Here is a 111,134-nt window from a genome sequence, read left to right as displayed (position 1 = left end):
TAAATCCTTTCAGCAAAAATATGGCAATATCGCGAAATGATCAAGTATGACTCATAGAATGAACCTGCTATCCCCGTTTAAATAAGAACATTTAATTTCAGTAGGCCTTTAATGTTTAAATAAAAAATAAATGTACTACCCCCTTTTCCTGCATGGAGAGGTTATTAGGGGGCCACAAATGTTGCGCTAGCTGTTCAAAGTCGGGACCCGGAGTGGACCACTCATCTGTGCATAGAGATCAGTTGGGGACGTCTCTGCGCTGCTGACTTGTCCATTTAAGACGATCCCCTGCTGGCCCCAGTATGGACTGGACTCTCACTCTATTAACTAGACATCCATTGCACCGGTCACCCGAAGGGAGCGAGGGGTCCCCACATCTGTGGTCCCCGCTATGGTTGCTCATTGTATCCCATTGGGTTGAGTTTTTTCTTGCCCTGATGTTGGATCTGAGCTGAGGATGTCGTTGTGACTTGTGCAGCCCTTTGAGACGCTCGTGATTAAGGGCTATACAAATAAACTTTGATTGATTGACGTCTGAATTTTTTAAAGGACCATACTACTTAACTTTATATCGTAGCCAAACTTTTTCCTAAAGATATTGTCTAAAAGAAAATGTGTATTTTTATCATTTTTGCCCATTTATTGTCTTTTGTTTACTTTTCTAATTAATGCCAAAGTGCAGTGGTTCTTAACCTGGGTTCGATCGAACCCTATAAGGGTGAGTCGGCCTCAGGGGTTCGGCAGATGTCAAGACGCACCAGACTCATCCTGTAAATAAAAACTTCTCCCAATCGGCGTAGTATGGATATGGCAACAGCAGAAGTCACACTGATTTGCAGGTGTGTAATTTGTTGTGGGTTCATGCACTGTTGGTTTAGTTCTTCAAACAAGGTGACTTTCATGCATGGTGCATTTTGTGCACCAGTGAAAAAACATTTTACTTTGTCTCGAATTTGAAAACAAAAAAAGCATTGTATTTTTTAGTAAAGAAGAGTTGAATGCGCATATGAAACTGGTGGGGTTCTGTACCTCCAACAAGGTTAAGAACCACTGCCGAAGCGGCGTTGCAGTTTTGAATTGGCTTCACTCCGGTACAGAGGATATATCACTTTTCTCTCCACTTGAACCTATCAACATTTTTAACCTTTTCATATAAATTACTTCTATTTGCCAAATGTAAACCCTTGTTTATCGCTTTTAATTAGTTTCTGGCCTGGTCGTACTAAATTAATTAATGAATAACTATTTCGAACCTGTTTAAGACTGTCTAGGAGCATTTTTTTAACATTAAGAAAGCATTCTCAACCTGCAGTAACACCCACATAGTCACTTTTACAAGCCACAAACCTCAACAACACTCACCAGGCTGCAATCAGACCTAAGACATGTTACATTAGTAACATTGAAGACCAAAATGGGGCCACGAACAACTTTCTTGTTTAGGGCCGCATAAAGCCTAAGACCGGCCTTGGTGCAACTTGGGTCAGGGCTGTCACCGGACATCACCTGACTTGTGCTCACTCCATCCATCACTTGTATTGATCTGCAGCAGTCATTAGAAAGGAGGACTTCCACACTAACCTGCTTCCTTCTAGATTAAAACACAACACCTCACTGATAACAGACCACTCGCCCCTATTCCACATGTCCACAGCCTTCCACGCCCGTGTAAGAGCAGCACTACGTAAGGCTTAAGAGCACCATTTAGTGGTCACAAGATGAACAGTCGTTCACATCATTTAGAGCCCATCTGCTTATAACAAGACAGGATTTGACGAAAATAATATTTTAAAAAACCCCAAAAAGAACGAGGAAGATCACATGATTAGGAATGCATTTTATTTATTCCACACTTGGAAAAGCATGTCCAAAGGCACTGGAGTGGTTTATGACATAAACCAACATCAAGGTCATGCTGAGGTCAAATAAAAACGTTTAGTTTTCGGTAAAATTGAAAAGAATCACGTTGCCATTTTGACTAAAGTGAGTGTAATGTGAGCGCGGTGGACTCCTCTCTCTGAGGACGCTCGTCGCCAAAAGTGGCGAATCAAAAGGCTTAACCTACAGTATGTGATGTCTAATTGAGTGCTAAGGTGCAGCTGTACAGTTCATCAGCTTGTATCCTCGACAAGATGACAACGTGTACTCAGGGAGGCAAGAGTTAGCAACACACAACGCAGACTCCAAATTTATACCTCATAATGTTAAACCTGAAGAAGCCTTTACCAATAAAATCCGAGTCTCAACATCCATGACAGAGCTGCTGGTTGAACCCCTCAAGCATGCTTGGGTAGACTCAGGTTTGGCTGATTTCTCCATGAGCAAAAAGAGGAATGCACAGAGAAAATAAGCGTGCGATGAAAAGAAAAAACCTGATAAATGGGCAGAGTGTTTTTAACTGGCATGGCAGTGGAAACACTGTGGGTATAAAGCAACAACCCCCTGGTCCATCTGAGATGTTCTCTGCAGGTCAACATGGCTGAGGGAGGCAATTATAAGAGAAAATTGGTTTTACTTGGACAATATGTTGCTCAAATGTCATGTGTCTTCATTTCATAGATGCAAATATTGCATTGATTTGACACTCTGCAGATGTCCTCGGGTCATGTGCATCACTCACCCACATAAGTTAAAATCCATACTGTTTAATAGTGCAACTTTCAAATAAAATTAATAAAAACCTGTGTGCTATTAGAAATACTAGGAAGTAGGCAAAGGTTCATTCAGTCCAGTCTTTCAAACTGTTCCATCCTGACACATTTGATCACAGCAAAAAAGAACAAGAGCACCCCGTGTTTGAGGTTTTGGTTCAAATCTACCAGTTGCAGTTTAGCTGAGGTGTGTTCTGCAAGGCAATCCACCAAATCATTACACTAGTTTGAGGTGAGTAGCATGAGCCCAGTTTCCTGCCTATACTCCTCTCCAGGTGGCACGATGCTACATCATACAGAATAAAATAACATTGTAAATGGAACTTTTAGCGTGAGCTGATTTAACTTTCAAGATAAAAATAGTACAACACTGTGTTATGTAAGGGATATCAACACGACAACTTTTAAAAATGTAAACAGTCTTGTCTTTCCTAGCTCAGAATCATGTGCTCGCAACTCGCTTTCCCTCTCTCTGCATTGATTCCGAGCGACGTCCCAAATGAGCTCAGCCAGATTTTGCACACAGCCATCTTCGCCAAGCTTTTGTCTAAGTCCCTGCATGACAGCAGCCACACGTTCATCACCTGGTGTGAGTGAAGTAAGTCAAGTACGGCGCTCATCTTGGGGACTGGAGGGCGCGCTGCATGTAAGTCGACAGGGCGTCCCAGTTCTTCCACAAGAAGGCCGTGAGGATGAGAAGGAGGAGGGTGGAGAATGAGCGAGAGCGCGTCTTCATAAGAGGGACCACGCAATTGGCCACAGTTGACACAAAAACCAGAAGGACAGCCATAAGGGCCAGCAGCACATTGATTAGTTTTCCCAAGAGCATCCTGGCCGTGGCATTTTCCAGCCCCTCCAACTGGACCACCTGCTGTTGCTGCTGATGGAGCTCCATCTTGGAAATTCTGGTCTGACACACCTCCAAAGCCTCCTGCAAAAGACAATAAGTCCCGAATAAATCACTCACTATAGGTAAAACATGAGCTGTGCATAGAGCCATATGATAAAACTGAAACAATGCTCAGAGATAGAGATGGAAAATTTTGCTTGAGGGGTACTTTGAATTTTAAGCAGCCTTGTGTTACCACAACTCTCAAAAATACACCTATCAGTTTATGGGATGCCTTCATGGACTCAATTAGATGAGGCAGTGATTCTCTAACTGTATAATGTGTACTAGTGGTACTCATGCTCCATCTAGTGGTACACCCAAGTAGTTTATAAGTATGTATTGTATATCAGTGGTTCTCAAATGGGGGTACGCGTACCCCTGGGGGTACTTGTAGGTATGCCAAGGGGTACGTCAGATTTTTTTAAAAAATATTCTAAAAAAAGCAAAAATTCAAAAATCCTTTATAAATATATTTATTGAATAACACTTCAAGAAAATATGAATGTAAGTTCATAAACTGTGAAAAGAAATGCAACAATGCAATATTCAGTGTTGACAGCTAGATTTTTTTGTGGACATGTTCCATAAATATTGATGTTAAAGATTTCTTCTTTTGTGATGAAACGTTTTGAATTAAGTTCATGGATCCAGATGGATCTCTATTACAATCCCCAAAGAGGGCACTTTAAGTTAATGATTACTTCTATGTGTAGAAATCTTTATTTATAATTGAATCACTTGTTTATTTTTCAACAAGTTTTTAGTTATTTTTTTATATTTTTTTCCAAATAGTTCAAGAAAGACCACTACAAATGAGCAATATTTTGCACTGTTATACAATTTAATAAATCAGAAACTGATGACATAGTGCTGTATTTTACTTTTTTATCTCTTTTCTTCAACCAAAAATGCTTTGCTCTGATTAGGGGGTACTTGAATTAAAAAATGTTCACAGGGGGTACATCACTGACAAAAAGGTTGAGAACCACTGCAGTATATGAAGTATCATTGTATGCTAAACATCACAAGCAATGTTTGTGCATTGCGTGTGATGTTACAGTGGCCAAAATTATTAAATATACTAGTTAAATAAAAACTCTGGCTTGTTTTTAATAAATAGTTAGGCCTACTACGCTACTGTTGGCCATTATGGTGGTAGTTGAGAGGCAAGTGTTTTCTCAGGTGGTACTTGGTGAAAAACATTTCAGAACCACTGAGATGAGGAATTCTGAAAAAGCAATAACATCATTCAATTTTAAAATAAATAATATTTTTCATAGGTACAACAAAGAAGAGGAAACATACAATATCTGAAAGAGGCAATGTGTTTATACAAACTACATTTGATGAAATGATGAGTGGGTTTATTATTGCATTTTTATGAAATTAAGTATTATATAAATTATTATACCTAATGATATTTTGTACAAAAAATAATTATTAAACATGTTCTTTCACATTAATTAACTTTAGCACAAAACCTTAAAATTGAATTCAAGTTTGAATAAAAACAGTATAAAAATAATTTTATGCAAATAAAAAAAGACTGAAAATAATTGTAATTGGGGGGGCTCAATATGAAATTTTTGCCAAGGGCCCCAAATCAGCCTGGGGTGGTTAACCCACGTGGACAGCAAAGATCTCTAGCACCCCCTACTGTCATAAAAAGGGAATGCAGCCCAGGTGAAATCGGCTGAGGATGACACCCTGAGAGATATACAAGTCATTTAGAAAGAAAAAAAATTATGCGATTAATAGGTAGGTTCGTAGAATGAGAATATTTTTGGTCTCATCTTCCTGTTTAGAGTGTCAACATGTCTGATGAGATAATAATGGCTTTAACTCACTGACCGGTTTCAACTAGCAGAACTTCTTTTTTTTTTTTCTTTGTTATGAAAAAGGGAGTTTTTTTGGGTTGGTGCACTATTTGTAAGTGTATCTTGTGTTTTTTATGTTGTTTTAATAATAATAAAAAATAAAAAAAATAAAATAAAAAAATAAAAAATTCTTCTGCGGCTCTGTACCAATCGAGCCCGGTGGTTGGGGACCACTGCTCTAGGGTACGCGGGGGGTGATGGAGCCTATCCCAGCTCCACTTGGGCAGAAGGCAGAGTACACCTCATCGCAGGGCAAGCAGACACTCATATTCACACACTAGGGCCAATTTAGTGTTGCCAATCAACCTATCCCCAGGTGCATGTCTTTGGAGGTGGGAGGAAGCCGCAGTACCCAGAGAGAACCCACGCAGTCACAGGGAGAACATGCAAACTCCAGACAGAAAGACCCCAAACCCAGGACCTTCTTATTGTGAGGCACACGCACTAACCCCTGTGACTGTGCTGCAATCCATGAATAAAATATATCAAATTGAATATATGAATGCATAAAATACATAACGTGCTACTTGGACTTTATTGCTACTTACGACAGAAGAGCATTCTCTGTTTATACTTTTTTGCCAGATGAATCACCTGTATGTACAGCTAAAATTAACATTGTTATTGCTACAAATTTCCTGTAAAAAATAAAAACAAGTGTGTTGAGACTTACAAGACTACAGGTATCTAAAAATTATAAATTCAGCTGGAGTTTTGGTGAGCCAATCCAAGCAAAGACTACAGAGCGTCAACCTGACAAGACAAACCTGAATGTCTCGTGCTCTCTCATACGACTGGTAGGCTATTTTCTCCTCCATGCTGGCCAGCTCCTGTTTGAGGTTTAGTATCTCATTCTGATGAAGCTCCGTCAGGTCGTTAAGCTGCTCCTCCAAGCGTTCACACCTATAAACACAGGCACACAAAAACACACGTGTAATGAGCTTAAACAGAGAAGTACAAGGAGAAGCCAGTCGAAAGAGACTGTCACCTGATCCCCTGACTGGACTGGTGGCAAGACTAGGACATGCAAACTCATCTCCTGATCCAGCAGCCAATCCCAGCATCTACACAAAGTGACCACTAATGGGAATCACTCACCTAGAAAATAGCCGCAGGCTGGCAGGAAAGTCCAATAGTAGAATGAAAAACAAAAATAGCATAGAACATAGGATAGTACGGCCATGTGTTTGAGGGGAGTTCATTAAAGAAAGTGCAACATGGGGTAAAGTCTAATAGGCATACAATGATATTTAAAAAATGTAACATGTTACTATGTGGTGACAAACTACTGTATGTTTCTTTTAAAACTGATTTATTTGGGGTTTTGTGACATCATTGGTCAAATGACTAGAGCAGTTCTCCATTTTTATAGGAATATAGGAAAATAAAATTCTGTACTTTAATTAAGTGATATTTTTTTGGTCATACCTCTAGATGGAGCCCGCGCAACACTAATGTTCCACGTACCACAGCTTGAGAATTACTGGACTAGAGGTTTAGCGGGACGTGTAATCATGGTAAGTTTTCAGCAAGGTACAAAGTATGGTACCAATTTTCACCAACCAGTAGACGTTGAGGGGTAGGAAGTGTTACTGCCCGTTGTCACACGTCTAGGCCATAATCAAACACAGTGATGCCATGTTTTGCTAGCAGGAGTGAAGGCTAGCAACAGCGCTAAAGAGAAGTCAGAACTTAAAAAGCCTCTGCCGTTGTTAAAGTTTGATGTTTGGGAACGCTTCACCAAAGAAGCGAATTGCTAGGACCAACGTCATTTTCGGGCTAAATAGAGCACAACTGAATATAAGCTGCACCCAACTACAATTTTTGGTTTACTGTGTGTGTGTGTGTGTATACATATATATATATATATATATATATATATATATATATATATATATATATATATATATATATATATATATATATATATATATATATATATATATATATATATATATATATATATATATATATATATATATATATATATATATACATACATATACATATACATATATAAATATATATATATATGAGGGCTTCACGGTGGCAGAGGGGTAGTCAGGGTTCAATCTCGGGCTCTGGATCTTTCTGTGTGGAGTTTGCATGTCCTCCCCGTGAATGCGTGGGTACTCTGCCTTCCTCCCACTTCCAAAGACATGCACCTAGGGATAGGTTGATTGGCAACACTAAATTGGCCCTAGTGTGTGAATGTGAGTGTGAATGTTGTTTGTCTATCTGTGTTGGCCCTGCGATGAAGTGGCGACTTGTCCAGGGTGTACGCACCTTCCGCCCGATTGTAGCTGAGATAGGCACAAGCGACCCCAAAGGGAATAAGCGGTAGTAAATGGATGGATATATATATATATATATATATATATATATATATATATATATATATATATATATATATATATATATATATATATATATATATATGTAGGTGTGGGGAAAAATCACAAGACTACTTCATCTCTACAGAACTGTTTCATGAGGGGTTCCCTCAATCATCAGGAGATCATCCCTCAATCCTCTCCTGATGATTGAGGGAACCCTTCATGAAACAGTTCTGTAGAGATGAAGTAGTCTTGTGATTTTTCCCACACCTACATATTGCGCTCTACCACGGTATCGAGCACTATTCTCTGGATAATCCAATCAAGACATATATATATATATATATATATATATATATATATATATATATATATATATATATATATCAGTTGTGGTCAACGTTTACATACACTTGTAAAGAACATATTATCATGGCAAATTTTCTTTCATCTGACCACAGAACTTTCCTCCAGAAGGTCTTATCTTTGTCCATGGGATGTCGGATGAAATAAAAATTGAGCTGTTTGGCCACAATACCCAGGAATATGTTTGGAGGAGAAAAGGTGAGAAATTTAATCCCAGGAACACCATCCTTACCGTCAAGCATGGTGGTGGTAGTATTATGCTCTGTGCCTGTTTAGCTGCCAATATAACTGGTGCTTTGCAGAGAGTAAATGGGACAATGAAAAAGGAGGATTTCCTCCAAATTCTTCAGGACTACCTAAAATCATTAGCCCAGAGGTTGGGTCTTAGGCGCAGTTGGCTGTTCCAGCAGGACAAGGACCACAAACACATGTCAAAAGTGGTAAAGAAATGGCCAAATCAGGCTAGAATTAAGGTTTTAGAATGGCCTTCCCAAAGTCCTATCTTAAACGTGTACAATGCTGAAGAAACAAGTCCATATCAGAAAACCAACAAATTTAGCTGAACTGCATCAATTTCGTCAAGAGGAGTAGTTAATGATTAAACTAGAAGCTTGCTGAAACCGCTGAAGTAGGGATTTTATTATGTGTAACTTTACACCCCTAGAAAAGATCGAACATAACATAACATTGCAGTATTTACACACAAAATGTAAGGTAAAGTACTTGAGTACTTGAATTACCATAAAGCATGCTGTATAAATGCCTGTGGATATTATTTTGGTTGCATGGCAGCTGTTGTAACAGAGAGCTTCCATTGTAATTGACAAAAGCTGCAACACTGACTGCAGAAGGCACGTGCACTCACAAGGCACATGTCTATATTTGTGGAGCTTTGCAATGTCTCACTTCCACTATTCGAAATGGGAGAGGGTCCTTATTTTTTTTCCCTCTTATTGGAACATTCTAGAATAATACAGGTTTTTAAGGGCTACAAACACAGCAAAGCATAAAGACAGAGGCTTTGACGAGACGTTAAAATATGCAGACTTGAAAACAAAAGGTGAACTAATCTATAGGAGCTTCTGTCCTTCTCTCTAAAATTGTTTTTGGAGATATTTATTTCAAGTACACAACCATATTTCTACAAACTAGTAACAATCAGCTTTATAAGTAAGTCCAGAGAAGCAGGAAGGAGATGAGATGAGGGTCAAGGTTTTGCTTTTATCTACTTATGCAAACAATGATAAACAAGTTCTACTCAACACATGTGGAATCAGCGTTGCCTGTGATGATAAATCTTTAGATATCTATGATTTATCAGCGAAAGTGTGGCCTATTATCACGCAAAGTTTGGAAGGTGTTGTGTTGCGCTAGTTTGACACACTCATTCTGCCTGAAAGTTCCTTACCTGAAGCGTTCCTCCTGCAGCGCCTGCATCACGACTGTGTAGTCTCCCTGATACTGATTCTTCAAGCAATCCAGGTTCTCCTCGAGGCGTGCCTGGCTGTCCCTTAGGTCCTGCACCTCCTGCAGCAGCATGTCCAGGCTTGAGCTCTGAGCCCTCTCCAGTGTGTTACCCTTAGAGCTGGGGGGCCCTCCAGGGGCCCCTGTAGTACTGTTGGCCCCTGCTGAGCCAGACGTGGCACTAGAGCAGTCATCTTCACTGCCGTACTTTGGACTGGACTGGAAGTGATGGCCGGCACTGCCCAGCGAACGACCACCTACCAACCCTGCCACGCATTCCTCCCCCGAAGGATCGTCCAACGAGTCTTTCAGAGAGGGGATGTTGTCGGCGCTGCCAAACTTGTTTCTAATCAGCGAGGCAATCTCCCGTGGTTTGGAGACAACAGCCCCAGCGGCCGAGTGCGTGGCGTGGGAAAAGCTGGACAACCCCCCCTTGACGCTGTCCACTACACCCTCGCTGAAGCCTGTAACTTTGGCGCCGACGTCCTTCAAGCCTTGTTGCATGTCCCGAAGAACATCCTTGGGTTGTCGTGGGATACCGTTGTGCTCGACTTCCCGCAGCTTACGATGGTAGTGCTCCAGTTTTCTTTGGAGCTGCTGGATGCTCTGTGCAGACTTCTGGTTCTTTTTCTCAAACACCTGAACACCACAAAACAGGTTTTCATCAAGGCAGAAAAATAAAAGTTGATTACTCACTTTAAATATCTATCAACTTATCAATTCATTGACAGACCTTTAAGTATGGGCTTTTCATCTAGCGGCCTGAGGGCCAAATCCGACTAGGAAATGACCCTAGGTTTAGTTCAAAACATTTTTGCAACAAATTCCTAAATTCACTAGAGTGCTCCTGTTGTATAGAGGAACATGAAACACTGTAAACACATTGGCAGTTATTTGCATTTACATTTTTATCTTGCTAGAAAGCACAGAACACTGGGATCCAAACTTGTGATTTCCATAACTGAGGCATTCCTTTAAGTCCTCTACTTTTGGGCAGTCAGTTTTTTTTTTTGTAATGGAATTTATGTAATTAAGGTGTTGCTATAGCTTGTTTACTTCAGATGCAGCCAGTAGTGATTTGTTCAACTTCTTTAATTATACTAGTAGTGCTCATCAAGGTTTCATTTTAGGTCCTCTTTTTTCATCATTTGGGCTAATCAACTGGTGGACTGCGTGTTCAGCTCATATTTTGTTTTGGCAGAAAGGCCTTAAAAATAGCAGAGTGCGCCTGTAATTGGCAAAATAAATAAAACAAACAAAATGTCTTCTGTGAAAGAAGCTGGTTCTCCAGAATATACACAAATTTGAATAATAGTGAAGATAGAAGTCCTGCCCTCCGGCCCCTTAGCTTTCTGCAAATGTGGCCCCCAAAATCATTTGGTTGAATATTCCAGATGTAAGTGAACTAACACACTATGTAACATTGGTAAGTTTAACTTCAATTTAAATGATTTGGACATTATCATACCTGCTTAATGCGTGTGCTCTGCTGTTTGTCCGCATTGTTGGCCAGTTTGAGGTACTCAGCAACATTGTCGTCCCGTGCTGTCTGCTCGATCTTAATTTGTTCTGTCAGCTTGAGGATCTTTTGCTGCAGCTGGGCAATCGCCTGCTTGGTGCGCAGAGGATCCACAATCGCATCCTCAGTCGACGGGTATGAAGTGTCCGCTGTGAGAGGAGTTTGGACCAGCCCGCTAAACTCCAGCCGCTCAGTCTGTGGTGCAAAGACAGGAAATGAGGAGGTTGGTCAAGTGTTAGTGGAGCAAAGGAGAACTTTAAGAAGAATAATAGAAACTATGAGTGGCATAGCGATGTTTTTTGCAGACTAATTGAAAACAGGCATCTTCTGCATTTATGTACTTGTCTGGAAAGCGAAACGTAGAAAAGGTTACTTGGTGTCAGACTGTGAAGGCGTATCATCACGTCATTGAATGTGAAGATGACGATTTAAAAATCACTTACATTTTTACCAGATATCCTTTTCAGGGTCACGGATTGGTGAGCCTATCCCAGCTGACTTAGGAAGAGCGAGGCAGAGTTCACCCTAAACCAGGAGTCTCAAACTCAATTTACCTGGGGGCCATTGGAGGTAATGTCTGGGTGAGGCTTGGACGCTTTAAGTATTTACATGACTAAATTTGTTAACTACTTTTACTAGCAGCTGTAGTGACCTGTGGTCGTCTTTAAGGCATTATAATTGTTAAATTGAATGTAAAAATGTTCGATTTTGACACTGCTAAGGTCACTAGGAAAAACTTTAGCTTGCTTATAAGAAGTTGCTCTTTGTGTTTGTCATGTTGTATTCTTAATGTCTGCACCGTTATTGTAGTTATATCTAGTGGGATTCAAGATTGCGGTAATATATTCAACTATCAACCGCCCAGGGTGTGCAGTCTGAAAGTACAGTACAATAAACTGTGAAGTTAAGTAGAGGTCCTCACAATGTTCCCCGGGCCACCCTGGACCGATCTCATATTGAAAAAAGTCAAATGATATTGTTGATGGCTGTCTAATTTAATACCTGAACTAATGTAAATAAATATTGCATTAATCATGGAAATTACACAGATTAATCACACAATTTATTTTGACCAAGCATGCTCCTTTATCTGAAAGACGACGCAGGGTGTTCAATGATCAGATCATTGCATACGTAAGTGCAAACAGAGATGAGAGCTTTCTGGCAAATTTCACATTAAAATACACTGTGACTGGACTTTAGATACAACTGTTAGCAAGTTTTGAACACATAAATTAAATGCATTCAAGTCAACAATTTAAGGGTGATTTGGTATGACATTCTGACAATAAATTGCATTTGTGTTCAAATACTGGGCTCTTTTGTAAATTAACTTAAATTATGCAAGCAAGATGCTGTGAGCTGGATTGGATCGTATCTGCATGATCAAACACAATCTGTATCAGTTAACAACAGCAGATCTGACTCTCTTGGGCTAACTTACAAAGTCTCTCAAGGGTCAATATTAGGCCCCCTTTTATTTAGCCTCTATATACATGATTTGCCCACTGTATGTCCTGAAGCTGAATGCTTAATGTATACAGACGACGTGGTTTTCTTCCTTCATGGTCACACCAAAGACATTGTTGCTGCTAAACTCACTAAAACAATGTCCTATGTTACATCTTGACTGCAGGAGTGCTGTCTGCAGCTAAACCTTTCTAAAACTGTAAGCATGTATGTAACTAAAACAAAAAAAAGTATCATCTGACTCCGACAGACGTATTAATGGAGAAAGAATACAAATTGTCAGCCAATATAAATATCTTAACTTAATAATAGATCCAGAGATTTTGATTTTATTTTTATTAATAATCCCCATTAGCTGGTTGTCACAACAACTTAGTAGTCTTCCTGGGATCCACAAACCCAATACAATTACAAGTAAAAGCATGTAATTGTAACTACACAATACAGAAAAAAACAAAAGCATCAATAAGAAAACAAGCAAACAATTTACAGTCACAGAATAATAATTACCATATAAATATAACTACACAATACAAAACCAAACAAAATCATTAACAAGCAAACTAATTTAAAGACTCAAATAAAATATTACTTTCCTTTTAAAAACCTGTTTACTTTCAATGCAGGTAGGGATTTGAGGCAGGTTATTCCAGAGCGATACAGATCTATAAATAAAAGATTTCCCCAAAGCATTCTTCCTGGGATGAAGGAGTAAAAAAATGCCCCTCACTAAATATCCTGGTATTATGATTATGTATAGTGCTACTGTGAACTATGTGGACCATGAGAAAAGCAGGAGTTTTACTAATGGTTACTGATTTGAACAATATGAGAGTATTAGCTGACAACCTGTTCTGCACTGTTAGCCAGGAAAGAGAACATTGGTTCTTAGTGAACAACCCAGAACCAGCCTTGCTGCCCTGTTCTTGACAATGTGGAGCTTACTGATCTCAGCACTTGCAGCAGACGCCCAGACTGTAGAACAATAGTCCAGATGACAGAAGACTAAACTCTTAATAATCTGACAAACAAGAGGTGGATCCGCAAAAGCAGCACATTTCCTGGAAATACCAACAGCCCTTCCCAACTGATATGATTTGACCAGGATAGAGTGCAATCCAGCATCACTCCAAGGAGCTTGGCACTTCTGACCTGTTGAAATACCTAGCCTCAGAGCTTTCCTTTAAAAGCCCATATTGGCAAATTGTGTAAAATATCCATCCATCCATCCATTTCTACCGCTTTTTCCCTTTGGGGTCGTGGCAGGCGCTGGTGTCTATCTCAGCTACAATTAGGCGTAAGGCGGGTACACCCTGGACAAGTCGCCACCTCATCGCAGGGGCTTGTGTAAAATAATCAAGTTTAATCTTGCAAATTTGCGTGCAATTGGAAATGAAATGTCAACCGAAGCTGCAAAATCGTATTTGCATTCAATGATTTTCAGCCACTTCAACTATTGCCTTACCAGCTGGTCTCAGGCCGGTCAGAGTTTAATAAAAAAACATTGGAAATCTTGTACAAATAAGCAATTAAGGTTATGGATAAAAAACCTAGGCACTATCATCACTGTGCCATTTAAAAAAAAAAAAGATTTTAAACTGGGACAGTGTTCACACATTTGCAGACTTAAAACTGACCTATAAAGTACTGCATGAATTAGCTCCAGATTTTCTGGCAAAGTTATTCAGACAAAGAAACAGGCAATGTGCTTATCCCACACTTGAAAGCGGTGTACCAATTCTGAATGTGGATTCTGGATTTCACTCAAAAGACCACACTGTTCTTTTTATTTTCCCTTTAGTTTGCAACAGTTTATCCAAAGGAAGAAACAGTTTCTTATTTATTTTTAGTCTTTTTCCAGACTTGCTTAGCTTCTTTACCTTTTTAGCTGTCATTTTTAGGTGAAAAACCTTAAAAAAACAAAACACCACAAGTTAAAATGTTAAGTTAAAGTACCCATGATTGTCACACACACACGAGGTGTGGCGAAATTATTATCTGTATTTGACCCATCACCCTTGATCACCCCGTGGGAGGTGAGGGGAGAAGTGAGCAGCAGTGAGCAGCAGCGGTGGCCGCGCCCGGGAATCATTGTAGTGATTTAACCCCCAATTCCAACCCTTGATGCTGAGTGCCAAGCAAGGAGGTAATGGGTCCCATTTTTATAGTCTTGGGTATGACTTGGCCGGGGTTTGAACTCACGATTAACATGTTGTAAAAAAAAATCGACCAATTATCAATCCCACAATAATTTCCAATTATTAATTAGGCTATTAAACCCTTAACCATTAAACAAGTGCAAGAAAATTGACTTTTATTTCCCTTTAAGTTAAAACAGATTTTATATAAATTGTCTCAATGTAAATGCACCAAGATATATATAAGATACATTCGACCCCGTGCAGCACAGTAGAACAGGGGTTTGTGCATCTGCCTCACAATGCAAAGGTCCTTAGTAGTCCTGGGTTCAATCCCGGGCTCGGGATCTTTCTGTGTGGAGTTTGCATGTCCTCCCCGTGACTGCGTGGGTTCCCTCTGGGTACTTCGACTTCCTCCCGACCCCAAAAAAATGCACCTGGAGATTGGTTGATTGGCAACACTAAATTGGCCCTAGTGTGTGAATGTTGTCCGTCTATCTGTGTCGGCCCTGCGATGAGGTGCCGACTTGTCCAGGGTGTACCAGACTTCCGCCAGAATGCAGCTGAGATAGGCTCTTGCGACCCCAAAAGGGACGAGCGATAGAGAATGGATGGATCGATGGACATTCGACGCCAAAAAACACAATCGATTAATGCAGTAGAAAACCCAATACGCAAATACATAAATACCTCACCAATTAACCACCAATTTCCCCTGTTTAAAATACACATTTAAAACCCCTATCCAGTAAAAAGTTTTTATTAATTTAGCAGTGAAACACTCAATCTTAACCGCTGTCTGCTGATAGAAAAATGCCCCGTTTATCCTATGCCTTTACGAGCAGCCACTGATTCAGCAGAGTTAAATCCAACACTTCCAATTGGGCGACTTCACCCTCCTGATAAAGCAAACTGCTACAACATTTATCAGACCAACCAAAGAATATACATCAACATTTTTTTCTGTTTCTCTGTCTTTCTTTTAAATTGTAAATTTAATGCCTTTTTTTTAATTTTATTTTTTTACATCATGGCCAGGGGAACTACAGATGAAAACTAGCCTTCTGGCTAATTCTGGCTTTTTTCAACCATGTGTAGTGATGTTTTTTATGAAATTGCATTGTCCCCTTTGAAATAAACTAATCTAATTTAATCTAAAAGTAATAGGCTGTGATTAATCATAGAAAATCTCAATTTAAGTGATATTCATCTGATTAAAGGCCTACTGAAACCCACTACTACCGACCACGCAGTCTGATAGTTTATATATCAATGGTGAAATATTAACATTGCAACACATGCCAATACGCCATTTTTAGTTTACTAAATTGCAATTTTAAATTTCCCGGGAGTTTCGTCTTAAAAACGTTGTGTAATGACGACGTGTACGCAAGACGTCACAGGTTTTTAGGAAATATGAGCGCTGCACACACACACAGCTAAAAGTCGTCTGCTTTAACGGCATAATTACACAGTATTTTGGACATCTGTGTCGCTGAATCTTTTGCAATTTGTTCAATTAATATTGGAGAAGTCAAAGTAGAAAGATGGAGTTGGGAAGCTTTAGCCTTTAGCCACACAAACACACGGTGATTTCTTGTTTAAAATTCCTGGAGGTGAAACTTTACTATGGATCAGACCGCGGTCAAGCGAACATGAATCCCGACGGAATGTCAACAAGCAGGTTTCGGTGAGAAAATTATGGCAAAAAGTCGCTTCTTACCGGAGATCAGCTGAGCATAGCTGCAGTCGAATCCCCTGAGACACTGGCGTCAAGACACCCGTGGAGACACACCTCCGACTATCAGGTACTATTAAACTCTCTAAAACACTAGCAACACAATAAAAAGATAAGGGATTTCCCAGAATTATCCTAGTAAATGTGTCTAAAAACATCTGAATCCGTCCCAATGCAATCGCGTCTTTTTTGTGTTTATTTTTCCTAGTCCGTCGCTATCAATATCCTCAAATACGAATCTTTCATCCTCGCTCAAATTAATGGGGAAATTGTCGTTTTCTCGGTCCGAAAAGCACTTTTTGTTGGAGGCTCCCATTAAAATCAATGTGAATATGTGAGGAGCCCCCACACTTGTGACGTCAGCGTCTGCGACTTCCGGTAAAGGCAGGGCTTTTTTGTGAGCACCAAAAGTTGCGAACTTTATCGTGAATGTTCTCTACTAAATCCTTTCAGCCAAAATATGGCAATATTGTGAAATGATCAAGTATGACACATAGAATGGACCTGCTATCCCCGTTTAAATAAGAAAATCTCATTTCAGTAGGCCTTTAACAAACTCCTTTAACAGCACTAATTCATATAATATTTTGTCAAGGGACAATCTGTCAGGTATACATAACATTTAGTGTGGTTTATTCTGATATTTGTGTAAATAGGTGTCTATACTGTGTTTGACTACACAGCCACTGTGGGAGGAAAATGAACCTGACAAAATGGAATGATTCATTTCCTCCATCACCCCAGGGAAGAACACACAGGAAGGATATTGTGCAAAGGCTGCTAAGGTTTAAAAGTTTTATGTTCACACTCATCCAAACGGTTATCAACACAGAATTAGTAACAAATATAACGAATGAGATGACGTCAAGTCTGCCAGACCCTGCACAAGTCGCACAATGTTGACAGGTCGTAGAACGAGGACTAACATTTCAAAGTTAATCTGACCTTTTTTTGATTATGATTCAGTCGTGACGCGTTGCCTAAAATGTGCGCGCGGCGTCGACGCTCACCTTTCCGTTGCCCAAACGGAGGAGCTGCTCCCAGTGCATTTTATCCAACTCGGGGACGCTCTTTGTTTGTTCATGTATATCCTTTTGACGGTGACAAAGAGTCGTCGGTTCCAAGACTCTATACGCGCTGCTGTCAGTTAGTATCAGATGACTGCTCCCTTCGGCTTGTTGTGAAAGTTAAAGCTCACCTGAAACTCAATTGGCCTTAGCGCCAAGTCCCGCCCCTCTTGTCATTCCTGGTCCCGCCCACCCGCTGGAAGATGACATCATCGTATATCCACAACGTGTGCAGCCTCGGCCAAAAGATTTAAACCACACGATACAATTAGAACAACCTTCTAATTGGTATTAGTGCGCCGATTAGGTTGCTCATACAAACACAAACATAGCTAGTAATTAAGAATTGGACTCAAAAATTGGAAATATATATAATGTTGAAGTTTGTATTAAATGCAATGTCCTTGGCAGAATAATACTAATAAATAAGACTATTTATGGTGCCCTTTATATCATGAGACCTCAAAGGTATTCAGGTTACAAAAAGAAAATCTAATTTTGGTAAAAAGTGTCAAGAAACAAGTATGGAAAATAAAAACTTTTTGGTATTTTTTCAAAACAGTTGTCTAAATGACACAAACATAGCAAGTAATTACAGCTTAAGAATTGGACTCAAAAATTAGAAAAATATATTATGTTTAAGTTTTTATTAAATGTAAAAGTAAAGGATATAGTAAAAGCGCTTGGCAAAATAATAATAATAAATACTTTTTACAGTGCCTTTTTATACTTTTTATATACATCAGGACACCTCGAAGGGCTTCAGGTTACAAAAATATATTTTTTTTTGGTAAAAAGGGGCAAGAAACGAGTACGGAAAATTAAAACTTTTTTGTTTTTTGTTTTTAAAACAGGTGCCTAAATGGGGGGACCAAAAGATTTGTCAAAAGGAAAAGTCAGTGGGTTGTGGTGTCCTCAAGGAGCCAGGAAGGGCATTATTGGCACAAAAGTCCCTGCGGTTTCACGTGGTCCTGAGATTGGTTTTGGGTATATGGAAGAGATTGGAGTGGGTGGAACAGAGGGAGCGTGAAGTGTTTTGAGTGTTTATAGAAGTTCTGTGAAGTAAAAGTACTTCAACCAGGGAAATAATCCACAACAATCTATCACCAATGACCACTGGTATTTTCAATAAATGAACAACCCAGTAAAAGAACACAAATATATATGAATAGCGACTAATATTACAATACAGGAGTCTAAATAATCAAAATGCTTCATACTGGAAGGATTGTGAGTCTGGGCGGCTACATCAACTCCTAGCCAGTCAGTGAGTATCATGTGGCAGCCAGTAGAACAACAAAAATACTGGCAGACAAGAAAAACCAGCCTGGCATCTCTTGCACGCATGCTTAGCTTTAGATACCATATAAGGCTATTTGTATGTTTCTGTTTTTTTACAGCTGTAACACAATAGGATGAAAAATTAGAAACACAAAAATTGGTCATATCATTCACAAATCACAAGTTTACTTTTTATATAAATGTTTAGTCACCGTATAGAGACAGCAATTTACACAAAAGAATATGTATAACTGTCATATTGTCCCTTGTCAAAATGTTAAATCATTATTTTAGTATACTAACTTTGATACATAATATTGGCTTTTCTTAATAAGAGATCAGCTGAGGTTGTAGCCAACTTTCACCCTAGGTCAGGTGGGATAGGTTCTCCTATCCAAGACCCTGAAAAAAATGGTAGTGGAAAAATAAAAAAATGAAAGTGATACTTAAATTGTACATCTTTTAATTGTATGATGCGATGATATGCCGTCACAGTCTGACACCACTTAACCTTTTTAACGTCTCACTTTCCAGACAACTACATAAATGCAGAAGAAGCCTGTTTTAAAATTGTCAGCAAAAAATAAAGCCTCATTTGCAAGTCACAAGTTTTTTTTATATATAAATGTCATCTGTAGGACCATACTAATGTTATTATAGTTTGCAGATGACCCTACTGCATTTGTATGCTCACAAAACATAAACAACTTAAACGCATATCAACTGAAACTATGACATATATTAACATGATACACTTTAAGAAACAGTGGGACAAACTGAAAAAAGGAGACACATAATAAGAACCATAGTGTTTACAATATTAATTTAAACATTACACTATGTTTCTGTCATTAATTACCCATCTATTTAGTATTTCATTATTAAAGGCCTACTGAAATGAGATTTTCTTATTTAAACGGGGATAGCATGTCCATTCTATGTGTCATATTTGATCATTTCGCGATATTGCCATATTTTTGCTGAAAGGATTTGGTAGAGAACATCGACGATAAAGTTCGCAACTTTTGGTCGCTAATAAAAAAGTCTTGCCTGTACTGGAAGTAGCAGACGATGTGCACGTGACGTCACCGGTGTGAGGGCTCCTCACATCCTCACATTGTTTATAATGTGAGCCACCAGGAGTAAGAGCAATTCGGGCTGATTTTACCCATTAATTTGAGCGAGGATGAAAGATTTGTGGATTAGGAAAGTTAGAGTGAAGCACAAAAAAAAGAAAAAAAAGAAAAAAAGAAAAGGCGACGGCTCCAGGCGGCGGCAGTGGGAGAGTTTCAGATGTAATTAGACACATTTACTAGGATAATTCTGGAAAATCCCTTATCTGCTTATTGTGTTAATAGTATTTTAGTGATATTATAAAGTCATACCTGAAAATCGGATGGCTGCGGTGAACGCCAGTGTCTCTGAGAGAAGCCGAAGAGCCAAGATCACAGCTGCCTTTTTGAGCTGCGGGATGAGGTTGTGTAATCCACCCAAGTCTCTGGTAAGAGCCGACTTAATATCACAATTTTCCCATCAAAAAAGTTGCTGGTTGACGTAGAGAAACATGTTCGCTTGACCGCTCTGTGTTTAAGCTTCACAACAAACAAAGAAACACCGGCTGTGTTTCGGTGCTAAAGGCAGCTGCAATCCGCCGCTTTCCACCAACAGCATTCTTATTTGACGTCTCCATTATTAATTAAACAAATTGCAAAAGATTCAGCAACACAGATGTCCAAAATACTGTGTAATTGCGCGATGAAAAGAGACGACTTTTAGCCGTAAGTGGTGCTGGGCTAATATGTCCCCTCCAACCAATTACGTCACAAACATGCGCCATCACACGCGTCATCATTCCGCGATGTTTTCAACAGGAAACTCCGCGGGAAATTTAAAATTATGATTTAGTAAACTAAACCGGCCGTTTTGGCATGTGTTGCAATGTTAATATTTCATCATTGATATATAAACTATCAGACTGCGTGGTCGGTAGTAGTGGGTTTCAGTAGGCCTTTAAATAGATGTATTTTATATTATGTATTTTTTGGTTATTTTCCCCCCCAATAACAAAATAATAACATGCCAACCACAGAAAGTGGACAGACGATCAATAATTACTATTAATACTTGAAGAAGGGTTACTATTAAATCATGTTTAATCATTCTGGCATGTTTAATTATGCAAATGAACAGTATGTTGTTTGATAATGTAGCCTAAAATTAAACTATTACTTTACACGTCCTGTGTTATGTACAGTAAACTGATTTACTGTTGAATCATGCGGACAAGCAGCCAAGACGACCAAATGAAACAGAGAGTAAGAATAGTGTGGTGCACTGGTGAAGTGGGGGACTGAGAAGTGACACTTCAGATTTGCACCTGGTCTGTTCTTGGCTAGAAACAAAACAGTATTAATAGCATTGTAACGTAAGCGTGTGGGGGTCAGACCTCGAGCATCCAATTGTACCTTCCAGGGCATTCCAATGCTTTGGCTATCTATAAAATCAAAATGCATGCCCTCTGACCAAAGTTGTACAGTAGATAAAGAGGGCAAAGAACAAGTCAGTTGAACTCTTTGAGCCAGAGAGGAGATAGACGTTTTTCCCGCTGTGATAAGCTAGATCTGACGACATGCTTACACTGGCACCATCAGTGAAGTAATGACATACTTATCTATGGTGTAACAATAAATGGGTATTTCCATGCCCTCTTTCCAGTTCTACGCACATATCATAGTTTTTGTGACAGCACATGTGCACATAGTAAACAAACACCTTTTCACCAACGTACAAGAAAAAAGACAAGTTAAGTCAGCCTTCAAAATCAATCACATTGCCCCAAGCTATTTTAAATGGCAAATTATGCATGTAATCAAAGATGGTGAGTTGAGCAGAGGCAAACAAGTTGGAAGTAGCAAGCACAACATCACTAGAGGCTGAGTGTCTTAATGAGGTTTACGAAGTATGTGTAAGTGCTTGTAATTAGAGGGAGTGGGGCTGAGCACACTTAAATAAGACGTTAAGATTAAGAAAAGAAAGACATCATAGAGACTTTCCCTTGCTCCTTTCATGCATAGTCTCACTCCACCCATGACCTAAACTGGGTCCACCTGCTGCCAGGCCAGGTTGCGCAACAACTTCTGATCCATGTAAAGCTGGTTAAAGCTGTGGGAGGAAAGCTTTGACTTGGTCGCTTTTCAGGCCTTGGCAACCACACCCAAACAAAATATTATAGCTTGGGCGATTCCAGGTTCCATAAGTTAATAGTGAATAATGGATTAGATTTAAATGGCACTTTTCACAGAGAACTGAGAACCGATCATTTCTTCACTCCACATTCACACATGATGGTGGTAAGCTACATTTGTAGACCAAGCTCTGGGGAAGACTGACGGAAGCGTGGTGGCCAATTTGAGCCTAGGGTCTACCACTGGGCGATATGGGAAAAAAAATATTAAATTTTTTTTCCCCCATATCATCCGATCTCAATTAGTATCACTATTTTTCATACTGTTTTTAACCTGCCAGTTCTAAACCATCTGTACGAAAAACCAACCTGCCAGTTTTAAAGCATCTTTACGAAAAACCAAAGGGGTTAGTTTTTATCAACATACTGAGTAAACTACAAAGCATATGAAATTAAATTAAGAAAGAAAAAGCACGGTAACATTATGTACCAATAAATCATAGGCAACCTATAAGCAAGTAAATCAAACAATGTACTGATTGGATCCAGTTTAAGAAACGGTTTGGGTTAGGAAAATGTTTATAAAGTACAAAGAAGAAGAATCCTATTTTGAAACATGTTGAAAATGGGTAAGAGGCCCGGTTCGCTGGCTTTGAGCCGGGCGTGGAATGCAGTGAGCCTAGTGGGCCACTTTTGGTGAGCAGAACTGGCGGTTCATCCCGCAGCGCCATGAACCATGAACTTCCTGATGAAGATAGTGAGGCCAGCATTGGTGATCGCGCTAACAAATAGCTATATCATTAGTACAAAGCATTAGCAATAGCATTAGTAGCACAGTGGTTTTCACACAGCTTTGGACGACAAGTAGTCATATTTGCAGAAGAAACATATCACCAAACGCATAGAAGTTGTTTGGGAACCGTTCGGTTGTGTATTTTGGGGTAAGTTTCGTAGTTTCAGATGGCCGCGTCTTCAAGGAATGAACAGATATGGCTCGAGAAGGTTGCAGGGAAGCCGAATAGAGTGTTGGCTTGATTCTACCCAAGATTCCAGAGACCCATAAATCCTCGGGCCGCTAGATAACTCCAAATTATGGCTGAGATTTATTTTGATGGTCTTACCTGTGCGTTTAGCATCAAGTTTGGCTATTCGGTTCATTTTTATGATTCTGTGTACCTCTGCTTCCTTGTAACCAACACAGACATTTTCGCAATGTTTGATCAGGCTAAAAATATATGCTTACAGCTGATCACCATAATCGAACTGACATTTTTCGTGATCATTGATCACGATCATACAACCCCGCAGCCCTACCACGGCTTGTCCGACAACCACCAAACATGTATTCACATTCATACACCAGCACTGGGAGCATGGTGGTTGAGGTCTTGCCCGAGGACAAAACTGCTGGAAGCTCGAATCGGACAAGGAACGTTCAAGTTGCTGCGCAGCCACTCTACCATCCGAACCACGTCGCCCCATAAGTTAAAATAGTGAATAAAACGTGACTTGACTGGGCTGAACAGCCCTGGTTTCAGCCACATTCAATAATTTCAAATAAAATAAATTCAGAGTCAGGCTCTATCGTCCAAGATCGGTAATGTTTAATCTCACCAATCCTCTGCTTGAATGGACAAAAGTCCCCACGAACACAAATTACTAGCATGTTGTATAAGGATATCAGAAACCGGTGAAAACTGTTTTTGCTTTTAAATGTCCTTTCTCTCTGTGTAACAGCCACATGCCACAATTATTCTCTCCACTTCTATTGTTGCCACATCCTGGAGTTGTATTGCACAGGCAAAGCATTTCACACAAACAAGCATTTGGGCAGCCAGTCTAATATGGTTATGTGTCACACAGAATGGGACACACTCAACAGAAACACCTTGTGCTGTCCTATTACACTAGAACACATGTGTGCGCCCAATTCCATCTCCTTGTTCAATGCAGGTCTTGTAGAAAATAGACAGATAAGATCTTCTTTGGGGGTACGCTATTGTCCATTGCAAAGACAACCTTTTTTGAATGTGTTTGTATCTCCTGTGGAGTTTTTTTGTATGTTTTACTCTTGAGTCAAGATTTGTCATGATCTGTGGTCTGGATTATGTTTTTTATTTTCAATCTGAGACTCCTTCGGTTCCTGTTTTTTGTGCACCCTTGTTTGTTTTGGTTACCATGGTTACTTATTATTTCCACCTGCTTCTAATTAGTGTTCACCCGCTCACCTGCTGACTGAGCACTAATCAGAGGCATTATTTAAACCTGCCTTGCCCTCCAGTGTGTGCTGGAGTATTGTTTCCTGTGGACTGCCTTTTTTAGGGCCGGGAGCTGTTCTAGTGGGGTGACTCAGCTGCACCCAACCAGGCAGCAACCTCCGGCCCGGCCACCACCACCAGTATATATAAAGCAGCCATGTGGTTAGCGTGTCCGCCCTGAGTTTGGTAGCTGCAGGATCAGTGCTTGTGCTGCACAGAGAGATGATGGACGGACAAGAATCCTCTGTGCCAAGTGTGTGTGTCAACATTTTTGATGGTCAGAAATAAAATAAATATTAGACATATTGTCTATTCAGCAATCCCCGTTTTATTTTTTTAATAGCTACTGATGAAAATGTTGGTGTCTGCTGGAATTTTTTTTATGTTGTTTATTCTTTTATTTTAGGAAACATATTACTATAATATACCCCTTACACGTAAAGACATCTTTCATTGTACATTTTCTTGCGTTTGGGTCATTCCAGGCGCACAAATGCGTTGGTGATGCGATCCACAGCCTCACGCACAGAATTAAGTGTCAGTGTGCATGTTTCTGTTGTCTGGATTGTGATTCAGAAAAAAGTGTTACACATTATGGATATGTGCTGCTGGTTCAACACATCGCACACAAGTAGGGCATGATAACATGGACAAGACTTGAGCCTTAATTGAGACCTGCAAAACACTGACTTATTCCCACTTTTGTCCGCATATGTAGATTTATTGCCACTGTGCATAACTGTTTTTAGCGAATACAGGCTGGTAATTAATAAGTAAAGTCCAATATACACAAAGGACTGGACCTTGCTTCAATGGTAGACAATGGAACAGGGCTCAGCAGGAGTCAACCAAAACTAAATGTGGATGCATCCTTCTCCAAAAAGCCATTCTGCCTTTTGCAGAAATATTATTTCAATTCATACTAGTTCTAACTGTATCTACTGTATGACATAATCACTTTCCCTCAGCTAGACAGACATCCCCTCTGAAATGAACTTCACTCTCCTGATTAGTCGACTTTACACATTGACCCCACTGTCAGTGCACATGGTTGTCATATTGAGATCATGGCAGCACTGAGAGGCTAACTTATCTGAGTCAACGAACTGATTTGACTATCGTGATAGCAAATAGAAAATAATATGCAGGTACATATTATAAACACGAAATATGTACCTATAAACTTCCTTTCATATATTATGATGTTTAGTTTTATGGAGTATCAACAGTGAGTGATTAAATACATTACATATTGATGTAATTTACAGTACTGTAAGGTAAGCATTGTCACTTTTGTAATGCTAAAAGTAAATTTAACAAAGCATGGTGGCTTTAATCGTAAACTGTTATTGTCTGCTGCCCCAGTTTCAGATGGAGTTCCCACACAACATGCCAAATCAGGAAATGCTGCAACGGTCACAAAAGAGATATTTATAAAATCCAAATCCGCTTTTTTTCCTTTAAGAGGATCCGAAAAGGAAACAATACACCCTATTCATTAGATATGGCAACTTGCATAACCCCAGTTGATGCTGGATACGGGAGGCATTTAACTACAACCCGCACACATTATTTACCTAACAACATGAAGTTTACATTACATCATGTTTACATTTTTGTACAACATTGTAGAGGTATAGCACAATAAATTTGGGTGGACACTCACGGTGGTTGGAGAAGGAGGTGGAGAGGTGTCAGCAGTTACCAGGCTGAGGATAACCTCCATTGTGGCAAGACACATGTGCACACCTGGGATTGTAATTCTGTTTGGTCAGTTTTTCTTTTAGAGTGTTCTTAATGGGCCGACTACAGTCGGGGTAGGGAAAGATTGCACCTCAGTGTGACCACTCATCACTCACTGCAAAAAAATCCACTTCATAGTCCACTTGATTCCAAGTCCACTGGGCAAAGACTCCTCTTGACTACAAAGCATTGGCGTATGGGTGTTTCAACAGACTGTATATCTAGAAACTGAAGAGAGTACCGATGGCCTCGTCTATAGAGTTGGAAACACTCCACACGTGTCCACGTTATACTCTGCTGTACACTAAACCTACTGCAGTATGGAAGAAACATCTGAACCCTTCAACAAGCACGACTCCCACAGACAGCTTGCATCACTGGCAAAACAAAGAGTAAAAAGGTAAAGGATCCGTCTGCTGCAGTTGTGTGGAGAAGGAGTCTCGATGGTTAACAGCATGAAGTGTCCCAGAGTTGAAAGAAGGAAAAATATTCCAAGTTTTTAGAGTTTTCTGTCATCAGTTCTTCGGAAAGAAGGAGAAGAAGGAACTGGAAGTACGAATGTGAGGGAAGTGCAACAGCACACTTTGGGGAAGAAAAAGATCCCACCGGGAGCTGTCGCTGAGAGGGTGACAGAGTGAGCGATGAAGCATAGAGGGGTTGTGAGAAAGCCTCATGCAACGGGGGGTGGAGGGCTTTTATTCTGTTGGATGTTCCAGTTCAACTCAGCTCTAAAACAGGGGCTTCATTAGGATGGAAGAAAGAATGAAAAAACTTCTGCTACCCTCAGTTTCAATTATCACACAGTTAGATTGTCACACCTCATCAGTTTGCTGAGTGATCTTGCGCTAATCAATTACGACTGAGACCTTTAACCACCACAGCCAACCCCAGGGTTTCTCCTGACCATCCAAATCGCTCAATTATGAAAAGAGCATTTTCATGCACATATATTGTGCAAAAGATGCTGTATAATGAATGTTCGTAAGAGGGATGGGAACTATGCAAATATGAAAAGTAAATGCAGATTACAGGGATTATAGAGTCCCATGACAATTACAAAGGAGGCATTCAAAACATTGTTGATATCATTACACCATCCCAAGAAATATTTTGTTTGATTATTATAAAGTGAAACGCAGTTTGATATCCTTTTTTTCTACTTAACCCAAAAGAGACTATCAAAATCAATATTAACAACTGTTGCATTAAAAATGTGTCTATTTGTATCCTAATACCCATAAGAGAAACCACATGAGGCTTATTGGTCCTAATGCAAAACGTTGGTGATGACGTCACTGGCTATGATGTACAAATGGAGCACAAGAGCTACTAAATGCCTGTTTCAGAGTTAAGAGGGAGGGGGAGAGTAGGGCATGAATACAGGCTTTAATGAGCGAGCAGGAGGAGTAAGGGAAACACAAAAGAGGGACGGAATTAGGGAAAAGGCTGCTTATATAAGAACTAACACAACTTGGGTTGAAGGTACAGCAAGGGTGTGGTGTGTGGAATTGTGTGTGAATGGTAGACCCACAAGAGAACATTTCATTTTTACATTACACATAAAAATGTGATACTGCTAGAATGTATTTCTCTGAATAAATACAGTAAGTTAAGAAAATTGCAAAAACACAGACAATTGCATCAGTACGAGTTTCAACAGTCTGAATTGTATTAGGAAAGGAACATTATTATTTCAGAAAGAGCAGCATTAAAGTGTGAACAGCGCTTTTTGGTGGTGAACTTTGCCTATAATTCACTATCCTTATGAAGGACAAGAACACGTTTTTGTTAATGCATTCTTAATCCTAAATGAACTACGGCTTTCAAGTGATACATTTTCAAATCAGATTATTCACTGTTTTGACTTCATAGGTTATTACTTACTTGCACAAATAAAATACCCCAATATTTGGATAAAAATGCAATTTAGTAGTCATAATGTCATACAAGCACTTTTTTTAAATATTTTACTGAACTGCAAGTAATTAATTTGCTCAAAACTTGGTGACAGTAAGTATAGTAAGAATTAAGTACACATTTTGAAAGTCTCTGCAATTATATAGCTAATTAGATACAGATAGATAATGTAATAATTACCTCCCTGCTTGGCACTCAGCATCAAGGGTTAGAATTGGGGGTTGAATCACCAAAAATTAGTACAATATTGATCATTGGAAAAGTGGGTTTATATGTTTATATCTTTTAATTGTTTAAATAAAATCTATGGTGACTGGCTAGACTGAACTAGACCAGACTATACTAAACTTGCATGGTGCGTGGCTTTTCATTTGCTAAATACTGTGAATGTATCATTAAGTTTACAGCGTCCTTTATCCGATTTTAATGTGTCGAGGATGCATAATTAGTAACATCACTGCCTACTTAAGCGTTCCTGAAACAGACTGGGAGAAGAGGGTTAATAACAAGCTCTATTTTCTCATTGGCACTATGAGCCGCAAATTTTGCTAGTCAAAAGGTGGGCTGCACTTTTTGAATGGAAGTTTGACTATATCAGCAGACACTTTCTGCCTCTCATTGAATTTGTATTGAGTTGGAGCCTGGTACGCCTTTGTACTATAACAAATGCTGCGTATTGAAAAAGTTGATAACAAATGACATCCTTGGTTGGAATGATGAATGATGCCGATTGGCATAAAACCACAACTAAATATAATACTGTACTGTACGTCTACTAACTGCCAGGCCTTACTCATCAATAGGGGAACTCCACAGTGGGCCTGTGACTATCAGGTTTCTTTCTGAGATAAATTCCAAACATTCTTTATCCATCATGGTGCTTCTCCGTAGATGTCTTGGGTGAGTGATGTGCGACCCAGTAGTTCCTGTCGGTCAGTGAATACTCAATCTTTCAGGGTGACTAAGAGGCTTATTTGCATTCGTTACAGCTCATGTGCCCCAATAACATACCCTAAATAGCATTGTGGTTCCACAATGACCAATTCCCAGAATGGGGTATTTTCAGGTCTTGACTGAAAAAAAGAGTGATGCTTTGTGAGAAAGGGAAAATTGTTTATGGCCTCAAGGGTCATTTTATCTTAGAAGCAACACATCAGGGAGGCATAATTGAAAGGTCAAAGAGAAAGGAGTAACCATTAGTAGAAATGCTACAGAATGAAACAAAATGAATCGGAATGAAAATGTTATCCTTATGTAACATTTTGCAGTAAATAAGACAAAAAAAAGGAAAATCCCTAACAATACAAAACGGGTACTGTATTTAAAACTGAGGATAAAAACCACCCCAAGAATTTCTTTGAACAGAAATGATCTAAGCTATGACCCAACTTCCGACATAAATTGCTTTCCACTTTTTTTTTTTTTTTTAAAGAATCATAATTAACATACTTGGTCCTGCGATGAGGTGCCGACTTGACCAGGGTGTACCGCGCCTTCCGCCCGATTGTAGCTGAGATAGGCACCAGCGCCCCCAAAGGGAATAAGTGGTAGAAAATGGATGGATGAATGGATAATTAACATACTTAATTATATACTTTGAATGTACTGTACACTCCAGCTAAGCTCGATGGCAGTGACATATATAAAGGGTTTGTGCCAATGAAACTACACACCAGTGACGTGCTCTCAGGGGAGGCAAGTGAGGCAGTGCCTCACCTGCCACCAGGTGGTTTAACCATGAGTTGTTCCAAAACGAAGTAATAAAATAAATCAAGTTTTAATATTTCTCTTTTGGTTTATGCTTTCTATGTGATTTTGGTGTGGTTTTTGTATATCTTGATAATTTTCATGGTCAAAATCGCGGAAATTCCATGTTTCCTGATCAAAACAATGCAGCAGATGAGAAGTGGGCAGGCAAAAGTACACACAGTGTGTATTGGGCGTACGTGCGAGGGGGCGCATGCTTGGTGCCACGTGGAAAAGGCAGGTCTTGAGGCAGCAAGTACCTCTGCCTCAAGGTAAGGAGCGATATATTGTCAACTTGCAGTTCAATGCCTTAGCAGTACTCTGACTCGCCACACTGGGAGAAGTGGGGGCACTCAAGCTAGCAGACACAGGTCTCTCCAGCAGAAGCCAGCCTTTTTTTAATTTATTTTTTTAATGTTTTACTGTATTTATAATAAATATGGCTTTTTTATTAGAGCAAGCCAGCATTTGTGGGTGTTTTTTGTCAGATGCAAAAATATTGTTTTATTTCTTGGAATGAAATTGAATCAAATTAATGTTTCTGCCATTATGGAGGATTATATACTGTATCCAAGATTAAATACTTCTCTTAACTGGACTTTAAGACAAAATGAATGCGATCATACAAAGTATGTTTTCATGGAGGATAGCTATTGCTGCTTCAGATACAAATACATAAAGGTAATATACACTCACAATAGTTGATTAATTTTGTTAAAAGCAAATGGGACCAAAAAGTATTTAATAACAACTTTGTCAAATAATTTTTGGACGCATTTATCATATCATAATATCATTTTGATAACGTTTTTATGAAAGCGAATAACTCCCTTTTTCCCCCCTGTAACTCTAATGTGCAACCTAAATCAACAATGACTAGACCTGCACACAGGAATTTAAGTTAAAAAAAAAAAGAAGAAAAAAAGTATGTATGCCTCACCTGGTGTTTAGTTCACCGCACGTCACTGCTACACACTAAAAGTCACACTGAATCACACACAGCTCTTTAAAGGCCTACTGAAATTAGATCTTATTCAAACGAGGATGGCAGGTCCATTCTATTGACCATACTTGATCATTTCGCGATATTGCCATATTTTTGCTGAAAGGATTTAGTAGAGAACATCCACGATCAAGTTTGAAACTGGAGAAAAGCCCTGCCTCTACCGGAAGTCGCAGACGATGACGTCACATGTTGAGCGCCCCTCATATATTCACATTGATTTTAATGGGAGCCTCCAACAAAAACAGCTATTCAGACCGAAAAAACAACAATTTCGTGTTTGAGGATATTGATAGCGACAGACTAGAAAAAAAAAAAAAAAACAAGTTAAAAAAAAAAACGTGATTGCAATCCCGTTGCATTGAGACGGATTCATATGTTTTTAGAGACATTTACTATGATAATTCTGAGAAATCCCTTATCTTTCTATTGTGTTGCTAGTGTTTTAGTGAGTTTAACTGTACCTGATAGTCGGAAGTGTACGTCCACGGCCGGGTGTTGAAGCGCAGTGTCTCAGGGAAGTCGACGGCAGCTGTATGGACGGCACAAGCTCAGCTGATAGCCGGTAAGAAGCGACTTTTTAACCACAATTTTCTCACCGAAACCTGCTGGTTGACATGTAGTCGGGATCCATGTCCGCTGTGATCCATACTAAAGTTTCACCTCCGTGAATTTTAAACAAGGAATCACCGTGTGTTTGTGTGGCTAAAGGCTAAAGCATCCCAACTCCGTCTTTCTACTTTGACTTCTCCAATATTAATTGAACAAATTGCAGAAGATTCAGCAACACAGTTCTCCAAAATGCTGTGTAATTATGCCGTTAAAGCAGACGACATTTGGCTGTGTGTGTGTGGAGCGCTCATACTTCCTAAAAACCCGTGACGTCTTGCGTACACGTCATCATTACACGACGTTTTCAAGACGAAAATCCCGGGAAATTTAAAATTGCAATTTAGTAACTAAAAAGGCCGTATTGGCATGTGTTGCAATGTTAATATTTCACCATTGATATATAAACTATCAGACTGCGTGGTGGGTAGTAGTGGGTTTCAGTAGGCCTTAAATGCAAAGTATGACCTGGTGAACTTATGATTGCTATGGACAACTGACAAGACATTATTATCTACCTAAGTACTTATCTAATCACTTAGCCTTTGAACTTTAAGCTTCGGTCATGTATAACATGCACATATCCACACAGTAAAAATTGCTGTGTATTGTTTTGTTGGAAAACAAAACAAAAAAACGATTTTTTAAGAATGAGAATAAATTCTGAATCGTACAACGTGAAAATCACGATTCATATTCGAATCGATTTTTTTTTTTTAATTATTTTTTTTTTCATCGATCCAACAAAACATCACACAGCAATACCATAACAATGCAATCCAATTCCAAAACCAAACCTGACCCAGCAACACTCAGAACTGCAATAAACAGAGCAATTGAGAGGAGACACAAACACGACACAGAACAAACCAAAAGTAGTGAAACAAAAATTAATATTGTCAACAACTGTATCAATATTAGTTATAATTTAAACACAGCAGTGATTAAAAATCCCTCATTGACATTATCATTAGACGTTTCTAAAAATAAAAAAAAGAACAATAGTGTCACAGTGGCTTCCACTTGCATCGCATCTCATAAACTTGACAACACACTGTGTCCAATATTTTCTCAAAGATAAAAAAGGTCAGATTTTTGGTTCGTTTAATAGTTAAAACAAATTTACATTATTGCAATCAGTTGATAAAACATTGTCATTTACAATTATAAAAGTTTTTTTTACAAAAATCTACTACTCTGCTTGCATGTCAGCAGACTGGGGTCCATCCTGCTGAAATCCTACGTATTAAATGAATAGAAAATCCTTTTAAATCGGGAAAAAATTGTTTGTGAATCGAGAATCGTGTTGAATTGAAAAAAATCGATTTTGAATCGAATCGTGACCCCAAGAATCAATATTGAATCAAATCGTGGGACACCCAACGATTTGCAGCCCTAATACACACACACACATATATATATATATATATATATATATATATATATATATATATATATATATATATATATATACACATATATATATACACACACATATATATATATACACACACACATATATATATATACACACACACATATACATACACACATACATATATATATATATATATATATATATATATATATATATACACTCGGGCTGGGCGATATATCAATAAATACGATATATCGCGGGTTTGTCTCTGTGCGATATAGAAAATGACTATATCGTAATATTCGAGTATACGTTCTCACTCAGTTGCTTTTAGCTGCGGGCATTACACTTCAGGCTCTTCTCGCTCTTTCCTGTGTCTCCTCGCAGACAAGCAGGCGCACATACGTCACAAACTGTCACGTCATACATGCCCTCGCCCAACAGAGAGGTAGCGGCGTGGCCAATGTTAGCTGCTAACGTAGCCGTACGAGAGAAAGATGGTGCGGATCTGGTAACAAATGAAGGAAGACTTAATTCCCAAGAAAAACAGCAGGGTGTTCATCGTCTGGCGGTGGTTCGGCTTCAAGTGGGAATATGTCGAACAGACAACCGTAATTTGTCAAGTGCGTGTGTGTGTGGGGGTGGGGCGTTGCTATAAAAAGTAGCATTATTGCTAATATGTAGCATCATTTGTAAGGTCACTCGCTAGAGAATGAAGAGAATTTCATAACTTTAGTAACATACCACATAGTGAAGGACGAATACTATTTGATTTCCTATTATGCAGCTCATTTTTATTCGACACTTAAAATGTCTCTGACAATCTTGCAATTTATGTTTTGGAAATGACTTGAATGTTTGTGCCATTGCTTAATAACTTTAATAAATACACTTTTGGTTAATTGACTTAGTTGTGATTTCCCTCTCTGCATGAAAGTTTAAAAGTAGCATATATGAATGCAGTATGAAGAAGAATGTTTTAATTTATACACATATAATCATCATACTGCTGTGATAATATGCATCAAGTGTTCATTAAAGGCCAAGGCAAAATATCGTAATATATATCGTATATCGTGATATGGCCTAAAAATATTCCGATATTAGAAAAAAACAATATCGCCCAGCCCTAATATACACACACACACATATATACATATATATATATATATATACATATAAAAACACACACATATATACACACACACATATATATATATACATATATACACACACACATATACATATATATATATACACACATATACATATATAAACACACATATATACACACATATATAGACATACACATATATATATATATATACACACATATGTATACACACACACACACACACACATATACACAAGCACACACATATATACATACACACATACATATATATATACTGTATATATACACACATATATATATATATATACATACATACATATATATATACATATATACATATATATATATATATATATATATATATATATATATATATATATATATATATATATATATATATATATATATATATATACATACACACACACACACACGCACGCACTGGAGATTCTTAGAGAGTACAAGCACAATTTGAGGTTAAGGTCCGTTAAGGTCTGTGACCAGCGCTACTGTCCAAACTTTCCAGCAGAATAGTCCGTGGCCCTCTAACATAAAATAATAGACAGTTGCTACACATAAACTATTATGACAAGCAGGGTGTCAGATAAGACTATTTAGTGGGCCAGTCCTATTAGCCGGGAAAGAGAGAAAGCCAGCAAGACCATATAAACTAACCCGATCAATCAGCAGTTGCTCCAGTTTTCCTACTCTAGAAAAAAATAGCACACAAAGAATGACAAAAGTTTAATAGGTATCGATATATTTGTCTTAGGATATTATTTTTGTTGTATCAATATCTTGTCACGGTACAGTATTGATATGCCAAGATCAGGTACAATTATGTGATAACAAGACCTGCACTCCACATGGCTTTACAGTTTAGTATATGATTTTGTCATCAGCAGACTTTCACCAAATTGAGAATCCTTTTTGGAAAAGTCAGACTCACATAGTAATCAGTAATTGAGGCCAAAAGACGGATGACAGTAATACTGTTACAGTGTTCCCTTACCACTTCACGGTTCACTTTCTGCGGTCTCAGTGTATTGTGGATTTTCCCGGGCGCGGCACCGCTGCTGCCCACTGCTCCCCTCACTTCCCAGGAGGTGATCAAGGGTGATGGGTCAAATGCAGAGAATAATTTCGCCACACCAAGAGTGTGTGTGTGTGTGTAACTTAAAATTTGTATATGTGTACAGTATATTTTATAATTATTATTTCATCCTTATGATTTTACATGAATATATTTTATCTATTTGAGCGCCAACCTACTTTGTAACTGCAAGAACTACCACTCTGCTTGCAGCTGCACGGACGACTAAGTTGTGTTGATCTGTAGTAACAAAGAGGCTTGACCTTGTGTCTGTATCAACACATCCACTCTGATTGAAATTCACAATAATAGCTAAAGTATTAAATGTACTTGTTAAAGACAAAGTTTTTATTGTTTTAATGAATATTTAGGCCTACTATGCTATTGTATTTTATTCTTGGTCATTATTGTGGTACTTGGGGAGCTAAATGTTTTCTTAGGTGGTACATAGTGAAAAAAATGTAATAGGGGTTAATGACAGTGTGAAAAGTAAATAACAGCATGTAAAGAGTTTATAAAAACCTCCAGTCATGCATCCATCTTCTTCCGCTTATCCGAGGTCGGGTCGCGGGGGGAGCAGCCTAAGCAGGGAAGCTCAGACTTTCCTCTCCCCAGCCACTTCGTCCAACTCTTGCCGAGGGATCCCGAGATGTTCCCTGGCCGCTGGTGTCCACCAACGGGTTCTAGGATTACCACCACAACACGCATCAACTACCTAGCAGTCACACAGCTCCAATCAGCCGCCTCGACAATAGAGGTGCGGAACATGGTCCACTCGGACTCAATGTCCAGGACCTCCCTCGTGACATGTTCAAAGTTCTTCCGGAGGTGGGAATTGAAACTCTCTCTGACAGTAAACTCCTCAAGACGTTCCCAGCAGACCCTCACAATGCGTTAAGGCCTGCCAGGTCACCATCGCAGCCAGCTCACCACTCGGTGGTGATCAGTAGAAAGCTCCACCGCTCTCTTCACCCGAGTGTCCAAAACATGAGGCCGCAAAGCCGATGACACAACTACAAAGTCGATCATGGAACTGCCGCCCAGGGTGTCCCGGTGCCAAGTGCACATATGGACACCCTTATGTTTGAACTTAGTGTTTGTTATGGAGAATCTGTGACGAGCACAATAGTCCAATAACAAAACACCACTCGGGTTCAGATGATTGATTGATTGATACTTTTATTAGTAGATTGCACAGTTCAGTACATATTCCGTACAATTGACCACTAAATGGTAACACCCGAATACGTTTTTCAACTTGTTTAAGTCGGGGTCCACGTTAATCAATTCATGATCCGGGCGGCCATTCTTCCCAATCACGCCTCTCCAGGTTTCACCGTTGTTACCAGCATGAGCGTTGAAGTCCCCCAGTAGGACAACGGAATCACCCGGGGGAGCACTTTCCAGTACTCCCTCGAGTGTATCCAAAAAGGGTGGGTAATCTGAACTGCTGTTTGGTGCGTAAGCACAAACAAAAATTAGGACCCGTCCCCCTACCTTAAGGCGGAGGAAAGCTACCCTCTCGTCTACTGGGTTGAACTCCAACGTGTAGGCTTTGAACCGGGGGTCAACAAGAATTGCCCCCCCAGCCCGTCGCCTCTCACTGCGTGCAACACCAGTGTGGAAAAGAGTTCAGTCCCTCTCGAGAGAACTGGTTCCAGAGCCCTTGCTGTGCGTCGAAGTGAGTCCGACTATATCTAGCCGGAACTTCTCCACCTCGCGCAGGGGCTCAGGCTCCTTCCCACCCAGCAAGGTGACATTCCACGTCCCAAGAGCTGGCTTATGTAGCTGAGGATCGGACCGCCAAGTGCCTTGCCTTCGACTGCCGTCCGGCTCACAACACACCCGAACTCTATGGCTCCCCCATGAGTGGTGAGCCCATTGGAGGGAGGACCCACGTTGTCTCTAGGGGCCCGGTCACCAGGCACTCGCCATAGTGCCCCAACTCCAGGCCTGGCTCCAGAGGGGGACTGCGGTGACCCGTGCCCGAGCGAGGGAAATTGGCTTCTTGGTTTTTGTAATTCCATAAAAGTCTTCGAGCTGCTCTCTGTGTGATCCATCACCTGTCTTGGGAGACCCTACCAGGGGACATGGAAGCCCAAGGACAACATAGCTCCTAGTATCATTGGGACATGCAAAGCCCTCTACCACGATAAGGTGGCAGCTCAGAGAGGAGTTTATAAAAACCTAAAATACATATAATATACATCCATCCATCCATTTTTCACCGCTTGTCCCCAATCATGTAAATCAAATAAATAATGTTACTAGTTTGCCGAAAATTAAACAACCACGGGAGGCTTGGACGGTAACCCCAGTGATAATCAAGGGCACACTGTGCTACTGTTTTCATTAGCAGGGGCCAGGAAACGCCAGCATATAACCCCAATTCTTCAGAGTTTGCACTGGCTCCCTGTTCATTTTAGAATTGATTTTAAAACATTGCTGTTTGTTTTTAAATCTTTACATGGACTGGCACCTCAATATATCTCGGACCTTATCCAAATTTACATTCCTGCGCGCGCTCTGAGGTCCGAGAGCCAGTTCCAGCTCGTGGTGCCCAAGACCAGACTTAAGACCAGGGGAGACAGGGCCTTCTCTGTGGTCGGCCCTAAGCTCTGGAACACTCTGCCGCTCCATGTTCAAACTGCTCCCACAGTGGAGTGTTTTAAGTCTCGTCTTAAGACCCACTTTTATTCTTTGGCTTTTAACACTACGTGAGTTGTGTGGTCCTCTGTTCTCTGTTGTCCTCTGTGTTTTTTATACACTTTGATTTCTATTTTACGGGTTTAATTGATTTTACCATTTAAAATTGTTTTTAATCATATTTGTTTTTATATTGTTTTTATTGGTTTTATATTTATTTATTTTTTGTTTTTATTCAGTCATTGGTGGGGCATAATATATATATATATATATTTTTATTTTATTTTATTTTATTTATTTATTATTATTTATTTTTTTTACAATTGTTTTTAACATGGCTGTCCAGCACTTTGGAAACGTTATTGTTGTTTAAATGTGCTATATAAATAAAGTGGATTGGATTGAAATGTGGGCTTCATGGTGGAAGAGGGGTTAGTGCGTCTGCCTCACAATACGAAGTTCCTGCAGTCCTGGGTTCAAACCCAGACTCGGGATCTTTCTGTGTGGAGTTTGCATGTTCTCCCCGTGAATGCGTGGGTTCCCTCCGGGTACTCCGGCTTCCTCCCACTTCCAAAAAAAAAACATGCACCTGGGGATAGGTTGATTGGCAACACTAAATTGGCCCTAGTGTGTGAATGTGAGTGTGAATGTTGTCTGTCTATCTGTGTTGGCCCTGTGATAAGGTGTTGACTTGTCCAGGGTGTACCCCGCCTTCCGCCCGATTGTAGCTGAGATAGGCGCCAGCGCCCCCCGCGACCCCAAAGGGAATAAGCGGTAGGAAATGGATGGATGGATGGATGGATTGAAATGTCCATAATGACAACTTTACGCAATGTACTTCATTAAGAATACATAAAGTAACATCATATATGTTTCTATACATCATCAGATACGTTTGTTTGTGTGTATGTGCTACACACTATGAATATTTATGTATTGGCAATTCATGTGTATAGAGTACTGTGAGGCATGAAATAAACGGTAATGTAAAATAAAACAAGAGACAACACTTCTCCATGGATGAATGTTTGTATTTAGTGGTGCTTGATTATACAGTACTGTTCAGTTATGTAATGTTGAAACAGAAAGGCCACAGGCTCAAAATGCAGAGTTGGTCTGCACAAGGCTACCCATAGTGCCATGGGGGCAGGATGCTGGCCCAGACATCCAGACAGCTTATTCATAAGAAGGAAGAGGAATCTAAAACAACCAAGCCAAGATTTTTGGTCCTGGCAGGTTATTTGCTTTGGCCCCAATTCTATCCACACAAATCTAAGCTCTTTCCTTTCAGCACTGATGATTTTTGAGAAGCTTTAGCCAGATAATATTGCTTAAATTATGCCAACGAAAAATGTTATAACGGGAGCGATGATAAGGAAGATTGGCAGTAGTGCTAATAGAATGTTGTTATCAGTGCTATGCAATAGAATTCTTAAACAAATTTCATGCCTCACTTGCTCTCATAATACAGCAAAAAGTGGAACAGTCTCAAATATATTCAGCACTTTCATTCGACGACCATGTCCATTCGGCATTTAACCAGTGACTGAAAAAGCCACATAGTTGACTTTGGCCTTTTCTCACAGCATTAATTCACAATAACACCCATTAATTCCATTTGTTTCAGTTACACGTTTACCTTTCTTGTGTGGAAACATGTAACACATCCTGAGGGATGAAAAAAATATGGAACCTGTAGATTGGCAACACTAAATTTGGCCTAGTGTGTGAATGTGTGTGTGATTGTTGTCTGTCTATCTGTGTTGGCTCTGTGATGAGATGGCGACTTGTCCAGGGTGTACACTGCATTCCGCCCAAGGGCAGCTGGGATAGGCTCCTACACCCCCGAGAGGGACAAGCGGTAGAAAATGAATGGATGAACGGATGGATGGATCCTGTAGCTGCATTTAGCATTAAGATATATTAATGTTCACAAAAACAAATCATTATTACTGCTATGAAAAAGACTCACAATCACCCCACTACATAGAACACAATGACAAAAACAACCTCCCATTCAAACACACTATGCAACTCAGTACAAGGGTATCTATAGAAAATGTAGACTTATAGAAATAGGTGTTATACCTGTGCTCCACTAAGAGGTGCTAGAGCTCAAAATATTTCATGTATCATCAGTTTTAAATGGTCTCTGCTGTTGCCTGTCTCTACTGCAACAATTTCCACAAAACATAAACATGCATGCATTTCTTTATGTCTGCTTTTTCTGATGCATCAATGTGTGGTACAATAATGTATGTAGGTGAGGGGACAAATTGAAGAGGACATATTATGATTTTTCCTTACATAAAAACACTTCCTTGACATGTAATAGTGGTGCTTTGGTTAAAACTTTGCACCGTTTTTGTTTTACAGACCAATTTCAAACCACTTTCTGACTGTTTTTTCAGAGTGCCCTGTTTTGTGGGCGGTCTTATTTATGTGCAAAAGCCCTCCTCCAGGCCAAGCAACTTTCAACTGCATGTCAGCCCAATTAGCCAGATTGTAGTGTTAAGCGATTTAATATCGCGTCTTCTGACAGATACAGTCTACTTTGGATTAGAAATAGCAACAGTGGATTATTTTATCATGCATGTGCATGTACGAGCCAGTCTGCCCGATAAAGAGGACAGAGAAAAGTAAGGAACTTATTGACTATAACTTTGGATGACAACTGAATAAAAATGGCGGACTCACACAAACCTCTTTGAGCAAAGAAAGCAAATGTTAGCTTATATGAAGATATCTGATGACATAAACTAAGGCAGAATATGTACCTAAAGTCTCAAATTCCAAACGCTTCGTTTGGAGCAAGGCATGATTGGTTTTTTTTTTAAATATCTCTGTCATGCCTCTATGGGTTGATCAATCATTTTCCGGACTTATGAAAATATCAAAAACACAAAACTTGGTACAAATAGGACCCCTTTAAGAGTAAATGAGATGAGGTAACGGAATTATGATACATACACCTACAGTAAGGATATCAGGAAAATATATGTGAAAAGTGTCAGGTTGATCTATGTGATGTGCCTGTGTGTGCATTATAGACTGACATCAGGAAATAAGTCTTCTGTTTTTTCTGACTGATATACAGGGGTCTGCAAATAATCTCAGAGTATAGATAAAAACTAATTTATGATACTGCTAAGAGTTTGTCATCATTTCCACCTGACCGTGCGACCTTAAAGGCATCAAATTATAATTTTTGTCTACATTTAAAACACTTCCTTATTGTCTACATAACACGTGATGGGGGTTCTTTGGTCAAAATCGTGCATAGATTATGTTTTACAGACCGTCTTTTGACCACTTACTGACCGTCTGTTAAGGATGTGCAATTTTGTGGGCAGTTTTTTTTACGTGCCTCGACTTCGTCTTCTCCCCATCAGCAATGTATTAGTTTTTAGCGCTTCTATATAGAGTCTACTGAAAAATAAAACTATATGCTACTTTGTATTACAATTGGCAACAATGGAGGATGTATGTGCAAAAGCCAGTCTGCCCCACAATAAATGGATAAAAAAAAAAAAAGGAAGATACTGACTACAATGGCGGACTCGGGCAAAACTCTGGGTTAACCTCAACCATATATGGAGATATCTGCTGATGTCACGTGTTGTTCAAATTCTAAACAACTCGTTTAAAAGAAGCATGAAGGAAGGCAAGATTGTTTTATAAATATTTCAGCCATGCCTTTATGGTTTGAGTTAAACATATTTGGACTTACGCAGATCTCAAATACACAAAAGCCGGTACCAGTAGGTAAGAAAAGTTGTTTTTGCATAATGGGCCCCCTTTAAGTGGGTCAGTAGAGCAGGGCTAAGCTCAGTGATTTATAGCTTCATACATATTCATCACATTCACCCTAGAGTATAGACAGAACAAGGATGAGTCTGCCCTCTGAGATTGTATGCCTGTTTCCTTCTTTCTACCTTCTATAAAAAGCAATATTTGTGGGAAAATATTAAAGAAAATCAAATACCACCTTTCAATAACAAACATTTCAATGAATGAGTATATTGTATAAGGATATTGTATTATGAGTCGCTCAGTCATGGAGAAAGATTTGGATTTAAGACAGTAAGACAAGAATGCAAAGAGAGGATAGCAACTGAGTGGCCAATCGTCGGTCAAGGTTAAACCAAACATCCTCAGTGACCCAAAATGTGGCAATCCTGAAACGGCTGTGAAAACACCATAGACACATATAAGTGCATGCACACTAATGTTCTCACTGTCACACACATGCGCGCAAGCTGTAAGAGGAAGAACCAGCTGCAGGCCTAAAATAACAATACAAAGGATGGCCGCAAGTGACTCACTGCTGACATATACATGCACATGACTTTATGCCGAGGCAATCAATTTCAAAATTATCCCCCCACAGTAACCAGTATGTTTTGTAGGTATATTTTTCCCTCCTAACATCATGCACTGATACAAGTAACATGATGTCACAAAATATTCAGATTTTTATATGAATTCAAATGACTTCTACACTGCTCCAGATGTATCATGTCCGTCATAAGTGAAGATGAGACTGTGTTGGTTGATAACTCTATTAATAGCATCGAATAAAAGTCTAAGGCCACCCCCAATCCCCCCCCTCCTTCAGCTGCAGATTAGCATATGAAACTGACTTGAACTGAGTTTGAACTTCACAGCTTGATATTTCTAATTTCCCTATTACTCCATACGCCCCACTGTTCAGTTGACCTCCTCGTGCAAACATGCACACAAATTACCGCTTTACTTCAGACATTCTTCTGCTTAGTCTTGAGCCATAGTATTAGTTTAGCCACCCCCGTGGGAATAGTTTGGAAACTTCAATGAGTTGTTGTGTGTGGGGAAAACAAACACGCCTCCCCTGAGAAGAAAGTATATACAGTATAGACTTGCATATGAATACTTTGCTTCAAAGGTAACGCAAACAAATGGGGAGAGTCTGAACTCTAGCACAACACAACAAGACGTGCAGCAAATTTAAGGCTGGACTCCATACAACATATCAGATTTGCTTCTTTTTTTGCGGGTTGACAATGTATGTGTGCCGGAATTTATATTCGGCCATAGCGTTTATGCTCGAAAAAGATTCTTCATCAATAAGGACAACGTTTGTAATTTTTTACAATATAACTAAAACAATTCATTCTTAAGAATCCGTTTCATGAGTGATGTCTGTAGGAATGTTTTAATGCATATCTGTACGTGTGATCATAATGTAATCATGCTAGCATCGTTAGCATTAGGGAATATGCTAACAAATTTACAAGTGTCTGAGTTAGGATTATCAATTTACAAGAGCATTCTTTATGTATTGTTTCAGTTTTGTGAATTCACCATAACGTCACTGTGGAGTTATTGAGTCTGTTAAGCTGATTGAAGAGCTAATTTCCGCACCTATTTGGTCCATGATTATGACTTCTGTTTTGTTTCATCAGCCATTTTACGGCAATTTTACAAGCATCGTTTGGAAATAATTAGGGTATGTAAATAAACATTTAAAATTTGTACTGGTATATATCTTTGTATGAAGCTAATATATGTATAAAAAAATAGTATTCTTCTAAAATTGAGTTGGTGCGGCTTAAATACCGGTACATCCTATATCCCAAAAAATACGCTATATAGATTCCCATTGCGCTCTGATGACTACCGCATTGTTCAAAAATGTCATCCTTTCATTTTCTGTACCCCTGGTCTTCATTAAAGCTACATGTGAGCTGTAGCCTAGGGGCGGCCGAGCAATTGGGAGTACCGGGATTTTTCCCAGTGGTCGATCAATAATGTACTGCTACATTAATACCTGTTTTTATGTTTTGCTCCGCTTTGCTTTGGTATATGTACATTAAATATTCAAGGTCAGTCGAAGGACTTGCCACTACAAACATTTGAGACATGCTTGACGACCAAAAATAGCTTAATGTTAAAGCGGCAAAATGCATTTTACAGCAAACTTAATCCTAGCCCTTTCCTGTGTATCTCTTTTCTAGATAGTTGGATAGATAGTACTTTATTGATTCCTTCAAATTCTATTGCTAGAATATACAAAAAAAAAAATCACCCCACCATTCATTAGGGTCCTGTGGTGTAGTGGTATAAGCTTCCACTTTTGGAAGCTGAGCGAGCGGGATCAAGTCACTGCCAGGGGTGTGTCAGAAAGTAAAATAAATGTGACAAAGCCCCACAGTCGTCAGCTTTATGTGTTTTATTTCTATTAAAAACTGTTTTGTGTTGTTATCTTTTACTAAAACAAAATTATTAAACTATTTGTTTCCCATGTATTTGTATTAATTAAAAACATGCATCAAAACAAATCCAGGTTAGGAGTCAAATAGTACAATAATCGGCGCTTTCTGGAAATGCAGTAAGTAAGTCTGAGCCAAATAATTCAGGGCTAAATGTTTGTCTCAGTCCTCCCGTGCTGGAGCCTACCCCAACTGACATTGGGCAAGAGGAAGGGTAACACCCTGGACTGGTCACCAGTCATTCATAGGGTACATAAAGAAATACAGTACAACCTACCCATTGAAACCTGTATAATGTATTGTCTATAATTAAAGCTCCGGTTTAAATTACAAATTTTGTAAACCAACAAATAAATTACGAATATAAGTTTGTCAATTCTATGAAAAAGGCTGGCGTTTATGGCTGTCACCCAGTGTGGTCTCGTGCACACACATTCGCAAACATACACAGGCGATGTAAAGACCTTTAGAAACAAAAAGAAAGCAGGGTGTGTGTGTGTGTGTGTGTGTGTCTTAGCTCTGTGATCATAAATATATGTGAAGTGAATTATATTTATATAGCGCTTTTCTCAAGTGACTCAAAGCGCTTTACATAGTGACACCCAATATCTAAGTTACATTTAAACCAGTGTGGGTGGCACTGGGAGCAGGTGGGTAAAGTGTCTTGTCCAAGGACACAACAGCAGTAACTAGGATGGCACAAGCGGGAATCGAACCTGCAACTCTCAAATTGCTGGCACGGACACTCTACCAACCGAGCTATTCCGCCCCTGAATATTTAATAAAGTCAAATAGAAATATGACAACAAGAGAATATCTCACAATCCTCTTTAGTAAAGTAAATCTTTTTTTTTTTTTTTTGTCCTGTCCAGCTTCTCAGGTAAATCCTATTGTTGATGTGGATGCCCATATCGGGTGTACAGATTTCATTTACCAAAGAGAAGTGTGGGAAAATTCTCTTGTTGCCTTATTTGTATTTGACTTTATTAAATGTATTTATATTATCATTTGGTGCAGCCTGGACGGAGCAGGAGGGGATAGAAAGAGAAAAAAAGGAAGATTGAGGGGGTAATTGTAGGGACAAGAGGGAGATTAGACAGAGAGACGAAAACAACAACAGCAAACACAACAAAAATAACAACAACAACAACAACAATAGAGCAACATCAGCAAATATGATATGTACAAATATGATGGTAAAAGTGATAGCAGAGAAGTAGTTAGTGGAAGAAATAATAATACAGAAATTACAATGAGCATTATTGTACTACAAATGGAACAATACAAATACCAATAGAACTAGCGCTACTGATAATGACTAATAACAATAATTTACCTCTAATATCAACAATACAGTTGTTCAAATGCAACAATACGTATATGTAATGTTAACTAGAGATACAAAAGAAAGCAGAAAAATGGAGGGGACGAAAGAGAAGCCAGCTATATTAACCTTGTAGATTGTTATAGTAACACTAGGTTCAGCGTTGTCATACCATGTGTTACCCAGTTTACCCTAGGGTAATAGTAAAGTAAATCTCTACTGCAGATATGGGCATCTACATCAACAATATGCTTTGCCTGAGCAGCTGGACAGGACAGATTTTTTATCTTGGGATGTCCCAGGGACCAGATTACGGTCGCTGGCAGGCTAAATAGTAGTAGTAGTTTTGCGTCAAACCATACATTCAATGATAGTTGACATTAGTGGCTAAATTTAGCCAATTTTGTGTGCAATTTTTCCCGGCTCGAAGCGTGCCATTGGCAAAGTGCAATAACCAATTACATCCTTGTGTTTTTCAATGTGTCTTACTCTAATAATTGAGAAATATGTTGTGGAATGGCTAATGTTGCATAGTGTGATAAAACTGTCTAGTAACAAATACTTTCAGTCATGTGTTTTGTATGTTTTTAAATCCAACTATACCGATGTAGATCGATTGCCGCTTGTAATCTTCACCTTCTTCTGCGCATGTACTGTATGTATTACTGTATGTGGAGTGCTGCTTGCATGCTCGTAGCATAATAGGGCGGGGTATAATGCTGACAACACTTTCGAAAGTTAGCGCCATCAAAGCAGCCGCATAAAGGTTGCAAAGATTCATATTAACCTCACGTGCATGTTTTTGGAACATGGGAGAAGGCAAAAATACCAGCCGAAAACAAACACAAGTACAAAACCCAAAACCAGTGAAGTTGGCACGTTGCGTAAATCATAAATAAAAACAGGATACAATGATTTGCAAATCCTTTTCAACCTATATTCAATCAAATAGACCGCAAAGACAAGATACTTAACATTCGAACTGGTAAACTTTGTTATTTTTTGTTAGTATTAGCTCATTTGGAATTTGATGTCTGCAACATGTTTCAAGAAAGCTGGCACAAGTGGCAAAAAAGACTGAGAACGTTGAGGAATGCTCATCAAACCCCTGTTTGGAACATCCCACAGGTGAACAGGCTAATTAGGAACAGGGTTGTGCTATGATTGGGTATTAAAACAGCTTCCATGAAATGCTCAGTCATTCACAAACAAGAATAGGGTGAGGGTCACCACTCTGTGAACATATGCGTGGGCAAATTGTCGAACAGTTTAAGAAGAACATTTCTCAACGAGCAATTGCAAGAAACTCAAGGATTTTTTTTCACCATCTATGGTCCGTAATATCATCAGAAGGTTCAGAGAATCTGGAGAAATCATTATATGTAAGTGGCAAGGCCAAAAACCAACATTGAATGCCTGTGACATTTTATCTCTCAGGCAGTACTGCATCAAAAAACAACATCAGTCTGTAAAGGATATCACTACATAGGCTCAGGAACACTTCAGAAAACCACTGTCAGTAACTACAGTTCGTTGCTACATCTGTAAGTGTAAGTTCAAACCCTACTATGCAAAGCTAAAGCCATTTATTTGATTTGAATTATATTTATATAGCGCTTTTTCTCTAGTGACTCAAAGCGTTTTACATAGTGAAACCCAATATCTAAGTTACATTTAAACCAGTGTGGGTGGCACTGGGAGCAGGTGGGTAAAGTGTCTTGCCCAAGGACACAACGGCAGGGACTAGGATGGCGGAAGCGGGAATCGAACCTGCAACCCTCAAGTTGCTGGCACGGCCGCTCTACCAACCGAGCTTAACCGCCAACAACACCGAGAAACGCCGCTGGCTTAGCTGGGCCTGAGCTCATCTAAGATGGACTGGTGCAAAGTGGAAAAGTGTTCTGTGGTCTGACAAGTCCACATTTCAAATAGCTTTTGGAAACTGTGGAAAGTGGATATCACTTCAAAGAGAAGTGATATCCAAGTTAGAAGGGTGTTGTTGGTGTACATAATAAACTAAAAGGCCCTTTTAAAAGACACAATGTGAGATATTTGAATTAGAAGTGGATGTGGGATGATGCAATTGGGCCCCATTGAACATAAATGATGGAAATAGACACTATCTGAGCAACAGGACAATAAGTTGGTGTACATGGTGAGATGTTAAGACAGCAAGAGGAACCAAATTATTAAAAACATATTGGGTCTTTCAATTTCAAAATTCCAACAATTTTGGGAAGGTGCTTTTCTGGTTAAGTATGTCTTTACCCCGATGTGCAAAGCAAGGTGCATAAAGGCTTGCTTTGATGAGTTGTGTGTGAGGGAATCCAACTTCAACCTCCTTAACCCCCTTTCTGAAGAACAACACCAGTTAATATGATTCAGCAGGCCATTGCTACACGGTTTAACATCAATCAGTGACATTTAACCTCATTAAAAGTTCTTTTTTTTTTAATACATGAAAAGAAACCTTCTGTTAAGTTTTACCAAAAGAGCGGAAGCTGATTTCATTGCAAAAGAGGGGCAGTTACATATTTTCTTCAATTCTCATTTCCTCTTTTTGCATTTCCTGTTACTGCATAATTGCCCAATACTTTTTATGAAGACATTAAGTTGATATATGATGCAGTAAAATGTAAATAATATTGCAGAATAGATTTATATAGGGACATTTGCTTGTTTGCGTATAAGTCTCAAAAAAAAAAAGCTTTCTCCTACATGCGCAGATACTGTATGCACAGTGTAAATAAAATAATGTGAATTACACTTTTTGGGGAAGGTTTATGGCGGACGGACATTTTATAATTTCAATGCTGAAAAGACAACAAATAAGAACCTACTCTGGGATTCCGTAGGTCAACAATTCGGAGCGAAGCATGATGAAAACATGATCTATACTTGTGTAAACTTATGTGCATACTCGATGAGTTTTCTGAGAGCCTGACAGCTGACAGTAACTGTCAAAAAATATCAATGGTATCAATTGATAGACGCTATATTATATAGCCACATAATCACAAAGTTCAATGATCACGGCCAAACTGAAACCTTATGATTTAACGGCCCAGGATGTCCAAACACAGCAGCGCGTTTTTATTCCGTGGTCGCGCCCTTCTTCAGTTGTTCCATTTATGCATGCAGAGACACAGCAAAAACATTTTAATCAAAGTACCAATGATTGTCACACACACACTAGGTGTAGCGAAATTAATCTCTGCATTTGACCCATCACCCCCTGGCAGGTGAGGGGAGTAGTGAGCATCAGCGGTGGCCACACCTGGGAATCATTTTTGGTGATTCAACCCCCAATTCCAACCCTTGATGCAGAGTCCCAAGCAGGGAGGTAATGGTTCGCATTTTTAAAGTCATTGGTATGACTTGGCCGGGGTTTGAACTCACGACCTACCGATCTCAGGGCAGACACTTTAACCAAAATGATGTACATTGTGATTTTTGGTTGTCAATTCAGAGTGGAACTATGATTATTTTATCCTCATGTCAACAGATTTTTCCAGGTGTATCAATTGAAGCTATCAGAATAGATTCAGTAGTTTCATCTAAGTGTATTCTATTAAGTGTGGTTTAGAGCCGCATTGAAACTTCAAGAGCAACATATGACTTATTTTCAGCCTCTGAGGCACATACTTAATACAATTCGTACAATGGGAGAAAACACAGAAGGCCAGATTTGACTGGGAACGCCCACATTTAAGGGTTGCTCTACACAAAGAGTACATCATGGATGAAGGCGTACTGTGACAGCTAAGTTGAGTGGGAGAATTCTGCGCAGTCAGTATCCACACAGTTGGGCACTTTTTTGACTCAAGCACATGGGAGAATCTGCAGTTAACCTGCAGTTGAAAAAACTTGATTCAAACTTAATACGTACAAATAAGAGGTTTAATGAGAATGAAAGGAAAGACCATTGCCTAGAATTCACGATCAATACCGGTGTTTGCGTTGATAATTAATAAATTGTCTCTCTGCCTCTCGCACACACGCGCACTCGCACGCACACGCACACACACACACACACAACACAGCCTACCAGCACAAGTGAGGTTTGTCATAAAAAGAAACAAAGCATGCTATGTTTTTGTGCCAAAGAGGAAGATGAATGAAAGAAGATAATCCTATGTGAAAAGATGGATGGGAATTGACTCAAGCGCAGATTAGAGGTCAATGATAGAAAGATCACTGAGCTAAGCGAGAGATAAAGACATATTCTGAGAAGTTTTAGGGTGTCCCTCTTTCTGAAGACAGTACAGTAAAATACAACCACAAACCACACATGTAACAAGTTCATAAAGTCGGATTTGAACCCTGAAAAAAGTTTCATAGAAATTATGTCAACGCACATTCACACACAGAAATGAAATTGCTTCGAGCTCATAGTCAACTCCAGTGTGGCTGAATATCACCTTGATATGCCCTCTCTCTCTCCTTCTGTATGTGCACTCTTAGAGTCGGTCGAAACTTACTTGTTTGATTTGACAAGGGTAACTGGGTGCTTCTATGACTCTGTTTATAATGACTTGAGAACAATCTGTTAAGTCAGTGTTTTTTAGACAATAATTATCACATGCAACTGCAGCTTTGGCTGTGTTTAATCGGGCTTCACCGCATATTCGCAAATGTGACTAAGACTAAACTGAGAGTCACGTTGTCCGGCTACAAGCACTTTCATTCACACATATCCAGTGGCTGTAATTCCAAATGCATTACTGACCCATCTTCGAACCCCTCTTTGAGTGTTTTTTCAAAGCGAGTCGTTTTGGAAGGTGGTTTTTTTCTAAATGCATGACATTCTCCATACCCCAGCCTCTCCAGCTGGCTGCGACTGTGTCTCTGCCCAATCAGCCATTTTTGTAGTTTTAGTGGTACGCCTCTGTAGCGACACATAAGTTACAATTGTAAGCTTTTTCTTACAAATCGGAATAGCGGAGAATTTGAGCATCCAGCCGTAGATGAACGAGCCAGAAACTGACCTGCAGCAATAGGAAAGCAAAGAAAAAAACTTCAGACCCAAATATATGAAAGCACTTCCAAGGTTTGTTTATAGATTGTTTCTTGCATAGTCTTTCAGTCTTTAAGTTGGTCCTAAGTTAAAAAGATGTCCATCTTAAATTAAGTATAAATACTTGCGCGTGTTTGGGTTCTTTATGTTGGAAAACTGCCATGCGGTCCTGTTTTCTAAGGGAGGGTTCACTGATCTGCTTCAAACATGTCACAGCTCGGTTTTTCCTATTTATTCTGTTTCCTGAATTTAATTTCGACAATGTGCGACAGGCCAAAAACAAATGAGCCACAGGCCGCAAAAGGCCCCTAGGCTGTACTTTGAACACCAACGTTGTGAAAACTCTTGACGTGACGTCAACTCTGTCTGGAACCACAACCCTCGTTGAGTATTTAGCTTGCTAGTTTTCTATCAGCGAATATTGGTAATTATTCCCCCTTATCATAGTATCATCCCTGCAGGACAAGGAATAGCTAAACATGCTTCACTACACACCGTAGCTCACCGGACTCAAAATGTGAACAAACGCCATTGGTGGATCGACACCTAAAATCCAATGTAATGATATCAAGTACAAGCACGTATTGTGTCGATGCTACTATTATTACGTCGAAATTTTTGGGCATTACAACATCTTCTTTCGTTTTAAAAAAATATATATTATGTTTATAAACTCAGGAAATATGTCCCTGGACACATGAGGACTTTGAATATGACCAATGTATGATCCTATAACTACTTGGTATCGGATTGATACCCAAATTTGTGGTATAATCCAAAACAAATGTAAAGTATCAAAAAAACTGAAGAATTAGTGATTATTACGTTTTTACAGAAGTGTAGATAAAACATGTTGAAACAGGAAGTAAGCAGATATTAACAATGAATGAAAAACAAATTAATCATTAATTTTCTACCACTTGTCCTTAATAATATTGACAAAACAATAGAATAATAAATGACAATATGTTACTGCACACGTCAGCAGACTAATTAGGAGCCTTAGTTTGTTTACTTACTACTAAAAGCCAAATGTCTAGTGTGTTTACTATTTTATTTAAGGACTTAACTGCAATAAGAAACATATATTTAATGTAACCTAAGATTTTTTAATAATGAAATGCAATCTTTTGTGGTCCCTTTTATTTAGAACAGTGGTTCTCAAATGGGGGTACCAAGGCACAGTACTTGAAGGTATGCCAAGGGGTACGTGAGATTTATTTCTTTTTTAATTTTAAAAGGAGCAACAATTCAAAAATCCTTTATAAATATATTTATTGAATAATACTTCAACAAAATATGAATGTAAGTTCATAAACTGTGAAAAAAAAGCAACAATGCAATATTCAGTGTTGACATAATTATTTATTATTATTATTGTCTATTGTGAGCGAACTGTGGTGCTGAATTTCCCCCAGGGATCAATAAAGTACTTTCTATTCATTCTATTTTATTGTATTCTACAGCTAGATCTTTTGTGGACATGTTCCATAAATATTGATGTAAAAGATTTCTTTTTTTGTGATGAAATGTTTAGAATTAAGTTCATGGATCCAGATGGATCTCTATTACAATCCCCAAAGAGGGCACTTTAAGTTGATGATTACTTCTATGTGTAGAAATCTTTATTTATAATTAAATCACTTGTTTATTTTTCAACAAGCTTTTAGTTATTTTCATATCTTTTTTTCAAAATAGTTCAAGAAAGACCACTACAAATGAGCAATATTTTGCACTGTTATACAATTTAGTAAATCAGAAACTGATGACATAGTGCTGTATTTTACTTCTTTATCTCTTTTTTTCAACCAAAAATGATTTGCTGTGATTAAGGGGTACTTGAATAAAAAAATGTTCACAGGGGGCACATCACTGAAAAAACGTTGAGAACCACTGATTTAGAAAAGTACCGAAAAGTACCAAAACCATTTTAGTACCGGTACCAAAATATTGGTATTGTTACAACACTAGCCGGTGTTATTAAATTTAGAATCCCCTGGTATCCTCGGAAATCAGATGATTTACTTAAAAAAGACCATATTTTTTTGCTACATTTAAAACACTTCTGTATGGTCTCTGTAAATGTGATGGTGGTTCTTTGGTCAAAATTTTGCATAACTTATGTTTCACAAACCATTTTCAAGCCACTTTCTGACTGTCTCTTCAGGATGCGCTGTTTTGTAGGAGATCTCATTTACGTGCTTCCACTTTGACTACATCTTTTGCCCGTCAGCCATGTTATGGTTTGTAGCGCTTACATATGGAGTCTCAGACCGATAAATGTTCAAACTATGCGCTACTTTGTGTTAGAAATGGCAACAGCGGAGGATGCATATGCATGTAAAAGTCAGTCTGCCCCGCAAAAAGAGATAGAGGAAAATAAGGAACTTATTGACGATAGTGTTGGACTACAATGTCGAACTTGCACAAAGCGGTTTGGATATATTTCAACCAAATATGGAGATATCTTGTGGCCTTACACCTGGGGAAAACGTCACAAATTGAGCAAATTGTTTATTTGAAAGAAGGTAAGATTGTTATATAATTATCTCCGCAATGCCTCCATGGTTTGAGTTAAAATATTTGGTATGTATGGAGATCCCAAATACACAAAAACAGGTGCTAGTAGGTAAAAAAGATGGTTTTGCAAAATAGGTGCCCTATAAATAATTTTGTATTCAGTGACTTACTAACTGAGATTGTTAGTAAACAATAACAAAAACGACCCAAAAATTATTTTGTAGTAACAAGAGCAAAAAAAAAGTAAGGAACACTTTGATCCAATCCTTTAGTATTGTTTATATATTATTACTGTAGGAATCAATAGAACTGACATCTGCAATGATCATCCCGAGTTTACAATGAAGTTCTAGCTGTTAGTTTTTTGTGTCGTTTTGCTCAGCGTGGGTATGCGTGTGTGTGCCTGTGTGAGTATAGCATGCTTAGCCATTCCTTTTTTTCTATTTTTTTCCAGTAATCATATATGGAAGAAGCTTATTTATTTTCCACCCAGGTGATAAGGTTTAGTATCTTAGAATAGTCTTTGCAATGGGGATAGACAATGCTTTGTTGTAGCTTGCTCTCAAATTTGAGCTTGTGTCCAGGCAAAAATACACTACTGGTAATTCACACATGGACTTTCTGCATCGATGTAACAAGGAATCCAGAAATGTAGTTGTTTCTCCCTGAGCGTGTATCTGTAAATAGAATCTTTCACTTGAGTACAATCTTTGCCATGTAAACATTGGGACATAGCCCTCGTTAAAGATCGGCTTGGCTCGGCTGCTCATTAGCTAATTGCCAAACAGTTAAAAAGGCAACTCTTTGCCCCGATCCGATTCCATAATCGGGATCAGGACATCTCTGGCAGGAACTAATCAATCCGTTGCAACAGTCATTTTAATTGAAAATGCTGATCCAAGATTTGAGTTGAACTTGTTTGCAAGAATTGGCTATGTGCACTTCCTTATCAAGTAAAATACACAATGGTATTTTTTTTTCCAGTGAAGTTAGAATTATTTTTTTAGGTGCAAGCCATGTAATTGAAAATGACAAAATGCAACACAATGCATGGAGCGCAGCATGTACCTAATGTACTTGTGTATCAAAGAGTCAAAATGCATGTTAAATACAAAAAACGCATACCCTGCACCATATTTTGGCAGGTGTAGGTGTGACGTAAAAAAGTTGCTGACTTTAATCCCATCCATTATTTACCACTTATTCCCTTCAGGGTAGCGGAGGGCGCTGGAGCCTATCTCGGCTACAATTGGGCAGAAGGCGGCGTACACTCTGGACAAGTCGCCATCTCATCGCAGGGCCAACACAGATAGACACACAACATTCACATTCACACACTAGGGCCAATTTAGTGTTGCCAATAAACCTATCCCCAGGTTCATGTCTTTGGAGGTGGGATGAAGCTGGAGTACCCTGAGGGAACCCCTCGCAGTCACGAGGAGGACATGCAAACTCCACACAGAAAGATTCAGAGCGCAGGAGGGAACCCCGGACCTTTGCAATGTGAGGCCGACGCAATAACCCCTCTCCCACCGTGCTGCCATTGTGCTGTCTTTAAACGGATTTCACTAAATATATCTACAGGGAATTTTGATGTAAACAAAGTTCAAGCATGTGATCTGTGGTTCCTGATCGTTTCATTGATTTAATCAAGCCACATTACATTTCAAGAGTCATTATCTAATTGAATTAGGTACTGCAAATGCAAACAGGGAAAGGAAACATTTGCATTTGAACAGAAGGATATTGATTTCTCTATGATGCTATTTGAAACACAATACTCTGGATGTGGTCATTCTGGTTGGGTTAGGGTTGTTTCCGAGTAACACAAGATGTTCACTTTGACATGGATATCAAAGCAATGGAACTGATAACAGAGGACAAAGGATGACCAGAAAGACAGGTGTGCATGTGGAGATCTTGCCCGAAGGAAGGAGATGCTTTTTACTTTTCCACACCCCCTGAATATGAAATATTTTCAAAGCTTTAACTCTCAAAGGGGTTGGCCATTAGAAGCTACAGAACCTGTAGGAGATCCTGTTCTCCACATCCACAGTTTCAGTCACTCAGACATAGACAAACACATAATGATCCTACAGAGTGAGAGGACAAGCCTCAAGGCTTGGTTTCCTTTTTAATATCAGCAGCAACCCATGTTCTTGGATCTAAGTTAGTAGAGAAGGCCAGTAACGTGGTGGGAGTGGAGCTGGACTCTCTGGTGGTGGTGTCAGGGAGGAGAAGTCTAGCAAAACTCCTAGCCATTATGGACAACACCTCCCACCCACTACACTCGGACCTTGCAGAGAGAATGAGCATGTTCAGTGGAAGGCTCAGAGTCCCTAAATGTAACACAGAACGACACAGGATGTCCTTCATACCGACAGCCATCAGACTGTATAATGTATATGTTCCTTCTTGACTGCACTTAAATGTAGAATATATGTCGAATATATTTATACTATTCATATATTATATATGTTATATATTATTATTATTGTCTATTATGAGCAAACTGTGGTGCTGAATTTCCCCCAGGGATCAATAAAGTACTTTCTATTCTATTCTAGTCTATTCTTTTCTATTCTAATATGCTAAAAAGAAAACATATTCGATGTTCAAACTGATAAACTTTTTTTTTTGCAAACAATCATTAACTTTACAATTTGCAACACGTGACAAATAAGTTGGGAAAGGTTGGTGTGCAGGCTAATTTGGAACAGTTGGGTTCCATAATTGGGTATAAAAGCAGCTTCCATGAAATGCTAAGTAATTCACAAACAAGGATGGAGTGAGGGTCACCACTTTGTAAGCAAATTGTCGAACAGTTTTAGAACAACGGTTCTTAAAGAGCTATTTAAAGGAATTTAGGGATTTTACCATCTACGGTCCGTAAAGTCATCAAAAAGTTTCGAGAATCTGGAGAAATCACTGCACGTAAACGATGATATTACGGACCTTTGACCCCTCAGGCGGTACTGCATCAAAAACCGACATCAGTGTGTAAAGGATATCACCACATGGGCTCAGGAACAATTCATAAAATCACTGTCAGTAACTACAGTTGGTCGCTACATCTGCAAGTGCAAGTTAAAACTCTACTATGCAAAGCCAAACTCATTTATCAACAATACCCTAAAAAGCCGCCGGCTTGGCTGGGTTCGAGCTCACCTAAGATGGACTGATGCAAAGTGGAAAGGTGTTCTGTGATCTGACGAGTCCACATTTCAAATTACATTTGGAAACAGAGGACGTGGTGTCCTCCAGAACAAAGAGGGAAAATAACCATTCGGATTGTTATAGGCGCAACGTTCAAAAGCCAGCATCTGTGATGGAATGGGGGTGCATTAGCGCCCAAGGCATGGGTAACTTACACATCTGTGAAGGCACCATTAATGCTGAAAGGTCCATACAGGTTTTGGAGCAACATATGTTGTCATCCAAGCAGTGTTATAATGGACACCCCTGCTTATTTCAGTAAGACAATGCCAAGCCACATGTTACAACAGCGTGGCTTCGTAGTAAAAGAGTGCGGGTACTTTCCTGGCACGCCTGCAGTCCAGACCTGTCTCCCATCGAAAATGTGTGGCGCATTATGAAGCGTAAAATACGACAGCGGAGACCAAGGACTGTTGAACGACTGAAGCTCTACATAAAACAAGAATGGGAAAAAATTCCACTTTCAAAGCTTCAACAATTAGTTTCTTCAGTTCTCAAACGTTTATTGAGTGTTGTTCAAAGAAAAGGTGATGTAACACAGTGGTGAACATGTCCTTTTCCAACTACTTTGGCACGTGTTGCAGCCATGAAATTCTAAGTTAATTATTATTTGCAAAAAAAAATAACGTTTATGAGTTTGAACATCAAATATCTTGTCTTTGTAGTGCATCCAATTGAATATGGGTTGAAAAGGATTTGCAAATCATTGTATTCCGTTTATATTTACATCTAACACAATTTCCCAAGTCATATGGAAAAGTTTTTTTTTGTATATATATATATATATATATATATATATATATATATATATATATATATATATATATATATATATATATACACACACACACTTCTATATATACTTATATATATAATTAGACAAACATATATATACAAATATATATACTCATACATATGTATATGTATATTATATATATATAAATAAAGGGACTGCACGGTGGAAGAGGGGTTAGCGTGTCTGCCTCACAATACGGAGGTCCTGGATTCGATCATGGGCTCGCGGTTCTTTCTGTGTGGAGTTTGCATGTCCTCCCCGTGACTGCGTGGGTTAAATGGTAAATGGGTTGTACTAGTATAGCGCTTTTCTACCTTCAAGGTACTCAAAGCGCTTTGACACTATTTCCACATTCACCCATTCACACACACATTCACACACTGATGGAGGGAGCTGCCATGCAATGCGCTAACCAGCACCCATCAGGAGCAAGGGTGACACAACGGACGTGATGAGGTTGGTACTAGGTGGGATTGAACCAGGGACCCCCGGGTTGCGCACGGCCACTCTCCCAACTGCGCCAAGCCGTCCATCCGGGTACTCCGGCTTCATCCCACTTCCAAAGACATGCACCTGGGGATAGGTTGGTTGGCAACACTAAATTGGCCCTAGTGTGTGAATGCCATGGCCGAGTCATACCAAAGACTACAAATTTAACCCTTTGCCTTCCTAATTGGCATTCAGCATCAAGGGTTGGAATTAAGGGTTGATTAACCAAAAATGATTCCCGGGTGCGGCCACCACTGCTACTCACTGCTCCACTCACCTCCCAGGGGGTGATCGAGGGCGAAGGGTCAAATGAGGAACAAATTTTGCCACACCTAGTGTGTGTGTGTGACAATCATTGGTACTTCAACTTTAACTTTATACTCCCTTTGGTGTGGACACTACCAATTTACGGATCGATCCGATCGTCCTCTTACGTGCCATAAACTGATTGCGACAATGCTGACAGACAATCAGGTGTTCGTCTATTATCCTGTCTCAACTCTTATTAACCTAAATATTAATTTCCTGTAAATCAAATGCTTACTTTCAGCTGCAATGGGGTTCTATGTATATTCCTAAAGTTTACTCAGGTCTTATTTCTTGGTGATGTTTAAAGCCAGCTTAGCGGTTTGCTTAGCTATTAGCAAGGCTGCACCTAGTTTGCTTACACTGTATAACATGTTTAGCCCTGTCTTAATACTTGATAATGACACTTCAGATACAAAAAAGAGCAGTTTATTGCTGTAATGGAGGTGATTATTATTATTAGTTAAGGAGAGCAACTCCACACTGTGTATGGAAACACTTAATCTGCTGCAAACGCTTGTCAGCCAGACATGATCGGTTCAGTTCAGTTTCAGTTTATTTCGATCATGCATACGATACAATGTAATGCATCACACAATTCCAGTTTTTTCATTAGAGCACGTCTGAAAAGGAGTAGGAAGAACCACAGCTTATTTAATTATATCCCTTTTCATACCATAGCAACTGTATCCAATTTCCTAGTTCTCTGGAACAGAACAGTGAAAATATTAATAATAAATAAATCATATACCATAGTAAGAAAACAAATATTAAATACATAAACAGTTCATCATAATTTTTGTTCTGTGTACTTTGTGAAAACTTGTAGTTTGAACGGTCTCTTAAACTGAATCATATTGGTGCTTTGTTTAATTTATTTGGTTAATCCATTCCATAATTTAATTCCACATACTGATAGTAAAGGTTTTAAGTGTTGTGCGTGCATACAAATGTTTTAAATTAAATTCTACTCTAAGGTTATACAGTATATTTCCTCTTTTGTTGAGAAGAATTCTACATTATTGGGTAGCAGGTTATAGTTTACAAAATATTTTCAGCTCTGTGGAAGAGTGTTCGCCTATCTTCACGTATTGCTTCCTGTTGGTTAAGTAGCTTCTTGCCCAGTTCAAGACCAACCCTCTGATGCCACACCATTCTAATTTGTTTATTAAGAGGTTGTGATTAATTGTGTCAAATGCTTTTGTTACATCTATAAACACTGCAGAAGCACATTTTTTACTATCTATTGCATTTGTGATCTCTTCCGTTATTTCTATTAATGCCATTGATGTTGAACTGTTGGCTCTGTATCCGTATTGGTTATCTGTGAGTGTTTTGTTTTTTATTTATGAATTTGTCCAATCTGTTGTTGAACAGTTGAATGATTTTAGGAAATTGTGGAAGTAGAGAAACAGGTCTGTAGTTTGTAAACTGGTGTTTTTTCTCCAGTCTTATAAATCGGTACGATTTTTGCTGTTTTCATTTTATCTCGGAATTTCCCTGTTTGAAATTATAGGTGGCTGATATATGTTAAAGGTTCGGAAATCTCTTCACTAGCCTTTTTTATTGTTTTCATATCAATTTCGGCGTTTGATGATCAGCATTAAAAGGCATTAATTGGCAATGGCCGATCACATACTTTTTCATGAAAATTCATACTGATCGGTGGCTGATCAATCTGCACATCCCAAATAGTAAATTAACCTTTACTTGAAAATAACTCTGAAATGTACTGCAATTCCAATATTTACATCGCTTGAAAAACTGCACCAAGTAATCTCATACAGTAGGCTGCCATAGTTGCCGCTGTAGCAGAAGTTATACTTTAACAAGGCTCGAGATACCATGCACAGACCACTACTCAGTAACTGTATGGATCAAATGACCTAAGGGTTGAGTACATTTTGTGACCAAACTGTGAGCTTTCACCCTATGTACCATTAGTATCACTGCTACAAAGCTGAAGTAAAACAAAGTGACATACTGTAGCTGCAAACAACTTTAAGACAACAAAAAAGTAAAGTAATACTCAGTATGCAAAAGCCTTAATAAAATGTATTTGCTTTCACTGTCCACAGTGCTGTAGATGAAGAGCAGTGTGACAGTGACCACAATCTTACCTTTGAAAGCTGTCTACGAAGGCTGAAGCGCTGCACCATCTTGCCCGACTACAGCTGGAGCCTCTGCTTTACCCCCAACTCTAATTTACCTTCAAATTGCATTCCACCTTACATCAGCCACTCTACAATCTCACACACGCATACATTGAAGGCACACACTGTATGTGACTCTCCCACTCTCCAAATATCCTTGTGCACACACATCTCAGGTCCACGCTGCATTTGTCCACAGTGCAAACAAGTGAAAAGAGAGGGATGATAAAAGGGAGGGAGAGCAAGCAGAGGTAAAGACAGCTAAGTTGCGTTGCCCTAAGTCCCATAGATACTCAAACATGCTCTCCCAATATCCAGTCACACAAACACACCTCACCACATCTTCCTCTGAAATGCTAAATTAAAACAGTGCTGATAACAAAACTGCTGTCACAAACAAAGCTAGTGTTAACTCATCTCGACAAGGCAAGGTTGCCCTCTGCTTCCTGCCAGTGAGATGAGGGGGGAGGTTATGGGGTTGGGGGGGAGGGTATTGGTCCAGCTGACTGGCCAATGAGGGGCGACTGTGAGGGAGAAAGAGGAAATAAAGACATGGGGAGCAGACGGAAGGAAACAGTTTAGGAAAAGAAAGAAAGAAAAACAAATTGTCTTGGTGACAATATGTGTCATTCTGACATGCGAGAATAAAGAGATGTCACCTTCGACATCTGCGGGATGTCAAAAATGTTTCAGGGCCGCCTGCTGTGTGGCTATGGCAACCACATCAATGCGAAACTATAGGCTGCATATAGCATATTGCAGGGTAACTACGGCGACCATGCACTAGGATGACCTGGCTGACATTGCTATGTTGCAGTGCAGGGATGAAACCCGGGGAGTAAATGACTACAAGTGTCACGTCATCCAGACATAGCTAGCATAGGTTTGATGTGGAAACTAAGGAAAGGTGACATCCTGTGATAGGCATAGATTCAAATCATAGACACAAATGATGGGAGAAAAACATTCTCCGACCTAATAATGCAGGGATACCCTCCAAATGAACCAAGCCCATTGATCCTTGAAACTTGACTGATCTCACTACGCCATCTAGTGTCTGCTTGATTTAACTCTTTTGAAGTGCCACTAATAACTGAAATAATACATGGTTTCCAAAAAAACTATGACCTTTAATGCTGCATTAAATAATACTTTAGGGCAGTGGTTCTCAAATAGGGGTACGCGTACCCCTGGGGGTACTTGAAGGTATGACACATGAGATTTTTTTTATAAATTCCAAAAATAGCAACAATTCAAAAATCCTTTATAAATATATTTATTGAATAATACTTCAACAAAATATGAATGCAAGTTCTTAAACTGTAAAAAAAAAAAATCCAACAATGCGATATTCAGTGTTAACTGCTAGATTTTTTGTGGACATGTTCCATAAATATTGATGTTAAAGATTTCTTTTTTTGTGAAGAAATGTTTAGAATTAAGTTCATAAATCAAGATGGATCTCTATTACAATCCCCAAAGAAGGCACTTTAAGTTGATGATTACTTCTATGTGTAGAAATCTTTATTTACAATTGAATCACTAGTTTATTTTTCAACAAGTTTTTAGTTATTTTTATATCTTTTTTTCCAAATAGTTCAAGAAAGAACAATACAAATGAGCAATATTTTGCACTGCTATACAATTATAAAATCAGAAACTGATGATATAGTGCTGTATTTTACTTCTTTATCTCTTTTTTTCAACTAAAAATGCTTTGCGATGATTAGGGAGTACTTGAATTAAAAAAAATTTCACAGGGGGTCAATCACTGAAAAAAGGTTGAGAACCACTGCTTTAGGTGATAACAATGTTACAAACATATTTAAACTAAAAACTAAACACCGACAACGTAAATGTAGCTTTATTGGGTCAAAGGCTTAAGTATTTTTAATTGACTTTTGTTCCACCCAAGCAAAATTGCTTAAGCATGTATTTGTTTTTAATACTTAATTGCTGTTACTGTGTGCAAAACTGGAGCACATACAGAAATACATTAGCTGTAAAAAAGTGTATTTTAGACTGACAGTGGCCTGCTAAAAACATTTTTACTCACCCTGTCTGTCTCATCTGTGGACTGGTACCCCGATGACAGCACAGCTTCACCGCCTGTGCATCCAGGGGCAGGGCTACTGGGTGTGGTATCAGTAGCAGAAGAGGAGCGGGGGCGGCTGGTGTGCAGCTGTGGGTCATGAGTGTAGCGGCGATGCAGGGCCTTTGGGCTGCTTTTCAGGAGAGGATCGCGGTCTCCACTCCCGGATCCTGACCCCTTGCTGCGGCGGCTCTGTAGGCTGGTCCCACGTCTCATCATGCCTACAACAACAGAGCCCTGGCCGGCTGCAAAAAGATCCACAGAAGTAGGGGCTTGGTGAAGGTCAAAAAAGCAGGGCCCTGAGGAATCCTCAGAGGCAGAGGTGGAGGGCCAACCTGCTGAGACTGTACAGAAGGATGAGGAGGAAGAAAAAGAATAGTCAGCGGTCTGTCTGAGGCATGATGCAAGGTTGAGACGGCTCTGTGGATGTCTAAGTCCAAAAGGGAGAGTGTATCTTTGATTCAGGAACAAGTCGCCGTGCTGGGGTTACAGAGGAATAGAAAAGCTGCATATTGACACTCTACAACTGCAAGAAATCAAAATCCAATTGGACCACTGCTACAGAGTAGAGTGGGATAGTAGAATTAGCAAAAATAAAAATAAAATAAGAAAACCTACCATCCGCCCAGCTGTCAACCTCACAAGTGTGACGGACCAACCTCACTTTTCTGGGTCACCTGAGGGAGAGAGAAAGAAAGGATAGATAAAGGAAAGAACAATTACTGTATGTATCCATATAATACAATATATTCTATATTCTCCTCTCTTTGCAAACATTGATGTTGTGTGTTCCACCTGGAACTTGTGTCAATTCTACTAACCGGTGATGGTATCAAGGCATCCACTTTCCAATCAATGAGCTCAAACTGTGCAAAATAGTCTTGCTCAAACAACTCTCAAATGACCAAACTGACAGTAGTTACCGTATGAGCCAAACTCCAAGCTGTCTTAGTAGAAACACTATTGGTGGAAGAGATATCACCTCACAAACAAGCAGACACTCAGCCCCGCCTTCTTCAGAGCATCACTGACTGCTCCTACTGTGGTGCCGCAAAACAAACGCACAGAGAGACCATGACAATGGTCACTGTCTACTTTCAGACAGACTGGGAGCTGCTGGTGGTTCCTTGCAGGTCGTGGTTTATACGCTGACTTTTAGAGTTCCTGCACCAGTTGACCTTGTCGATTGAGACATCCATGCAATAATGCACTTGATTTAAGACTGTGCATGAATCTGTCACTTCCCTAGGATGAGACAGTTGCCTAGCAATGTGTCTAACAGGTCAGTTTCCGTCGTCTGCTTTCTTACTGCTGCCTGTAATCATTCGTACTTTAAAGTGTGTTAGGCAGCGTAAGGCAGTTTTATACTAATTATGTAACATGGTATAATGAATGATTTCATCTCAGCACATAATCAGGATTTTGCTCCAATTAATATTCTCAATTAATGCAAAATAATGGTTTTGGTAGGTCCAATTTGTAACACATTTTTCGTGGTACTGAGGAGAAGTATTCTGGCTCTGAAAAAAAACAAGGTAAGCATAAAAATAAACAACTGATTCTTCATAAAGACTATGGCGTTATTGTCTATATAGTGAGCTGAAACCTAACAGGTGGGGTACACCCAGGACTGGTTGCAAGTCAATCACAGGACACATACATAAACCAATACTAACCATTCACTTACTGGACACTGATAACAAAAAAGTAGCCAAAGCATTGTTTTTATTGGTAGGGACTTTAACATATATCTTCTTTATCCAAATAAGCAAAAAGCAACGGATGACTTGTAAAAATGGGTTATACTTGTAAAGCGCTTTTCTAGCTTCAAGGTACTCAAAGCGCTTTGACACTATTTCCACATTCACACACTGATGGCGGGAGTTGCTATGCAAGGCGCTTACCATGACCAATCAGAAGCATGGGTGAAGTGTCTTGCCTAGGATAGCTGAACCTGGGGATCGAACAAGGAACCCTAAAGGTGCTGGCACAGCCGCTCTACCAACGAACCACACCATCACTTTATAGATACAATGAACAGTATATGAGCCTGTATCCCAAAATCACTAAACCAACCAGAACAACAGAACAACATTGTTATTTGTTATTTTTTATCTCTGGGGTAAAAAATGGAATTAAAAAACAATTAAAAAAAACAACTTCATTTTTCTTTTTTTTTATATTGTTATTGTTATTTAAATGTATGTTATTACTATTATTATTATTTACTTGTTGTGGTTTATTTGTTGTGGATTATATCCGTTTTCCTAAACTATATTTAAAGTTAAGTATTGGTATTAGAAAAAATACTTGTGTTTTCAAATTAATAAATAATCATGTTATTAATCATGATTACAATAGCCATCAAAATAATTGTGATTATTATTTTTACCAAATTTGTCCAGCTCTAGTTAATGCATAGTTTAAATGTTTTGGTCTGTGGACCCTCGTGCTGCCGTAACGAGATGACGACTATCAGCAACAAACAGTTGCTGGTGACAACTGGGATCAGCAGGCTTGGTGAGTCAGCATGTTTCTCAAAAATATCACATTCAAAAGGTGAATTACTAACAATCCTAGGGACAATAGCCCCTTTGGAAACATATCAAGCTGGCTCATACCTCTGCATAAATACCCACGCAAACACGTGCACTGTCAATCGTCCATTGCTGCCATAATTGTCTAAGGCCATCTGAACCAGGGTGTAGCTACAACAACGCGAAACTTTGGTACATCTCATAAAGTGCAATTAAAGAACATGAACTATTATAAATAAAAGTTTTTTTTTTTTTTATTGACCATGGTGGAGCATATAGTAGATAAACATACTGTAGTCACAACCTCCTTACGGCCAGACAACAGAAAGCAGTAAAAAAAAAACAGATAATGCATGTTATTGCAAAGAGCAGCTTTACTTTGACTGCTTATATGTTGATTAAAAAGTGGCACTAATGCATCTCATCTTATTAAACATGTGATTATTTCCAGCCAGATCAATGAGAATGATGTCAGCTCAAATAGATATTTTGAGTGTTATAGCAGCAGTGTTTGCAGCGCTGTATAATGTAATGCAGTGTTAGTTTGCATTAACTGTTCAAACGATGCCTAGCAAAATTCCGGAAGAATCTGAGCGTTTGTGAGAAGTTAACCTCTCTTTGTTTTCGCAGAGTGACACACAAGTCCATTGCTTTGTATGACAACAGTTTTACTGACGCAAACACAGATCAGTAAGAGGAGAATTAGGCCAGAGAGTTCTAGCAGCAATGATTGGCTGGAAGCTTCTGCACAAATATGTGTGTTTGCACGTGCGTGTTTGCATATGTTTGCATGGGTGTGCCACACGCATGGAGGGAAAATGATAGCCAAACTGTGTGAAAAAGTAAAAACCTACAGTATGTGTTCACTAAAAGAAACACAACATATCTTTTTCTGCAGCTGCATTAAAATTGCATTGGCAGGAAATGTTAATCGTATGTGCGTGTTAGACAGTAGGCCTGGGAGGCAAAGAATAGTGTAGTTGTGTCAGTAAAGGAGATGACTTCAGCATGTTGCAAAAATGCGATAAAGATGCAGCTCTTTGACTTGTAGAGAGAGACAGAAGAGAGAGAGACAGAGAAAGAGAGTGAGCGAGAGAGAGAGATTGTTTTTATTTTTATTCTATGATAATTTTTTTATAAATAGTATTGACTTTTTTTTCTCTTAAAAGGTGCATTGTGACACAATTCTGTCCACAGATTTATTATTATAATAGACCTATATTTTAATTGTACATAGTTTCAATTTCAATAGGTGTTTAAGTTTGATACATTTCAATTGTTTTGATTGTGTTTTAATGCTGGCTTTGGCAATGTAAACGTATGTTTCCCATGTCAATAAAGCCCCTTTAAATTGAAATTGAATTGAAATTGAGAGAGAGAGAGAGCAAAAGAGAAAGAGAGAGAGCAAAAGAGAAAGAGAGAGAGAGCGAGAGAGAGCAAGAAAGAGAGAGAGAGAGAGCAAAAGAAAGAGAAAGAGAGAGACAGGCAGAGAGAGTGAGAGAGAGCAAAAGAGAGAGAGACAGAGAGAGAAGTGACAAGGGGTTGTCAGAGGCGGCAGTCCTCTGTGTGGTTTCACCCGGCCGTGTCAGGTTCAGCCCGTTCGCTCGGACTGTGTGAATGAATAGCTGAATAAAAGGTAGTTCCCTGACAGAGACAGGCACAAAGTCCTATTGTACAAGTACGAACTCTCTTTGGCCCTAGCTGACAAAGTAGTGCTCAGCTTTCCAGGAACAAGACAAACTATGCTGGCGTGTGTTAAAAAAGATGACCTGTGTCAAAGAATGATAAGAAAGACACAGTGTATCTAATAAGTTCATATTGTTTAACCATAAAAGTAGTTTGAGTACAAGTACAAGAGTGCTATCAAGCCAACCACACTTGCAGTCCGGTACTCCTGTCGGGCCCTAACATTTTAAAAAAGTACTTAGTGGTCACTCAAGTGCGATCCGGTTTGTGTTAACGCTTATATTTTTGTCAGCCGACTACAAAATGTTCACAATTGATGATATGTCTAAGCTTTGATTTATATTCCGTTGCTTCGATTAATAGTTTAATGAGTGTAACTAATAAAAATGTATAAAAAAGGAGATAGCATGGAGTCCCCGGAACATAATTTACGCACGGCCTCTGCAATGAAAGCACACATGAGAGCGGAGGCAAGTGGGCACCGTGACATGTTTGGTGGAGAACAGAGGAACGTTTTTTTTTCCTTTGACTTTTATCAATGCACACATGTTAAAAGTGCAACTTCAATGTTAGAAATTGATTAGAAACTTGGAATTCATCTGCTTTTTTTATTACAGAAAAAAGAATAAAGGTTATGGCAAGCACGGAAATTGTTAATTTGAACTATTTTCTGTAAAATAATGCATTGAGGCTGCCAAGTGAGTTTTTTTTTAGGATGTTTCGCTTAATCGAACAAACTAATCAATAGATTACTTAAACAATAAATAGCTACAGCCTAGTATGAAGTAGTTTTCGAATTGGACTGCGTGTGTACATTGTTCTCCAGGACATTTTCTTTCAACAGCGAAATTATTTTCCCTCCAATAGTGATTTGATTAAGACTCGAGTTCATCCGTAAAAGTATTTATTTATTTAGTTTTGTATATTTTACGTACGTGATCATTGTATTACAGTATTGTTTGTTTTGTTAATATTAAAGCAGTGGTGTCAAACGTAATGCCCGTGGGCCGTATCAAGCCCGTGAACAAGTTTAATCTTTAGTTTGCTCAATTAAAAAATTAGCTATAAATGTGTCCACTGGATGTTGCAATAGCAATTCAAGTGTAACCCACGTCACACATGACATCGTTTAAAGATGATATGTCAGCTGACTTTAAGCGCCCTTACGATTTGCAGCCGCTACTCCAATCAGTGCAGGTTCAAGCAATCCACTCACCCAATCAGTCTCAAGATCTTGGTACTCAAATTTGATTAATTAATAATAATCATACCATGTACACAGGGATGTAACAGGAATCGGTATAATGATAAACCGTGTAAAATTCCCGACGGTTAGTAATACCGGTAAAATTTGTAATTAACAAAAAAACATGTTTTTATTTTTTATCTCTTATGTCCATAAAGTGCTATCTTGCACAATTTTCACATTTATTTTATTTGTGTTATAATTTTTTTCTGCCATATTACTTTGTTTATAATGTTTCTGTTGCTTTCATACCCACATTCAATTTCTACTTGAGGTCCATGAAACAGTGTTCTTATTTACAATAATGTTTATTCTACAAAGGAAATCAGTTTGAATGTCCATCCATCCATTCATTTTCTACCGCTTGTCTCTTTCAGGGTCGCAGAGTGTGCTGGAACCTATCCCAGCTGCACTCAGGCGGAAGGTCGTGTAAACCCTGGACAAGTCGTCACCTCATTGCTGGGCCAACACAGATAGAGAGACAACATCCACACTCACAATCACACACTAGGGCAGACCTGGGGAAATGAAGGCCCGGGGGCAACATGCGGCCTGTTAAGTATTTCAATCCGGCCTGCCGTACTTTCCCAAATAATTTGCAAACTCCACACAGAAAGACCCCAAGCCCGGAGATCGAACACAGGACCTTCTTATTGTGAGGCACAGGCACTAACTAACCCCTGTTCCACCATGCTGTCATTTTGCATGTAATTTTTAAAATAGAACTTGGTCAAAAGATTTCCATATAAGTACTTTTTGAAAATGTTTAGCTTTTTTAAAAATACCACGATAATAATGATAACCGTGATGATTTTGGTCACAAAAACCATGATGATACATTTTCATACCAAGAGATCAAACTCGGCAACAAACTCCAAAGACGACTATTTTCGATGAAATGAGGATTCACAACCTAATCTTTTTGAAGCTAAATATACGGAAAAAGCTGAGACAGTGAGGTCGGTGTAACTCAAAGCTGCTTAATGTAAAACAATCTATTTTGACATAAATGGAGTGCTTACCCAAATAAACTGAATAAAAACGTCTGGACTGCAGGACCAAACAGAGTGTGTCAAACTTTGATTATATTGATCATGATGCGTACAGAACATCACCGTACAACTACAGTGCATATGATGTCTTGCTAGCCGTGTACAAACAAAGCATGAAATGTGGGCTAATACTTTAAAATAGCTCCCTTAGCTGCTTTGCTAGCCATCAAGAACGATCTGATTTGTATATGTTAGAAAGCGAGAAAAAAAAAACTTTTGTTTTCTCGTCTCATAAGGATTGTGAATGATAGGCAAAATTCCCCCAAAAAGTGTAGTTATCCTTTAAATGCTAACATGAATACAAGATACATTAATATATTTCCCTATTTTAAAAAAATCTACATTTCCTAATTGGAATGTAACGGCATCATTGTGTCATATTGTTTTGGTGTTATTGTGGTATATCATGTCCAAGAAAAAAAAGGGTTAAAAAAGCCATTGTATGTCAATTGAAGTGGCAGGAATGTTTAGGATAAACACACTTACTGTAATTGAACACTAACAAAATGTTCAAATATAAAAAAAAAAAACAACTTACAGTTGAGTATTTTTAAAGTGACAATGTAAACATCCAGTGTAAAAAATAACGTTCAATTTAATCATCCATCTATTGTCTACCGCTTGTCTCTTACGAGGTCGCGGGTATCCATCCATTCATTTTCTACCACTTGTCCCGGTCCGGGTCGCGGGGGGAGCTGGAGCCTATCTCAGCTCCATTCGGGCGGAAGGCGGTGTACACCCAGGACAAGTAGCCACCTCATTAGTTTGGAAAATGCTGTTTCTCAGAAAATGCAACTATGACAATGTAACTTTTATAATGAAAATACTTCACAAATTGATTTTTAGCTTTATTGGCTTTATATATATTTTCTGGGAGACGGTTTATGAGGTAGCCCCTTGTCCAGGGTGTATGGAGCCTTCTACTTGAGTCCAGCTGGGGGAGGCTCCAGCTACCCCGCGACATTGGGACAACCGGTAAATGGATGAATAGATTGTGGATTTATCTAACGGCTTTTCAGATTACTCCTATTTCCTGCGGTGTACCATTGTTTTTTGGTGATTTCCTTCCGTGCACTGCGGCATGACCAGCTAGCTCTTTGTCGCCTTGGAAACGCTACAGGCAAAAGGGCTGTGCTTCGCTTTGCAGAACATAGATTGTCTTACCTCTGCCAAAGAGGTTATGGTTTCGCCAGGGTGTGTGTTTGTTAGCAACATAACTCAGACAGTTATGAATATATTTAATGAACATTTTCAGGAAATATCACAAAAAACAAAAACAAATGTTCTCATTTACTACAAACACACTTCACTTCCTGCTTATGGTGTTCCATGTCCCATCTGCTGTGCAGATGATTCTGGGAGATGTATTTCATTTTAAGACCCGGCCAACGCTTAAGGGCCGGAAAAAAACTACACCACAGGTTTTTGTTTGATATCGTCACACGTCACAGCATTAGTGTGAAGACTTTGAAACCGAAATACCGCGGTATCTACAATACCATTACACCCCTATTCCAGTGCCTATCTAAACTTATAGAAACACGTTATGTCTGAAAAGTTAAGATATACAATTGTGCACACTGAACCTACAGGCTGTGCTCACTTTACACAGAACAATCTATCAATACTTGAAGGAATATGTCAACAGGGAGTGAACCCAGGAGACGTGCCTGTTTTTTTCAAACACTAAAACATTTTCAAATTAACACGGAAGAAGATCAAGATATTTAAACACTCAAATACAAATAATATAGCTCTTAAGTAGCCAGAACAATATGATTGTAGAACATATTTATTTTGCCAAGAACGTATCTTGTGTGGCTATTTATTTATTGTATTTATTTTTAAATAAAACTTGGCTGTAAGTGTGTATGAGTATATTTTGAGCACATTCCCCAATACCGTTATAATACTGATAACCTTGATAATTTTGATGACAATAACCGTGATATAAAACGTTTATATTGTTACATCCATAGCTTAAAAGTAAAGTCAGGTTCTCTCTTCCACACTCATCCAAGCATACCCTCCTGGATCTTACTTTATACACAAGAGCCCAGTCATGCTGGGACATAAAAGGGCCTTCCCAAAAACGGATTAGAAACTTGGAATTCATCTGCTTAGAGGATTAATATTAATCTTTTATGATTGTGCAGCATTGTGCACATCATTTTATTACTGCAGTGATATGGTGCAGAAGTAATGACTGACTGTGAGTCCCATCACATTACATAGATCGAGGTTCGATGAGTACTGGAAAGACATTGTTTAAGAGACAATATACTAATTAAACATTCTCGATGTGTGTGGCCAGGTTAATGTTGACTGCATCTTTACTCAGAGCTATCGTGTCTGACTTAGGAGGAGGCCACGTTTACATAAAGAGGACACAACAAGAAGCTAGCAGAGTATTCAATACATGTCAAATATGAAAAGTGGTGACCATGTGAACCCGAGAGGTGTCAGAGGAAACTTGGCCAACAGCTCATATTCCACCTGCTTAACTGTCAACACGCGGGGAAGCACCTACACGCCAGCTGAAATCTCCTACCGGAGATGGCACCGATGGCGCACAGCAGTGTGGAATGGGAAGGGGAATTTGTGTCAGGGTCAAAACACGCTTTAGGTGACTGAAGTCTGCAAGCTATCAGGCCATAGGGCATCCAGTTCATTGTCAACTTTTTAAATGACTTAGAAATAAAACCCAGTGGGCAGCCTACATACAGTAAAAGATGGTCCTATGAACAAGATGATATTGATCTCTGTGGCTGATGGATAATCACAAGTGGAGAGAACAAAAATACTTTTTCCAAATTGCTGTTCATTACCGTTCAGAGCCAGTACTGTACATACAAAGTGAACTGGAGAAATACAATGATAAAGTGTTGTGCAAAAATCCATATGGAGCTAATATTATTTTAGTCCAGACGGCAAGCTGAACCGATATCACACAGGCCGCGACTAAATTAAGATGGAGTCAGCTTCTGATTGAACATTTACTGTCTCCACATATTAGTCTATTGGGGAAAATAGAACATAAGATTATTCAGAGGTCAAGACACACTTGTGACACCTTATACTGCTTCTGGCCTCAAAACCAGTGCAAAAACATTGAGAAGCAGGCAGCTTGTTGCTAGTAGTAACAACAGCTTTTATAAAGGAATTTCACCTTCATCTGGGGAGTGTGGGAGTCATTCATACAGGAAGTAATGCAGTTACAGCAACACAATGGCACGGATGGACTTCCTACTTTGGGAATTTTGATTTGAATAATAAATTCCGCTACTAATACAGAATGAGAGTCATCTAAATTAAAAAGCGTAACGACAATGTATAAAGAAAAATATTATTTCCTGTCTGAAGAACGAAGCCATGCCGTAACTACAAACCCCGTTTCCATATGAGTTGGGAAATTGTTAGATGTAAATATAAACAGAATACAATAATTTGCAAATTCTTTTCAACCCATATTAAGTTGAATATGCTACAAAGACAATATATTTGATGTTCAAACTGATAAACATTTTTTTTGGCAAATAATCATTTACTTTAGAATTTGATGCCAGCAAAAATAACAAATAAGTTGGGAAAGGTGGCAATAAATACTAATAAAGTTGAAGAATGCTCATCAAACACTAATTTGGAACATCCCACAGGTGTGCAGGCTAATTGGGAACAGGTGGGTGCCATGATTGGGTATAAAAACAGCTTCCCAAAAATTGCTCAGTCTTTCACAAGAAAGGATGGGGCGAGGTACACCCCTTTGTCCACAACTGCATGAGAAAATAGTCAAACAGTTTAAGAACAACGTTTCTCAAAGTGCAATTGCTAGAAATTTAGGGACTTCAACATCTACGGTCCATATTTGTCAGAGTTTGTTGGTGCCAAACCCCAAGATGCAGAGAAGGAGGCAGGCATTGCGTAAGAAAACATGATTTAATTAAACACTAAAACAAGAACAAACCAAAAGGGTACCAAAAAAATGTGCGCACAAGGCGGATAACAAACTTGTCTAAGGACAAAAACACTTACTGTGACACGACCGAACAATGGCATGAGCAGAGTGAACAGAAGTAGACAAAGCTACAAGCGACAACACAGGTAGTGGTGACATCGACACGACACGGCACAACAATAATCCAGCACTAACTGGAGGACAAAGGAAGTAAAAATAGGAGCAAGCTGATTGACACCAGGTGTGGCCAGGTGCCACTCAGTCGCAGCTGAGGGGAAACAGCGCCCAGGGAGAAAAAAAGAAAACAGACAAAATAAGAGCGCTGACAGGAGATAAAAACAGGAAACAAAGACACAGGCAGAGAAAAAACTAAGACATAGACCAAACTGTCAGGGACAAGCCTGACAATATTATCATCAAAAGGTTCCTAGAATCTGGAGAAGTCACTCCACGTAAGCGGCATGGCCGGAAACCAACTTTGAATGACCATGACCTTCGATCCCTCAGACGGCACTGTATCAAAAACTGACATCAATCTCTAAAGGATATCACCACATGGGCTCAGGAACATTTAAGAAAACCACTGTCACTAAATACAGTTCGTCACGACATCTGTAAGTGCAAGTTAAAGCTCTTTGCTATGCAAAGCGAAAGCCATTTATCAGCAACATCCAGAAACGCCGCCGGCTTCTCTGGGCCCGAGATCATCTAAGATGGACTGATGCAAAGTGGAAAATTGTTCTGTGGTCTGATGAGTCCACATTTCAAATTGTTTTTGGAACTATTCGACAAGGTGTCATCCGTACCAAAGGGGAAGCGTACCATCCAGACTGTTATCGACGCAAAGTTTAAAAGCCAGCATCTGTGATGGTATGGGGGTGCCTTAGTGCCCAAAGCATGGGTAACTTACACATCTGTAAAGGCACCATTAATGCTGAAAAGTACATACAGGTTTTGGAACAACATATGCTGCCATCCAAGCACAGTCTTTTTCATGGACGCCCCTGCTTATTTCAGCAACACAATGCCAGGCCACATTTAGCACGTGTTACAACAGCGTGGCTTTGTAAAAAAAAGAGTGTGGGTACTTTCCTGGCCCGCCTGCAGTCCAGACTGTCACAGTATGTTGGTGACGAACCCCAAGATGCAGAGAAGGCAGGCTTTGTCCAGGAAAACAAGATTTAATGTTCAAAATAAAAGGTAAAAAACACAAACCAGGAACTAGGTATAGCCAAAACTGAAAACAGGAATGAGCAAACAGAAAAACTGGAAACAGCTAATGGCTAACAAGAAAACTCGAAACAAAAGAGCTAGGAGAAAGCAAACTACAAATAGCTAACAGGAACAGCTTACCGTTACGACGACGGCGACAAGGACAAGTAGTAGAACGACAGGTAGCAGCTATAACGATATCGACAATGACAGGTAGTGGTGACATCGACACGACATGACACAACACAACACGACAATACTCCAACACCGAGTGGAGGACAAAGCAGGTTTAAATAGTATCTGGCTGATTGACACCAGGTATGGCCAGGTACCAATCAGTCACAGCTGAGGGGACACAGCACTCAGGGAGATAAACAGGAAACAAAACCAAAACAAGAGCACTGACAGGAAATACAACCAACACAGAGGAAAAACTAAAACACAACCAAACTGTCAGGGGCACGCCTGACAGTAGCCTCCCTTCCCATAACGGATACTAGACGTTCTAGAAACCCTCCCCAAAAAACAGTCCAAAGTCACAGGAAGGTGGACGGAGGACAAGGATGTGGGCCGCCAGGCGAAGTGTCCCCGCAACCAGCGTGGAAGAGTCAGGTAGCGACAGCGAGTTGAATGCCACCACAATTGGCGAAGCAGTTGCCCATGAAACAACCACATCCGTGGCCGACGAGAGGATGGTGGCGCCGTCTGTTGCTGGCCCACCGGAGATGATGGTGGCGCCGTCTGTTGCTGGCCCACCGAAAATGATGCTGGCCTCCCCTGCTGCTGGCCCACCGGAGATGATGGTGGCACCCCCTGCTCCTGCCCCACCGGAGAGGATAGTGACGCCCCCTGCTGATGGCCCACCAGAGAGGATGGTGGCGCCCCCTGCTGCTGGCCCACCAAGTGGATGGTGGTCCTGCTGCTGGCCCACCGAGTGGATGGTGGTGGCGACCCCTGGTGGCCCACCGGAGAGGATGGTGGTGGCGACCCCTGCTGGTCCACCGGAGAAGAGGGTGGTGGCAACCCTTGCTGGTCCACCAGGGAGGATGGTGGTGGCAACCCCTGCTGGTCCACCGGAGAGGATGGTGGTGGCGACCCCTGCTGGTCCACCGGAGAGGACGGTGGTGGCGACCCCTGCTGGTCCACCGGAGAGGATGGTGGTGGAGATCCCTGCTGGTCCGCCGGAGAGGATGGTGGTGGCGGCGTCTGCTGGACCCCCGGAGTGCTTAGTGGCGTATGCTGGCCCACCGGAGTGCTTGGTGGCGTCTGCTGGCCCACCGGAGTGCATGGTGGCGCCGTAGGTTGCAGGCCCACCGGAGATGATGGTGGAGTCTGCTGGCCCACCGGAGATGATGGCGCCGTCTGTTGCAGACCCACTGGGGTGGGAAGTAGCCGTGCCTCCCCAGCTGCACAGCTACTCATAGCCCCCCCCCCACCCCCCACCCCCTCAAGGAACGGATCCCAGACGTCACCAGATAGGCCCACAGACGAAAGGCATGGGTGGGAGAGGGTTTGAAATGAGGCCGAAGTTTTCTTTATTTCAGCAATCATCGCCAAAATTCTGTCAAGTCTCTCTGCCATTGAAATATCTGCGGAGTTTGAATTTGGTTGGAGTATTCTGTCACAGTATGTTGGTGACGAACCCCAAGATGCAGAGAAGGCAGGCTTTGTTCAGGAAAACATGATTTAATGTTCAAAATAAAAGGTAATAAACACAAACCAGGAACTTGGTATAGCCAAAACTGAAAACAGGAACCAGCCAACAAAAAAACTGGAAACAGTTAATGGCTAACAAGAAAACACGAAACAAAAGAGCTAGGAGAAAGCAAACTACAAATAGCTAACAGGAACAGCTTACCGCTACGACGACAGCGACAAGGAAAAGTAGTAGCACGACAGGTAGTACAGTAGCTGGAACGATATCGACAATGACAGGTAGTGGTGACATCAACACGACACAACACGACAATACTCCAACACCAAGGGGAGGACAAAGCAGGTTGAAATAGGATCTGGCGGATTGACACCAGGTGTGGTCAGGTGCCAATCAGCCACAGCTGAGGGGACACAGCACTCAGGGAGACAAACAGGAAACGGAACCAAAACAAGAGCGCTGACAGGAAATACAACCAACACAGAGGAAAAACTAAAACATAACCAAACTGTCAGGGGCAAGCCTGACACAGACCTGTCTCCCGTCGCAAATGTGTGGCGCATTATGAAGTGTAAAATACGACAGCGGAGACCCCGGACTGTTGAACAACCAAAGCTCTACATAAAACAAGAATGAAAAAGTATTCCACTTTCAAAGCTTCAACAATTAGTTTCCTCAGTTCCCAAACTTTTATTGAGTGTTGTTAAAAGAAAAGGTGATGTAACACAGTGGTGAACATGCCCTTTCCCAAATACTTTTGCACGTGTTGCAGCCATGAAATTCTAAGTTAATTAATCCATCCATCCATTTTCTACCGCTTATTCCCTTTTTTTCGGGGTTGCGGGGGGCGCTGGCGCCTATCTCAGCTACAATCGGGCAGAAGGCGGGGTACACCCTGGACAAGTCGCCAGTTAATTAATATTTGCAAAAAAATAAATAAAGTTTATGAGATTGAACATCAAATATCTTGTCTTTGGAGTGCATTCAATTGAATATGGGATGAAAAGGATTTGCAAATCATTGTATTCCATTTATATTTACATCCAACACTATTTCCCCAACTCATATGGAAACAGGGTTTGTATTATTTTTGTCCAGATGGCATGCTGAGCCGATATCACTCAGGCTGCGCCTAAATTAAGATGGAGTCAGCTTCTGATTCAACATTTACTGTCTCCACATATTATTCCATTGAGGAAAATGGAACATGAGATTCTTCAGAGGTCAAGACACAGTTGTGACACCTTATACTGCTTCTGTCCTCAAAACCAGTGCAAAAACATTGGGAAACAGGCAGCTTGTTGCTAGTAGTAACAACAGCTTTTATAAAGGAATTTCACCTTCATCTGGGGAGTGTGGGAGTCATTCATACAGGAAGCAATGGCACAGATGGACTTCCTACTTGGGGAATTTTAATTTGAATATTAAATTCCACAACTTATACAGAAAAATATGGTTTCCTGTTTGAAGAACGAAGCCATGGCCGTAAATACCATTGAGACACCATTACTTCATATCTGCTTGGTTTATGGCAGTTATGTTCATGCACGCTGTCACTGTTACCATGGTTTATTTTTTTGTAATCTTTATTTGAATAACTATGAAATATAAAAGAATACATAAAACACAAAACAAACATTACTTAAAGGGGAATTTTGCCTATCGCTCAAAACCCCTAAGAGAAACAAGAAGACAAAAGATTTTATGAATTCAAAAACCGTCAACAATACGTTCCGTAACCCGTATACTAACCAAGCTGTAGCGACATTATTACTATAAGAGCGAACACTAAGGAACTCTTCTTCTAGCGTAGTAACACATCGCCATGATATGGTATTAGCTGTAAAAGCTAGCTACGGAAAGAAATAAGCTAGCTTCTACGTCAGCACGAAACCCGTTTGGGTTTGTAACGCACAACACTGCGATACGACACAAAATTGTATAGACTGAATAAGATGAACAATCATATTACAGTATCTGTAAAGCATAAGCCAATATTTCATCTTTTGTTTGTACACAGGTGAGCTAGCCAGACAGCGTATGTACTGTAATTGTACTAACATGCATGGAGTGCTGCATGTTTCATGAACAGTATTAAATTGACTCACTCAATGGACAATTGTTCGTCTGGTCCTGATGGCCGGGGAAATTTCCTGTTGATTTTGGGTAAGCACTCCATTTATGTCTAAGTAGCTTGGCTCCGAGTTCCATATCTATAGCGTCACAATAGCTTTCACCTCACTCTCGCGGCTTCCGTCTGCTCTCACGTCTCACTCTTCCTTAGTGCTCATTTCTAAAAGCAGTACTCCATCCTCAGTATATTTAGCTTCAAACAGATAAGGCTGTGAATCCTCATTTGTCCAAAATTAGTCATCTTTGTTGTCTGTTACCAAGTCTGCCATGATTAGAAAACACGCTCTTGTTTGATTCGGGATGTAGAAACAAACATTTGTTGCCAGATGTCTAATGTGCACTGCTATGGAAACACAAATCATTGCGCGGAAGAAATCAGTCCGGGAAATGATTACGATTATTAAAACACGGTCAATATTGTACATATTACATATTGTTATGAACGTGTCTGTTACCACATTATACTGTATCTAGACTTGCACTGTGTATATAAAACCTTGTTGGAGGGTTTTAAAGTTGTTTTAGAGGGCTTTGAAGGCTAAAACAGTGACTCCTATTAGCTGAAACTTCCGAGCGTTTTTTTATCATCTTTAAAATTGTAAAAAAAAAAAAAAAAAAAATGTGTGTTCTTGTCTTTTATAATTATTGTGAACGACAGGCAAAAATTCCAAAAAAAAGTGCAGTTCGCCTTAATAATATAGTCTTTATTTTTGAAACCGTACAGATGCATACAGAAACCTGAATAATGTGTTCATTAGCCTTAAACGGTAAATAAATCAATCTTACTTTTACTACTTTATTTAGATCAATTCACAAAAATTTTCAATTTTAAAGTCTACTTTTTGATAGGCAGCAGATATAGATTTAAGTTACAGTAACAGCCATATTTAAAAAAAAAAAAAAAATCAACATTTTAAAAAATGAATTATGAAATGGGAGTCAATGGCGCCCCCGTGCATCATTCATTGCAATGACAGAAGTGTGAAAGTGGTTGAATAGTTCCTGATTTTTTTCAAAATCCACTCCTTGTTTACGTTTATATTTTCTTCCCTTTTACTCCTGGGCGAGCTATCTTTTATATGGAACATTATTAAAACATTAAAATATCACAGAATATGACGTCGCAGAAGCTCTATCGTAAAAAATTGCAAGTCCACGAAGTGGCGTAATTGTGTAGTGAAAGTGCAGCTGCTAATTGCTAAAGCTAAAAAATACAGTTCAGCTTAAACCCTAACTGACGTCACACGTCGCTTGGCAAAAGACACCATCTTTCAAAGGCACACACACGCACACGCTGCTCTCATAAACCTCTCTCCACTGCATACTGTATATGTCAATTTAAAAAAAAAAATTGAAGTAACACATTGAATGACTTTCCCTAGAAATTCATGAACTTTATTAAAGAGTAATTCCATTCAGAATCAAATTACTTTTTGTTAAGTTAAATACATTTTAAAAGTGATTGTCAGTACACTCGGAGTAAAATAAATGTGGTGTTGAGTTTAAACTTAACATTTTGCACGTTTTGTATAAAATACCGATATATATATCGTATATCGCGATGTGGCCTAAAAATACAGGGGTATCAGTGTTCGTCCATTTCGCCCAGACCTACACTGAACTCATGTCCTCTGTATTTTTTTAAGTGACAAAAGAAGATGATGTGACAGACTGCAAATATACTTTGTGTGCGCTGTACATCACCATGCGGTAGATCGTCCTCTCTGAATATACAATCTTTGGTCATGCACAGCTCGCTACAACTTCAAACAATGTAACGCAGTTAAGTCCACTTTTACTATAAACAATATCCGATCTGAAATGTGCTGTCAACATAACATTAACATTCAAGTATACTGACATCTCTAATGTTGGTGTGACCTGAATGAAACTGATGTGAACATTGTACACCCAAAGTATTCCTGGTTACGTCATGCTCAGGTTACTGATTAGACCAGTGGTCCTCAACCTTTTTTCAGTGATGTACCCCCTGTGAACATTTTTTCAATTAAAGTACCCCTAATAAAAGCAAAGCATTTTTGGTTGGAAAAAAGGGATAAAGAAGTAAAATACAGCACTTTGTCATCAGTTTCTTTATATTAAATTGTATAACAGTGCAAAACATTGTTCATTTGTAGTGGTCTTTCTTGAACTATTTGGAAAAAAAAGACAGAAAAATAACTAAAAACTTGTTGAAAAATAAACAAATGATTCAATTATAAATAAAGATTTCTACACATAGAAGTAATCATTAACTTAAAATGCCCTCTTTGCGGATTGTAATAGAGATCCATCTGGATGCATGAACTTAATTCTAAAAATTTCTTCACAAAAAAATAAATCTTTAACATCAATATTTATGGAACATGTCCATAAAAAAAAATCTAGCGGTCAACACTAAACATTGCATTGTTGCGTTTCTTTTCAGTTTATGAACTTACATACATATTTTGTTGAAGTGTTATTCAATAAATATATTTATAAAGGACTTTTGAATTGTTGCTATTTTTAGAATATTTTTAAAAAATCTCACGTACTCCTTGGCATACCTTCAAGTACCCCCAGGAGTACGCGTTCCCCCATTTGAGAACCACTGGATTAGACTATGAAGATATGTTTGTCTTTTTAACCTCCAGTGTGGCGTGCGTCACTATCACTTGAAAATCAAAGTAGAAGGTTTTGGGTTGAAGCCCATTTCAGAGATTAAATGTTGTGAAGTGTTCAAACTTATGTTTTAGTGATGTAAAATTGTTAAAATATGCTAAACTTCAGCTTCGTAATTAAAAAAGTGTTTTTTTCATGTTGCTCACATTAATAGTATTCATATGGTGCTGGGATAGCTGTCTATCTTTCAAATCTTCTCTTGGACCACCAATTTTTGACCTTAGTATTAGTCAAATTATGGTAACGAGCATGTATGAAGCTTCCTAAAGCTAAAAGAAAAACTTTGATGAGCTCCAACCCATTCTCTAGATCAGTGGTTCTCAACCGTTTTTCAGTGAGGTACCTCCTGTGAACATTTTTTTCATTCAAGTACCTCCTAATCAGAGCAAAGCATTTTTGGTTGAAAATAAGAGATAAAGTAGTTCATCTGTTTCTGATCTATTAAATTGTATAACAGTGCAAAATATTGCTCATTTGTAGTGGTCTTTCTTGAACTATTTGGAAAAAAAGATATAAAAATAACTAAAAACTTGAAGAAAAATAAACAAGTGATTCAATTATAAACAAAGAGTTCTACACATAGAAGTAATCATCAACTTTAAGTGCCCTCTTTGGGGATTGTAATAGAGATCCATCTGGATTCATGAACTTCATTCTAAACACTTCTTCACAAAAAAAGAAATCTTTAACATTAATATTTTTGGAACATGTCCACAAAAAAAATCTAGCTGTCAACACAGAATATTGCATTGTTGTATTTTTTTTCCACAGTTTATGAACTAACATTCATATTTCGTTTAAGTATCATTCAATAAATATATTTATAAAAGATTTTTGAATTGTTGCTATTTTTAGAATATTTTTAAAAAATCTCACGTACCCCCATTTGAGAACCACAGATCTAGAACATTACTGCATGGTGTCACCATACTAAAATAGGACAACGTAGGATTAATCTTTGGTCCATATCGGCCTCCTACAGGTTTAATGTTTCATCAGTGTCTTCAGTGACTACTATTAGATCAGTGGTAGTCAATTACTTTCTGTCAAGCCAACCCGGGGGACAGATTTCTTCATAGCTCCCCTTAAATGAAAAATTATTGTCCCAGATTTACAAAATAGTAGGGAAGTGAATGGGGGTGTGACTCAGGGGGCATGGTCAAAATGACATTGTCCTATAATTTGCATAATCTGTGTTGATGAATACATTTTCTTGAAGTAATTAGTAACAACTTGTTCTTATATCTTGGCCCTGCGATGAGTTGGCGACTTGTCCAGGGTGTACCCCGCCTTCTGCCCGATTGTAGCTGAGATAGGCACCAGCACCCCCCGCGACCCCAAAGGGAATAAGCGGTAGAAAATGGATGGGGATGGATTGTTCTTATATATCATAACGTTTTACTCTACTTTTCAATTGTGGTTTATGGTTGGACAGACAGACAGCTAGATAGACAAGCCTGTTGTGAGCATTGGGTTGCGGTGATCAAGCTTGTGTGAGATGTCTATACCGGTACTGTATTTGTATATTATTTCCCCCGCATGAGAGATGGAGAGAGTGCACAACACTATTTCTAAGGATAGAATCTGGTTTCATGACTTATGCCTCACCTCTGTGCTGCAGCTAGACAGATAGACAGATGAACCATATTGTCTGTTTCAACAGAGAGAAAACCTCCTTCTGGGAGAGTTTGGTTTTGTGTTTGGAAGTAAATAAATTGTACCAGAAAAGGTTCAATTAGTGATTTGTGAACCAGAATTCAAACGTGTTTGCGGGCATGAAAGGTCCTCAGTTTCCTCATCGGGTATTTAAAAGGCTGAACCTGCTCTAATAGCTGACCCTGCATTTTGAGTGGTTGGAAAAAAAATGGTGTTTTTCTACCTTGCCCGCAATTGCAAAACAAGTTTAAGTTGAAGTTTATTTCGAACATGCATACACTTACAACATAATACATGTTTCCTAATGTACAATGTTTTAACACAGACTGCACTTTTTTGAGATTTCTTAAACTTTCTGGAGATTTCTCCAAATCTTTTAGTGAATTTTTCTTTACCAAAAGGGGCTTGCAACAAATCTAGCATATTTTTCTGGTTTTATCAGTGACTGTCCTCATATTTAGAGATGCTTTACTTCTGTCACTCTAAGTACGTACACATCGCAGTCATGCTACATTCGCTCCAGATCGTGTACCTCTTTTGCTAACGACTCTTTCTTCGGTGGCCGAATTTTAAGTGCATCACTGTTTTTTTTTTCATTGATTGAAATTATTATTTTTACTAGTAGATTGCACAGTACAGTATATCCATCAATCCATCCATTTTCTACTGCTTATTCCCTTTTGGGGTCACGGGGGGCGCTGGTGCCTATCTCAGCTACAATCGGCCGGAAGGCTGTGTACAATCGGCCGGAAGGCTGCGTACACCCTGGACAAGTCCAGTACAGTATATATATTGCGTACAATTGACCACTAAATGGTAACACCCAAATAAGTTTTTCAATTTGTTTAAGTCGGGGTCCACGTAAATCAATTCATGGTATTGGTATATTGGGAGTGACTAGTGCGCAAATACATACATCTATCTATATATATATATATATATATATATATATATATACACATATATATATATATATATATAAATACACATATATATTGTATATATATATATATATATATATATATATATATATATATATATATATATATATATATATATATACATATATATATATATACATATATATATATATATACTTATCTGAGTATCCGAATCGAATTGTGACTATTCGACAACCCTCATGTAACATGTATTTGTATCTAATTCATTAACAAATGGTAAATGGTAAACAGGTTATAATTGTATAGCGCTTTTCTACCTTCAAGGTACTCAAAACGCTCTGACACCATTTCCACATTCACTCTTTCACACACACATTCACAAACTGATGGCGGAAGCTGCCATGCAAGGCCCTAACCACAACGTATCAGGAGCAATAGATGGCTGAACTATAGAACAAGTATCAAAGATTGTATGTTTTGGTCAGATGCAGTTTCAAAATGAAAGAACTGATAATGAAATCAAAAGAATAATTTATATTTCTAGGAAATCATATGAAAATATAGAAAAACTAATTACATAAAAATTGAATACTGAAACAATAAAAAGAATGCTAAATTGCTATGTGCGGTCCACTCTATAGTCTATATGGCTCCGCAATAAGGACCTTATCTAGACCCTTATCAAAGAAATTGGATGCATTTGAACTCTGGTTATACAGAAGAATGTTAAAAATGCCATGGACAGATTCTAAAAGACATACACACATGTTAGAATCAATGAATCGTAATAAACTGCTAAGAACCACAATTAAAACACAGAATCAAAAATATTTTGGCCATATAATCAGGAAAGACTGTATGCAGAAACCGCTATTAGAAGGAAAGACAGATGGAAAGAGAGGAAGAGTGAACCAAGAGCAACATGGAATACTAACAGCAAAGACTGAATCAAACTCAACCATAGTGAATAAGTCAGAAAGGCACAAGATCAAGAGAAACAGTGATCCATTGTATTCAACTTACAGACTGCAGGTGAAACATGACATAATGAAGTATGTTTTTTATTTCTTATTATTTCTGGCAGGTGTTGAGGCATCCTACTTTGTTCAGCGCTCCTTGAACGCACCTTAAAAACACCTCGGTCTCTATTCCTGTAAGTATAAAACGATTACTCTTTTCTAAGAGAGCACAGCTTGTACATGTATGTTCAATGCTCACAATTGTATAGCTAAGTTACTCAGACAGCAATGTTTGTATAAGTTTAAATTGATGTATGTTGTTTCTTAATGGGTAAAAACGTTAATGTCTCTTGTTTTTATGTCAGCATTTAAATTATCAAGCTGGCCCGGTCAGTCTGTGAGTTTATCAAAGTACAGTTATCACAGTTTTTCAATCCTTTTAATTTAAAGCGGTTATACTAACCGTCAGAAGTGTTACCGTGATTAACATTAATAACGTGTATTGTCACAAACTCTTGGTACTGTACACAGTTGAACCTTGAACTTAAATGCCTTCAAAAGTCAAACAATTAAAAATTCAACACAAAAACATCTGACAAAAATAATCCTTTGATTTACACAATACAACAGAAAAGACTGCAGAATAACACAAAACTGCGTTGAATGAGCATCTGAAAGATTAACTTCTTCGACTATGGTGAAGTTTCAAAAGCGGTGAGCAGTCATGCTTCCTTTTAGTTTTATTTATTTCAATTATACAGTGTTTTTTTCAGGTAAAAACTTGTGCTGGATTAAAAATTTTGCCTCTCACCTCTACAGTTGAAGGTTGTGGCCAAAAACCGATAAGTTGATCATTCAATTTAGACCTGCTTGTTCGAGCTCTTCTTTTTTTTTTTTTTTTATACTCAAACAGGAATATACAAACATCCCACTAGTCAGCATTACAGTGAACGCATACATTGTTTGGTAAGTGATTGTGTTATAATGTTGTAGTTTGTATTTCTGTTTAGCACTTAGCAAAAGTGCTACTTTGCTGGATCTGCTTATCACTTTGTTTCTAAAACTGGTAGCTCATCCTCCGTATATTCAGGTTAAAAAACATAAGATTTTGGAACATCCTTTGTGCCAAAATTGTTGGCTTTCATAAAGTCTGCCATGATTATTAGTTAGTACTTGTTATTTTGTTGAAGGAAATAACAAACGTAATGCGTCTGTGGAATTAACACGTCGCCGTATGCTTAAAATGACCAAAATATGTAAGTTAATATTACAAGTGTTAATCTTTGGGCACCTCACGATGCAGTTACAATTACGATTCAGGAACAACGATTCGATTAAAATTGATTATTGATGCATCTTTAGTATATGTATATCGATGCAGTTTTACATTTCTTTTCGTTTCACTGAATATGCGTTTATCACTTGCAACTTTAAAAAAAAAAACATTGCATTGGTAGTAAGAAACACTTTACTTAATTACTATCACTTATTAAATTAATGCTACTGTGTGCTCTATAATTAAGAAACTGGGCAGATCTCTCGGTGAGGTGGCTAGCTGCAGTCAACCAAATTTTAGAACATTCTGCATTACTTTATTAACAATAAATGAATTGATTATCAATTATTGACGTTTTTACTAATTGATTTAATAATCCATGTCCTAATTGCAGTGCATCTAAAAATCGATCATTTCCCCCACCTCCAGTAAATATTACATTATTAAGAATGTGCATGTTATTACATTACATATGTACTTACAGTATGTATATAACATGTGATAGAGGTTTTGGGAGGTTTTTAGAGTGTTTTATGTGGCGGAATAGAGGGAATCCCATTACCGTTAGTTGCGTTAGTAGTTAGTTGCAAGAGTTAGAATGCATAAAAAAATAAAGAAAAAATGTGTGGTTGTCTCACATAACAATTGTGAATGATAGACACAATTACAAAAATAAGTACTGTTCCCCTTCACCTTATAACAACAGTAATACATCCAAAATGCAACATAAAAATCAAATCCTCATGCCTTAAAAAAAGAGATCCTTGGTGATTAAAGTCACATCTACCATAGTTTGCACCTTTAGCAGTCCAGCCGCTTTGTGCACTAAAACTAAACTAAAATGTGTGACAGGCATGCCAAGCATTCAGCAAGTTCATCTTGTGATGTTATGCAGAATGAACACATCTTCATTGTATGTGATGCTAGAAATTGGGGGAGACAAACACATATATTCTATCGATACAATACTCACATAAACATGAATGCAAGTATGCAAACAAATGAGACCATTTATAATCAACCCAGAAGGGCAGACACAACATGAGTGCAGCGGGAAAAGGACAAGGAGGAGGAGGAGGATGAGAAGGAGGCGGAGGACAGCGTCATCATGGTGGTCTGACCATCAGAGTGAGACATGAATGGCTGCATTAGCAGTGCCCTGAAGCGCCAGTAAAGCTCTCACCCACTTAGCAGAGTACTCTGGACTGACACAGTTAGTTTTCAAGTCACACCAGATCATTGCAATATATATGTGTGCACAAGGTGCAGGTGCTGTACGTAAGAAAGCACTCACACAGGTTATATAAAACAGTCATGGATGGAAAGATGGAATCAGGGTGCTACACTATACACACCATCAATAACTACAGTATACATACAACCAGTTATGTTTGTGCCACTATATTCTCACTGTATACATTATAGAATATCCATCCATCCATCCATCATCTTCCGCTTATCCGAGGTCGGGTCGCGGGGGCAGCAGCCTAAGCAGGGAAGCCCAGACTTCCCTATCTCCAGCCACTTCGTCTAGCTCTTCCCGGGGGATCCCGAGGCGTTCCCAGGCCAGCCAGGAGACATAGTCTTCCCAACGTGTCCTGGGTCTTCCCCGTGGCCTCCTACCAGCTGGACGTGCCCTAAACACATCCCTAGGGAGGCGTTCGGGTGGCATCCTGACCAGATGCCCCAACCACTTCATCTGGCTCCTCTCGATGTGGAGGAGCAGCGGCTTTACGTTGAGCTCCTCCCGGATGGCAGAGCTTCTCACCCTATCTCTAAGGGAGAGCCCCGCCACCCGGCGGAGGAAACTCATTTCGGCCGCTTGTACCCGTGATCTTATCCTTTCGGTCATGACCCAAAGCTCATGACCATAGGTGAGGATGGGAACGTAGATCGACCGGTAAATTGAGAGCTTTGCCTTCCGGCTCAGCTCCTTCTTCACCACAACGGATCGATACAACGTCCGCATTACTGAAGACGCCGCACCGATCCGCCTGTCGATCTCACGATCCACTCTTCCCCCACTCGTGAACAAGACTCCTAGGTACTTGAACTCCTCCACTTGGGGCAGGGTCTCCTCCCCAACCCGGAGATGGCACTCCACCCTTTTCCGGGCGAGAACCATGGACTCGGACTTGGAGGTGCTGATTCTCATTCCGGTCGCTTCACACTCGGCTGCGAACCGATCCAGTGAGAGCTGAAGATCCCGGCCAGATGAAGCCATCAGGACCACATCATCTGCAAAAAGCAGAGACCTAATCCCGTGGCCACCAAACCGGAACCCCTCAACGCCTTGACTGCGCCTAGAAATTCTGTCCATAAAAGTTATGAACAGAATGGGTGACAAAGGACAGCCTTGGCGGAGTCCAACCCTCACTGGAAACGTGTCCGACTTACTGCCAGCAATGCGGACCAAGCTCTGACACTGATCATACAGGGAGCGGACTGCCACAATAAGACATTCCGATACCCCATACTCTCTGAGCACTCCCCACAGGACTTCCCGAGGGACACGGTCGAATGCCTTCTCCAAGTCTACAAAGCACATGTAGACTGGTTGGGCAAACTCCCATGCACCCTCAAGAACCCTGCCGAGAGTATAGAGCTGGTCCACAGTTCCACGACCAGGACGAAAACCACACTGTTCCTCCTGAATCCGAGGTTCGACTATCCGGCGAAGCCTCCTCTCCAGTACACCTGAATAAACCTTACGGGAAGGCTGAGGAGTGTGATCCCAGTGATCCCACGATAGTTGGAACACACCCTCCGGTCCCCCTTCTTAAAGAGAGGGACCACCACCCCGGTCTGCCAATCCAGAGGTACCGCCCCCGATGTCCACGCGATGCTGCAGAGTCTTGTCAACCAAGACAGCCCCACAGCATCCAGAGCCTTGAGGAACTCCGGGTGGATCTCATCCACCCCCGGGGCCTTGCTGCCGAGGAGCTTTTTAACTACCTCAGCGACCTCAGCCCCAGAAATAGGAGAGTCCACTACAGATTCCCCAGGCACCGCTTCCTCAAAGAAAGACGTGTTGGTGGGATTGAGGAGGTCTTCGAAGTATTCCCTCCACCAAACCACAACATCCGCAGTCGAAGTCAGCAGAACACCATCCGCACCATACACGGTGTTGATAGTGCACTGCTTCCCCTTCCTGAGGTGCCGTATGGTGGTCCAGAATCGCTTCGAAGCCGTCCGGAAGTCGTTTTCCATGGCTTCCCCGAACTCTTCCCATGTCCGAGTTTTTGCCTCCGCGACCGCCAAAGCTGCACACCGCTTGGCCCGTCGGTACCCGTCCACTGCCTCCGGAGTCCTATGAGCCAAAAGAACCCGATAGGACTCTTTCTTCAGCTTGACGGCATCCCTCACTGCTGGTGTCCACCAACGGGTTCTGGGATTACCGCCACGACAGGCACCAACAACCTTGCGGCCACAGCTCCAATCAGCCGCCTCGACAATAGAGGTTCGAAACATGGTCCACTCGGACTCAATGTCCCGCACCTCCCTCGTGACATTTTCAAAGTTTTCCGGAGGTGTGAATTGAAACTCTCTCTGACAGGAGACTCTGCCAGACGTTCCCAGCAGACCCTCACAATGCGCTTGGGCCTGCCAGGTCTGTCCGGCATCCTCCCCCACCATCGCAGCCAACTCACCACCAGGTGGTGATCGGTAGAAAGCTCCGCCCCTCTCTTCACCCGAGTGTCCAAAACATAAGGCCGCAAATCCGATGACACAACTACAAAATCGATCATGGAACTGCGGCCTAGGGTGTCCTGGTGCCAAGTGCACATATGGACACCCTTATGTTTGAACATGGTGTTTGTTATGGACAATCCGTGACGAGCACAAAAGTCCAATAACAAAACACCACTCGGGTTTAGATCCGGGCGACCATTCTTCCCAATCACGCCTCTCCAGGTTTCACTGTCGTTGCCAACATGAGCGTTGAAGTCTCCCAGTAGGACAAGGGAATCACCCGGAGGAGCACTTTCCAGTACCCCCTCGAGTGTACCCAAAAAGGGTGGGTATTCTGAACTGCTGTTTGGTGCGTAAGCACAAACAACAGTCAGGACCCGTCCCCCCACCCGAAGGCGAAGGGAAGCTACCCTCTCGTCCACTGGGTTGAACTCAAACGTGCAGGCTTTGAGCCGGGGGGCAACGAGAATTGCCACCCCAGCCCGTCGCCTCTCACTGCCGGCAACGCCAGAGTGGAAGAGGGTCCAGTCCCTCTCGAGAGAACTGGTTCCAGAGCCCTTGCTGTGCGTCGAGGTGAGTCCGACTATATCCAGCCGGAACTTCTCTACCTCGCGCACTAGCTCAGGCTCCTTCCCCCCCAGTGAGGTGACGTTCCACGTCCCAAGAGCTAGCTTCTGTAGCCGAGGATCAGACCGCCAAGTGCCCTGCCTTCGGCTTCCGCCCAGCTCACAATGCACCCGACCTCTATGGCCCCTCCTATGAGTGGTGAGCCCATTGGAGGGATGACCCACGTTGCCTCTTCGGGCTGTGCCCGGCCGGGCCCCATGGGAACAGGCCCGACCACCAGGCGCTCGCCATCGTGCCCCAACTCCGGGCCTGGCTCCAGAGCGGGGCCCCGGTGACCCACGTCCGGGCGAGGGAAATCTGGGTTCATTTTGTTGTAATTCCATAGAAGTCTTTGAGCTGCTCTTTGTCTGATCACTCACCTAGGACCTGTTTGTCTTGGGAGACCCTACCAGGGGGCATGAAAGCCCCCAGACAACATAGCTCCTAGGATCATTGGGACACGCAAACTCCTCTACCACGGTAAGGTAGCAGCTCAGAGAGGATATTATAGATTATAGATTATAGAATAATAAAAAATAAAAATCCTCTCTGCTAGGGCTGGGCGATATAACGATATACTCGATATATCGCAGGTTTGTCTCTGTGCGATATAGAAAATGACTATATCGTGATATTTGAGTATACGTTCTCACGCAGTTGCTTTTCGCTGCGGGCATTGAACTACTTGTCTCTCCTTCACACAGAGACTTAAAACAAGCGCACCTTCTTACATACGTCACGCATGCAACGTCACACGTCCTCCCCGCGCAGAGAGGTAGCGGCATGGGTAACATTAGCTGTGATGCTAACGGTGTGTTGCGAGTGGTGATACGAGAGAGAGAAGGTGTGAAGAGAAGGGGGGCGGTATAGCTCGGTTGGTAGAACGGCCGTGTCAGCAACCAGAGGGTTGCAGGTTCAATTCCCGCTTCTGCCATCCTAGTCACTGCCGTTGTGTCCTTGGGCAAGACACTTCACCCTTGCTCCTGATGGGTGCTAGTTAGCGCCTTGCACGGCAGCTACCTCCATCAGTGTGTGAATGTGTGTGTAAATGTGGAAATAGTGTCAAAGCGCTTTGAGTACCTTGAAGGTAGAAAAGCGCTATACAAGTACAACCCACAAGGTGTGTGTCTGGTAACAAATGAAGGAAGAATTAATTCCCAAGAAAAACAGCACGGCCTACTGAAACCCACTACTACCCACCACGCAGTCTGATAGTTTATATATCAATGATGAAATATTAACATAGCAACACATGCCAATACGGCCTTTTTAGCTTACTAAATTACAATTTTAAATTTCCCGGGAGTTTCGTCTTGAAAATGTTGTGTAATGATGACGTGTACGCAAGGCGTCACGGGTTTTAAGGAAATATGAGCGCTGCACACACACACAGCTAAAAGTTGTCTGCTTTAACGGCATAGTTACACAATATTTTGGAGATCTGTGTTGCTGAATCTTTTGCAATTTGTTCAATTAATATTGGAGAAGTCACAGTAGAAAGATGGAGGTGGGAAGCTTTAGCCTTAAGCCACACAAACACACGGTGATTCCTTGTTTAAAATTCCTGGAGGTAAAACTTTACTATGGATCAGAGCGCGGTCAAGCAAACATGGATCTCGATGGAATGTCAACCAGCAGGTTTCGGTGAGAAAATTGTGGTAAAAAGTTGCTTCTTACCGGAGAAAAGCTGAACTTGTGCCGTCTATAAAGCTGCCGTCGACTCCCCTGAGACACTGCGCGTCAATACACCCGTGGAGACACCCTTCCGAATGTCAGGTACTATTAAACTCACTAAAACACTAGCAACACAATAGAAAGATAAGGGATTTCCCAGAATTAACCTAGTAAATGTGTCTAAAAACATCGGAATCCGTCCCAATGCAATCGCGTTTTTTTCTAGTCTGTCGCTATCAATATCTTCAAACACGAATCTTTCATCCTCGCTCAAATTAATGGTGAAATTGTCGTTTTCTTGGTCCAAATTGCACTTTTTGTTGGAGGCTCCCATTAAAAACAATGTGAATATGTGAAGAGCCATCAAACGTGACGTCATCGTCAGCGACTTCCGGTAGAGGCAGGGCTTTTCTGTTAGCACCGAAAGTTGCGAACTTTATCGTCGATGTTCTCTACTAAATCCTTTCAGCAAAAATATGGCAATATCGCGAAATGATCAAGTATGACACATAGAATCGACCTGCTCTCCCTGTTTAAATAAGAAAATCTCATTTCAGTAGGCCTTTAATGTAGACACATAGAATCATCATACTGCTGTGATTATATGCATCAAGTGTTAATTCAAGCCTAAGGCAAAATATCGTGTATCGCGATAGATGGCCTAAAAATATCGAGATATTAAAAAAAGGCCATATCGCCCACCCCTACTACTCTCTGCATATATTTTGGGGAATTGGATTCATATGTGTAAGTCTTCCACAGCATGGTTTTTGAAGCTCAATAAACACAGCTGAGAGGTAATTTATAGAAACATGTGCTGAGACTTTATATCAAGTGGCAGCGTGCAGTAACGGTATCTCTTATGACTTTGGCTAACTGGACATACATGCTAACTAATGTTCCGCCATAGTTTGCAGTGTAAGCGAGGATATGGCAAATGTTTGAAGGGTATGCCTAACTGTGGGAAGTAAACATCTCATGCATGACACATCAATGGGGTTTAAGTCTGCACGAGATGAGACGATTCATTGCAACTAATACGAAAGCACACATCCAAACTAATGGCAGATAGTAAAAAAAAAAAAACACAGATGTAAGCCTAGTTATAATCCATAGTTGTAAATAGCAACATATACGCCGATTAACGTGACCCCGGGACCTGTCTGAGGGAAGCAGGGTTGAGTATTAACGCGCTCAGGTTGACAGTCCCGTTAGTGTGTTGAAGCCCACAGCAGCGAACACGAGAACATATCAACAGCAGGGATTTATATTGGTGTTTCTTCTAACATCACAAGCACACATTTAAAAACTTAATATTCACACTTACATGGGTGGTAAAAAAAATAAAAAAATAAGTGCTGGAGGTGACGTTCAGCGAGGAGTACCTCTCTGCCATACAGTGAGTCCACTAGTAGCTCTACCCGCCCACTGTGCTCTGACGTCAGCACGTACGACGTAACAGAGATCGAAAATAGCTTGGGGGTCTCACTTCGCGGCGAAAATGATGCCACCTTTATTGTGAAGGCTCAAAATGCATTTGATTTGCTTTGATTGATTGATTGATTGAAACTTGTATTAGTAGATTGCACAGTACAGTGCATATTCCGTACAATTGACCAATAAATGGTAACACCCGAATAAGTTTTTCAACTTGTTTAGGTCGGGGTCCACGTTAATCAAATAATGCTTCACTCTGTGGAACTTTACCCTCACCCATCAGGATATTGTGTGCATTCTATTTCAAACAATGTGCATTTACTGATTACAAAACAAATTAACAATGTCATTTAAAAACGTCGACTCCAGCTTCTATTTAGCAATGTTGAAGTATAAGGGGAAAAAACATTTTAACCTACAGCAATCAATGTCTCATAAACTTCATTTGACTACAGCAGTGTTTTTCAACCCTTTTTGAGCCAAGGCACATTTTTTTGCGTTGGAAAAATGCGGAGGCACACCACCAGCAGAAATCACTAAAAAACGAAACGACAGTAAAAAGTCGTTGTGGTAATAGTTGGTTATGACTTTAAAGCATAACTATCACTGTTGCTCTTGTCTTAAAGTAGGTGTACTGTCACCACCTGTCACTTCACACCCTGACTTATTCGGACTTTTTTGCTGTTTTCCTGTGTGTAGTGTTTGTTCTTGTCTTGCGCTCCTATTTTTTGGGGGGTATTTTCCTGTAGCAGTTTCATGTCTTCCTCTGAGCGATATTTCCCGCATCTACATTGTTTTAGCGATCCAGAATATTTCAGTTGTTTTTACCCTGTGATGAGGTGGCGACTTGTCCAGGGTGTACCCCGCCTTCTGCCCGATTGTAGCTTAAATAGGCTCCAGCGCCCCCCGTGACCCCGAAGGGAATAACCGGTAGACAATGGATGGATTATCCTTCTTTGTGGGAACATTGTTGATTGTCATGTACAGATGTACTTTTTGGACGTCGTCTTTGCTCCGCAGTAAGTCTTTGCTGTCGTCCAGCATTCTGGTATTACTTTGTTGTTGAGTTTTGGTTTTGTTCCGCATAGCCTTCCCTAAGCTTTAATCTATTTTGTTAGGGGCACTCACCTTTTGTTTATTGTTTGGTTTAAGCATTAAATACCTTTTTTACCTGCACACTGCCTCCTGCTGTTTCCAACATCTACAAAGCAATTAGCTACCGGCTGCCACCTACTGATATGGGAGAGTATTACACGGTTACTCTAGACCAGTGGTTCTTAACCTTTTTTCAGGGATGTACCCCCTGTGAATTTTTTTTTTAATTCAAGTACCCCCTAATCAGAGCAAAGCATTTTTGGTTGAAAAAAGGAGATAAAGAAGTAAAATACAACACTAAGTCATCAGTTTCTGATTTATTAAATTGTATAACAGTGCAAAATATTGCTCATTTGTAGTGGTCTTTCTTGAACTATTTGGAAAAAAAAGATATGAAAATAACAAAAAAATTGTTGAAAATAAACAAGTGATTCAATTATGAATACATATTTCTACACATAGAAATAATCATCAACTTAAAGGGCCCTCTTTGGGGATTGTAATAGAGATCCATCTGGATTCATGAACTTAATTTCTAAACATTTCTTCACAAAAAAAGAAATCTTTAACATCAATACTTATGGAACATGTCCACACAAAATCTAGCTGTCAACACTGAATATTGCATTGTTGCATTTCTTTTCACAGTTTATGAACTTACATTCATATTTTGTTGAAGTATTATTCAATAAATGTATTTCTAAAGGATTTTTGAATTGTTGCTATTTTTAGAATTATTTTTTTTTTAATCTCAAGTACCCCTAGGGGTACGCGTACCCCCATTTGAGAACCACTGCTCTACACAACACAGACACTCAACAACAACAAATCATTTGCAGACTACAATTACTGCTTTGCAAAAAATATTTTTTTACCCCAAATAGGTGAAATTAGATAATCTCCCACGGCACACCAGATCGTACCTCACGTGCCGCGGCACAGTGGTTGAAAAACACTGGACTACATTGAATAAGCAGCAATATGCAGCAACAGTTATTGGCTAAGGACCGCATTTTATGTTCTTTGACCACTAGATGGAAGTATTGTTTCAGAACTTCTTGCCCGTCTACTGCTTTTCACTTGGCTCGTTTTAGCTTAATAAAGAAGACCCAGGACAGTCCAGTGGTTAAGACTTCTCACTTGGAATTAAGCGCACTGGGTTCAAATCCAGCTCTAATTGATTGGGCTTCACGGTGGCAGAGGGGTTAGTGCGTCTGCCTCACAATACGAAGGTCCTGCAGTCCTGGGTTCAAATCCAGGCTCGGGATCTTTCTGTGTCGAGTTTGCATGTTCTCCCCGTGAATGCGTGGGTTCCCTCCGGGTACTCCGGCTTCCTCCCACTTCCAAAGACATGCACCTGGGGATAGGTTGATTGGCAACACTAAATTGGCCCTAGTGTGTGAATGTGAGTGTGAATGTTGTCTGTCTATCTGTGTTGGCCCTGCGATGAGGTGGCGACTTGTCCAGGGTGTACCCCGCCTTCCGCCCTATTGTAGCTGAGATAGGCGCCAGCACCCCCCGTGACCCCGAAAGGGAATAAGCGGTAGAAAATGGATGGATGGATGGAGCTTAATAAAGCAGGGAACTACCACTTGCATCATCACTCTGAGAGCTCCATCGACTTGTTTTTTTTGTCATTATTACTGGCAACAATTGAATCATATTTTATTTACAAAGCAAATCTCCTCTCAAACAATGTGGTCATTGTCTTCATTGAATTATGGGGTATATTTAAGACTCTCTTACTGAAATGAACTGTTGTTAAAAAAAAAATCTGAGAGTTGAAACACATAACTCGGGCTTAGAAAGATGTTTTGAGGCCATTATGGTGATTGCACTGTTTATTTTCCCGATAGATGGCTTATACAGTGCATCTGCAAAGTATTCACATGAGTTATGGGTTATACTTGTATAGCGCTTTTCTGCCTTTTAGGTTCTCAATGCGCTTTGACTCTATTTCCAAATTCACCCATTCACACACACATTTACACACTGATGGCGGGAGCTGCCAAGGCCCTAACCACAACCCTTCAGGAGCAAGGGTAAAGTGTCTTGCTCAAGGACACAACAGACGTGATGAAGTTGGTAGAAGGTGGGGATCGAACCAGGAACCCTCAGGAGGCTGGTACGGCCACTCTCCCAACCACGCCACGCTGTGCTTCACAGTGCTTCACTTTTTGCGCATTTTGTTATGTTACAGGCTTATTCCAAAATGGAGTACGTATATGTTTGTCCTCAAAATTCTACACACAATACCCCATTAAGGCAAGGCTGGAATGTGTTTTTTTTTTGCAAATGTATTAGTAATAAAAAACTAAAAAATGACAGAGTCGGGACCCAGGATGGACCGCTCGCCTGTGTATCGGCTGGGGACATCTCTGCGCTGCTGATCCGCCTCCGCTTGGGATGGTTTCCTGCTGGCTCCGCTGTGAACGGGACTCTCGCTGCTGTGTTGGATCCGCTTTGGACTGGACTCTCGCGGCTGTGTTGGATCCACTATGGATTCAACTTTACAGTATCATGTTAGACCCGCTCGACATCCATTGCTTTCGGTCCCCTAGTGGGGGAGGGGGGGTTGCTCACATATGTGGTCCTCTCCAAGGTTCTCATAGTCATCATTGTCACCGACGTCCCACTGGGTGTGAGTTTTCCTTGCCCTTATGTGGGCCTACCGAGGATGTCGTAGTGGTTTGTGTTGTGGTTTGTGCAGCCCTTTGAGACACTAGTGATTTAGGGCTATATAAGTAAACATTGATTGATTGATGTACTTAAGTATTCACATCCTTTGCTTTGAAGCTCAAAAGTGAGCTTAGGGGCATTTGCTTTCAACTGATCATCCTTGGGATGTTTCTAAAGCTTAATTGGAGTCCACCTGTGGTAAATTCAAATAACTATAATAATAATAATCATAACAGTGTAAACACTTAGTGATTGTTAGAAACATTCATTCTTGTACATATTGAAAATCCTGTCTCCGTATCGTTTTTTTGAACAAAATTAACGTTGGACATTCTTTTAATTCCACATTCAAATTGTTCCATTGTATAACCCCACATATTTAAACAAAAATACTTATTTGTGTTGTGTGTACATTCAGCATTTTAAGATTGAAATTATCCCTTAAATTATAACTCCCATCCTTTTCAGTGAAAAAAACCTTTGCACATTTCCAGGCAGAGAGTAGTTTTTTTTTTTTTTGCTTTATTGGTAATTTGTACTGTTTGTAGTTCCAAAAGATCTTTTAATTTCAATAGTTTTGAATGAAAGAACAATGTATATGTGTGATCCCTATATGCTGCCGTTTGAATGACCCTGATTACTTTCTTCAGCAGGGTGATGAGTGGATATATTGTGCTCATGGAATGATTCTCCTAAACGTCTGCACAGTAGTGGAAGCCAATAACATTCATATATCTGCATGACAATGTTTTAACCTTCTCTACCTTGCCTGTTACACATTCTGCAATTACAGACTATCAACCAGAACAGGTTATAAAAGAATATACCTTAGTGATGGTCATGTTGTGTAGTCAACTGTAATTACCCGATGTGGGCTGGAGAGGGCAGTGAAAGGCTTGCCTGCAGAATTAAATCTAGTCTCAGTGGTAGCAAAGAAGAAGACCAGATTGCTGTCATAGTGGTGCCGCTATTACAAAAAACTAAGGCCCCGTTTATACTAAGCCAGCTAAGGTTATCCAGGGTAAATCCCACCTAACCTTACCCTTGTCCACACACACTTAATGGTTGTTAAAGACCTCCTCCCCGCCTGCGTAAGCCGGCGCAACAAGACTTAATACGCATGCCCGGAAAATGCTCACGTCATAGTCACCTCCAGTGTTGCTTTATGTGCAAGTTCTTAAATATAACTTATCTGATCAGTATCCTGTATTGTGCCATTTCAATTAACTGGAATCCAGTGTGCTGTGAGCATACTTGCCAACCTTGAGACCTCCGAATTCGGGAGATGGGGGGTTGGTTGTAGCGGGGGTGTATATTGTAGCGTCCCGGAAGTGTTAGTGCTGCATGGGGTATTTGTTCTGTTGTGTTTATGTTGTGTTACAGTGCGGCTGTTCCCCCGAAATGTGTTTGTCATTCTTGTTTGGTGTGGGTTCACAATGTGGCGCATATTTGTAACAGTGTTAAAGTTGTTTATACGGCAACCCTCAATGTGACCCGTGTAACTGTTGAGCAAGTATGCATTGCAATTACTCGTGTGTGTGTATAAGACGTATAAACAATGGGACTGGGACGGCACACTGTTTCTGTGGAGGGAAAGCAGATGTGACAACACGTTGTAGAGGATGCTAAAGGCAGTGCCTTTAAGGCACGCCCCCAATATTGTTGTCCGGGTGGAAATCGGGAGAAATTCGGAAGAATGGTTAATTCTGGTTGATGGGAGATTTTCTGGAGGGCCACTGAAATTCGGGAGTCTCCCTGCTAAATCGGGAGGGTTGGCATGTATGGCTGTGGGGCCCTATTGCAGTGAATCAAACCAGAGCCATCATAAATTAATCAAATCTTTATTGGACAAGAAATGTGACAAAGAACATTTGACAACAATCAATTTAGGGATCTAGATATCTGGTCAGGACACTACTCACTTTTTTCCTTCACCTTCATTATCCATTCTTTTTGATGACTCTATATACTCTGGAAATAGACGTTGAGTCTGAGACAAACATGGCGGACAATAACTGATACGGCCTGCTTTGCCAGTCCAAAAGCATTCACAGTCTTCCATAGTCTTCCCTCGACAGCGAGGTAATACAAAGCACACGCTACCTTTTTTATCACAACCACAGGAGCTCGCATTCTCGTTGACTCTCCTTAGACAAATGGACAAAGTTTTTCGGTAAGTAGAATCACAGCTGTCCTCGACATTCGAAAGTTCTCTTGCTCTCTGAGAAGTGTTGTATCCCAAATAGCTGCAATTACTTTCTCTTAAGGTATTCATGTGTGATTTCCACAAGTGTCTGTACAGACGGAAGGGGAAACACGGGCATATCTGGATGACTCGCCTTCATATTTCCAGTGGTTAGCTTCGAGTTACAAAACCGCTTTGTTATGAAACTGGCTGTGGCGCATTCTTTCTGACGGCACTTCCGGTGTGGGGCGCAGCCTTTCTGGCGTCACTTCCTCTCGGAACTCAGTTTGTAAACGATCAATGAGTCCATACAAAGCTAAGAGCCGGAGATTTAAGAAATACACGGCGCACTTTCCCGTGTAAAAAATTGTATGTGGCTGAAACAGGGCTTCGGCTAAATAGTTATTTGTTTAAGGGGTTATCCGGCTTAGTGTAGACAGAGCCTTAAAGGCCTATTGAAACCCATTACTACCGACCACGCAGTCTGATAGTTTATAAATCAATGATGAAATCTTAACATTGCAACACATGCCAATACGGCCTTTTTAGTTTACTAAATTGCAATTTTAAATTTCCCGCGAAGTATCCTGTTGAAAACGTCGCGGAATGATGACGCGTATGATGACGCGTGCGTGTGACGTCACCGGTTGTAGCGGACATGTTCTTCCAGCACTGATCATGGCTAAAAGTCGTCTGCTTTAATCACATATACACAGTATTCTGGACATCTGTGTTGCTGAATCTTTTGCAATTTGTTCAATTAATAATGGAGAAGTCAAAGTAGAAAGATGTAGGTGGGAAGCGGTGTATTGCAGCTGCCTTTAGCAACACAAACACAGCCGGTGTTTCCTTGTTTACATTCCCGACGGTGAATCTTTACAATGGAACAGAGCGGTCAAGCTTACATGGTTCCCGACCACATGTCAACCGGCAGGTTTCGGTGAGAAAATTGTGGTAATAAGTCGGCTCCTACCGTAGACATGAGCCTAGCTTGCGTCCTCCTGCAGCTGCGGACTCTCTTACCTCCTCCTCCCACCGGAGACACTGGTGGTCACCACACCCGTGGCCACACCCCTCCGACTTTCAGCTACCATAAAATCTCACTAAAACGCTAGTAACACAATAAACGGATAAGGGATTTTCCAGAATTATCCTAGTAAATGTGTCTAATAACATCTGAATCGCTCCCACTGCCCTCGCCTTTTCTTTTTTTTTTTCTAGTCCTTCACTCTCACTATCCTCATCCACAAATCTTTCATCCTCGCTCAAATTAATAGGGGAATTGTCACTTTGTCAGTCTGAATCGCTCTTGCTGGTGGTGGCTGTGATTGTAAACAATGTGAGGATGTGAGGAGCCCTACAACCTGTGAAGTCACGCGCACATCGTCTGCTACTTCCGGTCCAGGCAAGGCTCTGTTTTTTAGCGACCAAAAATTGCGAACTTTATCGTCGATGTTCTCGACTAAATCCTTTCAGCAAAAATATGGCAACATCGCAAAATGATCAAGTATGACACATAGAATGAACCTGCTATCCCCGTTTGAATAAGAAAATCTCATTTCATACATATAAATATGTGTATGTATACATACATATATATATATATATATATATATATATATATATATATATATATTATACACATTACGGTGCCCCATGCTGCTGGCCCACCGGACAGGATGGTGGTGGCGCCCCTTGCTGCTGGCTCACAGGACAGGATGGTGGTGGCGCCCCTTGCTGCTGGCCCACCAGACAGGATGGTGGTGGCGCCCCCTGCTGCTGGCCCACCGGACAGGATGATGGAGGTGGCGCCCCCTGCTGCTGGCCCACCGGACAGGATGGTGGTGGCGCCCCCTGCTGCTGGCCCACCGGAGATGATGGCGCTGTAGGTTGCAGACCCACCGGAGGTGATGGTGCCCTCTGCCGGCCCACCGGAGGTGATGGCGCCGTCTGTTGCAGACCCACCGGAGATGATGGTGCCGTCTGCCGGCCCACCGGAAATTATGGCGCCGTCTGTTGCAGACCCACCGTAGATGATGGTGCCGTCTGACGGCCCACCGGAAATGGTGGCGGCGACTGTTGTAGACCCACTTGTGTGAGGAGTAGCTGTGTCTTAGCTGCACAGCTACTCCTAGCTCCCCTTCAAGGGATGGATTCCAGGCGTCCCCAGATACGCCCACAGACGACAGGGGTGGGTGGGAGAGGGATTGAAAAGCGGCCAAACTTTTCTTTAAATTAGCCATTAGTTTTAATGCTAAATTAAGCCTCTCTGCCATAGACAACTCTTCGGGGTTTGAATACGGCTGGATGATTCTATCAGTTAGTTTGAGACGAACCTCAAGATGCAGAGAAGGACGCAGGCATATTGCAGGTAAACATGATTTAATTTTTAAATACTAAAACAAAAACAAAACCATAAAGGGTACCAACAAAAAGCGCGCACGGGGCGGATAACAAACTAAAAGAGCTAGCATGGGAGCTGGAAGATAACGAGCCTAGCGTGGAAGCTAGCACAAAAACAAAAACAAACAAAGGGTACAACAAAAAGCGCGCACGAGACGGACAAAAATCTGGGCTATAAACAAACAAACTTGGAAGCAGGGAACAAAAGACAGTAAGCTACAAACCGCTACCAAATATATCTTACCGCAACGCTGCATTGGCACGACATGACACGACACGACAGGTAGCAATGACAGGTATTAGCAACAATAATCCAGCACTCACTGGAAGACAAAGCAGGTAAAATAGGAGCGGGCTGATTCACACCAGGTGTGGCCAGGAGCCAATCAACCGCAGCTGAGGGGAAACAGCGACCAGGGAGAAACACAGGAAACAGACAAAATAAGAGCGCTGACAGGAAATACTACACACACAGAGGACACAAAGACAAATGCAGAAGAAAAAACTAAAACATAGCCACACTGTCAGGAACAAACCTGACGTATAGTGTGTAATGATTTCTAGATACTCTAATTTATATGTGATTCAGACTGTAAACATTGATGTTATATGACAAAATGAAAATGTAGATTTATGAGTGTGAGTCAAAAAATAATGTCAGACTTATGAAAATGTAGCATCCAATCCAATTGTGTTTATATTGTTTGGCGGTTAGATGATGATTGCTTTGGGGCTCTTCCACTTATCCACTTTGCACATCCTGTCCAGAAATCATAGTCAGATCAGACTATTACAGATTGTAATTGGTCCTTCAAATGATCATTGCCACAGTGAAAATCTGTTTGATTACTAAATTAGAATGCCCAATGCTATTAATTGAAATGAAATTAGATCAAGTAGGCCTCATTAGTGAAACTGATTGGAGATGAAGACCACTCTTTCTACTGATTGGAAAACCAAAGTTTGGATATTTGTGAATGAAACTCTGCTTTGGAAGCTGGTAATGAGTGCATCAGACTCGACAACAGGAAGTTCAAATGAAAAACATCCTTCAGGATGGATAAAATTAGCTTTTAACCTTGTCCAGAAAGTGAGACGTCAACAAGTGTTGCGCAAAATGTTGCTGAGCTTTTATTAGCGAAAGCCTGTGCTTCCATTAGTCAAAGTAGGCAAATACAACATAGGTATACAGAAATATATCATCCAAATTACACAAACCCCATGAGGCTGTTTTTTTCCTGGAGCAGAGGATAATGGAAAAGATTAGTTTAAGCGGCTGATGCCTGACGACCCTTTCTCTGTGAGCACGGCGGACAAGGATGCTGGCTCTCAGCGGCCCCCGCCAATTAGAGCCTTCACACTCGCGGGCTGGTCTGCTAATGAAAGGTCCAGAAGTAGGAAGTAGGTATGCATCGATCATGGGTCTGCTTTGAGTCCAGCTGCAGGTCCCACATGGGAATGCTTGCAGATTCATAGATTGTATTCTTTTCTTCTTTTGCATTTTGATGCCCCACAGGAACACATGACTCCACCTTTGTCTGTGACCTTTCTATAGCATTAGGCTCCTTTTCTGAAGAAGTCCATTCTTCTTGATCTCATGATGGCCAAGACTCATACTGTACACCATGTGGTGTTTCCATGTAACAAGAAGACGAAACGTTAAGTAAACACTTCAGTATTTAGTCCCCTTCACTTGCGGCTTTTCCCTGTCAGAGGTCTTCACAGGAAGTCAACCAAGGAATTTTTTTTTTTGCCTAGTTTCTATGCAAAATGTCCTTCCTGGTTGGGGAATCAAACGTATGCTCAGTGCCATGAAAGGCAGGGGTTTGTGTACCATTATCATTACCCCCATACACAAGACTCCTAAAAGGGACCCCATCCCATCCTAAACCATACACAAACACTTGATATGTTTACAAGCAATAAAAGATTAATTATCAATTAATTTGATTGAAACCAGTTTTTCCAAACCCTAAAGGCCTACTGAAATTAGATTTTTTTTTATTTAAAGGGGGCTAGCAGGTCCATTCTATGTGTCATACTTGATCATTTCGCGATATTGCCATATTTTTGCTAAAATGATTTAGTAGAGATCATTGACGAAAAAGTTTGCAACTTTTGGTCGCTAATAGAAAAGCCTTGCCTCTATCAGAAGTCGCAGACGATGACATCACTCGTGTGAGGGCTCCTCACATCCTCACGTTGTTTTTTATTGGAGCCTTCAAAAAAAAGAGCTATTCGGACCGAGAAAACGACAATTTCCCCATTAATTTGAGCGAGGATGAAAGATTTGTGTTTGAAGGTATTGACAGCGAAGGGCTAGAAAAAAATAAAAAATAAAAAATAAAAAAATAAAGTTAAAAAAAAAAGGCGATGGCATTGGGACGGATTCAGATGTGTTTAGACCCATTTCTAGGATAATTCTATAATTCTTGGAAATCCCTTATCTTTCTATTGTGTTGCTAGTGTTTTAGTGAGTTTAATAGTACCTGATAGTCGGAGGGGTGTGTCCACGGGTGTGATGACGCCAGTGTCAGAGGGAAGTCGACGGCAGCTGTTTGGACGGCAAAAGCTCAGTTGATCTCCGGTAAGTGGCAACTTTTTACCTCAATTTTCTCACCGAAAACTGTTGGTTGACATTTGGTCGGGATCCATGTTCGCTTGACCGCTCTGATCCATATTAAAGCTTCACCTCCGGGAATTTTAAGCAAGGAATCACCGTGTGTTTGTGTGGCTAAAGGCTAAAGCTTCCCAACTCCGGCTTTCCAATATTAATTGAACAAATTTCAAAAGATTCAGCAACACAGATGTCCAAAATACTGTGTAATTATGCGGTTAAGGTAGATGACTTTTAGCTGTGTGTGTGTGCGCAGCGCTAATATTTCCTTACAGTCCGTGACGTCAAGCGTACACGTCATTATTCCGTTTCAACAAGAAACTCCCAGGAAATTTAAAATTGCAATTTAGTCAACTAAAAAGGCCGTATTGGCATGTGTTGCAATGTTAATATTTCATCATTAATATATAAACTATCAGACTGCGTGGTTGGTAGTAGTGGGTTTCAGTAGGCCTTTAATTAGGTTTTTGAATTTATAAAGATAGATTAACATAGCTAGACCATCTTGTTAACTCCCCTAAATCATTTTGTGCTGCTTTTTGGAAAAATAAAAATAAAAAATGAAGTTCCAACCCATTCAATAAAAAGTGGCCAGAATATGATTTTAGATACATAATAATATTAGCTGTCATTAGTCACCTAAATATAATTATGACAAGTTAATCTTTATGTCAGGGTGTAAGGTTAAATGGGTTGTACTTGTATAGCGCTTTTCTACCTTCAAGGTACTCAAAGCGCTTTGACACTACTTCCACATTTACCCATTCACACACACATTCACACACTGATGGAGGGAGCTGCCATGCAAGGCGCCAACCAGCACCCATCAGGAGCAAGGGTGAAGTGTCTTGCTCAGGACACAACGGACGTGACGAGGTTGGTACTAGGTGAGATTTGAACCAGGGACCCTCGGGTTGCGCACGGCCACTCTGCCACTGCGCCGCTCGACATCCATTGCTTTCCTCCTCTCTAAGGTTCTCATAATCATTATTGTCACAGACGTCCCACTGGATCATTATTGTCACCGATGTCCCACTGGGTGTGAGTTTTCCTTGCCCTTATGTGGGCCTACCGAGGATGTCGTGGTGGTTTGTGCAGCCCTTTGAGACACTAGTGATTTAGGGCTATATAAGTAAACATTGATTGATTGATTGATCTTATTCATGTAGGGTCATCATTGATATTTATAATCATAATACATCATTATGATTACATAATTATTCGTGCATTACCAGGGGGTTAAGCCTGCGTCTTTAAAACGTGTGACCCTCCTTTACTAACTTAAATCGAGGGTCCTTGAATGCACCACAGTTATATCCTGTACAATGAGATGCAAAAGTGAAACTTAAAGGGGAACATTATCACCAGACCTATGTAAGCGTCAATATATATCTTGATGTTGCAGAAAAAAGACCAAATATTTTTTTAACCGATTTCCGAACTCTAAATGGGTGAATTTTGGCGAATTAAACGCCTTTCTATTATTTGCTCTCGGAGCGAGGACGTCAAAACGTGACGTCACCTAGATAGTCAACGTCATTTTCTCCACCACATTACACGCAGCAAGTCAAATCAGCTCTGTTATTTTCCGTTTTTTCGACTGTTTTCCGGTACCTTGGAGACATCATGCCTCGTCGGTGTGTTGTCGGAGGGCGTAACAACACGATCAGGGACGGCTTCAAGTTCATTTACGTAGAATGTGCATAGATTAGCACGGCATGCTAATCGATGCTAACATGCTATTAGGCTAGCTGTATGTACATATTGCATTGTTATGCCTCATTTGTAGCTATATTTGCATCCAGCCTTTCCCTCCATCCAAATTTAAAGCCAAACAAACACTTACCAATCGACGGATTTAAGTTGCTCCAGTGTCAAGAGATGCGAAAGTCCCTCGTCTGGTCCGCACATTTTACCGGCGATGCTACGACAGACATGGCACAGAGATAAATGGATACCCTGCGAGACTCAAAGCAGATGCATTTCCAACGATAAAGTCAACAAAATCACAAAGGTGAGTTTTGTTGATGTTATTGACTTATGTGCTAATCAGACATACAGTATTTGGTCGCGGCATGACTGCCAGCTAATCGATGCTAACATGCTATTTAGGCTAGCTGTATGTACATTTGTAGCTGTATTTGCATCCAGCGTTTCCCTAACACCCACATTTAATGCCAAACAAACACTTACCAATCAACGGATTTTAGTTGCTCCAGTGTCCATGTGAAAGTCCCGATCGTTTGGTCTGCACATTTTACCGGCGATGCTAAGACAGACATGGCCGAATAGCGTCAACGGCTATTCGCTCAATAGCTTCAGTTTCTTCTTCAATTTCATTTTCGCTATCAGCCTCCATACTCCAACCATCCGTTTCAATACATGCGTGATCTGTTGAATCGTTTAAGCCGCTGAAATCCGAGTTTGAATCCGAGCTATTGTCGCTATATCTTGCTGTGGTATCCGCCATGTTGTTTGTATTGGCATCACTGGATGACGTCACACGAAAATGGAGGGTGGCTTCGCAAATAGTGAAAATCAGGCACTTTAAAGCCTTTTTTCGGGATATTCCGGGATGGGTAAAATTTAGAAAAGAACTTCGAAAAATAAAATAAGCCACTGGGAACTGATTTTTATTGGTTTTAACCCTTCTGAAATTGTGATAATGTTCCCCTTTAAAGATAATATTCTCCTATACTGCCAAAAATAGATGATATCTTTCTCTTTCTTCTATTACCTTGAACTTGAGGTAAAAAATGCCAGGGCTGACTGTGAATGCTTGAAGGTGAGCTTTAATGACGAACCTATGACGTCTGCGTTGTGCTATCCAAATGCAACAAACCATTCTGAAGTTTTAATAGAAGGTGTAGGTTGTTTTCTGAACACTTTTTTACAACCGACATATTTAAATGGGAGAAAAATACATTTTCAAACTTTACAAAAACGCCAGCGCCCCCCGCGACCCCGAAAGGGAATAAGCGGTAGAAAATGGATGGATGGATGGACAAAAGCCCTCTTGGTAAATAATCCATTTTAGGCCTGCATTTTAATGCCGCAGGAAGAAATATAAATTAAAATAATCCATTCAGTTCAGTCATCTGCTACCTACTGTCATATTGGAGAGAAGCTAATAAGCAGTGTTTTGAAAATTGCCTTTTAAAAAGAAATCAATTATAGTTACTTGTTACTTTACCAAAAATCTATTGAATTACTAACATAACTATTATTTAATAAATGTAATTACTACGGAAAGTAATCAATGCATTACTTTAAAAATAAAAATCAGATATCTTCAAAATTAAACCAGCGCCCCCCGCGACCACAAAGGGAACAAGCGTTAGAAAATGGATGGATGGAAAATGAGAGACATTTCATGAGAGCAGAGTGTGTGTCTTTAAAAGGCGGTCCAATTTGCCAAGTGACATCTGACAGCAGCGAAAACGCGCTCGGAGCAGCATTTTAGCTCAGATGTGTTTGTTAGCGCCTATCTCAGCTTCAATCTGCCGAAAGGCAGGGTACACCCTGGACAAGTCGCCACCTCATTGCAGGGCCAACACAGAGAGACAGATAACATTCATAGGCGCCAGCACCCCCCGCGACCCTAAAAGGGAATAAGCGGTGGGAAATGGATGGATGGATGTTTGTTAGATTAGCAGCGGCAGTTTGCTGGCAGGGACGCAGCTCTGTCAAATATTTTCACTGGATTATGTTGGCTCGAGTTAATAAAGAAATTGAATGTGCTTTGATGGCTGTCTTGTCTCATGTCCACAAATGTGGCAATGTAGAATTGCAAGCTTGTGATTTGTTTTTCATTATTTTCCCATAGTAGTAGTGTGTGTGTGTGTGTGTGTGTGTGTGTGTGTGTGTGTGTGTGTGTGTGTGTGTGTGTGTGTGTGTGTGTGTGTGTTTGTGTGTTTATGTTTAGCTTACATGTTTTATGTGTGATGTCGCCTCTTCCTATTTAATATCACATTCATTTTAGTGTGTAGTTCTGGTTTTTGCTTTCATTTAGGGTTGTCCCGATACCAATGAATTAGTACTGGTACCAAAATGTATATAGATACTTTGATACTTTTCAAAACAAACGGAATTGCAAAAATGTCAATCTTGGCTTTATTTTAACAGAAAATCTTACACTACATTAAACACTCACAGTCAAAGAACAATTTTACAAGGTTGAAATATAAATTAAAAGGCATTAAACACAATTGGCTTTTCTTGTTGCACTCAAAGAACAATTTACAATTTTCCATATCACAGAGTCTGTCACAATCAATAATTAAGTTTGAATAGAACAGAAAGTTTTAGTGATATTATATTAAATTACCGTATTTCCTTGAATTGCCGCAGGGCATGAAGTATGCGCCTGCCTTGAATTACTGCCAGGTCAAACTCGCTTCGCAAAATAATTAGCGCATGCTTAGTATTACCGCCTGGTCAAACTCGTGACGTCACGAGTGACACTTCCCCTGTCATCATTTTCAGAATGGAGGAGGCTGATTTCAATACCGGTAATTTGAAATCACATAAAGGGAAGAAGATTAAGAGCTATTCAGTAGGATTTAAGGTCCAAGCTTACATCACACTCAAATTTTTATTGCATGCCTTTGGTAAGTGCCGGAGTGAGAAGAAGTTTTAAAATAATTAGCGCATGCTTACTTTTACCGCATGCCTTTGGTAAGCGCAGGAGTGAGAAGAGGTTTTAAATTAATTAGCGCCCCGGCCACAATTCCAGGAAATACGGTATTCATAATTTATGGTAGCCACTCCTGGTCTGTGCTTTCAAAAAAATACAATTATAATAAATACTAAAAACAAAACTATGTATAAATGTACACAGATGAGTAATATAGCAGGTAAAACACATAATTAGAGATAAAACACAAAATGTAGGAATTTGTCATTTCACTTGCTTTAGTTGATGCTAATTGGGCGGTCTTAACTCCGCTTATATTTGGCATAAGGCCAAGGAGTTGTGTGCACATCTATGTGTCTACATGTTATGTATCTACATTTTACAGTCGTGGTCAAAAGTTTACATACACTTGTAAAGAACATAATGTCATGGCTCTCTGGAGTTTCAAACAATTTCTACAACTTTTACGTTATTGTGATAGAGTGATTGGAGCACATACTTGTTTGTAACAAAAAAAAAAAAAAAATCAATGAAGTTTGGTTCTTTTATGAATTTATTATGGGTCTACTGAAAATGTGACCAAATCTGCTTGGTCAAAAGTATACATACAGCAATGTTAATAGTTGATTACATGTCCCTTGGCAAGTTTCACTGCGAATAAGGCACTTTTGGTAGCCATCCACAAGCTTCTGGCAAGCTTATAGTTGAATTTTTGAACCCTCCTTTTGACAAAATTGGTGAAGTTCAGCTAATTGTGTTGTTTTTCTGTCATAGATGTGTTTCTTCAGCATTGTCCACATATTCGCAATGGGGTTTAAGTCAGGACTTTGGAAAGGCCATTCTAAAACCTTAATTCCAGCCTGATTTAGCCATTCCTTTAGCACAAAAATAAGAAATGCAGAAATGATTGGAAACTCAAGACAGCCATAACATTATGTTCTTTACAAGTGTATGCAAACTTTTGACCATGAATGTATGTAACCACATACACATACATGTGCAGAGCAGGGGAGCTGGTTAACTTATGAAAGTAGCGTATGAGTGTTTGCGAGAATGGCAACGTGTTGGCTTAGTGACATCAGTGAGTGAGGGGGCGAGTAAAGAGAGAGGGAGGCAGCGCGTGCACTGTGCAGTAAAAGGATGAACGGGTACGGTTGTGTCATGCAAAACTAAAATTAAAGCAACCAGATAGTCACAAATCTGCAGCCTTGAATTCTGACCGGAAAGCATAACTGAGCAGACCCATTGCCGGGTAAAGTGAAGGGTGTTACCCCCAACAAAAACATCCGTCCCGGAGGGAATATCTGCCCTATGCTCCTCGACTACGGTCTGCACCGGAGCTGAACAGCAGGACAGGTGTAACAACTGCATTATCACCTGTCACTTTATAACTCTTTGTGCAGATCTGAGAGTGTATTATTTAAATGTTTTCCGAAGTTTGAAGCACAGGTGCTAACACTAATCACCAAATTTGGCGAGGCGTGTTTTAAAGCAGCTGTTGCGAGAGTAGCCTATGTGTGTGTGTGCTCCTTTAAGAATGGCAGTATGTGGGGTGAGTGACGTGTGTAAGCCAGAGGGCAAGTTAGGAGAGGTATTGCTAGTATGTGCATGAGTGCTAATAGCATGGTGGATGTTCGGTTGTGCTCTGGGGAAATTATAAAGTTACCAAGTTGTAACCAATATTGCTACCAAAGAGCGGAGCCTTACGGACCTATTGCCGTGAAAGTGAAAGTTGCTAACCCCGACAAAACATCGGCCCTGGAGGGAACGTCTCCCCTGCGCTTCTCGACCACGGTCTGGGAGCCGACAAGCAGGAAAGGTGTAAAACAGCACTTAGAGCAGGGTGCCTCACTGGTTAAAGCGTCACCTTTAGTATCAGTTTTGAAGTCCAAGTACCTACATATTGCACTTCACACACCCTCTCTATTAACCAGTAGAATTACCATTTTTTGCCATTCTTCCCCCACCACAATGTTATTGCTTGTATGCCTTATATGTGTGCATTTTGACACACTCAATATCATGCGCCTCGGCTCTGTAGTCACTGCCGCAAAGCGGCATTCAGGTGAAAGAATGGCACCGGTATTTTTCAATGGTGGTATAGTACCGATTTCAATTAATTAGTATTGCGGTACCCTATTAGTACCAGTATACGGTACGACCCTACTTTCATTCATTCCTGCATTGAACTTCCTGGGCTGTTGACGCTGTCTTGTTGACATACAACCGCGTCAAAAGTAGAGTGCCACGTTGTATCAAAAGCATCAGTAACAGCCTTGTAACATACATAAAAGTAATTAATTAGATTACTCATTACTTGCAAAGGTCAAATACAAACCCTGTTTCCATATGAGTTGTAAAATTGTGTTGGATGTAAATATTAACGGAATACAATGATTTGCAAATAATTTTACACCCATATTTAGTTGAATGGCTTCACGGTGGCAGAGGGGTTAGTGCGTCTGCCTCACAATACGAAGTTCCTGCAGTCCTGGGTTCAAATCCAGGCTCGGGATCTTCCTGTGTGGAGTTTACATGTTCTCCCCGTGAATGCGTGGGTTCCCTCCGGGTACTCCGGCTTCCTCCCACTTCCAAAGACATGCACCTGGGGATAGGTTGATTGGCAACACTAAATTGGCCCTAGTGTTTGAATGTGAGTGTGAATGTTGTCTGTCTATCTGTGTTGGCCCTGCGATGAGGTGGCGACTTGTCCAGGGTGTACCCCGCCTTCCGCCCGATTGTAGCTGAGATAGGCGCCAGCGCCCCCCGCGACCCCAAAAGGGAATAAGCGGTAGAAGATGGATGGATGGATGGATTTAGTTGAATATTCTACAAAGACAACATATTTGATGTTCAAACTGATAAACATTTTTTTTTGCAAATAATCATTAACTTTAGAATTTGATGCCAGCATCACGTGACAAAAAAGTTGGAAAATGTGGCAATAAATACTGATAAAGTTGAGGAATGCTCATCAAACACTTATTTGGAACATCCCACAGGTGTGGAGGCTAATTGGGAACAGTTGGGTGACATGATCGGGTATAAAAGCAGCTTCCATGAAATGCTAATTGATTCACAAACAAGGATGGGGTGAGGGTCACCACTTTGTAAGAAAATTGTCGAACAGTTTTAGAACAACATTTATCAAAGTGTAATTGCAAGAAATTTAGGGATTTCAACATCTACGGTCCGTAAAATCATCAAAAAGTTCAGAGAATCTGGAGAAATCACTGCACATAAGCAATGATATTACAGACTTTTGATCTCTCAGGCGGTACTGCATCAAAAACCGACATCAGTGTGTAAAGGATATCACCACATGGGCTCAGGAACACTTCATAAAACCACTGTCAGTAACTACAGTTGGTCGCTACATCTGTAAGTGCAAGTTAAAACTCTACTATGCAAAGCCAAACTCATTTATCAACAATATCCTTAAATGCCGCTGGCTTGGCTGGGCCCGAGCTCACCTAAGTTGGACTGATGCAAAAGTGGAAAG

The 111,134-nt window shown here is 40.1% G+C and overlaps 1 protein-coding gene across 3 annotated transcripts; it reads right to left on the bottom strand.

Moving 5' to 3' along the window:
* Nucleotides 1-1,822: 1,822 nt before the first annotated feature.
* On the bottom strand, nucleotides 1,823-92,035 carry tmcc1a (transmembrane and coiled-coil domain family 1a). 3 transcript variants are annotated; one of them, XM_061904271.1, is made up of 7 exons: nucleotides 91,908-92,035; nucleotides 62,294-62,352; nucleotides 61,640-62,019; nucleotides 11,055-11,300; nucleotides 9,531-10,225; nucleotides 6,188-6,323; nucleotides 1,823-3,582 (listed from the first exon to the last, which is right to left on the bottom strand). In XM_061904271.1, exons 3-7 carry the CDS (start codon nucleotides 61,892-61,894, stop codon nucleotides 3,268-3,270), a joined length of 1,647 nt encoding a protein of 548 aa, XP_061760255.1. In that variant the 5' UTR covers nucleotides 61,895-62,019; nucleotides 62,294-62,352; nucleotides 91,908-92,035; the 3' UTR covers nucleotides 1,823-3,267. The 3 variants fall into 3 exon arrangements, with proteins under 3 accessions (XP_061760255.1, XP_061760257.1, XP_061760256.1); XM_061904273.1 differs by lacking the exons at nucleotides 61,640-62,019; nucleotides 62,294-62,352; nucleotides 91,908-92,035 and adding an exon at nucleotides 59,551-60,024; XM_061904272.1 differs by lacking the exons at nucleotides 61,640-62,019; nucleotides 62,294-62,352; nucleotides 91,908-92,035 and adding an exon at nucleotides 17,462-17,667.
* Between the last annotated feature and the right edge of the window lie 19,099 nt (nucleotides 92,036-111,134).

The sequence above is a fragment of the Nerophis ophidion genome, linkage group LG06 (genome assembly GCF_033978795.1).
Source record: "Nerophis ophidion isolate RoL-2023_Sa linkage group LG06, RoL_Noph_v1.0, whole genome shotgun sequence".
Lineage (NCBI taxonomy): Eukaryota > Metazoa > Chordata > Actinopteri > Syngnathiformes > Syngnathidae > Nerophis > Nerophis ophidion.
The sequence above is the reverse complement of the archived record's forward strand: the minus strand, read 5'-3'. Positions and strand labels throughout refer to the sequence as shown.

Bases quoted from the DNA above. Each gene is read 5' to 3' on its own strand.
- tmcc1a (XM_061904271.1), bottom strand. From the start codon at position 61,894: ATGATGAGACGTGGGACCAGCCTACAGAGCCGCCGCAGCAAGGGGTCA. The intron at 6,324-9,530 runs GTAAGGAACTTT...CTGTGTTTATAG, and splicing joins CTGCAGGAGGAACGCTTCAG to GTGTGAACGCTTGGAGGAGC. The intron at 3,583-6,187 runs GTTTGTCTTGTC...TGTCTTTTGCAG, and splicing joins AGAGAGCACGAGACATTCAG to GAGGCTTTGGAGGTGTGTCA.